The 140,938-nt window shown below is 33.9% G+C and overlaps 4 protein-coding genes across 7 annotated transcripts; 1 reads left to right on the top strand and 3 right to left on the bottom strand.

Annotated features, from left to right (window-relative positions):
* Positions 1 to 3,175: 3,175 nt before the first annotated feature.
* On the top strand, positions 3,176 to 17,935 carry LOC149415837 (uncharacterized). The gene is made up of 4 exons (XM_089641803.1): positions 3,176 to 3,270; positions 3,635 to 3,837; positions 4,445 to 4,597; positions 17,847 to 17,935. The coding sequence occupies exons 2-4, from the start codon at positions 3,684 to 3,686 to the stop codon at positions 17,858 to 17,860; spliced, it is 321 nt and encodes a 106-aa protein (XP_089497929.1). The 5' UTR covers positions 3,176 to 3,270; positions 3,635 to 3,683; the 3' UTR covers positions 17,861 to 17,935.
* Positions 17,936 to 58,928: 40,993 nt separating this feature from the next.
* Positions 58,929 to 94,928, bottom strand: LOC149415836 (zonadhesin-like). 4 transcript variants are annotated; one of them, XM_089641488.1, is made up of 15 exons: positions 94,855 to 94,928; positions 75,629 to 75,749; positions 73,683 to 73,868; positions 73,061 to 73,252; positions 72,597 to 72,785; positions 72,309 to 72,509; positions 71,617 to 71,802; positions 66,185 to 66,367; positions 65,433 to 65,609; positions 62,873 to 63,070; positions 62,307 to 62,492; positions 61,625 to 61,798; positions 60,885 to 60,986; positions 60,255 to 60,437; positions 58,929 to 59,385 (listed from the first exon to the last, which is right to left on the bottom strand). In XM_089641488.1, exons 2-15 carry the CDS (start codon positions 75,732 to 75,734, stop codon positions 59,183 to 59,185), a joined length of 2,466 nt encoding a protein of 821 aa, XP_089497614.1. In that variant the 5' UTR covers positions 75,735 to 75,749; positions 94,855 to 94,928; the 3' UTR covers positions 58,929 to 59,182. The 4 variants fall into 4 exon arrangements, with proteins under 4 accessions (XP_089497614.1, XP_089497613.1, XP_089497617.1 ...); XM_089641487.1 differs by lacking the exon at positions 94,855 to 94,928 and adding an exon at positions 77,604 to 77,697; XM_089641491.1 differs by lacking the exon at positions 73,683 to 73,868.
* Positions 94,929 to 114,481: 19,553 nt separating this feature from the next.
* LOC149415835 (uncharacterized) lies at positions 114,482 to 117,386 on the bottom strand. The gene is made up of 5 exons (XM_089641734.1): positions 117,163 to 117,386; positions 116,914 to 117,016; positions 115,845 to 115,994; positions 115,506 to 115,706; positions 114,482 to 114,486 (listed from the first exon to the last, which is right to left on the bottom strand). The coding sequence occupies exons 2-5, from the start codon at positions 116,978 to 116,980 to the stop codon at positions 114,482 to 114,484; spliced, it is 423 nt and encodes a 140-aa protein (XP_089497860.1). The 5' UTR covers positions 116,981 to 117,016; positions 117,163 to 117,386.
* A 10,093-nt stretch (positions 117,387 to 127,479) lies between these two features.
* LOC149415834 (uncharacterized) lies at positions 127,480 to 127,954 on the bottom strand. The gene is made up of 2 exons (XM_089641733.1): positions 127,812 to 127,954; positions 127,480 to 127,724 (listed from the first exon to the last, which is right to left on the bottom strand). The coding sequence occupies exons 1-2, from the start codon at positions 127,891 to 127,893 to the stop codon at positions 127,480 to 127,482; spliced, it is 327 nt and encodes a 108-aa protein (XP_089497859.1). The 5' UTR covers positions 127,894 to 127,954.
* Positions 127,955 to 140,938: the final 12,984 nt, after the last annotated feature.

Raw genomic sequence — 140,938 nt, 5'->3', positions numbered from 1 at the left:
AGTATGGGTGCGACGTTCTAAATCTGACTTTTGCACGAGTGGTTACGATGGGGATAAGATAATCGTTTTCCAGCAGAATGCTTCTTCAGAACTTTCAATTAGTCAGAAAATTATTACAAATAAAGCTTAACAAGTGTAAGAAGAATTAGTTAAAAAAAGGAAAAAATGGCATGAATGAAATGAAACAAAGTAAGTCACTTTTACCTGCTGACTGTGTAATTCTTTCAGAGCGTTTTAAGCATTCATTATTCACACCCGGCAGGTCTACGTCAATTTCAATTTTATAAGGAACTGCTCGTTCATCTCAGGCCGTTGTATAACCTGGAGTTAGCTTTCTGTGATTTTATAAAATCCAAGAAGCATTTGAGCTCGGATCGCATCGCAAAAAACAATAGGTAGGTAGTCTGATTGCTTTTTGTGCATTCTATACTTTCTGCGATGACTTCCTTGATTTTTATTCTGTCAATTATTGATTTTGTGAACCATACCGGGTTGGTTGCACTTACATTTATTGACTTCTTAATTGGTACACATAAATCAAAAACACTTGTTAAAACATCATAAAAATACTCTACCGCAAAATCAACTTTTAAGAAATTTCCAGTCAAAATGTGACAGAATGTACTGCGCAATCTTGTATTCAATCGAAAATCAAAGTTAAGGGTTCTCAACCTTTATGAGGTTTAAAGCTACTTTTTACCAAAGACTGCTGAAATCAATTATATTGTGGTAGCGTTTTTATGCGATCGGTAACTTGGGCGCTTAAAGCTGGCTCTACACTCGCGCGCGAAGTCGCGCCGTGAATTCACGCCGTGAATATACGCCGCGATCCGCGCGTGAACTGTGTCCATCCACACTCGCAAAGTTTCAGTCTTGTTCGCCGCAAACCCTTTGTCGCGGGCCAAAAAACCGACAAAAATCGGGGAATGGCGCGAAGCGCGAATGCGAAGATTGCGAAGGCGTGAACAAGATCCACACTCGCGTTTCGCGGCCTTCGCGGCCGTTCGCGCCGCGAGTGTAGAGCGCGCATAAGACTTACAGCTTCGCAGGACAAATTGACATTTTTTTAGATTCATATTCTACTATTGTAAATTAATTTTTTTTGCGAATATTTTTGATTGGCGCATTTTTTAACCAATTCGCATAGTAATTTGTAATAAATCTCGTTTTTATTTTAATAGTTTTACATTTTACTGACTATAAGCTCAATTTAAAAAGGTTCTTTTTGTGATGAAAATTTTTGAAAATCTGTTCCTTAGAAATCCTCTATGAACCGAAAAAATTATCATGCAAGAAGAAAATAATGAGAATGAATTCATCGGGATTTTCAGTGTGACGATTCGCGACCTCTCATTCAAGTTGGTGGGGGGTACTCTCCCCGGGGGGTTGAGGGATTTTGAGTATGGGAGGGGGGGACGGGAGGTAAAATCGGGAGGGGGCGGTAGGTTTGCATGTTTTTTAAAATACTACAGTAATACGTGCAGTCAGGGGCGTATAACTCTCGCATGACCTTGTAACCCTGATGGGAGGAGTTATTCAATACCCAAATTCTTATAGACAACGCTGTTGTGGCTGAAAGCTCAGATCTCATTGGCTCAGAGCAAAAATTGTAGTTTGATCTCTCGCTCTCTACCATAGCGACTTGTGTAACAGAAAGAGAAGCTAAGTATGTGTTATGCTGCGATAAAAATCAACGGTAATTTCTTAGATGCCATTTTGGAAGTTGAAGTCAGTTGAAGTGTTTAGCGTAAATATTTTGAATTTTGAAAATCGTCTAACCCATCTAAAAATAATGTTGTCTGCTAGAATTCTTCAAGGTGATTAATTAATGCCGTGTTGTGTTAAAGGTTGCTCAGACGGATTCGATAATCCGGTGCTAGCAAGAAGCAACAAGAAATACGTTTGTTTGTGTGTGTCATTTCACAATTGAAAGCAAAAATACGGTACTTTTGGGATTAAAAAAGAATGCTTGGCAACGCTTAATCTTCCAGTCATCATATAATATCCTGTCTATCTCCACTAACTGAAAGAAGGACCCGAACCCGTTGTCAAATACAGGTACTAACCTCTCGTTCTTTGATACAATGTTCCTAATTCCTGAATGTACTTCATTGGCTAATAATTTAATTAATTTTTCTTTTCAGACCTATCCGTATTCCGACGCGATACTATACCACGTATTAGGATGCTAAAACTGCTAAAAAAAGCCACGATTACATCAAACAAGGTCATTTAAACCTCTCCAGAATTGCATCATGTAAGTATTCAGATTTAACCAGCATTTTCCATGATGTTTGCTGACGACAAAGCTGTGGAAATTATATGAAACCCTTGCAGGAGAATTTGAATAACTTCTAGTGCTGTGGCAATAATAATGAACACTTAAATTTGTTGAATATGTATTTTGTGTATATATTCTTGTATTTTTGTGCAAGGTCAAATTAAATCCTATTAAGTTGTTGCAGTAAGACTGGGTTCGATTCCTAGTTGAGACCGTTACTTTTTATTTTTCTGTGTCTTTTTTTTTCTGTTTCATGTTTTGTTTAGATATATTAGTATTATCTTCTAATTCAATGATAAATCAATGCTCAATACATCGGTTGTACTGACCCTGTTTTGTATTACTGTCCATTGTCTTTTTGAAAATAAAAAGTATTTTTATGTGTGCATAGCTGTGGGTTTTTTTATTTTCCTTTAACTGCATTCCAACATTTTTATTTTTAAAATATAATTTTTTGGGCTAGTGAATGAACGATGTGAGCTGGGTGCAGTCATATTATCTATGTTTGCACTTTTTTAAATGGCCTTGAGATTTATTTATGGTCCACAATATATTTACCTGTCTGGACCATACGACCGTTTTATCTGTGGTCGTCTGTGGTTAAGGGGGTGACAAAATGGCGCCATACAAAAAGCCCGAAGATATCGATCTAGAGAGTGGTTTATTTATGCGTGCAGTCGTATGACGCAGATGACGCTTAACATTTTTTTCTCTGAAATTCGATAGCGACACACCCTCCTGCCGCATACGAAAATATTGTGACGCATTTGAGGTGGGACATGGGGATGGTTAGATTCGCGGGAGTAGGAAACACTGGTCTTGTGTCTAGTGAGTGGTTTTTATCTATGGATAATTTCGCGAAATTAACGTCATTTTTTCATCGAACCTGAGGCAGGTATTTGCAAGTAAGATTGCTTATATTCATCGCTATTCATTTCTGTAGCGGCCGTTATTCCAGTTCAGTTACGGAATCATTTGGCGTTTTGTTGGTAAATAGTCGAACGTTTAAACTGTTGATATTACGTCTACCTATGTTTAGATTAGTATTTTGAAGGCATTTATTAAAATAATCTCAAATATATGGATTACCGGTATTTTGTGAAAAGCAGAATAGCGATTTATTTTTTAGATATACGAGAAGATTTATTATATAAATACCAAATGCAGAGTTATCCGATGATTGAGAACGATTATCTCAACCGTTGTCCTAACTTCAAGGTCACAATTTGTATCATTTTTTCCAAATTTGTGTTTTGGCTATGACTTTATTGTTTTGAAAGAATATTCCAACCGTAACCAAATATTAAAAACTTATTCAAATTAGAGTTCCGTTACAACTATGTTCTGTTTCAGGTATGTTTGTTCGAAGTTAAACCAATTGCCTAACTACCACAGCAGTGCCATGGATCTACCAAATCCAGATACTATATCTACCAAGACGGAACCAGGGCTCCAAGAAGAAGGCGAAGGTGAATTGTCGTATGCGGATATAGATTTCGACCACCCAGATGTAAAGATGGAATGTTTACAATATGCAAAGAGTACTCTGACAGCCAGTTAGTTCCATTGAATTTATTAAAATTGTAGGATGTTTAATTTGGATGCTCGGAATCCATGTCCGTTTTGAAATGTCGTGCGAACAGAACAGATTATGCTTATTCACAACACCCTCTCTTGGCGAAACTCATTTACCTTAAAATTAGTCCTTACCGGAAACTACCAAATTACGGTACTCTTTTAACTTAATTATATTTCTCCAAATAAGCTGTCGATTCCTCAAGTTTTCACCCCGTTTTATTTGGGACATGATGTAAGTATCAAGTGATATTTTACAGGGTGTAGTGCGGAATAAGGAAGTTCCCGCTCCGCAACTTGCACCCTTAAACACGTGTATTTGTACTTTGATTTACAATAATTGATGCTAGATTCCATCAACTTAAAACAACCGTATTGAAAGAGCTCAAGAGCAGCGCTTTTTATTCCTAAAGCATCGGTCCCTAAGAGACATCGGGGGTCATTCTTATATTATCTTCATTGACCTTAAACACTTTAAACGAAATCCTGCTTCTAATGGTATCTTTATTCGTTACTTTTTATTATTTTAAGAATATGTATTTTGTTTTGTATCAATGATCATTTCACGAATTGTTGTATTTTTTACAGGTAGATTTAATTTGGAGCCTGTTACCATCAAGGCGGAACCTGGACTCCGAGAAGAAGATGAAAGGGGATGTCCAAATATGGAAATTGACATAGACCTGCCTAATGTTAAAAAGGAATGCTTAGAACGTTTTGAAAGAATTGCCCAGACAGAAGGTAATACCGATTTTCATTGTAAGATTTATCAATTCGTGCTTATCCCATTTTAATAACGTTTTTACGAATTTTCTTCGTAATAGCAAATAATATAAGACTTGTTGAGCCTTTATCCGTTTTTTTTTCAAATTCTTGACAGATCTGAAGACAAATACTGTGGAAAAACGATTATCTTGTCCTCGGTGTTACTACTCCTGCTCTCATAAGTCAAATTTCACAAGACACATGCTGACTCACAGTAGAAATAAACCTTTTTCGTGTTCTGAGTGCAGTTATCCATATTCACAAAAGGGAGCTTTGACAAGACACATGCTTACTCACAGCGTAGAAAAACGATTTTTATGTTCCGACTGCAACTATTCATGTTCTCAAAAGGAAACTTTGACAAAACACATGCTGACCCACAATGGAGAAAAACCTTTTTCATGTTCCCTGTGCAACCATTCATGTTCTCAAAAGAGTAATTTGACAAGACACATGCTTACGCACAGTGGAGAAAAACCTTTTATATGTTCCTACTGCAATCATTCATGTTCTCAAAAGGGAGCTTTGACAAGTCACATGCTGACCCACAGTGGAGAAAAACCTTTTTCATGTTCTGAGTGCAACTATTCATGTTCTCTAAAGGGAGCTTTGACAAAACACAAACTGACCCACAGTGGAGAAAAACCTTTTTCATGTTACCAGTGCAACTATTCATGTTCTTTTAAGAGTAATTTGACAAGACACATGCTTACCCACATTGGAGAAAAACCTTTTATATGTTCCGACTGCAATTATTCATGTTCTCTAAAGGGAGCTTTGATAATTCACATGCTTACCCACAGTGGAGAAAAACCTTTTACATGTTCCGAATGCAACTATTCATGTACTCAAAAGGGTAGTCTGGCGAGCCACATACTGACCCACAGTGGAGAAAAACCTTTTTTATGTACCCAGTGCAACTATTCATGTTCTCGAAAAAGTAGTTTGACAAGACACATGCTTATCCACAGTGGAAAAAAACCTTTTAAATGTTCCGACTGCAATTATTCATGTTCTCGAAAGGGAACTTTGACAAGTCACGTGCTTACCCACAGTGGAGAAAAACCTTTTTCATGTTCCCAGTGCAACTTTTCCTGTTCTCAAAAGAGTAATTTGACAAGACACATGCTTACCCACAGTGGAGAAAAACCTTTTGTATGTACCGACTGCAATTATTCATGTTCTCTAAAGGGAGCTTTGATAATTCACATGCTTACCCACAGTGGAGAAAAACCTTTTACATGTTCCGAATGCAACTATTCATGTACTCAAAAGGGTAGTCTGGCGAGCCACATACTGACCCACAGTGAAGAAAAACCTTTTTTATGTACCCAGTGCAACTATTCATGTTCTCGAAAAAGTAGTTTGACAAGACACATGCTTATCCACAGTGGAAAAAAACCTTTTAAATGTTCCGACTGCAATTATTCATGTTCTCGAAAGGGAACTTTGACAAGTCACGTGCTTACCCACAGTGGAGAAAAACCTTTTTCATGTTCCCAGTGCAACTTTTCCTGTTCTCAAAAGAGTAATTTGACAAGACACATGCTTACCCACAGTGGAGAAAAACCTTTTGTATGTACCGACTGCAATTATTCATGTTCTCGAAAGGGAACTTTGACAAGTCACATGCTGACCCACAGTGGAGAAAAACCTTTTTCATGTTCCGAGTGCAACTATTCATGCAGACAAAAGGGTAGTCTGTCGAGCCACATACTGACCCACAGTGGAGAAAAACCTTTAATATGTTCTGACTGCAATTATTCATGTTCTCGAAAGGGATCTTTGACGAGACACATGCTGACCCACAGTGGAGAAAAACCACTTTCCTGTTTCGAGTGCAACTATTCATCTTCTCAGAAGGCAGCTTTGAAAAGTCACATGCTGACCCACAGTGGAGAAAAACCTTTTTCCTGTTCCGAGTGCAACTATTCATGTTCTCATAAGGCTAGTCTTTCGAGCCACATACTGACCCACAGTGGAGAAAAACCTTTTTCATGTACCCAGTGCAACTTTTCCTGTTCTCAAAAGAGTAATTTGACAAGACACATGCTTACCCACAGTGGAGAAAAACCTTTTGTATGTACCGACTGCAATTATTCATGTTCACGAAGGGGAGCATTGACAAGTCACATGCTGACTCACGCTGGAGAAAAATCTTTTTCATGTTCCGAGTCCAACTATTCATTTTCTCAAAGGGTACATTTGACGAGACACATGCTGACTCACAGTAGAGAAAAGCTTTTTTCATGTTCCGATTGCGGTTATTCATGTTCTCAAAAGGGATCTTTCACAAGACACACCCTGACTCACAGTTGAAAAAAGCCTTTTTCATTTTTTGATTTCCGTTGTTCATGTTCTCAAAGTGGATTTTTGAGAAGACACATCCTGACTCACATTAGAAAAAAATATTTTCCGACTGCAACTATTCATGTACACGAAAGTTAAATTTCATGAGCCACACGGTGTCTTACAGTGTAAAAACCTTTTTTCGTGTTCTGTGTAAAACTTTTTTTGTTCTTGTTCTTTTTTTGCGTCTTCTGTCGAGCCCCATGCTGACCCACAGTGGAGAAAACCTTTTTAATGCTCTTATGCTCCTATAAAGTGCACCTATCCTTGTTCTTGAAATGAAGATTGGAAGAAACACATGATTACTCACAGCTGAGAAAAAAGTTTTTATGTTCCCAGTGTATTAGGTAGTTCACTATATAAGTGGTTTAATAGTTACTTGATCAACAGGTTACTGGATGTTAAAATCGATGGTACATTTTCATACAAATTCACTGCTACGAGTGGTATTCCCCAGGTGTCACTCTTATGTCCAATCCTGTTTTTATTATTTGTTAATGATGTGTTATATATTTTCAATGATGTTCAATTATTAATGTTTGCAGACGACCTGATATTAAAGAAACATTAACGATTGCCATATATTGTCAAATAACTTGTCGAGATTAATTATATGGTGTCGTGATAACCGCTTGCAACTTAACATAAGCAAATGTCATATTATGATGTTTTAATCCAATATTTTTTCATTATTCCATTAACAATATGTCGTTAGTATCTGTGATGAGAATTGTTTGGGGCTTGATGAAGTCTTCAAAATAACAGACGCATAGTTTTCGTTTTTGTTGCACAAAACTGCATTTGTACTTTATTTAATGTTACGAGTTTAAAAATATTCCCGACCCGGGCAAAACACTTTTAATAACGGTCAGTTGACCATAATGACTGTTTGTTACTACTTTTAAGAGAGAAGAAGTCAAAAATCCACTCGGCGAGGCTTTTTATAACCTAATCAAATAACACACACTGACAAGCTAATTATCAAAACAAATACTGTCAAAGAAGCCAATTGGTAATCAAAACATCTTTTTTATCTATAGGCCCTAGTTTTACTCATGACCGCTAGGTGCTGGGCAGGACCCTGTAAAATAACTGGTGGTGAACTTAGCTAATAGCTCGTACATTTTTAACATATTGCCACCGCCGAGATGAGAAAAAAACTAGTGGTTTTTTTGATATCAGTACAAAAAACTTTCAACAAATATTAAATTAGCTCATAATAACTAAACTACCTAAACCTTAAGGGATCGCGAATATAACCTATAAAACAATCAAAAATATAATAACCCTCATACAAATACATAAAGTTAATCACATTATTCCATAAAATTAAGAATAGATCAACTCTGACAAATCTACTAATATATGAAAACTTTATAGCGAACGCCTTTGCAGATAAATGTCAAGTAGATTCGATATATACTGACTTCAGCAAGGCGTTCGATAAAGTTTGTCATAAAATATTAATAAATAAATTAAGGAGTATGGGTATAACCGGGAACTTTCTTAAATGGGTAGAGAGTTATTTAACAAATAGTTAGTTTAACTGTTTGTAAAGTTAAATGACGTAATATCGGATGCCTTTTCTGCCACTAGGGCTCCCATTTAGGACCAATACTGTTTATTTTATTTATTAATGACATAGTAGACGTTTTTTCTGATGTTGATATCCTGTTATTTGCTGATGATTTAAAATTATATAAAAAAATTAAAAATATTTCTGATGACATAATTTTACAAAAAAAATTTAAACAACTTGTTTAATTGGTGTATATGCAATAAACTGGCACTTAACATTAGTAATTGTCAAATAATAAGATTTTATAAAATAAAGAAACCGACAATTTATGAATACAATCTTGACAAAATAATATATTAAACTCAGTAGAAACAATAAATGATCTAGGTATTATTTTTAACTCAAAACTTACATTTATTAGCCATATAACTAATATTATTAATAGATCAATGAAGTTTTTAGGATTTATTATTAGAATAACCAAACAATTTTGTAACATTGATACTATTCGCATTTTATACATAACGTTAGTGAGAAGCATTTTGGAATATAACTCTACGATTTGGGCTCCACATTACAATATCCATATTCAAGCGATTGAAAAGGTCCAGCATAGATTCCTTAGGTATATTAATTTTAAATTAGGTATTCCAAGAGAATCCGTGGACTATAATTTGTTATTAAACTGGACTAATCTCGTAAATTTATCAGATCGCAGAAAAATCTGTGATCTATTAATATTATATAAAATAATTCACTCGGTCCTGGATACCCCTGATTTAATAGAACTAATACGATTTCATTGCCCTGGTTGCGCTAACAATAGACTGACTCTACCGTTCTACTATAATAACACACACACATTATCACATTATTACTCACCAATCAGTCGATTACACATTTTGGGAAATGCACATGCCAACATCGGCGACATTTATTTTTTAAAATTAGCGCAATATAAACATGCACTCAAAAATTATTTTTCCAAAATGTAATTTTATATACGCAATATGGACATGTTGAAATGAAATGATGATATTTCTCATTGTTCTTTTTTTGTTATTTTTGTTGTGATACACAAAATAATTGTATGTTATTTTTAAGTTTAAAACTACCATAATGTAATAATATTATTTTTCTTACTTTGTACTCTATTATATGTTTACTTATAAAAGGCAGTATAGCCGTTTATGTATTTAAAATAAAAATAAAATAAAATAAAAATAAAAATAAAATATGTGTTTTGGCTACGTTACTTTTGCTTGATTTTCGAAGCGAAATCAAATACATCCCGTTCAAATTAGAGTTCTGTTACAACTACGTTCTGTTTCAGGTATATTTTTTTGGCTAAAATCCAAGGTTCGTAGAAAATGTAATTAACAAGGTAAGCTCATCGTGGGGGTAATGGTGACCTAGATGGAAGCCCATTTTCCACTGGGTGAATTGAATTTACTGTAATAAAAGTGACAGAATCCATTTGCAATGATTTATTTATAATGCGTTGGTAATATTATACTAACTATTATGTTAAAACTAATGCTCGGAATTAAATGGTCTAATCCCAGGAATATTTGCATATAAATATAAAATATTCAATTGATAAAATTGTACCAGAAAAACAAACTAAGAACCAATCAAAAAATAAATGGTACAACAATAAACTTAGAAGCATGCAAAAGGAAAGAGACAGATTCTATAAAATAGCAAAAATAACGAGGAGCTGGGACAGCTGGGAAAACTTCAAAATCTATAGAAACAGGTATACCACTCAATTAAAAAGCATAAAAAATGAATACTACAGAACTAAAATAGAGGAAGAAAGGGGAGATCAGAAGAAAATGTGGAAAACAATAAAATCGTTACTGAAAAATGAAAATAACAGTATTGCATATGAAGACATAATATTCCCCCCTGGAACAGATGGGTTAAATATAGCCAATAAATTTAACAATTATTTTATAAAAAGTATTGAAAATATTAACGAGAGTATATTGAAAATATTAACGAGAGAATTCCAAAAATTGTCTATAATGTTCATGATGAAAATGAAGAAAGAAATATATAGAATTGGAATTTAAAAAAAATAACAAAGGAGGAATTAAAAGTTATTCTGAAACAAATGAAATCAAAACCCAGTCCTGATGAAATAACAATACAATTAATAATTCAATCATTACCTATCTTTTAGAATTACTTACTTAATTTTATAAATCAATCTATCACCTTAGGAAAGTTCCCTCAATCATGGAAAATATCAAGAGTCATCCCAATAACGAAAATAAAAAATACAAAAAAATTTGAAGAATATAGACCAGTGAACACGCTCCCTAAGTATGAACAAATACTTGAACATATAATAAAAAAACAACTTGTTGATTTTATAGAAAAATGGAATATATTATGTGAAGAACAGTGTGGATTTAGAAATAACCAATTTTGTGAAATGGCTCTCAATCTAGTTCTGGAGGACTGGAAACAAGACTCAGATAAAAATAAATATGTGATCGCGGTTTTCCTGGACTTTCAGAGAGCTTTTGAAACGATAGATAGAGACATAATTATTAAAAAACTATCTAAAATGGAATAAAAGGAAAGGCATTGAAATGGTTCAAGGATTATTTAAGTAATAGATATCAAACCACAAAAGTGGGTGAGACAATATCCGAACCTGTAAAGATTACATTGGGAGTACCACAAGGGTCGGTTCTCGGACCTATTATTTTTTTATAATGTACATTAATGATATGGTAAAAGTATTGAAACATTGTAAAATAAGATTATTTGCAGACGACGCACTGATATATATAACAGGAGAAGATTATGAACTCATAATGAACCATATAAATGAAGACCTACATAATATATCAATATGGCTGAAGAAAAATAAACTTAAATTGAATGAAAACAAAACTAAATACATGAACATTGGAAAACGAGTAACGCAAAAAAAAGACATATTGATAGACGGTTAAGTATCGAAAGAAGTATTTGAAATGAAATATTTGGGGGTAATAATTGACTCCAAATTAACTTTTGCTCAAAATAAAAAAACAAATTATTAAAAAGATCGCCAAAAAAATCTCACTGTTGGGAAGAATAAGAAGATTCCTTAACACAGTTTCCAGTAAAAATGTGTACAACGCTATTATTGTACCACACATAAATTACTGTAGCAACATCCTATTCTTATCCAACGACGGTTTAATGAAACAAATGACAATTCTACAAAATAGAGCAATGAGAACCATATTGAAGAAAAATAGATACACAAAAATTAAGAACATGTTGAAGGAGTTAAATATCTTGTCATTTAAACAAATTATTTACTTTGATACCATATTTTTAATCTACAAGATAATCAATGGCCATACGTCTAGTGAATTCCTAAGAAAAATTGATAAACTACAGAACAAACACACACATGAGACGAGGAAAAGAAATGAATTGAGACTCTCCTTCAGGAAAAAAACACAGAGTCAAAAGTTATTGATGCCTGGGGCGTTGAAGATATTTGGAGAGCTACCAGAAGAAAACATAAAAACATTTAAAATTAAAATAAGAAAATATGTGATTGATTCATTTTAAATGTGTTACTATAATTATATGTACCTATAACTATGTACCTACTTAAAATACCACAATAAACAATAAACTTACATATACATTTCATAACAGTAATTCAGTCTACATAATTCACAGATAATATACCAATTGAAATTTAGACAATACGGTAGGAATCAGGCAAGCGAAGCTAACGAGTTCGGGTTGCGGATCACCACTACATGCGCAGAGTGTTCATCTTTACGAACAAGAATTTTACCATTACGGAACCACACGAATTTATAATTAGCTTTTTTCGCTTTAATCCTCGTGGCTGCATGCAGGACCTTGTTTGCTGGTGTGAGGTGTTCGCTGACGTATACCGGTGATTTGATGCCGTCGATGCCTAGATGCGTTGAGTTTAGCTTGGAGTACATGTTTTTCTTGTTGTAGCTGACGACTGCAGCCAGGACTTCATCCGTTGCCCTCACGCTCGGGAGCTTCACGACGATTGACTTGGGCCTTCTGGAATCTGGTTTGATCTTGGAGACTCGATGATGGATCAATGGGGCGGGAAATCACGGTTCCAAGTTGTTTTACTATCGATATCAGGTTCTCAGATTTCTGCTCAGGTACGCACTGGATCTCGACGTTGGTTTCCCTGGCTGTCTGTTCCATGTGGGACATGCGCGCGTTAAGATCGCGCACTTCTGTGGTCAACTTAACATTCTCAGCTCGTAGACTTTTTATTGTGCCCAATGAATCAGATAACATTTTTTTTAGGTTTTCGTACTCGGTGGAAATGAAGCCGATGGAGTCTTTTATATCTGGCAGAATATTTAGTTTGGTATTAATTGTTTCGTACATTTCTCGAAAGTTTTTGTCGATATAAGTAATGATTTTACTGTCATTTTCCTCGGCGTCACTAGATGACGTTGATTTCTTTTGTGCATTCCTCTGTCGACTCATGTTTAGAGGAATTTAAATATTTATTTTGAATTTGAATGTAGCTGTAATCTCACAGTATCGCGACTGATGCACAGAGGGAGAATAAATACAACAAAAATCTGTTGGTTGGTTTGAGAATCGAACTGCCGCCGTCAATATAACGAACTGAATAGAAAATCGACCGCTTAACAAACTGAGCTACGGCCTGGTTGAGAGATAGTGTCAATTTAGGTCTTTATAATGTATGTACATATATTTTTTTTTTTTTTTAAAGGGAATGTTTGTCTTTCTTTTAAAAAAAAAAAAAAATGTATTTCAGTTTGTGACAGTGATAAGGCTACGGCCTGGTTGAGAGCTAGTGTCAATTTAGATCTTTATAATGTATGTATTTCAGTTTGTGACAGTGATAAGGCTACGGCCTGGTTGGGAGATAGTGTCAATTTAGATCTTTATAATGTACCTATGTATTTCAGTTTGTGACAGTGATAAGGCTACGGCCTGGTTGAGAGATAGTGTCAATTTAGATCTTTAAAATGTATGTATTTCAGTTTGTGACAGTGATATCTCTCAACCAGGCCGTAGCCTTATCAATGTCACAAACTGAAATACAGTGATAGTGTCAATTTAGATCTTTATAATGTATGTATTTCAGTTTGTGACAGTGGTAAGGCTATTTTGAAAATAACTTTGTTTTTACTGCACTTAACTCACTGTCAAGTTACTGATTGTTTTAACTTTTATAATTATTAAATAACGAGTATGATTGTTAAGTAATTTGGCGATCTGTTACATTAAACATAAAGTCACTAATAACTTTTGATATAGTTTAGGCACTTGGCACAGTTAGCTTTCACAGCTTCTGATTATTTTTATTATATACACTTTTAATGGAATGTAATGCAGAATTTGGCTATTATTAATCTAGCAGGTTGTTGATATTTAAAGTCTGTACCGTTTGATCATTTTTATACTGTAGTTTGTTTACTTTTGACTACGATTTATTAATTTTTTTTCGGAGCTAAGTACGTAAGTTATTACGGAGCTAATTGTTACATTGAATGTAATAATATGTAAAGGATAAAGTAGTTTTTCGATTATACCAATGCTCAAAAACATTTACCTAGATTGAAAGCGCTTATACATTCGTTGTGTTGTGGCTACAATTATTACCCCGAGGTGTCGCGGTGGAACTCGCGTGATTGTGTTGTGCTTGAACTAACTACATTATAATGTGTGCTTCTTCGTGGTCAGTGATTGGCCTACCTTGTTTTCTTCTTACACTTATGATCACTCAATTCAAACAGACATCATTCAGTTCATTTCAATTCATTTTTAGTTCATTATACATGTTTACCTGAAGCTGTAATTCGGAAACGCGTTTGGATGCAACATATGGGATGATAAATTTAACTGTGTGGGTTAAACCGTGTAAGGGATATTGTGTAAAATTTGCGCTTAGAAACAGGATGAAACGATTGGCAGATGACGAAAGAAAGTTTGTCCACAATGTAAGGTTGTGTAAATAACAAAGATAATAATAAGTCAGAGTTTATGAATATATTTTAGTAAATTCATTCGAGTGGGTAAAAAAAACAAAGATCTGAAAAATGTCACTTCTTCACTTGATTTTTGTAAATATATAGAAAATAAGGACTCACTTAATACGGACATTTTATTTCAACGCTCGTATTTTTACGTATCTACGATTTAAACAAATACTTTTTGTCAGATGGACAGTAATAAGAAGTAAGGATTTCAGTTTCTGGAAATATAAAATAATTTATTTCATAGCTGCTTAGCTAAATACTATATTTTGCTCTGGGAAAATGAAGCACTTTTTCTCATCAGTGAGTAATCACGTGTTTCTTCCAATCTTCCTTTCGAGAACACGAATAGTTGCACTTGGAACACGAAAGGGGTTTTTCTTCTATGTATGTTAGCATGGGGCTCGCAAGAAGACCCCTTTGAGAACATGAATAATTACACTCGATACGTGAGAAAAGTTTTTCTACACTGTGGCACGTCAAAATTGACTTTCGTGAAAATGATTAACCGCAATCGGAATATGAAGAAGGTTTTTCTTAACTGTGATTCAGCAAGTGTCTCATCAAATGATTCTTTCGAGAACATGAATAGTTGCACTCGGAACATGAAAAAGATTTTTTTTCCACTGTGAGTAAGCATATGTCTCATCGATTGACCCCTTTGAGAAAATGAAAAGTTGCACTCTGAACAAGAAAACAGTTTTTCTACACTGTGGGACAGCATGTGTCTTGTCAAATTACTCTTTCGAGAACATGAATAGTTGCACTCGTGTCATGAAAAAAGTTTTTCTAAACTGTGAGTTACTATGTGTCTAGTCAAATACTTACTTCGAGAACATGAATAGTTGCACACGGAACAAGAAAAAGGTTATTCGCCACTGTGTGTCACCATGTGGCTCGTCAAATTTGCCTTTCGTGAACATGCATAGTTGCACTCATGACATGAAAAAGGTTTTTCTCCACTGTGGGTCAGCATGTGTGTCGTCAAACGACTCCTTTGAGAAAATGAATAAATGCACTCGGAACATGAAAACAGTTTTTCTCCACTGTGAGTCAGCATTTGTCTCTTTAAATTTACCTTAAGAGAACATGAATAGTTGCACTAGTGACATGAAAAAGGTTTTTCTCCACTGAGGGTCAGCACGTGTCTTGTCAAATGTGACTTATGAGAGCAGGAGTAGTTACAATGAGGACGAGATGATCGTTTTTCCACAGGATGTGTCTTCGAAACTGGCAATAAAAAAAGAAAAAAAGGTTAAATACTCTATAAGTTTTATTACCTATAAAAAGTGTAGATAAGCACAGTAAATTCCTAAAAACGTTAATAAAATAGGATAGCACGAATTGATAAATCATACAATGAAAATCAGTTTTACTTGCTGTCTGGGAAATTCTTTCAAAACGTTCTATGCATTCCGTTCTATGCATTTCATTAATATCAGGCAGGTCTATATCAATTTCCACATTTGGACCTCTTTCATCTTCTTCTCGGGGTCCTGGTTCCAGCTTGATGGGAACAGTTCCCGCATTAAAGCTACCTAGAAAAACAAAATTACAATTCGTACATTGATCATTGATACGAAGAGAAACGTATTTTTAAATACAACGACTAAAGATACCATCGATCAAACGCGAAGAAGCGGAATTTTGTAAAAAAGTATTTAAGGTCAATTGACGGTAAAATAAGAACACAAACACACTCACTGACCAATAAGGTGAATGATCTGGGCAACAAGTATGGAGGTACTACTGAAATATTTATTGACTGCTGAATACTACAAATTAGAGTGGCGTTATTGGTGTAGTTTTAGTGTATTGTCTTATATGTAGTGTGGTTTTAATTTTTTTTTTTGTTGCTCTTACGTTTTTCTTAAATTGTTAAATATTAAGTTTTTTAAAGATTATTTTTCAAAATATTCTATTATTCTTTTAATCACAAATTTATATTTGTGAATTCATAAATATACGTTGTACGTGCTTTATGATGGATTACATCTATATACTCTTAGGATTTCCAATATAATACATTTATTCTCAAATGAACACTGCTTCTTGTATCAATTTATGTAAAAGCCTTTTTAGGCGTATGACTCCAGATGTCCCCAGGGAACGATGTTTCAAGAAGGAAAAGCGATGCTCTTGAGCGCTCAATACGGTTGTTTTAAGTCGATGGAATCTAGCATCAATAAATGTAAAGTACAAATACACGTATGTTTAAAGCATTCTACCTCCTTATTTCACACTAATTTTCGTATAAAATAAGGAAGTTCCCGAACTGCACCACGTAAAATAACAATTGAAACTTACCTCATCCCAAATAAAACGAGGTGAAAACTTGAGGAATCGACAACTTATTTGGCAATATAATTAAGACAAAAGAGAACTCTAATTTGGCAGATTCCAGCAAGGACGAATTTTAAGATAAATACCAAATATACTTATATACGACAAGAAAGGGTATTGTGCACAAGCGTAGTCTGTCCTGTTCTCACGACATTTCAAAATGGACTTGGTTTCCGAATATATATATTTTTTTTTTTTTTTTTTTTATTATTTTAATATACATCATATGGGTTACATTAATACATACATATTTTGCAAAATATAATATTAAGGTTCATATATGGTCATGTATACCTTATCAGAAAAGAGGGGCTCTTGTGCCTGATAAGGGAGCCACGATTCTTACTTAGATTCATAATTCATAATGAGATATAATAATAATAATATAATAATATATGTTATAATAATAATATATATATATATATATATTTATTTTTGTTTAATATAAGTTTTTTTGGAAAAAAGGTTTGATTTTATTTATTTGTTCTTGTTGGTTCGTAATACAGCGCAATTCGGAAGGGAGATTATTGTAGTTTTTTATGGCTTGGTAAATATAATGGTTTTGCATTTGAGTTGTTTTAAAGATTGGCGTAATAAATTGATTTCCATTTCTCATGAGTTTATAAAATTCTTGATATTCTGTGTTATTTTTTTCTTTACACATTTTTATAATGGAAGTTTGCTTAAATATATCATCAATATTTGGTACTGGAAAAAATTTAAAAAGCAATTTTGTTGGGAAAGTAGAGTTTTTTTTAAGTATTACTTTTATAATAATTTTTTGCGAGACTTTTACTGAGTTTAGGTTGTTTTTATAAGATCCTCCCCAACCTATGATTCCGTAAATAAGCAGGGAGTGGACAAGAGCATAATATACATTTTTTAGTATTTTCACATTTAAAATATTTCTTAACCTAACAAATATATATATACATTTCCTTATTCTCTTTACTAACTCCCTAATATGGCTTTTCCATTTCAGATTTTCATCGATGATCACACCAAGATATTTGATTTCAGAAGAAGAGTTGATTACAGTACACATAGGATTAAGTAGTTGACAGTTGATATTGTCACAATTTTCATCATGGATTATGATATTTACTTCGTGTTTAGGTATTTTTTGTAGTGAAAATAATACATATGTTGTTTTTTTAGCATTAAGTGTGAGTAGGTTATTATCAAACCATGATTTTAAGATATTAATACATTCATTTGCAAGTTTGTTAACTAGTTCCCATGTTTGACCTTTTATTAATAAAACAGTATCATCAGCATAAGAGATTAATTCACCTTTGATTTTCTGTTGGAAAATGTCATTTACATACATTAAAAATAGTAATGGTCCGAGGACCGTGCCTTGAGGAATGCCAAATGTACTTGTTAGTGGTGTACTAAAAGTTTGGTTTAATTTTACAATTTGAGGTCTCTCTGTTAAGTTGCTTTCTATCCATTTAAGGGCTAAGTGGTCAATGCCATTTTGTTTTAATTTTAATATAAGTTTTTCATGGGAAATGCTGTCAAATGCTTTCTTTAAGTCAATAAAAATTCCTATACATTTATTTGATTTGTCCAGGGTACTCTGAATACTAGATGAAATTTTTGCAATGGCATCTTGGGTACTTTTTCCCTCTGTGAAACCGAATTGATTTTCATTTATAATTTTGTTTTTATTTAAGAATGCAGTTAGTCTTTTTTTAGCAATTTTTTCAAAAATTTTCGATATATTAGATAAGAGTGAAATGGGTCTATAATTAGAAATGTCCTCCGGGCTACCGGACTTAAATATTGGAGAGATTATGGTTTTCTTATACGTGCTCGGGAAAACTCCTGTCTTAAAGCTATTGTTTATAATATGAGAGATTGGTGTAGAAACATAATTTTTAATGATTTTTAGTGTTTTTACGGTGAGACCGTCAAATCCCGGAGCAGAACCACCTCGCATTTTTGATATAATTTGTACAATTTCAGACGGATTGGTTGGTTCGAAGAGTTCAAGTTTAGTTTCTATATTCGAAATATTTTCAATATACATATTATTTATTTTTTTCACGGTAATTTTTTCTGCTAGACTCTTTCCTATATTTGCAAAGAAATCATTAAAAGCGTTTGCTCCTTTTTTAGGTTCTTCAATACAGTTAATTATGTTATTGTTTTGTATTACACTCTTAATAGTATTACTTTTGGTTTTTTGTTTATTTTCCATGATTTCATTGATTATATTCCAAACTTTCTTACTGTCATTTTCAGAATCATCAAGTTTGTTTTTATAATAAATTTCTTTCGTGTTTTTTATGAGCGTGGTTAATTTATTTTTGTATTCTCTAAAATGAACATTTAATTTAATGTCTAGTGGTTTTTTTTTGTTTCTTTATAAAGCCATTCTTTGTGTCTTATGGACACAACAAGCCCATGTGTTATCCACGGTTTGATTTTACGAAATTTTGCTGTATTTCCTTTTGGAATAATTTGTTTTGAATCATTTATAAAGTTTGTTAATCTATTTTCAAATATTTTACAGCACTCGTGGACGTTTTCACTTCGGAGAATATCTAACCATAATTCCGATGACAATTTATTTTTCAAAGATTCGATATTAACAACAGATATTTCTTTCTTATTATTAGCAGTTTATCCGCAATGTTGGTTTATCGCCTGAGGTGATAATGAGGTGATTAATTGATATCCAAATTAAACATCCTACATTTTCAATATATTCAATGAAACTAACTGGCTGACCGACTACAATCCGCATATTGCGAAAATTCCTTCTTTAGATCTGGGAGGTCGAAATCCATATCCGTATACGACATTTCACCTCCGCCTTCTTCTTGGGGACCTGGTTCCGTCTTGATAGATATAGTCTCTGGATTGAGTAGATCCATGGCACTGATGTGGTAGCGTTTGGTAATTGTTTTGACCTCAAACAAATATACCTGAAACAGAACACAGAGTTAACGGCACACTAATTAAATGACTTTTTAAAATTTGGTTACGATTAAAATATTCTGTCAAAACAATAAAGTCGTAGCCAAGACACTTATTCAGAAAAAAATGATACAAATTGTGACTTTAAAGTTATTACAAAGTTTGAGAGAATCGTTTGGAATATAAACAATCCTTCTTTCTAATAACTATCATAATTTGGGATTAAGTTAAACAGAGTTTAGTTACAGGAAGTAACCACTGTCCGTTTAGAAAACATGCGTCAACAAAATTTGCAGGTTATGCATAGACAATAATGAAGTCATAGACAATGATTATAATTCCATGAATCTGGTATAAGGTTAATAGTAATTTAATTCAATTTGCGTTTTATTTACTGCAGGGACTGCAGATCTTCAATTTAAGGCGATTTAAGAAAAATGACATTCAATCCGTTCAATCGTCCGTAGATGTATAATTTCCTAAGTACTATACTAGTGTTTAAAAAAAAAATCGATAATCCGAGAATTCTTTACATCTAGTATTGAGTAAGACACAATATCAGAATGAGTTTGAATAAGGTTATCAATTTCCAAAATGAGGTGTTGAAGTATCCAACCTCAAATGAGGTGAGGTGTCACAATATTAACCTATACGTCAGGAGGGGTTCATTGAATTTCAGAAAAAAAAAATGGATCGTCTAGTTCCCACTATAAAAAATAAATATTTTAGCATATCAGAATTACTAACCATGAAATGAAACGATTTCAATGTACTAAATGCATTATGTTGTCATAAATGCATCTGCACTGGATATCGGTAGATTTAGTGGTTCATCGTTCGTAGTGATGGAATGGATCGAAACATTAACATGATCGCAAGATCAAAAGAATCGAGTGATTAATTGATTTAATTGCTGTGACTTCATCGGGAGTACTAGCTGTGGACAGAGCCAGATTATGATGGGGTGGAGTGAGGGGGGGGCACATAGACAAAGCGGGAGTCGCTATATGCACAGCGACTAGTCGACAGGGGGCGTGGCCAACATATCCGAGCATACCCGAAGTGAAGTGTTTCGGCGCTTTATTTGAAATTGGTTCTCCGCTCAGATTTTTTTTGTGACATCACGGCCGAGCATTTCCGAATATTGCCGAGCAGCCGATAGCTAATTTTCATCTTTAGTTTCATACAATTCTTGCACCGTGATTTTATTTGGTTAGATTACATTACTATATGGCCAATATCATAAAGTCGATTAGAAAGCCTCAATAAAGACTGTTTGGTATGGCAACCACATTCTAATTCCTGCAAATATAATTAATTTTGGACAATAAAAGACTTGTGGTAGGCCCTTTGTTCAACTTTTGTACAGATTCGTACTAGGTCTATAATATATACTCAAAGTATCTAATCTTTTTACATTACAAAACAGTACACCTATGGGAAAGTAAAACTAGCATTACTACATTTACATTTACAGATACATTTTTACTAGTTTCTGACACCTCAGATATTCAGATACTTTCAGATACTTTATTTTCGAAGTGAACTTCTTTACCGATTTTCTCTAGGGTTTTTTTTTAATTTTTTTTTTAAATTTACATAATAAGAACATATTTCAATAAAAATTAACATTTTTACCTTTACAAGAGTCAAAAACTCGTGTGTAAAGGGAAAATAATAAAAACTTAACATACATATGAAATAGAAGAAAAAAAGAATCATAAAAAACATATAAAGTGAAGAGATTTTAGTTTTTTTATACAATAATTTATCAAATAATATAGTTAGATATCATCGTCATTCTAATTCGTTAAATTATTTATTGTAGTGAAGTTAATTTTATTTTTAAATTTATTAAAGTCCGGTTCTAATCTCATCTCTGTCGTTAATTTATTAAACCATACCACTCCAGTGTACGTGTAATAGTGTTGTGCAAAACTGGTATGCATTAATGGAGTCCATAAGCGACCCATTGTATTTTGCCTATTGCTCTCGACACGAACCATGGCATGGTGTGACTTCTTATATAGATCTTTGTGGATTTGAAGTAGCGTATTTTTCGTATATGTATTTTTTAGTGATGGGACTTGAAAATCTTGGAAAAGTTGTAAGGTTGGGTAGTCTGATGGTTTTTTTATTAAAATTTTTATTAACAGCCTTTGAGTGATTTCCAGCGGTAAAAGTGATGATTTGTAAGCTCCCCCCCACGCAACGATACCATACTGTATTATTGAATGGGCTAGAGCGTAGTAAATATTTTAAAGAAATTTTTAAGTTAAGTATATTTCTTAGACTAATAAATATGTAAATGAGTTTTCTTAATCTATTTATGGTATTGTTTATGTGAGTTTTCCACTTAAGTTGACTATCTATTATTACACCTAAATATTTAATTTCATTTTTATTTCCTATGGATAAACAGTCATTATTTTGGCAAGTAGATTTTTTTGATATGCATTTTTTTAATGTATTTTAATATTTAATGTAATAAAAGGGTTTATTTTGTTTATACTAAAAATTATATAATATGTTTTTTCAATATTTAATGTTAATAAGTTTTTATCAAACCATTCTTTTAACGTATTGATATCATTGTTAGCAACTATTTCAAGTTCTTTCAATGAATTCGCTTGAAATATAATTGCAGTATCATCTGCATATGAAATGAGTTTTCCTGTTAATGGTAATTTAAAGATATTATTAACATATAATATGAATAGAAGAGGGCCCAATATCGTGCCTTGTGGTATTCCAAAGTCACTTGTGTTCGGTTCACTGAGAGTGTTATTTATTTTTACATATTGATTTCTAGAGTTCAGGAAACTTTCTATCCACATTTTGGCATTATCTATAATTCCTATTTTGTTAAGCTTGTAGAGTAATTTTTTGTGACTTATGCTGTCGAAGGCTTTCTTTAGGTCTATGAATATTGCAAGAGATTTTTTGCCTTTGTCTAGTGCTTGATGTATTTTTGTTGTTAAATCTATGATTGCGTCCTGTGTGCTTATTTTTTCGCGAAATCCAAATTGTTGGTCACTCAATATACTATTAGTTTTAATAAATTTTAGCAGTTGCTTTTTTGCTACCTTTTCAAAATTTTTTGAGATATTTGATAATACTGATATAGGTCGGTAGTTATTAATTTCTTTAGTATCACCTGATTTAAAAATCGGTGAAATAATAGTTTTTTTGTAAATAGATGGAAAGATTCCTTTTTTAAAACTATTATTTATGATATGTGTAATAGGTTTTTTTTTAAAAGTTAAGATTTTTTTTCAGAATTTCAACGGTTATCCCATCAAAACCTGGTGCGGACTCAGTTTTTAGGTTTTGTATTATAACAACAGTTTCTTGTTCGGTTATCGTTTCGAATGTTTCTACCGTTTTATTTAATGAAGCTACTGGAATTCCTAATGTGGTGGTATTATCTATGTTGTTAGTTATTTCGTTTGCGAGATTTTTTCCGACATTTGAAAAAAAATTATTGAAAGCATTCGCACATAGTTTTGGGTTATCAGAAACTTGCATCATATTATTGTTAATGTGCAGCTTTAAAATGTCACTTGTCTTTCTTTTTTTTATCAATTATTTCATTTATTGTTTTCCAAATTTTTTTACCACTGTTACCTGAATTTAACATCTTTTGTTTGTAGAATTCTTCTTTGGTCATTTTAATTAGTGCCGTTAGTTTATTTCTGTATTTTTTAAAGTGTAAAATAATCGAATTATTTAGTGGGAATTTTTTTGTAAGTTTAAATAATTTTTCTTTTTCTCCAATGGAAACCACTAGACTATGGGTAATCCATGGTTTAATTTTTTTGAATTTTTCTTAATATATTTTTTTGTGTATTTCACAGCTTGAATCTTTTATATGCTTTTGTAAGGTGTCATGAAATTTTAAAGCACTTATATTTACATCTTCTGAGCAGAGTATAGATTCCCATGTTTCGTGAGACAGTTTTTCATGAAGTATTTGTTGGTTTATCGATATTTTAGGCATGTTAGATTTATTACTATTATTAATGTTTTGTTTTTCTATTTTAAGGTTAAGAATACATGTATGATGGTCCGTTATGTTGTTTCTCCATATTATTGTTTGAAGATTATCAATGTAGTTGGAATTACACCATATGTGATCAATACATGATGGTATTTGATTATTAAATTCTCTAGTATATTTATTAATACAGGGTTTAAAATTTAAAGCGGTCATCATGTTAATATAATTGTCCTTTTCAATAGTGTGATTATTTTCAGCAATGTTAATATTAATATCGCCAATTAGAAAATTATTTGTACATTTATTATTTAAAATAATATTATTCAATTCTCCAATAAAAGTGGATATAACAGCTGAGTGTGTCCTGTATATTGATATTATTTGTATAGGTAGTTTATTATTAATGCTCAATCTTATAATAATACAGTTTGCATTAGTCATATTCGTTTCAGTAAAGAGTACGTCTTTAAATATCGTCTTTGTGTATATAACAATACCACTATTTTTGTTAAAATAATGTGAGCTCTGAAAGTAGTTGTAATTGGGGAGAGTTGGGATGATTGAGTTGGTGTTTAAATGTGCTTCAGTCAGTATGATTATGTCAGGATATTTGTTTAATAAATTAAGGTTTACTAGAAAATGATCAAAATTTTTCTTTATAGATCGTATGTTTAGATGCATTACGGTAAATGAATCTGGAGTCGTTTGAAGTATTGTGTTACAGTCATTAGAGTTGTCACAAATTACATTTTTTACGTAAATTTTTTTTTCCAGATGTTGAATAATGTAGTCATCCATTTCTAGTTTTAGCAAAAGGATTAAATAATATATAAGCGTTTGATGCATTTTTGTTCAGTGAAGCGAAGGAATATATTTTAAAAATATTATGATATTGGTAATCGTATTGTATATAGTTTTTAAACGGTTGTGAAATGTTTTCTTTAAACACATTTAAAGTTTTGAAGAATTTAAACGATATTATAATTTGTAGTATACAATAAGAGTTTTTCGTAAATGGAAATAAATTGATATGTAAATTATTGGGAATTAATATACAGAATTTTATATAAAGTACTGAAGGTATATTATAGTTTTTATAAGGTATATTATAGTTAATTTTAAAGTTTTCTCACAGATTCAGCTAGTGGGTACCTTTGTCCATCTAGTGTATAATATTTTATGGCAGTTTATATACATGCATTTTAGGGGTCCTAACCCGAGTAACCGAGTAACCGAGTACCCGGGTACCCCCCTATATATATATATATATATATTTATTTTTTTTTTAAATAAAAAAATAAAATAAAATTAATAAATATTATTTAAAATTAATTTCAAAAATAATTTCTATTTATTTAAAATTTTCCATCAGAACCCTAACCACTGGAACGATTTCGGTCGAAAAATCGACCACTTTTATTTTTCTGCGATTGATATCGGTCCAAAAATGGACCGATTTTTCTACCATTCGTAAAATATTTATTGTAATTATTTAAAACGTTTCCATGGCCAGCTACTTGTTTTATCGAATAGCTGATAATATATTCTCTTTGTCTATGAACTTATCCGTTGTCTTTGAAGTGTTATTTAACGAGTTTTCGCGGTTGTTTTATGGCGTCCTGTCAAAAAACGAAATATTAAATTTTAACATTCACGAAATTTTAGTCTCTTCCTAAAATGCCGTAAGTAATTAATTTATTGGGTTTTTAACGCATAATTATATATCTGTGTAATCATGATTGACTTATCTATCTTTGAAATGCGTTTTTAATTCATTTGTTTCAAATATATTGTTTTGGTGAAAGTTTTTGTGTAAAAATTCGTCGACTGAAGATGTCATCTGTTTTTGATTTAAAATAATTACATAAATACTGCACTCGCGCATTTGAAATATAGATATTCCATCAGAGTGATTCAAAACAAAGAGATATATATAAGTTTTATTTGAATTGGTTCATTATTAATACAGATATTTGCGAACCAATTATTTCAAGTCATATGTCAAAAAATCGACTCTTTTTAGATGTAAAATGGTGTAAAGCCTTCGTCACACAATAAAAATTTAGTTATTTAGTTGTATAATTAATTAATTTGTTTACTTTTACCAAATTTGTGCAGAAACAGCTGTCGTCCAGGGAAAGGGAGCACTCCACGACCCAATAATTATTTTCAAATTTTATATTAGTGGAATATTTAACAAAATTTAAACATTTAAGTACTTACATTAAGTGTTTTCAATTTAAAATATATAGAGTGGTGCTGACTGCAAGAGGAGGCAGAGGAAGAAGGAGAGGTGGGGTACGAGCTGGTGCCGGACTACCTGCATGTGGACGTCAACGCAGAGCTGCAATTGCAGCCTCGTCTGGAGTGTTAGTATTTTTTAATGTTTTTTTATGAAAGTACTTTGCTGTGGCCGTTGAACTCATCATATATTTGTATTTATTTAAACAGCGACCCTGCTTTGCTACTGGTGCGAGAGGATCGCGTCAAGGCCCTAAAGGCTGTTAGGGCCCTGCCTGCTTCCTTCCGGCTAGAGCTGGAAAGCCGAAAATTCAAGAAGCAGGCGGCGCGCATTTTGCTCCCTACCGCACCTCCAAGAAAAACTAAACAAAAGTAAGCAATCGTATTTAGATGCTTGATACAATATTATTGTTTTTTCCTGACAGCGTTCCACTCTTACAGTGAGAGTTGGTAAGATCAGCATTCTGTGCATTTGGCACATTCAGTGCATATTTTACAGAGTTCTAATTTTATTGTTTATTTACATACTGTACTTACTGGTTCACACGTGAATGAGAACAATTTATATGATTTATGTAAATGTTTTCAGAATTCCATCTCCGGAGAGAACAACGTGTCCCTTTTCACAAGGGACGCCTTCACCGTTGCCACGACCCGTACCACCACCGTGGATGTCCACTCCCGCACAGACTCAATCAACGGCTCCCAATGCACCAATTATGCCTATCCGTGCAGCATCTCCCGAGCCGTTATCTGGGACATCGCGGAGTGGGAAACTCTCTATATTCTCTCCGGAGGCCGGGTACCACAGCGGGCTGTGAATTGTCGGCGTTTGGGAACGGTGAGTTTATTTTTTGAAATGTCATACCAGGGGCTCAATATAAAATCAATTATCTATATTTTATATTGATATCCCTCGCACTGTTTCACTGTTATCGAAAACATACAAAATGTATTGTTGTTATGACGTGGATGCATCATTACACATCTTTTTTCTGTAACGGGTATTGCAGAGTGAGAAATAAGACATGCCGAACTTCTTTGCGAGGATTACATTTGATTCACCGGCTTCTAAACGGTGTAATACAGCATTTTTTTCTTAAATTGAAAAAACACTTTCGCTTCACGGGACTCATTGTGTCGAGCTTTTACGTAGTTAGTCACTTTAAACGGATACGTTTACCTACTAAAAGCTATGAAACCTTACTAGAGTTTACATTATCGTCACTTAAAACAGTAGACCGTTAAATGCTAAGTCATTATATCCAAATTCTACTGTAAATTTGTGTTTTCTTTTATTTCAGAGTCAGACATGGGCAGAAACAGTAACGTGGACGAGGCAGCTGTACTAGAAGAGTCTGTACTTGGAAACCGTGAGTTATAAAACTAACTAACTTACCTTCACGCCATTTCGGTAGGCAGAGAGGATGAACCACCATGCAACTCGATCTTGGCACACACACTCTTTTCTTCATTCCATACCTACCTGACTGCTATTCTGACTCCTGACATTGCCCACCTCAAGTATTTGATTAACTTTTTTTTTTTTTTTATATGAATACCTCACAAGAGCCTCAGCTGGAGCCAGTGAGACTATGGCATCCCCAATTGGGGGATGTTGTGAGGCTGAAGGTAAGTGGGGAAGAGAAAGAGGAAGATGGGGAAGTACCTGGCTATTCAGATCTAGTCACTAAACACGGCTAAAGCCATTTGGAGCAACGTTTCAATTCTGAATGGTGGTCTTACACCAGGGCGATACTGGTAGTATCTTCCACTCTGGAACGTGCCGCAAATATACTATATATTATTTTAATTATTATTTTAATTAATTAATTGTGAAATAACACAAATCAATCAAATAAAATTTATTTGCGCACGCCGGGTTCGAACCCGCGACCTTCGGAATGGCAGTCCAATGCGTTACCACTGGACTATGCCGGCCGTCAAAAGCCATTTCAAGCAACGTTTCAATTCTGAATGGGGTCTTACACCAGGGCGATACTATGGGTATCTTCCACTCTGGAACGTGCCGCAAATATAATATATATTATTTTAAATGAATTTTGTGTGAAAATAACACTAATTATTCAAATATAATTTATTTGATTTGATCCCGCGACCATCGTATTGCGAGTCATAAGCCGTACCAGAGGCAGTGGGTTATCGTAATATAGACACATTAAATTAATTTGGGTTTTCTGTTGTTTCAGAAATGGACAGATCGAGCGACGAGGATGACGAAGCGAGTGACGTCGACCACGAAGAGAGCGATGAGGATACCTTCTGCATGCCACCAATACCTTATCATAATATTATCAACGTTTCACCTAACTCCGCTATGGCCATAGACTTTAGTAGACAAGACCAGGTAGATAGTGAGGCAATGCGTTTGATTCTGCCGCCTGAAGGTTACTCTTTCGATTGGTCTAATGATATCTTACGTTTTACTGGGATAAGGGAGACTTTCACAGGCACGCCGGGACCAACTTTCAATACCGACGAAATGGGCAAACCTGTGGATGCCTTTCTTAAAATCTTTGATGCAGATTTCGTTGAACTGATCGCGAGAGAGACCAACAGGTATGCAGATCAATGGATTGCGAAAAAACAATTTAAGCGTCATGCGCGTACCAATAAATGGGCTCCCACGAATAAAGAGGAAATGTATGTATTCTTGGCAATTTTAATGTATCAAGGTATTAGTCTTTTCCAGATCTAGTCACTAAACATAACTAAGCCAATTCAAGCAATGTTCAATTCTGAATGGTGGTCCCTCACCAGAGCGATACTCAGAATCTCACTCTATAGCGAGGCACAATGATATTATTATGTATTGATTTTCTTAAATTATGAATAAACCAATAAACTGAATACATTTTTATTATGACAAAGTGTGTAAACAATGTTTAAATCAAAATACTGCTCTTTCATTGTAACCATACAACTGTAATATTGATTTAAAAGGATATTAGGGCTTAATAAATAAATCAATTATTGGTTCCATCAATTATTTTCCCCTCATCCATTTTTTTTCGATACCTTTGCGTTTAGATATAAAATTATCACTATGATTTTATTTGCCATTCTACGGTCATACAAAGGTTTGATATATATATACATATTTATCATCATTTTACATATTCCGATATACCCTATGTAGATTGACCTTAACGGCCCTCGCTACTAAATGTTTCTAGCGCGAATTCGAATATCTAACTCGCTGCACCTGGCAGCTGGCCGGTGCGTTCCATTCAATACAAGACACGCACAGAGCAAAACAAATTATTATTAATTAAAGATATTGTGATTATGAAAATTATGTTAAAATATATTTTAGAATGTAATGCAATATTACAATAGCTTGATTCATGGAGGAGGTTCTCAGTAACAACATTTAATATAACTTTTTATTTGGATTTTTTTTTTGATAAATACAATTATAAAGAGTTACAAAAGGCTTCCCTTTGTTCCAGCCTGGTTTCGCAGTGCGGCGGGGCACTGTTAATACTAAATTGTATAGTTTAATTTGAGGTCACGGGTTCAAAAGCCGGCGAGGACAAAACAAATTTAATTTAATTTATATAAGTATGTCATATTATAGAATTAAAATAAATTTTATATAGTTACATATAATGAATCTGTACCTCGTTCAAAAGTGGAAGATACGTTCAGTATCACCCTGGTGAGAGACCATAATTCAGGATTGAAAGTTGCTTGAGAACGGCGTAGATATGTTTAGTGACTAGATCTGAATAGCCTGGAACTTTCCAACCCCCCATCTTCCCTATCTCTAAAAATGTAGACCACATACATAAGGAATATAAATGAAATTTCTTTTCAGGACACTTCAATGAAAATGTTATTGATCTTCTTAAAAATTCTTACATGTTTTGGTTTTAACTGAAACCAATTTTACTTTTCTTCTTTTCGGTATTATGCACTTTGAATTACTCAGGATTTATAATAGGCATGCAGCGATTATGTCCAGGATCAATTAATTCGGGTAGCATGCAAAAATTGTAAAAGCGATTCAGCTGTTCAACCATATTAGTCTGCCGAAATTCGTCATCCCGTAAAATTTTTTCGATTTTTATCCGAGTTCAGTCCATACAACAAACATACAAATAGCTTTTTTTGTTACATGTAATTGGCCCTGAACCTGGTAAAATCAATCGTGAGATGTATTTACCAGAATTTCTCCATTTTTGCTAACATAATTTTTTTGGATTTTACTGCTTCTTATATGAGCATGCTGTGTGCTGCGAAAGGACATTTAATTTCAATCATGGTGTATTCAGAAGAAATTCCATCTGGTGTCGCACCCATATACGGATACTCTTCATGTATGAAAAGACCACACTTTTCTATGGTAATGCTTTCTAGTTCTGCAAGCTCCTTCAGGACATTGTATTCATGTTTGACTTTGACTTTGGACAATACCCTCAACACTACATCACTTGTTCCTGTATTCTCTCTGAAACCAAACTGATTGCTAGAGAGTATATTATATGTTTCTAAGAATGATACCAATCTCGACATAGCTAATCTCTCTATTACTTTTGAAAGAGTATTGAGTAAGAATATAGGTCTGTAATTATTAACATCTAGACGATCTCCATATTTAAAAAGGGGAATTACTTTAGCTTTCTAACAATGAGAAGGGAACATCCCACTCTCGAAGCTAATACAGTGTTTTCCAATAAGAGGTGTTATTTTGAATAGCCCGCTATTTCGGTAGATGTTACTTTTGAAGCTGTCATTTTTTGACATTTGACAAGTAGAAACAACGCCATTAATAAAATGGAACGATACACGCTTCAACAACGCATTGAACTTATTAAAATTCACTTGAGTGAATCAAATGCAAATCATTTTGAGTGATGAGGCCCATTTCCACCTCGGTGGCTTCGTCAACACGCAAAATCGTCGCATCTGAGGCTCGAAAAACCCAAGAGTTATTGTTAAAAAGCCTCTTTACACTCAACGTGTGACTGTTTGGTGCGGTTTATGGTCCGGCGGAGTCATTGGACCTTACTTTTTTGAAAATGAGGCTGGAGCAACAGAATGGACAACAGTGAATGGACTGCGCTACTGAAAAAAAATTAATGATGTTTTATGGCCGGAATCGGATGGTATTAATCTGGACAACGTTTACTTTCAACAAGACGGCGCTACGTGCCACACAAGCAACGAAACCATTGATATTTTACAATTAAATATCAAAATTACACCTCTTATTGGAAAACTCCTGTATTTACAAGGTGAGATATGAGACAAGCTAATTCGGATACATGCATTTTATACACCATAACACTTAAAGAATCAATACCGCACGAGAAAGACATTTTTAAATCATTTATCACATTTGTGACTTCAGAAATGCTAGTTGGTTTAAAATAAAAATTGTCCCCTGTAACGTGAAGTTCAGATTTAAAATCATTCACCAGACACATCTCAATAGTTTTATTAGCACTGCACAAATTACTAGCGAAGCTTGGACCAATGTCACTGAAGAAGTAATTTATATGATTAGTAATTATATTTGGACTCTCTTCTATTGAAGTAATAATACTATTAATTTTCAATTTTTTAAGGTAGTTTGTTTCTTTAGTTGTTTAGTGACTAGATCTGAATAGCCAGGAACTTTCCAACCCTCCTTTTCCCTATTTCTAAAAATGTGGACTACATACATTGGGAATATAAATGAAATTTCTTCTGAAGACACTTCAATGAAATAAAATGTTATTGATTTCTTCGAAACAATTCCTTTTTACATGTTTTGGTTTTAGCTGAAACCAATTTTACTTTGTTTCTTTTCGCTATTATGCACTTTTCTAAATACTCAGGATTTCTAATAGGCATGCAGCGATTGTGTCGAGGATCAATTAATTCGGGTAGCATGCAAAAATTGTAAAAGCGTTTCTTGACATTATCAAGCTCGAAGTCATATTGGGTACGTAATTAGTGTCGCCAGTATCCCGTTTGCAAAAGTATGCCCGTTCCTTGCATAGTGAGTGGTCTCCAAATACATGTTTTGGACCATTCAATATATCCAAATAAAACTGTTTTATTTTTCCTAATTCAAAGTCTTCCGGTACGTTATTGCACAACGTACAGCCGTTCTCAGGCGTAAAATACGGCTTGACACAATCTTCCTCAATGCTAAGGGATACTTCTAACAGTGATTTAAGTTTTTTGCAATAATTTCGAAGTAAGTGATTTCGGCATTCGATCTTTTCGACTGAAACATTTTTATACGATGTGCTTCTTTTATTTTATTGTAAGTGCTGGAATATTTTATATACTTTTATATTTTAAAAACATCAAATTGTTTATTACTATATTTATTAGAAACCCGAAAAAAAGTTAACAATAAATTAATTCTTAATAATATGAAATTGTTTATTACCTAGAAACCCGAAAAAATGTTAACAATATATTAATTCTTAATAATATTAAATTGTTTATAACCTAGAAACCCAAAAAAATGTTAACAATAAATTGATTCTTAATAATACTATTTGACACTACACAGCTTCGACGGAAACGCACAGATGAAACATAAAAAAAGGCGACACACTATTATAGTCCCTACGCGCAACGCATAGAGTGGAATATTGTTGAAACGTCTCATGGAAGTGTAATAATTACGCGGAATTTCGAACTTTGAAAAAATATTGACACGACGGACCGTAGAAAGCGTGCATTCACGGCCACCTCATAGAGCCGAATGAGTAGGAGAATTCTTCGATGTTCATTATATAGTATTTAACGAAAATAAATTGTTAGTAAAAACATATATCTCGACAGAAAAATGTATTTATGATAGCCTAGCGTGGCTACATTATCGATATTTTGACGATTAATAACTTAGATTGTCGTTTGAATCTGACAATTCATGATTCTTCATACAACGATTGAGATCGCTAGTAAGGAAGGCCCTTAAGGTAGCTGTCAGTAGTGATTTTTCGTCAAATATTGGTGAATTTCATCAACTTTCAAAGTATCCCCCTGAAATATTGGCAATGTTTATATCTATGATGTATATCTCATTTTAAGCCTTATTTCCTCGTTTTGCACGTTATATAAAAACATGGTTACAAATCTCCAGTTCTAATTTACAATTATTTAAAAAGTAGCACCATGATTTTGACATCGTGAAATAGGCTCTCTGTATAATTCATCAAATGAATAAAATAAAGCCAACACGGCGACTATGCTTATCAATAATTGTAGACAGTTAATGTATCTTCCTAACGTAATACCAGTTTTTGTGGTAAATTTATTATATAGTATAATACAGTGATTTCAATTTTGACACGTCACGCACTCAAATTTTAAAAAATTATTTTCTAACCAAACTTTTGAAGAGAGCATAACGTACAAAAAAATATTTTCCCATTATATTCTTGCATCTGTGGTTATCAAACAGGCCATAGAGAACATAAAAACGTAGAAAATATTCTATAAAGATATTTAAAACTGCCACTGGCGGCAATTTCAAATCACAAAAACGCTAATTTCGCGCATTCATAAAGTTTAAGATTTTTTAATAATTTATCTATCAATTCTAAAAATATAGAATAATTATTAAAATATAGGTGAATTCATTGGCTGTATAGCACTACAATCAGTTTTATGTCTCCGTATTAAAATTCGGAGGTTTGATTTTTTTAATGTTGGCGGAAAATATTCAAATTCGTCGCCAAAAAACCGCGAGCAATCGGAGAAAAAAGTTTTTTGACGCGCGATCGTTCGAGTGGTATCAAGTTGCACATAGTTCACATATTTTTTTTATTTATCCAAGGGGCGTCGGGTACCTGGGTAGTAATATGCTACCCGGGTACTCGCGAGGACCTCTAATGCATTTATGTTATCACCGCTTGCAGGCCAATTTGTCAATATCTTTTTGGGCAACGAATAAAACAAGCAAGTGTAAATTTGTAAAATAATCACAAGCGTTTACGTCTACCGTCTTTAAGAAATTAAAGTAATTGCTGTTTTCGATAATATATATATGTATATTTTTTAAGTTTTCCCCCAAAAAAGAAGAAATGTATCTGTGAGATACTTTTAAGTATATGTATCTAGATACAGATACAATTTTACAATGTATCTTGTACCTGTATTTAGCTACAAATTTTGCCAAGTATCTGTATCTGTATCTAGATATGTACTTTTAAAAAGTATCTGACACAACACTGAAAATATTAAAATAATGTAATAAAGTGATTGCCCATGTAGGGATAATCAGAGAAAAGAAACTATCAAACCTTCGTTTTTGCTCTTTCTGCAATTTGAGGTGGAACAGGAAATTCTGGAAAATATTTTATTTGTTTCACACTCATCATTGCCGGACAACCAAGCTTCTTGGAGTCCAAAACCCGGTACCTCTTCTTCTTATGGTTTGGGTGATCAGCCTGAAAGAACAATTCAAGGTATAGGGTCTAATAGGCTTATACGTATAAGACGCCTATTATTTGTGCGGCAAATAAATTGCCCATGGTTAACTTATTTGACGCAGATGATTAACTTTTACAAAAGTTGTTAGGGCCTATGCAATGTTGACATTAGTATAAAATTACAAGTGTGGTTATAATCCAGTGTGATATGAATTAAAATTGTGAAATGAGATAAAGCTGCAGGGGCTTTAATTAATTTGGCACTTTGAGCACGGTCTTCTTTAGACTAACACGACATGAGGATGTGTTACGAGCCACGGCACACTTTTTAACACACAAAGATGAATTGTGATTGGTTTGATTGTTGTGTTAATCGAAATGAGACGGAGCTCCAACTGCCATATAAGGAAGGCCCCTGGTGTAATCTAATCCTAGCTTACCTAGGCCTAGGCCCATCGCTTTTATTTTTATTTTAGACACATCACCAACGATACGGCGATCATTTTGGGGTTATAGACCTTAATCTTGGACCATCGAGTCCTCGGTGCTCTGTCAATACTACTATTGAAAGACGAGGGGGAGTAGGCCTAGCTGATGTGGTTTTAGGGTGTATTAACATACCAACTCAACTCTCTCCTTGCTGTTATTTGGGCGGTGTAGTCGGGGGCCTTGGGCGCACTCTCTGTACGCATTCATACCTAATGTAAATGGCATCCCAAAGAACTCCCCTGTAGCCGGGCAGAACGTGTATACTGCATCTGAAAGATTGGAAATGTTAATTTCAAATAACTCGTAAATATCAGCAGCTGCTTATGAACTGAAAAAATGGGAAGGCCTACCCTAGACCTAGGCCCTAAGGTTTAGAACTTACCTCCCAACTTCTTTTTCATACTGTCTCTCGTTGAAAAAGGGTGCCCCAACGCGTTCACAGAACACAGAAATGCTTCATAATTTGCTTCATTGTCAATGTATTCACTGATAACACCCGTCTCTGAATTCATTTTGAAATTACTTAACGAAACTTCTAAAAGACGGTCTAAACCGGCACTCAAAAACGCCATTTCTGATGATTTCTGACGTTTCGTTTCACCGCCCACCGCGTTTCACTAATTTTGCATCACAGGCAGTAGGAACAATTAACTCGGAACAGCTCGGGTATGCTCGGATATGTTGGCCGCGCCCCCTGTCGACTAGTCGCTGTGCATATAGCGACTCCCACATTTGACAGCAGACACATAAAAAAGCTGTTACAAAACAGCACTGACTATTTGCCATATTATATTCACTGACGTAATTAAAAAATAAATTTCGGAATGCCCAGAAGTGCTTGCCCGTTTAGGAATTGCAAAATTCCATTTTGTTCATACCAAGGTGCCCGATTAAGGATTTTTGACAATCTAATGGGCAACACTGACTATTAATTTTTATATTAAACTGGTTGATGCATTGTACTTCACTGCAAATAGTTTCACCCTGTTTCCATTTAAAGTAAAATAATCTTGCACTATTTTTACCCTGGCAGTTATATGTATCATTATCATTAGTTATCATTAGTTTTAATGCTGACTTTTTTCTACACGAGTATTAATCACGCTAGGTATTCATTTTGACAGCGGCTCTTATTCGAAATCAAACAAAGCGACCACTCTTCTTTAATTTAGACTACGGTTTGCTCAAATGCTGCACTGTGCAAAATTGCAGTTTTAAATGTAAACTAGCTTAACTTGCGCCAATCGGCAAATTTGGCCCAAGGGAATTCACTTAGCTTTTGTTTGAGGAACGTATTGTCAATTTGACGTCTACTTATTTTTAGTATTTTCAAGACTTTGATTCAAATTATAACGCATTTGGATTGCAGATTTTTTAATTAAAAATGGTATGGCGGATCCAATACACTGCAATACCTGCTCATTTAGTGTAATCCGACTAGTGTCTTAACCGTTCTCAAAAGATTTAACTTCAAGGTCACAATTTCAATTAGGACGAATGTTTTTAATGCATACGCCTTCACAGTTTTTGACCGAATGTTCCAACCGATACAAAATATGCAAAGCTCACGCAATTTTAAGTTCCTTCATCACAATATTCCTTTTCAGGTATATTTCTTTGGCCTTTAACCAATTACCGATCTTCACCCCAGCAGTGTCATGGATCTATTATATTCAGATACTGTTTCCATCAAGTCGGAACCAGGGCACCAGGAAGGAGTCGGGGGTGAAATACCCTATACGGATAGAGATGTCGACCTCCCAGATGTAAAGAAGGAATGCTTGCGGTATGCTGAGAATACTCGCACAGCCAGTAAGTTCGGTTGTATATGTACAAAAATCTAAATGTTTAATCCCGATGTTTGGAATCCATTTATTTTTTGAGATGTATCGCAGGCAGTGCATAATACGCTAATTCAGAACCTCTTTCGCCATACGTAAGGTCGTTTGGTATTATTCGTTTTTACTTATCTTACAGAAAATTACTAAACTTATTTGGACGTCATATAAGTTACATGTATTATATATTGAAAATACACATAACAGTGTTGCAAGAAAACATTGTTCCATCTGCCATAAACAACAAAATTTCAAAATTTAGCTCAAGAGCTAACGGTTTTCCTTCTCGGGACATTGGTCCCTGAAGCGGACATCTGGGGTTCTTCTTATTTCTTTAGTGTCTTATCCAAATTCACACATATACATGGTTATTTAATGATATTTTTATTGTAAATCTTTTCTCTAAAAATAAAAATTAAGTCATGTTCAGGATCTCTGGAAGAGAGCAATCATAATAATTTGAAATGTATTTTGTGAAGTTATTGGAGGTGAATTGTTCATATTGGCATGCAAATGATCACTGTACCTACACTGTTGTTTTGTTTTTCCAGGTAGTGTTGATGTGGAGGCTGTTACCATCAAGAAGGAACCAAGAACCCGAGAAGAAGATGAAGCTTTACAAAGTAAAGCCGATTTACTTTGTAAGTATCTGTACTAATTCAGCTTCTTGGACAAGCATGATACGAAAAAACGATTAGCTTGTCCCCATTGTAACTATTCTTCCAATTATAAGGCAATGGTAGAACCGCATTTGAGCATACATAGCTTTATCATGTTCAGACTGCAATTTTTCATGTTATCAGAAGGTATATTTAAAGAACCACATGCTGAATCACATTAAAGAAAAACCGTTTTCATATGACGACTGCAAAAAATCATGTTCTCGAATGGGAGATTAAAGGAAACGCATGCTGACCCACAGTGGAGATAAACCTTTTTCATGTTCCAATCGAAAATAGTCATGGGCTCATAAGGAATCTTTAAATATGTTTAAAATAATGAATAATCTTATTTTCTCGAAAATTTCTTAAAAATCTTTTTAATATAAGTTTTGATAATATCTGTAGTGAAGCCACTGACATCCGACCAGTGCGATTGATACTTAGGTTGGTACTTTGTACTAAAAGGTTAGGCATTTAAAAAAAAACGCTTATTTGTGCAGTGGTACACTGGACACATATAAAACATTTATTTTATAATAGTTGTTGTAGAACTCTCTCGGAAAGGGACAACTGTTGTATCATTTTAACCCGCTCTTCGTCTTTAGATTGCATTGTTGTTTATTTTTATAGGTAATATTAAAGTGGAGACTATCTTCAAGGTAGAGCCAGGACCCCTAGAAGAATACGGAGGGGGAATTCCTTATGTGGGAATTGACATAGAGCTGCCGGATATTAAAAAAGAATGTCTAAAACACTTTCAAAGAATAACACAGACAACAGGTAAATACAAATTCGTGCATTCTATTTCTTTTTCATTTTTATGAATCAACGGTGCTTACACTATTGATTTATTCGTAATCTTTTTCAGATTCATTAACAGATCCGAAGACACAAACTGAAAAACTATTATCTTGTCCTCATTGTAACTACTCCTGCTTCTATAAGGCAAACTTAGAACTTCACTTGCGTACCCATAATGGAGGAAAACCTTTTTCGTGTTCCGACTGCAAATATTCATGTTCTCAGAGGGAACATTTGACTACTCATATGCTAACGCACAGTAGAGATAAACCTTTTTCATGTTGCGACTGCAAATATTCATGTTCTTTGAAGGAATATTTGAAGAAGCACATGCTAACCCACACTGGAGAAAAACTTTTTTCTTGTTCCGTTTGCAAATATTCATGTTATCAAAGGGGGTGTTTGAACAAGCACTTGCTGACCCACACTGGAGAAAAACCCTTTTCGTGTTCCATCTGCAAGTATTCATTTTCTCGAAAGGCACATTTGAAGAGACACATGTTGACCCACACTGGAGAAAAACCTTTTTCATGTTCCGGTTGCAGCTATTTATGTTCTCAAAGGGAAGGTTTGAAGAAACACATGCTGACTCACAGTGGAGAAAAACCTTTTTCGTGTTCCAACTGCAAATATTCATGTTCTCGAAAGGGAGATTTGACAAGTCATATGCTGACTCACAGTAGAGAAAAACCTTTTACATGTTCCGACTGTAAATATTCATTTTCACGAAAGGGAGATTTGACGAGACACATGCTGACCCATAGTCGAGAAAAACCTTTTTCGTGTTCCGATTGCAGCTATTCTTGTTCTCAAAGTGGGGGTTTGAAGAGACACATGTTGACCCACACTGGAGAAAAACCTTTTTCATGTTCCGGTTGCAGATATTTATGTTCTCAAAAGGAAGATTTGAAGAAACACATGCTGACCCACAGTGGAGAAAAACCTTTTTCGTGTTCCAACTGCAAATATTCATGTTCTCGAAAGGCAGATTTGACAAGTCATATGCTGATTCACAGTAGAGAAAAACCTTTTACATGTTCCGACTGCAAATATTCATCTTCACGAAAGGGAGATTTGACGAGACACATGCTGACCCATAGTCGAGCAAAACCTTTTTCGTGTTCCGATTGCAGCTATTCTTGTTCTCAAAGTTGGGGTTTGAAGAAGCACATGCTGACCCATACTGGAGACAAAAAATTTTCATGTTCCAAATGTAAATGTTCATTTTCTCGAAAGGCATATTTCACCAAACACATGCTTAACCACAATCGAGAAAAAACATGGAAGTGAGAACCTAAGTAATGTGATCTGAATGGAAAGCTTGGTAAGCAGCTTCTAAGGCATACTTAGGTTCAAGGTCAGGCAGTTTGAAATTTGGGGCGAAATAACTTGTGCATACATCATTCGCTTGCAGTTTGTCTTTACGCCATGTTGCTTGATTTGTCTGCCGTGATTTGTTCTTTTGAGTGAAAAATGATTTTTTTTTGTTTTCTTCATTTCGTGTTCTAACAAAAGCGATGAAAATACTAAATCGAATAGCGGTATAACATATCGCACGCGAAAATTTGTCATATAGTTTCTACATTATTGTATAGTATAAATTTAATTGTATTTACATGTACAACGTTTATCAATTTTAAGTTAACCTGTACATACCAAAAGTGCTCACAGCCGAATAAGATTTTATTTAATAATACAATCGTTTCATACAATTTAAGTATAAAATAGAGGTAGCTCAGTAAAGTTGCCACACAGCTGCTTGTCTGTTGGTTCTCCCTAAAATAGAGGTAGCTCAGTAAAGTTGCCACACAGCTGCTTGTCTGTTGGTTCTCCCTAAAATAGAGGTAGCTCAGTAAAGTTGTCACACAGCTGCTTGTCTGTTGGTTCTCCCTAAAATAGAGGTAGCTCAGTAAAGTTGCCACACAGCTGCTTGTCTGTTGGTTCTCCCTAAAATAGAGGTAGCTCAGTAAAGTTGCCACACAGCTGCATGTCTGTTGGTTCTCCCTAAAATAGAGGTAGCTCAGTAAAGTTGTCACACAGCTGCATGTCTGTTGGTTCTCCCTAAAATAGAGGTAGCTCAATAAAGTTGTCACACAGCTGCTTGTCTGTTGGTTCTCCCTAAATTTGGTTGTCGTATTCAATAAGAAAATAAAGCAGTATTTGACATATTACATTTATAGAAATGTGAAAGTTTTTGTTTTTACCGTGTTAACATCAGAAGGAACAATAGTTAACTGTGATAACATCAGAAGGAAAAATAGTTAACTTTGTTAAATCAGAAGAAACAATAGTTTAAGCAGTAAAAGTTATCAATTAATGTTTTAGAAAGGAAAAACAATAAAATTAAAAATTATTTTACAGAAACATTGATTTATCTTTAACTATCCACCTTTTTTAAGGTTTTAAGTGTTAGGTTTCTCATTTCATTATATGCTGGAACACAATATTCCAGCGTTTGGCCTCCAAACTCATTAGATATGAGTGGGATGATCAAACCTTTGTTCTCCGTAAAGCGAGTGCTGTGAATGTGCACTAGTGGTTCTCTATACTCACTTTCTACCCACTTATTCATAATAGTGAGGAACCATAGAAGTACTTTAATTGTAAGTATTTGAACAAAACGATAGTTGTACATTGATTTTTATCTGTATTTATTAGGCGTGAGAATGTTTTTCACGATTGCTATTTTTACATATTTTATGTAAGTATTGCCCGTATTTCTCGTGTTCTTATTCTGTATGTAAAGATAGATTGAAAGTTGAAATTGGCCATTAATAAGATTAAGAAAGGGGCGCTTAGATGGTTTGGGCATGTAAAGAAATTGAGCGAAGAAAGGAGTGTAAGAAAAAAAATATGCAAATGTGAATGGTAGCAGAAGTCGGGGACTCCCGAGGTCTTCCTCGGGAGTCCCCCATGGCACGATCAAGTGAATCAGATACTCGAGTCGGGCCATGTCAAGAGTCAGAATAATAGAAGAGTGTGTATGAGACGATGTATGAATTTGAGTGAGGCAAGAAGTGTGTGCCAAGACCGAGTTGTTTGACGGTCAGTCATATCTGCTTAACCTTTGCTGGGAAAAGGCGTGATGGTTAGTTAGTTAGTTTTATCCTTTTAATTATAAAGTTCACAATTATGTTTATAACTAGTACCAATAGGTATGTTATGCATTAATAATTGTTATTTTGCATTTGTGTAATATATATTAAGAAGTGTTTTTTTTTTTAAATAAATTATATTTCTTCAACCTATTTTTTAAAAATAAGTTAAAAATTCTTCCATGTTCTGAAAATATTTAACTTACTTTCTTCCCTTCCTTCCTTCGGTCAGTTAATTCCCCTTTGTTACGTCAGTTAAAAATTATTTGGTGATTATAAAAGTTTCTACCTACAATGGAAATGAGAAATTTCAATAATTACATTTCCATAGAAATCTCCAATCATTACTGCCAGACTTGGGTTTTCCCAATTTACATTGTTTGTTTATGATGTATATAACTAGATACCCATTTAATCGGATTTACCTCAGTATGTACTTCAAGTGACTAATACTTGGAATAATATCAACGATCAACTGTCATTATGTAATCTTCATCTCGGTTTCCTTTGTTGAATATTAGCTTATAGTAGGTATTACTAAGTTTTAGCAAAGGGCAAAGTACAAATTGGTACAATACATCCGACGAAAACTCAAACTAAACGAACATAGGAATTGAAAAATCTATAAGCCAGATTTAGTCTTTCTGAATTCGGACAATAATACCTTTCAATATAGAATTAAGTTCGTAATGGGATTTTATCTTTTAAAAAGTTTCTGTTGATTAGTATTCTTTCGTCAGTACATTTTTATTATTAAAGTTTACATCGATTTTATTTATATTTATGTTTTTATAAATTAAAATATTATTTCATCGTTTATACATAAAATACTATTTTCATTTTTATAACCTTCAACTTATTGTGTAAATGATTCTCTCGTAATCACGAGCCCTCGTTGCCATGATTCTAGAAGAGGTCCTGTAAGAGCACGCTTGGAAGAGAGTGCTACGTGCAATCCCGAAGAACTCGCGTTCGTAAAATCCCTCATTTCTCGCTCCCTAGCTTAATTTGCTAAATATAATGATTATTAGAAGCATTTTAATAATATAATAATTATTATAATAACGAGTTTATTCCGGAATGTGGGGATGTTTGTGTAATTCCACACATCCCATAAAATATATACAATAAAAATAATAACATCAAGAGAAGATGTTAAGCATTAGATTGATTGATTTTATTCTTATTTTCTCAATTATCTGTTTGACCAAAACAGTATCGTCGTGTCACACGAAACCCCTAGTTTAATTTTATCATTGGTAAAGGTGATATTATTATACGTCATATAAATATGCGTGACAGTATGCAGTTGTTCTCAGACAGCATTTATTTATATGATACAAGTGAACTAAGTATTTTCAAACAATTTGTGTTAATTCCACATTATATAAAAACATTATATATGTCACTAGTAAGGAGTCATGAAGAATACAATTCCACGGTTTGGTCCCCAAATTATTAGGTTCATTCACATGCGATTGAAAGAATCCAAAATAAAAATTTTAAGATGTGTAAATTTTAAAATGGGCATTCCTAGATAAAACCTAAATTACGATAACGTAATTTGTTTATTGATTCAAAATTATCTGATCGTAGAATAATTTCCGATTTAACCTGTTTGTATAAAATCATTAATTCAATGTTTGATACCCCTGATTTATTACATGTAATCTCTTTTCATACTCAAGCAGGTCGGTTACAAGACAGTACCTACCGTATTATTGTAGCAATTCTATATCAACGTCCCAATATCACAATTCTATGCGACGGATTCAACAGCTAGGAAACAAATACTCCGATATTGTTGATATATTTAGTACATCAATTTCTTTATATGTATAAGCATACCTTATATAAAGAAATGAAGTTTTTTTTATAAAGATTTGAATATTTTGATAAAGCTATTTAAATTGACAGTAATACAGTATTTTGCACGTAAACAGTATTTTGTCGGCTGAAACAAAAAAATTATTTTGGATATTTTATATTTATATTTTGTACCTACATACTGTGTGGATCAAATTCAACAATTTATTTTTTAAATATATGTGTTTTAAACAGTCATTTCCTGCACTATTTACGAGTATAATTTCTTATCCGTTATGGCATGTTCAGTTGATTTTTTCTGTTGGAACCCAAATTGTTGTGGCGAGATTAATTTGTGCTTCTCGAAGAAATTCATTAACCTTACTTTGACAAGCTTTTCCAGGATTTTAGATAAAATGCTCAATAGAGAGATCGGCCTGTAATTACTAGGAGAAGACGGATCTCCTCCTTTAAATATAGGACAAACAATTGCTTTTTTGAGGCAATTTGGGAATACTCCAGTTTGCATGCTGAGATTACAAATGTGTGTTAGCGGTGTTATTATACCTTCTTTGCATTTCTTTATGACATTTGCAGTGATTCCATCTATTCCAGGTGCTGAGTTGTGTTTCAGTTCAGAGATGATCCTATTAATTTCTTCTTTGTTTGTTGGTAGAAGGAAAAGAGAATTTTGTTGGCTTCTTCCTGCTCTGTAGTTCAAAGTTAGCTGTCTTTCTGTTGTTTTCATCTTATTTAGGGACGTATTGGCAAGTGTCTGTCCTATTGTTGCAAAGTATTTGTTAAGAGTGTTAAGTCTTTTTATATCAGGGTCGGCGTTATTTGTCGAGATTTGCTCCGTCTTGATTTGCGAGATGTCTGTGATTTTATTCGGGGCTATGTTAGCAATTTCTTTAATTACGTTCCAAATTTTCTTTGGGTTTTGTGAGTTATTTTCGATTTTCCTTTTGTAATATTCCTCTTTTACAGAGTGAATAGTTTTTTTACACATATTTCTATATCTAAGATAGTTAAATTTCATGGTCTCGTCTTGTGATGTGTTTTACATTGCATGTGCATCTTATCTCGTTTCTTAATACATTTTATTAAGCCTCTGTTAATCCATGGTTGTAATGCTTCGTTTGTTGTTTGGTTTCATATTTTTTTATTGTATTTTGAAGAGTTTGAACAAAAATTTCCATTGCAAGATTTGCGTCTGATGATGTCAATATTGATATCCAGTTTTGTTTCAACATGTCTTCATTAATTTTTTCAAAATTTAGGAGAGTTTCGATATTTTTTATTTTATTTTCTCTGACAATTTTCGTCTCTAAGGCCAATATTACGGGGAAATGATCTGTGATAGCTGTGTTGCAGACAATAGCATTGATTCGTTTACGAGATCTTACCATAATGTGGTCTTGGCAGGAATTTTCCCGTGTTGGTAGGAGAATTGCACTTTTTAGGCCTTTCTCCGCCATGAGTATATTGTAGTCTACAGTATTTGGATGGTTTTCGTTCAGCAAATCTATATTAATATCTCCCGTTACAATAACATTTTGAAAGTTATTTACTTCTGAGAGTACTGAATTTAAAGAATTTACAAATGTCGACACTTTTCTGAAAGATGGTGAACGGTATAGGGCTACAATACTTATATCATTTTCTATTTTTATTAATAAGCAATTTCCTTCTGCGAAATTAGGCTCTTTAACAACGATTTTTAGTTTTTCCAAAACATAAACGATAACTCCATCATTTTGATTATAATTACTTTCAGTGTGATATACTTTATAATTAGGAATTTCTTTTAGTTGGTATGTTTCTTTTAGCCAGCACTCTGTTAGAATAATCACATCAAAACTAACTTGAATCCTCTGAAGTAGTACAATAAAGTCATTGAAATTGCGGTTTAGACTTCGGATATTTAAAGTTAGCAATTTCAGAGAAAGTTTTTTTTCTGTGAATACTTTACCACACTGTTCTGGACTTTCAAATGACATAGAATTTCCATATTTCAATTTGGCTTCAATTTCCTCATTTAGATCTTCAAGTCCCTTATTATCCATAGTCAGTTCTTTGCTGGGCTCTCTCTTCCATTTTTTGCCGATAAGGGCACTGTCTACTATTTGCTTTATGCGAATAAACATCTTTGTTGGTAGAAATTTTACTGCAATTCCAACACTTTGTTGCTGAATCATCGTCCTTTTTTGGGCACACCATCGATTTGTGCTCGCCGGCGCAGTGGAGACATCTGTCTTTTGTAGCATTGCAGTTGGAAGAGGAATGCCCGAATCCCATACACTTGAAACACTGAACTAGTGATGAGGAATCCTCCACGTGCACCCTCATGTACCCGATGTTGATACGGCCGAGACTGAGTAGTGCTTTTCTTATTTCACTGTCGACTATTAGTACTATGTTCCTTAATTGATCATTTCGATTTTTTGTGGTTCGAAGGATCTTCATACAGTCTTCTGGTTTTCGGTCTTGGATTTTTTCATAAATAAGATCATTTTGCTGAATGATCATATGGAGGATTTCACTGTCTTTATATTCGTTTGCAACTCCTTTGAGGATCACTGTAGGTCGGAGCAGCTTGCCGTCTTGAGCTTTTAGAGATCCTTTATTTGCTTTTGAAATTTCTGTCAGTATTTTTACGGCGTCTGTCTTTTTAGGGCAGGTAATAATGACCTTGTTATTTTTGGCCTTCGGCAGTCCACTGACACCCACCCTGAGGACTGCTGGCTTGATGATATCCTTTATTGTTGATGTAATGGATTCCGACGTCGCTTCTAGCTCTGATGATGAAACTATTACGCCATGTCTAGTGTCATCTCCTCGATTGGCCGTTGCCGAGGCATAACTGAGTAGGGGTGTCTTTTGAGCGTTGGCACAGGCTTTTATTTCCCTGCAGTGCCTTTCTTCTGCCTTTAGTTGAAATTCTGCATTTTCTTCCTTTGTTTCAAGTAGTAGGACTTCCAGGGCATGAAGTTGCTGTCCCAAGTTTGCTCCCTTTTCAATTATTTCCAGTAAAGATGATATTATGGTTTCGCGGACTTCTTTGGATATTGTACTCTTGAGAGGTTCTGCTGCTTTCAGTGCCAGAGTAGCAACTTGTACAATGTTCAGGGCTGACTCGGACTGGTTCATATTCTGAGAAGAAGTAAATTGGGGGGTTTGAATAGGAGTCACGATCGGTTTGGTCTTGAGGGGAGGAGTTTTGTCTTCTTGGGTAGAAAGAAGCCAGAATACGTCCATATAAGTGACTATGCCGCTGTCATTTGTCTATGTCAACTGTCAACCGAGAGTACATTCTTCCTCCATCTTATAAAAGTAATATTGTTTTATATAAATAAATATTGAAACGATGGATTCATCAGATATTGTTGCATGTGGAATGTTTTTTTCAATTCTGGGGCTAGCATACGCTGCAATAGGAGACACACAGTTGACGAAAAATTTAAGGAAAAAACGACGTTGGAGTGTGCCTCCCATTAACCATAAAAGGAAGAAAACAGGACATTTCCATAATTTGTTTAAAGACATGGCGACAGTAGACAACGATCAATTTAAGAAATATACAAGAATGTCCAATCAAGACCAATTTTTATAAATTGTTAGGACTTCTATAACACAAATATTATTGTTCGATTGTCAAATACATAAATTAACCACTCTTGTCAAATAGTAGATACCATAGGGTATCGATCGAAAATACATAAATCTCGGTATATATCTCAGCTTTCTGTAATCCGTAACCGTAAAAGATAAAGTTGGACCATCTTTTCGGTTATGGAAAAAAATAAAAGAATATTGCCATCTATTATAAACAGATACACGGGTTTCCTATATTCCAACTTCTACGGCCTAGGGCTTTACGGCTTATTCTTACCGCTTATTTCTATTACAAACGGGCCTTTAATCATGTTTTGCAAATTTTCTTTAGTGTTCTTTGTTTTTTCATTTGTTCAAATTTCTTGAGATTTTGGGTTTTTTCTTTTCAGATTAACAAGTTTCATCTTAAGGAAATAAACTGTAAGAGTTAATTTTCTTAGTCAGACGAACCTTGCCCTCAGAAAACATTTCGATATTTTTCTGCTTCAAGAACATTTTTATTTTTAAAATAGTTTTTTGGGCTAAATAATGAATCGAGCACTTACATTGTCTATGGTTGCACTTATTTTAAATGACATTGAGTTTTTCTGCCTTGTCTACTGCTCCGCTCCGTACGTCAAGTACTGCTTGTATATCTGTCGTTAAGTACTGTATAAACTTTTTGGATACAAAAAGCCCGAAGATATCGATCTAGAGAGTGGTTTATTAATGACACTCTCGTTCTATGCACGTTCTCTTGTGGTCCTGTCGGCTTGAGTGAGTTATAGCGTCGTGAGTGGTATATCTATCCGTGCGTCACCTGCCAATCGTTTCATCCTCTTCACAAACTCTGCTTCTACATAACATCCCTTACTTAGTTCAAAACACGCAGTTAAATATATTATCCAATGCTTTGATAGTTATTGGTAAGTTCTAATACTGATATTTTCTACACGCGTATTTTGCAGACTCGAATGCAGAACTGCGGTGCTTAACTTTTTCAAGTTAGTGAATAACGCGTTCAGACTTATCAAATTTAGTTGATCAACTCAACGCTTGAAAGCATATTGACAATTGTCGCAATAGGAAATTATTTATTATCAATTCCAACCTGTATATTTTCTGGCCCACCAAACGGTTTTGGTTGGATACCTCTGATATAGAGTCAGATTACTGTAGTCTAACTATTGATGACGATTCTGTCAACCGTTTTTAATTGTCTTAACTTAAAAACCTATTTAATCAACATTATATTCCTGTTCTCAAATATTTGTTTTGCATACACTTCATCGTTTTTAAAGACTATTCCAACCCACTAACACTCAAAGCTCATCGAAATTAGAGTTGCGTTGTTGATACAATATGCAGTTTCAGGTATATTTAATTGGATTGAACCTATTCTAAAACTCTACCAGTCTTGCCATGGATCTATTAAATCCAGAGAATGTTTCCATCAAGATGGAACCAGGGCCACAGGAAGAATGTGGAGGTAAAACGCCATATGTGGATATGGACTTTGATCTCCCAGATGTAAAGAAGGAATGTTTGCAGTATGCGGAGACTACTCGGAAAGCCAGTAAGTGATATTGCACATGTAAAAAATGTAGAATGTAAACTTTTAATGTTTCTGACTCCATGTCTGTTTTGAATTGTTACTGAATCATGAAGTGTTCCCAACGTCCTATCTTGCCGTAATTTTGTATTGACCTTGTTATGGCATTTACAGGAAACGACCAAACCACAGCAACAGTCTTATTTTGGGATATATTATAAGTTGCACTAAAAATAATATTGATTATTTGACAAAAACTTTACTTAAAAAACTTTGTACGGAATGTGCTCAAGAGTAAATAGTATTTCCTCCTTGAAGCATCGTTCATATGGCAGACATTTGGTGATTTTCTAAATTAACCTTAAAGCTAGTTATTAAAAACCCGTGTCTACGTGGTTAGTCAGCGATATCTTCATTCGTACATTTTTTGATTAAACATTTTTGTAGGTACATAAAAAAAGTATTTTGAAGCATTCTCTCGGAGAAAGTAATTTTTAATGTAAAATGCTCTACATCTGGGTATATCAATGTGTTGTTTGGTTTTTGTAGGTAGCATTGAAGTGGAGACTGTTAGCTTCAAGATAGAACCAGGACCCCGAGATGAAGACGGAGGGGGAATTCCTTATACGGAAATTGACGTAGAGCTGTCGGATGTTAAAAAGGAATGCCTTAAACGTTTTCATTTGACGAGAAACATGCGTATAAACAGTGGAGAAAACACTTTTTCATGTTCAGACTGCAGTTATTCGTGTATTCGTAAGGATCATTTGACGAATCACATGCTAACCCACAGTGGAGAAAAACCTTTTTCATGTTCCGAGTGCAAATATTCATGTTCTCAAAAGGGAGCTTTAAAGAGTCACATGATGACCCACAGTGGAAAAAAACCTTTTTCATGTTCACAATGCAACTATTCATGTTCACGAAAGGCATATTTGACGACTCACATGATGTCTCACGGTGGAGAAAAACCTTTTTCATGTTCCGTCTGCAATTATTCATGTTATCAAAAGGGATCTTTAAGGAGACATATGCTTATCCATAGTGGAGAAAAACCTTTTTCCTGCTTCAAATGCAAATATTCATGTTCTCAAAAGGGAGCTTTAAAGAGTCACATGATAACCCACAGTGGAGAAAAACCTTTTTCATGTTCACACTGCAACTATTCATGTTCACGAAAGGCATATTTGACGATTCACATGGTGTCTCACGGTGCAGAAAAACTTTTTTCATGTTCCGAGTGCAACTTTTCATGTTCACGAAAGGCATATTTGACGATTCACATGGTGTCTCACGGTGCAGAAAAACTTTTTTCATGTTCCGAGTGCAACTTTTCATGTTCTCGAAATAAAAGTTTGAAAAGACACATGCTGACTCACGGTGGAGAAAAGCCTTTTTTATGTACTGAGTGCAACTATTCATGTTCTCAAAGAGGTAATTTGACGACACACATGCTGACTCATAGTGGAGAAAAACCTTTTTCATGTTATGAGTGCAACTATTCATGTTCTCGAAGGGGTAATTTGAAGATACACATGATGAATCACAGTGGAGAAAAACCTTTTTCCTGTTCCGACTGCAACTATTCATTTTCTCGAAGTGGAGATTTGAAGAAACACATGCTGACACACAGTGGAGAAAAACCTTTTTCATGTTCTGAGTGCAACTATTCATGTTCTCGAAGGGGTAATTTGAAGATACACATGCTGACTCACAGTGGAGACAAACCTTTTTCCTGTTACGACTGCAATTATTCATCTTCTCGAAGTGGAGATTTGAAGAAACACATGCTGACACACAGTGGAGAAAAACCTTTTTCCTGCTCTGAGTGCAAATATTCATGTTCTCAAAAGGGAGCATTAAAGAGTCACATGAAGACCCACAGTGTAGAAAAACCTTTTTCATGTTCCCACTGCAACTATTCATGTTCTCGAAAGGAAACTTTGATAAAACACATGCCAACCCACAGTAGAGAAAAACCTTTTTAATGTTCCCTGTACAACTGTTCATGTCACTCAAAAGAGTAATTTGACAAGACACGTGCTTACGCACAGTGGAGAAAAACTTTTTATTCCTATTGCTGATATTCCTGTTGCAGTTATTCATGTACTGATAGGGGACATTTGACATGGTAAACATGCTGACTCACAGGAGAGAAGAATATTTTTCTTTTTCCGATTGCAACTATTCGTGTTCTCAAAAGCAAAATTTGACAAAAAAACATTCGGACTCCCAGTGGAAAAAAACCTTAACCATGTTCCTACTGCAATGGATTGTTCTCAAAAGTAACATTAGACGAGTCACATGCGGACAGTCACAGTGGAGAAAAACCTTTTTCTTGTTCCAATTTCAACTCTCCTTGTTCTCAAAAGCAAAATTTTAAAAGACATAAGCGGACGCATTTACAGGATAGCCTTGCTTGAAACATATATTGAATCTTAGATCTGACGTGATAATAGGGAGTCTTCAGTATTCAAAGATTATATCATTCATGAGTGGTTAAAATCGTTTTTGTTTCCATAGAATTTTTCCTATTTTTTATCGCAAGGTAAAATATATGATTTTTTTTCCTTGAAAACTAAAAAAAAAATTATATTTAATTATTTTTAACAACATAATTGTTTGTCTTGAGTCCAGGAGCTAAAATAATCATATGTGAAAAACTGTGAAAGAAAACCGTTCTCGCGTTTTGTGCAGAAAGTTCTCGCGGGCTGCAGGATCACCACCCCTAATCTAAGGACGGGATATTTCATAGAATTTGAACAATTCATTAAATTTCAACGTTTATTTAGTAGTTCTCAAGCATACACCTGTATTAATTACATCCAAAGATGCTCTTGGATAATTGGAAAATTCTTTTCTTAAACTTGCTGACCAATTTAATTATTTAGTCCTATAATAACTCACCTAATTAACAGAATTATTGACACAAGTCACATTCCAGCTGAACTAAAATGCAGCATCATAAGGCCCATTTTTAAAAATGGAGATCACACCGTAACAAATAATTATAGGCCTATTTCCTTATTACCCGCATTAGAAAAAATATTAGAAAAATATATATCTATAAATTTGGATAAATATTTAAATAATTTGGGCATTATTGATGAATGTCAGTATGGCTTCCAAAAACAAAAAAGCTGTGATAAACTGCTCGAAAAATTTTCCAATTATATAAATTCAGAGCTTAACTCAAAAAAACATGTACTAGTATTATTTATTGATTTCTCAAAAGCTTTCGATACACTCAGCCATACACAATTAATCAAGGTACTCGAAATCATAGGAATCCGTGGTAAACTCCTATCATTTTTCAAAAACTATTTAACAAATAGAAAAATGTATGTAAAGATTTTGAATGTAATGAGTAATTTTAGATTTATTAAATCAGGGGTGCCACAAGGGTCAATTTTAGGACCAAAATTATACATTATATATGTTATTGCCATGTCTAAACTTTTTAAAATAGCCCGTAGATTTATTTTTGCTGATGATACTGCACTAGTTGTCTCTAATGAAAACCCTGAAATAGCTATTCAAGAATTACAAATTGACTTTAACGAACTACTTAAATGGTCTCATGATGTAGGATTAATTATTAATGTCAAAAAAACTAAATGCATGTATATAAGATCACCGAGCTTGAAAATGTGGAACTTACCTAAAATAACTGCACATAATTTTGATTGTATACATAAAAAAATGGATAATATCTGCTGCTGTGAAAAAATTGATTTTGCAAACGAATATACCTACCTTGGCATAATCGTAGACAATAACTTTAAATGGGACAAAAGTGTGATCAAAATTTGTAACCAGCTCCGATGTTTAGCGAGTAATTTTTATAAATTAAAATTTGTATTGCCTCGATGTACTCTCAAACTTATATATCATTCTATGGTCGAATCAATACTTAGATATGGAATTCGAACTTGGGGACACTCGAGTAATATTAATATTAAATTCATTCAAAATCTACAAACTGCTATAATTAAAAAAATTGTTAAACCTAGCATTTATAAACAAAGAAACAACTTAAAATTACTGTATGGCTCTGAGGGCCTACTCCCAATTAAAGGGTTTCTCTGGTTTATTATAATTATGGATAATGCGGGAGAAAATGCATACAAAAAGCCATTGGTGCATAGTCACAAAACAAGATTTACTGAAAAAAAAGGCCTAAAAATTCCACTAATATCAAATAAGTATGGTAGCAGAACACTTGACTATTTGGTACCTGTGATTTATAACAAATTTAACAAAAACTTTAACTTGAAAAATAATGAGGAACCCTGCCCTAAACTGACAAAAAAGTGGTTAATAAATGAACAAAACGTTTATCTATCCTAAACATTATATTTGGTATTAATATTTAAACTTAAGCTAATGTGTATTATGTTATAACATTAAATGGTAGAACCTACAGACAAGCTGATTGTCACAGCTTTGTGGGACTACCCATATCTTATATTGTATTAAATGTAATTATATTAAATTTAATATATAAAAAAAAAAAAAAAAATAAAAAAAAAAATAAAAAAAAAAAATAAAAAAAATATGATGATTTTTTCCTCTCATTAACCTTTTCCTTGCCGTGATAAAAATATTTTCACCATGTCGTCTTGTAACGCTGCAATACTGTATGAGTTTTGGATGTTATTATGAATTTTTTATACAAAAATAGTTGTGAAATTTTTCACGGGTAATTATATAAATATGGGACATATGAATATTGAATAATTATTTGAGCATTGAATACTTGTCTTGTACTTTTCTGAAAGTACCTGTAAAAACTAGCACTGATGAAATCCTTAACATACTCAATATCATGTCACTTAAACAACTCTTTTCTAAAACAATACTCCCTTACATTCATAAATAAAACACAAGAAATAACAACACATGTATATAAACCACTAGATCTCAAGGTCCAAAACATATCCAACAACCAACTACAACATACAAAATTTAGGCAAAAAACCTTCCTATACTATGTTACTAAACTTTACAGTAAAATCGCACTCGCATTTAAAACTCATAACAATATTTTAACATTTAAATATCAAATAAAAAGCTGCAAACAAAACATAGGGAGATCAGAAATAGATAATTGCAGACTGAAACTGATACCACTCAACTGAACATAAAAACACCATAATAATAATAATTAGATGATTTGTATAACGCCGTTTTTATGCAAAAACACCACAATCACCATGTAATATATCCGTAATTATTTCGGAAAAAAACGTATTCATAATTAGATTAATTAATATTATCTATACAACTAAATTTTAACCATATTTAAATGAAATCCACGGGAGATCCCAGTGAGGGTATCATTATATTTATATTTGTCACAAAAAAGTAGATAAAAAACTAAATATTATTTATGATTTATTATTATTTATTATTTATGATTATGATGACACGGCCAAAAGTATTTTTGTTATTTGTTTTTAGGGTGTTATGCCGTGTTGCGCTTACTTTTTCTTTAGCCAACGTTTCGGACAACATTACAGTGTCCATCATCAGGGCAGATGTCACACATCTGCGAGTGCCCCTGTATAGAGCGCACTCCACAGATGAAGTACCTCGGCCTCACCATTGACCCGTACCTCAAATGGAATATACATACTCAGATCATTGCAAATAAATTTAGGAAAACAATACATTTCTTCAGATCCGTAATGAACTTCCTTAACTTACAAATTCTAAAAACGATTTATTTTGCATTAACCCAATATATCATTGAGTATGGTATCATTGCATGGGGAGGGGGTACTTCATCAGCTCTAGATCCTGTTGAAAAGGCGCAGAAAACATTTATGAAAATTATCCTCAAACTGCAAACGGTAACTTAATTTTCAACATAATGAGGGTATTTGATGTTCGACAGATCTATGTAAAAACTATCCTCGTGCATCTCTTTAAAAACAAACACGTGCTTTACGAAAAACTAACTTAAGATTTACGCGTAATTCGAACAAAGACATATTGCAAGTTCCAGCACTTTCTTCCACCTTCGGTCAACGTAGCTTTAGATACTTTGCCACAAAAATATTCAACATGCTCCCAGAAAATATTAAACTGAGTCAAACACAGAAAGAGTTTAAAAAAATGTTAAAATTTGGATTTATTCAAATGATCGAGCATATACTGGTACCCTCACCCAAACGCCTTTTCATTGACAGTTATTGTAGTATGTACCTATGGTGATAAAACTTGCTGTATTTGTATTGTGTAAATGCAAACAATAATGAAACCTAACCAAATGCTTTGTCACTGTAAGTTATTATAGTATGTATTGTGCTTAAACTTGCTGTATTTGTATTTTCTATATGTAAACAATAATGTAACCTAAAATAATGGATTGCTGTATTGGAACCCATATTAAACATTTATAAGCAAACCATAGACAAATTGAAAGAAAAAATTAACTAAAAATTCTGCCTCAATACAGTTTCGCCTAGTTTTTTTTATTTTTTTTTTATATATTAACTCCACACAGGAGGCCCTGAAGAAAATAATTTCCCTCAGGGCCTATGTCATCTTTGGGGATGCTGTGTGGAGGGTCTTTAGTTAGGCAGGTTATGCACAACCTAAAATATAGGATATTATGCCATTTCTATATAACACTCTTATATTCATATCTACTTTTTTCTTATATTGGAAACTGCTGTATTATTGTAACATTATTCTTTCAACAATTTCATTGTTTCTAACTGAAATATAATTATACAACTTACTAATGACAAATTATATATTCTGTAATTTTTTGATGAAATAAATAAATAGAAAGATTTGTGTTAAAATTTTCAATCATTTTTGCAAGAAAAATATTGTTTTCGCAGGCGTACCACTGGTCAATACTAGGCCCTACCTTGTGTATAATATATTTAACTGCAATGAAATTTATTTTTTCTCGTCTAAAAAATTACGTTTATGCTGACGACACTGCATTAGTTATTTCACATGAGGATTTATTAATGGCAAATTGACTTTGTCACTCTTCAAAAATGGTTACATGATCTAGGTTTAATAATCAATGCTAAAAAAACGAAGCTTATGCACATCAGATCTCCTCATAATAACATCACCATAACTCCTAAAATTATTTCTCGTGACTTTAATTGTATCCATAACTTTGTAATACAACCATGCTCATGTAAAAATATTGAACTCGTTTCAAAATACGTAGAAATAGGCTTAACAATTGATTGTAATTTGGAATTTAATTTAAATTTAAAATGGAATATAAATATAAGAAAAATCTGCACACGGCTTAGAGCTATAGTGAGCAAACTTTATAGATTGAAGTTTTTTGTTCCGCCAAATACCCTTACCTGTCATTGGCGGAATCCCTAATAAGATATGGAATAACTTCATGGGGACATTCAACAAAAACAAATCTTCTTTCAGTCCAAAATGTACAATATTCTTTGGTAAAATTATTATTAAACAAAACTAAATACGAACAACGACATGAATATACAATTCTGTAAATTTATTATCTGTTCGTGCTATATTGTGGCTTAAAATTGCGAGTCAGCATAAATCTCAATTTGAACATAATAAAATAGTGACACATGTTCATAATACAAAACTAATTGCAAACGATGGACTTGTAGCGACACCTGAATAAATATGGTCAAAGAACTCTAGAATACCTCGTTCCATTAATTTACAACATGTTACCAAACTCAATAAAAAGCTGTGAATTGACTCACAGAAGGAAATGTATGTTAAAAAAAGGTTATGTGAAAGAATTGTTTTATGCTAATGTAATTATGTGTATATTTTATGTACTTCGCAGCCTTAGTTCTTGTATGTTCAATAGACCATTTAGCAAATTTTACAGGAGACATTTATTTTGTTTTTACAGGCAAATTCTAAACAATTCTCGATTTTGGTCATTTCATTTAGTACATATGTGTGAGAAGAAATTTTTAAAGATCATTTTTCGAAGATTGGAGCTATAATATGCCCATATTATGACTTTAAAGGTGGACGTTGAACATGGCATTAAAATTTGGCTCCCATATGTTTGAGGTATTTTTTGTTCAATTAGCCAATTAGTGGTAAATTGTATATACAGGGTGATTTTCCGATTTCAAATACTTTATTTTTATCTTAGGTAATAGTTGACGTAAAGCATTACTTTAAAATATACAAACAGCGTCCTTGAGGTGATTTTTCACATAAACTGTTCCATATAAATCACCCAAATATTATGTAAGTTTAAAAACAACATACAAGTGCAAAGGTACCTACAGATAATATACTACTATCGGTGTTCGGTGCATGCGTGATGTGAAATATTCTTAAATCGTACGTATTACGGCCTCCGTGGTCTAGGGGTACTCTTGACTAGAAATCCGGAGGTCGCGGGTTCAAACCCCGGCGTGCGTAAGTAAATTTTATTTGATTCATTTATGTTATTTCACAAATTATTCATTGAAAATAACATACAGTTTATTTGCGGCTTGTTCCAGAGAGGAAGATATGGTATAAAGACCACAATCAGAATTGAAATGGATTTAGCCGTGTTTGGTACCAGATCTGAATAAGTACTCACTTACCTTCTCTCTTCTCCTCCCTCCTCCTTCATCTCTTTCTCCTCTCCATCTCCTTCCCCTCCACACTACCTTAAGCCTCACAATATACGAATATATCCCAATCGGGGATTCCACAGTCTCTGGAACCGGCTCCAGATGGTTGGGAGCAGTTGAGACTGTAATCCATAAAAAAAATCCCAGTTTTGCGTAAAATTATTCAATTTCAATTTTCAGTTGAAAATTTTAACTGATTACTATTACATCAAATAAATAAATTAATAACTCTTTATTTGTAATGTGTGTTGGTTTGTTTTAATTGTTTCGTTACCTACATTTGACAAATGTCATTTTTAAAGTTTATTTACTTAAGAAAGATTTTTTTTTCCGAAATGTGTTATTTGCCGAGATCTTTTTATTAATGTTGATTATCGTGATTAAATATTATTTTTTTAATACTTTCAGCACTAAAAATCCTAAAATTATTTTATCCCGCGATTTGGCTTATGATATAACAATTATAACAATACATTTATTATTGTGAGTCGTGTGCCTAGTTGGTTTTCTTGTAGTTCCTACATAAGAATTTATTTATTGATTTTTATGTGACTAAAAAACAAATAATCGGAAACTTTTAATTGAATGAGTTCAAAATTAAAAGATTTGGACATCGTCTTCATCAGCGATCTCAGCAGTGATAACGGACTAAATATGTGTCGTAGATGTCTTTCAATCAGACTATTAGGACAGTCGACTTCTTGCACATTTCCATGTCCTGGCTCTTTTGTTGTATTTCTTCAACAAAAATAAGTTTTTATACACTAATATAATTAATTAAGACCCATTTTAAGTGAAAGCCCTAAGGGTGTAAATAAATTATTGAATACATAAATAATAAATGAAGCAACCTGTATATTGGCCTACCAAATTCAAGAAGTACATGTTAAATATGGTGAAAAAGCCTATAAATCACATAATTTTAAGACTTACCTTTCTATTAATTGAGCTACTGGTCTAAGGTTTATTGATTCTGGAGTCGCTGAAGACATTTTTCAGTTCAATAACAGTATATTTTTTCAACTAAACGTATTTTTAGTGGAACAATTTAGTTGTTAAAAAACAACTAAAAAAAATCAACATGGCCCCCTCATTTTAACTAGCCGACTCCTGATTGGTTGAAAGTGGAGATTAAACATTCAAGACCTCAACGTTCGGCGGGATGTTGAACAAATATAATATGAACTTTTAAAAAAATATTATATTCAAAACGTTGAGTGTTTGAATGTTCAATATCCGGGAGTTTGAACAAATAAGAACTAAAACATTGTTCCGTGAGTGGATATTGGCACTCGAAAAATGCTGAAAATGTCACTTAAAAACAAAAAAATATGTTTTTTTAGCTTCATTAATGCGCAATAGGCTAATTAACATATTGGCATTCATAACTCAGTTTTGAAAAAAAAGGTCTATTGAACACACAAGAACTAGGACAGCGAGTAGGTATGATAAAATATAGATTACAGTCTTACAATAGACAGTGCAGTAGTCTGTAGTAGACAGTAGGTATGATAAAATATTGATTACAGGCTTACACTAGACAGTGCAGTAGTCTATAGTAGACAGTAGGTATGATAAAATATAGATTAAAGGCTTGCAGTAGATAGTGCTGTAGTCTATAGTAGAAAGTAGGTATGATAAAATATAGTTTACAAGCTGAAGGTACACGGTGCACTTGTCTATAGTAGACAGTAGGTATGATAAAATAAAGATTACAGGCTTACAGTAGACAGTGTAGTACTTTATAGTAGACATTCATTTGAGAAATATTTTAAGATTTGGAAATGGGAAGTGAAAGAGATCGTACAGAAGCGACATAGTTTGAGTTTGAAGAACATCCTTACGTAATTGTTTTACAGATCAGGTTGGAACTTTACTCTAGCTCTTTGCTGAGTTACTCCTGCTCTGATGACGGATGATGTAGAACTCAGGTTTGTGGTCCCAGGTGGAACTGTGTTGGCAAATTATTAGTAGGAATTTCAGGATGAAAATTTGGAACAATACAACAGAATCAGCCCAAACTGAACCCGAAAAAACACAGCAATAATGTAATAATTTTTATTTGCTAAATCTTGCAATTTTAATAACAGAAATATGTACTTAAATACAGGTTTGCGCAAAGAATTTATGTTTACTCATTAATATTTTTTTTTGACAATAAGGGTAAAAATATTATTTTTAATATTTCCAAAAGGTAGTTTGAAACATGCTGTATAGAATCAGCGCATCTGTTTGAGTGGTTAATATGTTCATTGTTATTCAACATTCTATGTTATTCAAGATTATTTATAATATTATTTAGTAGTTGGTGACCTTTTTAGGACAATTCTTGCGGGCCACACAGGTGGCATCCACAGCACTCTTCTTCAGGAAGCCGACCTTGCAGCGGCACCCCTTTGCTGGCACCTTGTCCTTGCATTGGGCCACCGTGGGGCACTCACACGTGCCACCGGCGCAGGGACTCGGAGAGGCCACCAGTTCGGAGTTGGGGTCAGTGCAGCCTGGAATCAGAGTGTTTATTTGTTACAATGTTGAACATGTGGGCTTGGGTGCGAAAATAAACAATCTGAATTGATATTGCTTGTACAATATGCGGTGCTAACAGTATGGAAGATTGACACCATCTACAGTTTCTTGTGTTTAGAATTAACCAAATGCTTGTGTAGTTAGATACAATGCAGAATGAGTTAATGATGAATATCAATAATTCCACAGTTATATTTTTACAAAAGAGACAACGAAAACAATACGCAATCTTGTCGTGAATAATGAACACTTGGAGCTGGTGGACGAGTTTGTGTATCGAGAGATGGAAATGTTGAAATAAGGGTAGGTAAATGTATGATTGACAGCGGTAGCTTATGAAAAGTTGTAAAGAGAAGCAAGGCTAACAGTCCAAAAAGGAGTGCTGGTACAAACCCTGGTGTATGGCATTGAGGCATGGAACTGGTACAGGAAGGATGTAAATGGAATGCTTATTAGAAATACTGTTTCAGTTGATGCGGCTATGCCGTCAAATCAATACCTTTTATTCATAATCGGACACCAAAAATGAGGTTCGTACCAAAAGAAAACCCTTTTGATATAACTGTGGATTCTCTGGGTCAACGACCTCTGAACCTTTGAAGTTTCTGTGCCTTTTGGTGGGGCAACAAATAAAAAGTATTACTTCTATAGAAAACACATAAGAGGTACTGCAAGGATTAGTATTGGGTCCAACATTGTTTGTAACTTTCATAAAAGTTACCAGCCGTAGCTCGCCACTGGGGTGACTTATGGTAAGGTTATCCAATGAATAGTACCAGGCGCGGTGGTATCCATAACCGCCTCACATAATGAGAGTATTTGTAATTTATCAATTTGTTCTTACATTGTTCTGGTTTGACGCACTTATTGGCCAGGCCTCTCACGAATCCAGGCAGACAGCGACACGCGACAGGGCAACCGGGCGGCTTGGTACATTTGGCAGCTTCACCTGAAAACACCATTGCGCAAGTCCGGTCGGCGCACAGCGCGCAGGTGTCAACTATTTCATTCGCACCACATTGAGGGGCTGGAAATAATAAGAAATTGGTAATAATATGCAAATTCAAATCAGAAAGGGCTGCAATGCATGAGATATGTGTCCACCCTCAATAGTTATACACCACAAAGATTTCACTTGAAAAAAAAAGTGAAAAAGAAGATATTGGGATGTTTTAAAATAAGATACTTGGTAATAATATTAATATTTAAATTGTGAGTATTAGTTTGATGAAAATAATAATAATGACTAATTGGTGTGTAAATTGTGTAATTATGTATGTAATGAAAGGACCATTGATTTTATACAAGTGACCACTGCACAAAGTAGAAAATATGTTGTGATCTCATTTGATTCAGCGCTATTGAAAACATAGTGATCATTATCCCACTCGAACTTGAAGGATATTATTCCTCCAAGCCCTTGATCTAGTTTGTAAACATTTATTTTAGAGGAAAGTCATCTAAAAGTACTAACTTGGCCGCGCAATACACTTCCCGCCCTTGTCCTTAATAAATCCACTCTTGCATTTGCAGCCATCTGCTGGGTTTACGTTCAAGTCTCCCTGGCATGGTTTAGCTAAAAAAAGTTGTGTAAAGGCATTGATAAGAAGTTTTTACAAATAGAATTTGTGTGTGACACATATAATTCAATGTATTCGATTGGCGTTTTTGGTACCCAACCAAGTACCCAACCAAGTACCCAAAAAACTTTGTAACAAAGCAAAAAAACTAATTGAGCAAATAAAACTTTTTTAAATCATAAAAAGAAGGGAAAATCTGATGAGGGTTGGTGGGTTTTAGGAATAAATTCTACACTGCTTTACTCGAACGCCTTGCAGAAGCACTTATTGTTGCAGATCTTGTTGATGATGGTGCAATACTAGAAAATGATAATACAGTAAGGCACAGGTGTCGTAGTTGTTTGGATTGTGCTAGAAATTCCTTGACTGTAATGCAGATATTCTTGGCATCCCTAGCGAAGCCCACCTAGTAGTAGCATTTATTGTTTCTTGTTGTTGATGGTGCAACACTAGCAAGTGTTTGGATGTTGTTTGGACTGGCCTAAACACTGCTCGACTGAAATGCAGACATAGTCTGCGTCCCTGGAGAAGCCCACCTTGTTGAAGGTCTTGTTGATGATAGTGCAATACTAGTAAGTGATATCACAATAAGGCACACAGATCTGGTAGTTGATTAGTTGTTGTTTGGACTAACCTGGACACTGCTTGACTGGAATGCAGACGTTCTTGGCGTTCCTGGCGAAGCCTGCTTTGCAGTAGCACTTTTTGCTGCACGTCTTGTTGATAGTAGTACAACGTTCCCCAAGGGTGGCGCAAGTTGTGTCGCAAGCGGAGCCGCAGTCGAAGAACTCATTCACTCCGCATTTCTCTGAAGGCAAATACAAAATGAACATTATTGATAATAGTTCGCTGGTGTGGACTGATCCAGTAGGACTATAAGAAGCACGCCAATGGATAAATGTTCAGTACAGAATTACCCTGAACGGAACGCATCAAAAAGCAGGTGACATATCATATTTCCATATAAAAAAAATGTGTCGATGATAAGAGGCATTCAGAAAACCTCAGTGCTTCTATTTGAGGATGCTCGGTAAATTGTAAGTGGAAGTGAATTTAGATTTTGTATAGATTTCAACCGTGTACCAATATTGAGCAAACGTTTTGCGTATCTCATGACATACCGACACTGGTTACAAATGGATTACAATTTTTAGGGAGTTGAAGTATATTTTATAATTTCACTCGAGATCTGTTGGTTGTCAATAGCCTTGAAATAACATAGCATAGAGAGATATGACATAACATAGAGGGAAGAGTAAATAGCAGAAAAAATAAAACATAAACGAAAGAGAAAAAGATCAAAAGGGGTGTTTTACGACAGTCAGCTTCCTTGATACATTTCTCTTCATAGTCCCTGACGAAGCCGGGTTTGCACTTACAGCCTCCCCCCTTGACGCAGGATTCCGTGCAGGCTGTAGGGGGGTCCTTGCTATTGGCGCAGGTGCGGGGACATTGGTCTCCACAGGCAGAGAACAGTGCATTCACGTCTCCTCCACAAGATTCTGTAAACAGAAATAGGTGCATTAATAGTACCTAATTTTATAGGTATTACTTTAAAAAATAAATAACCGACACAGAGGAAATATTCAACATGTTTGATATACCTACTACATACTCGTATATATATAAGACAAATTCACATAAAGCAATACTTACTAAAACCGTATAATTTCAATAAAAGTATCCCTCAACCGACCTCTCCCGATCCGCCCGTTGTTGATCTAATGAATGGTTTGCGGAGAGGCGATATCCATATCAACTTGGTATTATTGCACTTCTGCTGAGTTTGCCCGGGCTGCAGTCTACAGAACGTAGAGTTTCCCGATGTGAGCTAACCTCAAATTGAAGACAGTACCAAGAATACATAAAATGCACAACTCACGGTATGGTTTATCATCCACACATAGTCCTGTGTCGTCCCTGCAGGTGTCTTTCTGGCAACGGCAGTAAGGACGGCAGACCAGGTCCGATTGATCTATTCCCTCACAACCCAAAGGCCCGTCCTTTACGCAGCGCTCGTCCAAGCAGGACGGCTTGCAGGCATCGTAAACTGAGGGCAGGGGACAGTCGAAGGGCTGGGCTGAAGAAATCAATACATCATCAATTCTCTTGCATACTCTTATATTAGTCACGATAAGACTCATAACATTGCTGACTCAAGGTTTTTTTTCAATTATGGTAGGCGGGTATATATATATGGTATAATACCCCAGAAATCATTCATTACATAACCAGGTCACCCAAAGTAGCTCGCTGCATTTGGTAACTTACCTACCTGACTTACATACTTACTACCTATTATTTTTTATGCATAGCACAAAGGGTAAAAACTATTTTACAAACAATAATTATTAGCCTGAAACACTCATCCACGTTGAAAAATCTCCTGATAAAAGATACATGACGCCGAAAAAAAAAATTTAAAAAATATATAATAAATAAAAATAAGTTGGTTGTTTCAGGTGAAAAAATGTAACAAGCAGTAATAGGCCACTTGCATCTACTTTTTTAATTTTTTTTTCCGGTTAAGGAAAATATTCTAAGACATTCTGTATTATTATTTTTTTTTTATCGTATTTTTGAAACCCTGGGGATTTTTCGAAAATTTCAATCCGAAAAATCAGACCTTTTTGTATAAACCGGAAAGACGGGACATAATTTTATAGGTGAGAAAAAACAATGATTACATAGCCGAAAATCATTTTAAAAAAAAGAACGTTTTCCACACGAATGACACAGCGGAATAACGAGGCATACCAAAAATATTACATCTCATAAATATTTTTTTCCTTGATCCATCTTATTGATCATAAATCATTATAATGTACAACGTCTATATTAATAAATCCAATGTAATATACTTGTACTTGTAAATTATAATAATAATAAGAATATTATAAAATTTGATTTTGATAAAATCAGCACCATAACCATTATACCTCTAAAACACGTACCGACGTCTAAATTGTACGGGGTTCTCTTCACATCTGTCAAAAATTCAAACCAAATGAAACGTTCGCAGAGAACAAACAATAAATCTAGTGAACGATTTCAAAAATTCGCCTGAAATCAAAGTGATGCCATATTAAAAAATTAAATCAGTGTGGAATTTTACAAAATTAATAGGAACATTTTCAGTAGACGGGACATTTTCATGTAGTGACGACACGAGCCCAAATAATGGATTTATTTATTTAAAAATAAAAATAAATGTACATTTCTACAAAATTTTACTAACATTTTCGTAATCTTAGTAAAAAGATCTATCCACACGATTTTTTCCAAGTCGTTATGAAATCCATGCAAGTGGCCTATTGTTGAATGAAACACTAGTATATATTGAATTATTTCGCGGATAAGAGATAAGCCGCCATAGCTCAGTGGTCAGAGCTGTCGACCGGAAATCGAAAGGACACGGGTTCATGTCCCGTTGGCGTCATATATCTTTTATCTGGAGATTTTTCAATGTGGATGAGTGTTTCAGGCTAATAATTATTGTTTGTAAAATAATACTTACTACCCCCTTTACCTTCCCTCTATAATTTTCTAATAAAGTCCATCCACACAGCATCCCCAAAAATGATATAGGGCCAGAAGAAAATAATGTCCTTCAGGTCCTCATATGGAAAAAATGTAAAAAAAATATTTTAATTTACTTGATCATGACGTTTTTTAATTTACTTGATCTTCAACCATTCGTTTTCATTCCATAATATATTCTGCTTATTCAAATTTCTCCGTTCATATGCTCTACGTGCCCTCCCTCTCCCTTTCTTAATGCTATTGATTAATCAGCCTGGAAGCATTCTGATATTTTACACAACTCATTAAATGATATTAGGATGTGTCGTATCTACGACTCGTTCTTGAGTTCAGCAGCGGAATGATCTGATGGTCCCTGTGTTTCCTCCCTCCTACAACATTGGTCGCTCCACTACTTCATCTCATTAAAAAGACTCTCCACACAGCATCACCAAAGATGTTAGGTCAAGAGGGAAATTATTTTTCTCAGGCCTCCTGTGTAGAATCAATGTTATTAGCGCATTACTACGAGCACAGTATTACATTGTATTTGACTCACAATACTCCCTGTTGTCTACATCCTTGTCACTCTTGAAGCTATTTAAATAATATGCAAGTGCACTCTTCTTTTTTTACATTAACCCAACACAGGGCCTATGTCATCTTTGGGGATGCTGTGTTGTGGTCAGGGGCATCCTGAACACACCTCACCCGATGAAACCGAGCACCCCTGCTAAATCACCAAATGTAGTGAAGCTCTTGGGGTGACCTATGGCAGATGTGTCGGTTGTCCAATAAATGGTTCCCGGGGCGGCGGTACTCAAAACCGCCTCCCAAATTGAGAATTATGTTAATAACATTCCCCGTGACTTATTTTTGCGCATTACAACGAGCACGGCATAATTTTATTATCAACTTACGACACTCCCTGATGTCAATGCAGTTGCCAAACCTGTTCCGCTTGAAGTTGAGTTTGCACTTGCAGGCGGCCGTACAGGGGATGTCCCGCCTGCACTTGAACATGGCCCCGATGGTATCACATGTCTCCGGGGGACAGGAGTAACTGCACATGTCGAGTACCTGGTTCTCTCCGCACACTAGAAATAACATTCATTTTAAGGTCCCGCTAGATTTTGCGATGAAACGCTGATGTTGTCGCCAAATTTTTAAATATATCTCGTGGCCCAAGGGTTGTGACCCTAAATGGCTGATTTATTCTAAAAATAGATAATTATCCGTTGCTTGTTAGTGTGCTTATGTCATCGTGCGGGGAGGGGAGTCAAATAAAAGCCTCGAAATTCATTTTGAGCAACCAAAGATTCAGTCACAACTCCGCAAAGGAAAGGGTTATATGAGTTACTCGTACGTCGTCGTGTAGATCTTGGGGTGCACTAAAAAGTGAGATGAGCAGAAACACATGAATTTTGCTCAGTGACGCAATGTAGGGATACCACCCACCTTAATTATTAATTTTAATTTGTAACTCTTCAAGCATCGGAAGAAAATCACTAGCTACAAACATCGTATTTTACTATTAGAGCGGCTATGGGTCGGTTAATCATTTATCTAGTACGATGGATGATATGATTGACGTTTGATCAAATAACCCAATTCAAAATTTGATCAAGCGAGGAGTTACATAAAATAAAGCCTTTTAAATTAATAAACTCACCGCATTTATCAGGGCTCACGCACTCTCTGTTGGCGTTCTTGAAGAAGCCAGTCTTGCATTCGCATGCAGGTGCGCAGGCTATATAGTCGCATGTCCTGTTCTGACCGAGGTGTGCGCAGTCCTCCGCGCATGCACTCACGCAAGGGCTGTATTGCATGTTCTTCTCGGGGCAGACGTTCACTTCTACAAGAAAATTTTGGAGTGCAATAATGGAGGCTTTTCTAACAAAAAAAAAAGAAACCATAGTTGTCTGGGAAGAAACAAGACAATCTACCTTAGAGCCTATCTCAGTTACTAACTAAACAGATGATCCGAAGAAGTGTGATATATATTTTTAACAATTATTTTTATAAGCAATAATTATTAGCCCTGAACTAGTGAATATGATTAATTATCAAGTTCCCAATAAGTACAACACTAGACTTCATGCTCCATTCAATATAGTTGCTTCTCGCACTAATTTTATGTTCAATTCTTGTCTTCAGAGATTGCATTGTGTGGGGAATGAAACATGCTCTGTTGATATATTTTTTAATAAAAACATCGCTTCCTTTAAAAAGCGTATATGTATGCAGATATTAAGCAAAAATCCTGTTGATTGTTAACAATAACAAACTTAATACTCTGTAACTATTTTCATAATACCTACTTCTTTTTGTATGTAATTGTTGTGTACCTTTTATTTTTGTCATAATTAATAACAAACTTACGGACATTTATAATAGTAAAAAAAAAAATTTATATTTTAAATTACAAGAATATTACCTACTTTTATAAATCGCTAGAAAATGTTTTACAACACTGGCAACCGATATTTATTTATTTATTGACGCCCTATTGGGCACATAAAAATTACAAATTTCATTTTAACAACAGTATACAACAAACAATAGAAAATCGAAATAAAATATAATGATTTCTCATACATTATTTACATTTAAAAAGTGGTGGACTAATTTGGCTTTAAATGTATTGAAGTTTAAATTAAATATGTCAGCGACATCACTTAGTTCATTGCCCAACCTATGTATTCTTTCTAACACAGAATTCGTAGCGAAGTTATTGTTGTAGAATAAAATATTCCGTCTAGTATATTTTGGAGGTATATGTAAAGATAGCAAGTTTATAGTGTCAGGGCAGTCTAACCTTGAATGAACAATTTTATATAATAAAAGGAGATCAAATATTTTTCGCCTTTCAGATAATTTCGATAAGTTAAGTTTACTGCGTAAATTGACATAATTGATTTCAATAATAGGAATACCAATTTTGAAATTAATAAAACGTAAAAATTTATTTTGAATTTTTTCAATTTGTAAACAATGAGAGTTGAAATGAGGACACCAAATGGTTGCATTGTATTCAACCTGACTTCTAACCAGAGACGTGTATAGTAATTTTATAGTTTTTATGTTATTAAAGTCTTTAGCGATTATGAGAATAAATCCAAGCATTTGTAATCCCTTACTGGTAATGCTATTAATGTGATTCAAGAAGCGTAATTTGGAGTCAAAGATAACTCCAAGATCATTGAATTCAAAAACTCTTTTTAAATTGGCATTGTTAATTGAGTAGTCGAATAATAAAGGGGTTTTAGATCTATGGAAACTGATCGTTTGGCATTTGTTGATATTAAGATGTAATTTGTTTACGATGCACCATTCATAAAGTTTATTTAAATTCATTTGTAGAGTTAAGCAATCAGAAGAATTACCGATCGATTTAAACATCTTTAGATCGTCGGCGAATAGAAGAAAGTGAATATTATCGAAAATTAGTGAAATGTCATTAATAAATAGTAGGAAAAGAATTGGTCCTAGGTGGGAACCTTGGGGGACCCCACTTGAGGCAAAAAAAGTGTAAGAAGTTGTGGAGGTAATTTTTACAGATAATTTTCTGTATGATAAGTAACTTCTAAGCCATTCGAGAAAGTTACCGCTTATTCCCAAGTGTTCTAATTTTTTCAATAAAATGCGATGAGAAACAGTATCAAAGGCTTTGCTAAAGTCAGTATAAATTGTATCGACTTGAAGACCCTTGGACAGTGTATTAGAAATAAAATTTTCGTAAAGCAATAAGTTAGAGGACGTAGATCTGTCTGGCATAAAACCATGTTGAAATGTTGATATAATTGGTTTAATTTGATGCATGATTTTAATTAATATAATCTTTTCTAAAAGTTTAGGTAGTGATGACATAATACATATGGGTCTATAATTTTCAATTTGACATTTATCTCCTTTTTTAAAAATAGGTGTTATAATGCTACTTTTCCAAATTTCAGGAAAACAACCTGTAGATAAGGATAAATTGAAAATTATAGTAATAGGAAGAGCTAGAACATGAATACAGTTTTTAAGTAATATTGAGGGAATTATATCTGGCCCCGAATTCGACCTGGTATCCAGCTGTTTGATAAAAGTCACAACATCATTTACTACCACATGGATGTTATGCAAGTTGAGTGAGCTTTCGGTAAATTGGGGTTTATCAGATAATATATTGTCATTGTCTTCAACATATACACTCTTGAAGAAATCTGCAAATAAGTTTACAATATCGTTTTTGTCATGACCCACTTTTTTCCCGTAAAACATTGTACCGGGAAAGTTAGAGTTATTTTTCCGAAAGGAGTTAGCGTAATTCCAAAATTTATTAATGTTTGTTAAAATGGAATTTTCAACATTGTTGGTGTATTTCTTGAAACATACTTTCGATTTCCTAGTACAATCTTTACGCAGAATGGAGAATGCGATATAATTATCTAGCGTTCTGTTTATTTTATAACGTTTGTGGGCAATTTTTTTATCGTATGTTAGATTAATTAGTTCAGAATCGAACCATTTAGGGAATTTAGAAGTGTAATATTTTTGTAGGGGTACAAATCTATCGATTGCTTGATAAATTACATTGTAAAAGTATTCTAAGGCCTCATTTAAACTTGAGCTTTTATAAGTGAGATCATAAGCCCAGTTATAAGTAGATAAAAATTCTATAATCTTTGGGTAATCTGCTTTTTCAAAATTACGCTTGACAATCGTGGGGTCAATTACCTTAACATAAGTATTGAGGTAATTGATTATTAGAGGGGGGTGGTATTTATCAAGTGGAAGAATCATTTCATCAGAGGCAAACACATTAACACTAGAAGAATTTGTAAAGACAAGATCGAGAAGACGAGAATTGATGTTGTACACATGGTTTTTCTGATGCAGATTTAAAAAGTTCGACATTTCTATAATTTCATGGGAGCCATGATTGATGTTGTCCGGACTCGAGGACGCGATGTTCTCAATATCCCATACAATATTTGGGAGGTTGTAGTCACCCATCAGAATAAATGTAGCATCAGGAAATTTTCTTCGCATAGTTTCAACTTCAAGGTGGTGCTCCTTATATGTTTGCAGGCCGGAGGATGGTGGTATATATGTGCAACCGATTATAAGTTTTTCATTTTTTAAGGAAACCATTACAAACACTTGTTCAAGATGTTTGTGAAGGCATTTCAGTTTCTTCGAATTCAGTTTGGTTGATACTGACAATAGTACGCCGACACCTCTTGTTTTATTGCTGGAACTTTGACATCTGTCGTTTCTGTAAATGAAATGATCTAAAAACCCCAGTTCTTGATCGTTTATGCCAGGATTTAGCCATGTTTCAGTAAGGGCATAAATTTCGTAATTCATCGTTGGTAATGTACATTTTAGTTCTTGAAGTTTCGTTCTCAGTCCTCTTACATTTTGATAATATATTATTAGTTTGTGGGTCAGTTTTTTGGATTTAATTTTACAATTGTTGGGTGATTATTAATGTACTTGATTGTAATTTCTTGCTCACCCGATGATTGCCTATTTTTTAGTTCGATTCGTAAATTATTTAGATAGTTCCTTTGAGCAACTGATTGATCAGGGTACATGCGGATGTTATTCTTCAGCAAGTGTTTTTTGCCGAGTAGGATTTTCGGCCATTTAGACTCAGCGAACTCGACTTTTACACCCCTCGGTTTATTAGTGTGGGGTCCCTTTTCCCGATTCTGTAAACTTTCAGGTCAAGAGAATTGGTAGAGTTGTCCAGGTCGAAAATGATTTTTTTTATGCTGGTAGTGTCGTCTTTCATAATATCAGTCTGGGTTATTGCTTTGCTTTCGGGGAAGTTACATATTATAATATTTTTTTCCCTTAAATTTTGATCATTCATCTCAGCAATAATATCGCAGATGTTATTTGTTTGCGAATTAGTAGTGGTAACAGCAGGAGGAATATTTTTGTACACTGATAATTCGCCTTCTAGGGTAGCCATTCTTGCAGCCATTTGGCCTATGGACCCTAGGATATTATTAGTTTTGGGCATTATTTTGGCAATATGCTCCTTGGTAAATTTGTTATTGGGATCCATCACAATATTTGTTAGTGCATTGATGGCATCTTGTGCAAGGGATATGTATGTCTGCGCATCCATGATGAGTTCGGTTATAGGTTGATAAAAATTAAAAATTAATAGTAGGTGGAACTCCCCTGATTACTGTCTGGAATCAAGTTCACTTACAGGTAGTAGTGAGTAGGTATCAGTACCTACTACGGTCTCACAAGGCGTGCGGCGAAATGCAGGTTACCTGCCTTTGGTGTAACAATAATATTAAATATTGAATTTAAGTAAAGTTATTATTATTTGTTATTAAAACTTCGGGCTTTTATTTTGTTGTTGAGGACACAAAGAAATGAACAGATTCACAACTTTTACACTGGAACACAATGGCACAGGAATAGTGTGTTAAGTTTTATTTTAAATATTTTGTGGACAGAAATAATTCGTGACTGGTTTAGTTTACTGTTGGTGAGTGAATGCTTCGAGTATGTTTGTAATTATGTTTTGTGTAATATTGTGACAATTATAATTGCTGAATGTACTGTAGACTGAGCCCAAATACCTAAGTATTTGCTGGTTGAACTCCTTTATACAATATACAATTTACTTATCGTATACTAATACTTACCTGTGTTGTGCCTACTTATGTCTTTCATGCTCAGCTTAATATTTTATTTACTATGTTATACTTCTTATGATGCTATATAGGTACTTGTTATAATGCTCCTGTATGATTTACCTTGCATGTAAAAGCCGTCAAGGCGTGAACAAACAAATAAATAATATTTGTCATGTATCACATTTAGCCATTCACATGTAATTTTGTAATTGTTAACATACCTACTAGTTTATTTCTCTTTTATTGCAATGAATTAACTCTACCTTAACTTATCTATTCACCTACCTACCTTTCATATTATGTTTACTTTTATTTTTATAGTCTATCTTTTTCCATTTAAAAATGTTTCTGTATGTTATGTTATGTAAAAGCTTGTTATGTAAAAGCCTTTAAATTAAATTAAAATTAATGTTTTAAGACAAAATATCAAGAGAATAAATTAACTTACTGCAGTCTTTAATTGGTATGCACTTGCCCCCGGCAGTTTCCCTCACGAAGCCCTCATCACAGATGCAACCAGCGGTGCATTGCGAAGTGCAGTTGAAGTTAGTGATGCCAAAAGTGGCACAAGTCCTCACGCAATCGTCGTTGCCGCAAGTCGAGTACACTTCGTTGGCAGCTGGACACTTGGGGACTATAACATCAAGATGTCGGGTGAACAATATACAAGTGAGCAAGCAAAGTGAAGAGATCCAACTCATTCAAGTCGAGAGTGTCAAACGCCTTTGTTTATGGAAACGTCTAGGAGGTATTCAAATAGTGGGGCTAGTGTATTGTTTGTTGTTAGGCGTCTTTTTTGCGGCCAGGAATGGCTACATTACGTTAAAGATGACCATGTTGGCAAGACATGGATGACAAAAAAATCCCTTGTATACGAAGATCATTTGTTTGTTTTAGAAATGTATGCGCTATCAAGTAGTGTTTCAGACAAAGTTCAGTGTAATATAAACTTTTGCAAAATGTTATCGTGCCCATGGAGACAAGTGACTAACAAGTTCATACTTAGTTTGTACTGTAGGCGCAACAATTTTTTGCCTGGCTCCTCCCTCAAACGGTAACCCACGAGTGTTATCGCATCGAATGCTGGATACCAGTTTCATGACGTTATTTGCAAAGGTACAAGGATCTGTCGATACTCACTGAAGCTGTCCCTATCCACGCAAACTCCTGATTCGTCCTCGCAGTTTCCTTCCAAGCATCGGCAGCTCCGGCTGCATAGCTTGGTGTCGAGCTGCCACTGACAGTTGTCCGGCTTCACCACCGTCGAATAACAGCGCTGGTCCACGCAGTAGTCCGGGCATGCATCGTAAACTGTCAACTCCGGGCACTCGAATTTAGGGGCTGCAATCACAATCGTAATGTTAATTACTAAGAAAAAGGAGAAGAAGAAGGAGACGGACAAGTAGAGGGATATAAGTTAGTACTCACGACATTCCCTGATATCGACGCACACCCCGTCGAGCCTGTAGAAGTTGAGCTTGCAGTTGCAGGTGGGCGGACGCGGGTTCTTGGGGTCGTAGGCTGGGCAGCTGGTGGCGGCTGCAGTACCAATCAGGTCACAGGTCTCGTAGGGACAGGGCCTACCGTACTTGGAGAACTCCTCGTTGACGCCGCACTCTAAAGTAAATAAATTAAAAGACGTCAAGTAAGAATTTTGCTCATTGTAACTGGAAAAGTGTTTTGCAGGAGAAGCAGATGAATATCGAGGTGTCCTGAACGTAAGTATCCTTGGCTCACATGCAGTACAGGACCGCGTTATGTGGAGGAGCCTGTTTCATTAGGGTTATTATAGTGGGGTTCGCAATCCTCGAGAATGACGCAGTGACTTCAAAAGAAGAAAAGTTTTGTTTATTATTTCAGTAAAACACATATAGGTAATATTTATAACTTACCACATTTGTCAGGGGTAACACACTCATTATTCGTATTCCTGAAGAATCCAGGTTTGCAGTCGCAGCCAGGGGTGCAGTGTGGAGTTTCGCAATTCCTTTCCTCGTCGCTCCGGCCAAGAGTCACACACTTTTCGGCGCATGGAGAAATACAAGCTGAAAATGTCTCGTTATTTCCGGGGCAGATGTTTATTCCTGAAAATTAGACGATAATAATATTTAACCGTTGCAGCTTGAAAGAGTAGTCTACAGTAGTAGTAGTGTGCTATTTATGTAACATTCACGTATGAAAACACACTTTAAATGATTATTTATGCACTTTTTAAATATTGAAGATATATCAGCGATTTTTAAAAGAAAACTCGGAAAAAAATACGGTCACATCTGGGACCTGAACCTGGGATAAGAACTACCAACATAATACGTTCAAAAATTGCTTTATTATATTCAATATTTAAATATTAGAAATTTGAGGTTTTACTCATCAAGGTAATCAAAAAAAAAATTAAGTTACTTTTTTACCAATAACTGTAATTTAATTTTATATTGAATGAAATCTTGCGTTCATCTAAATAAGAAAACGAAACAAAATAACACATACCTACAGTTATTTAGGTTATCTTACCACAATCCTGAGGCTTCACGCAGATCCCCTTGGCATTCCTGTAATATCCCTTTGCACAGATACAGCCGGAGCCACAGCTCGGCCTGCAGGCGATGTTGGTAAGACCAAGTGTGGCACAACTTTTCACGCAGGAGTTGTTGCCACACTCGGTCCACACCTCGTGAGGACCCTTGCACGTTTCGGGGTCTGGAAATAAATATTAAAATCTCGTCCAGTCATTCAGGTTATCTTTCCACAATCCTGAGGCGTCACGCAGATCCCCTTGGCATTCCTGTAATAGTCTTCCACACAGATCTGATACTGCCTGAAGCACAGCTCGGCCTGCAGGCGATGTTGGTAAGACCTGTAGTAGTTTTTATATTAACATTGTCTTCATAATGTTTGCAAGTTGATTATCAATCAGTTCTGGAAGCCAGGAGCAGACTATACTAGATTCTATTTTCTTGTTTCATTTGGTAGGGCATTATACGAGTATACTATATAATGCAAGGCTAATGTAAGCGTAATGAGTAAGATTAAGAAAGGGACGCTTACATGGTTTGGGGATGTAGAGCGAATGAGCGAAGAAAGGAGTGTAATGAGAATATATGACGCAATTTTTTTTTAATGTTAACTCCACACAGGAGGCCCTGAAGAAAATTATTTCCCTCAGGGCCTATTTCATCTTTGGGGATGCTGTGTGGAGGGTCTTTTTGTGGAGAGGAAGGAGTGAACATGGGTCTTGAAGAGTCCCATGTTGTAGGAGGGAGGAAACACAGAGGCCGGCAGTTCGTTCCACAGCCGAGCTGTTGAACTTAAGAACGAATCGTAGAAGCGACCCGTTCTCATGTGACAAATGTCAACCGTGTACAAATGTTGGGCGCGCGTTTGGCGTGTATCCCAACTACGCACCGGTGCCGAAGAGATCAATGACGCTAGTTCCTCAGAGCATCTTCCATTGTCATACCGATAGAACAAGGACAGCATACCTACCTGACGCCTGTGCTCTAAAGATTGCAGTCCATTTGTTAAGATTGGGGAATCTATCAAACGGACCGCCCGTTTTTGTCAAGTCAAGGGTTTTTTTCAGGTATTTAGGGGCTCCGGAACAGAGATGGCTGCCAAATTCGACAGCAGGGCGCACTTGCGATTTGTACAGGGTCAGCAGTTGTGTACTATTAAAGTATCTGCGGGCCCTGTACAGTACACCCAGCTTCTGAGAGGCCAAATGTGAATGGTGAAGCCAACGGGGAAGCCCGTGGAAGATATGGCACGATCAAGTGAATCAGATACTTGAGTCGGGTCATGTAGAGTCAGAATAATAGAAGAGTATGTATGAGACAATGTATGAATGTGAATGAGGCTAGGAGTGTGTGTTAAGACCGAGTTATTTCGCGGTCCGTCCTCTCTGCCTACCCCTGCGGGGAAACGGCGTGTTGGTTAGTTAGTTATTTAGTTAACTAGTTTAGTTTCGCAACATAAAATTTAATATTTCTTTCTCCTAAAGATGTATTTAAATTTGAAATAACCGTGTATAATTTGGCTTACTGCCCCGGTTGAGTATTTATATTGCGCAGTGGAATATACAGAAATGTTTTTCATTAAAAAAAATATTACGTATATTTATGATCTGATCATTAGATCAAGCTGCCAAGTCCTCCATCATTGCACAAGCAAAATTTTGCACTATAATTATGGTAGTAGCAGACATTTAACGCGACTAGCCATGAGCTCTTGCGATGGCAGCACTGGACTTCCGGCAGGATCCCACTTACAAGCGATGATGTCATTGATGTATTTTCTTTATTATTATTTTGTACATATACATATATAATTTATTGATGTTCTATGCATTATGTGGAACAAGTGGGATTGCACCTCCCTCCCCGAGATTTGGAGTAAACATGTCAAAATAAAAACATGGGTTTAATTGTCTTTCTTTCAAAATTTTGTTTTATCGAACTTACCACTGCTAGAAGAATCGCATTCCTCTTCATTTGCGTCACCAACTATATTGGCCGAAACAACATTGATGAAAAGGCTAACAACCAATATAGATACAACTGGCTTCATGTTAGTTTGATGTTTCTGTAAAAAAATTATATATTATTTTATAGATGTATAATAATATTCCAAGGTTCATCAAACAACTGAACTTTATATCTCAACAATAATGGCCTTTTTACATAATGTTTTTTGATCATATGCATCTCCATATAATATGGAAACCATATCGGGAGATATGAATTGGTTCACACGAATATATTTGCTTTATACAATCATTATTTTTATACTAAAGCAGATCGGAGTCGATCAATATCAATTGTCAATTTTCATCATTGATGCGATTGACAAATTGCTCACTGAGCGTCGGCGTAATCAAATAAAGCTATTGACATTTGGAACTTCCTATTGACGGGAGAATGATGTGTATCTTGATTGTGAGTACAGACATGCGCTACAGACGATTGACAATGGTTAGTTCAATTGCTCATCCTATCGAGCCCTTCGGAATTCAGTTTCAAATGTTAGTTTTCAAATGGTTTTGAATTTCAGCGCTTCGTGTTTAAACCCTTGTTATATTATTATCAAATAAATAATTAGAAAAAGCTATGATACTGTTTATTATTCTCAGAGACAATAGAATTTCATTTAGTTTTTACCGTGTTGTGGAAAACATTCAATAGCATTTTTGGAAATTTCCAAAACACAAAAACTCGTACAACAGTTCAAAAGTTGACTACTGTTCACATTTTGAGAAAATCAACAACTTTATCGAGTTTTTAACTGTTTCAAAAATATTAACTTTTTTTACTAAAAGGTATGGCATGTAATTTTTTTAATATCAGAATATATTGTATTAAGCTAAAGAAATGCCACCAAATATATATGTTGATTTTTGCGGATATCAATTGTCTGTCAGTAGTTGTAATAAATATGTGAATTGTGCTGAAAATGTAAAAATACATATTTTTGTCATTTGGCAAAAGTAACATTGAACTATGGCGTACCACAGGGTACAGTGCTTAGACCATTGTCATTCAATTTAAGAAAAAAACATATATTACATGTACAATACATGTTATTAAAAGACTATTAAATAGGTTTTAAAGCATATAAATAAATAGAAAAACGTAATTGTGTTTTAGCAGGTTTTTTTAAAATTTTATTGCTATTTATTGTTTAGTTCTTTTATTCAAATTAGAATTGCGAAATTTTTCAGTTTCAATTTTATTGGTGGTATTAAGTACCATTAACCCTTATTAGTATTCCAAGACATCCACCGTGGATTTCCTAGTAGTTCACCGCACTTGCCTTTATGTTACGGTATTTTAAGCTTTATAATGCTTCTATCATATTATTTTATTAACTTTGCAATGAAATTATGTAGGTATATGAACATTCTGTCGTTTATCTTCGCTTATCATTTTGCCACTTGCAAATACATTATCATAATTTGTGATTTTCAAAGTTAGATTACAGTATTTATTTACGGGAAAACCTCAAATGTTTTATGTTTATGGTAAAGAACGCTTAATTAGCTGGAAATATATTAAAACTCAATAACATTTTCGCACGTCTTATTTGACTATATTTTATAATAAAAAAAACTTCTCTCTGATTATATAATGACTTATACTCCTCTATTATTACTCCTCATTACTCCTCATTACTCCTTATTACTCCTCTGATTATATCTGATTATTATATGATTACATTACTAAATAGGATAGATAATAACATTTAAACACATTATCTGGTAAGACGTTATAATTTACAAAAAAACATCATTTTGCAAAACATGTAAGTTATTACGAAAATTGTGTCAGCCGCTGTACGGCGGCTGATTGACATTTTACCTCTGCCATTCCAAGGTTTAAAGTAAATAAAAGTACACCTAATCTGGCCTATAAATTTGATATGGTTCTATTAAAAACTTACCCAGAGAATGTATGATTATGGATGTAACAATTAACACGACTGCGGCTAATGGAAACACAATCACAATGCAAAACATGTGTTTCTGGAAACAAATAGAAAATGAATGGGTAAATATTTGTATACTATTTGTATAGACATCTCACAACTAGGTACTTAGTGTTGTAACAGACAATAACTTATTTTGAAAAATATATGTATTTAATAGGAAAAAATCAATCTGTGAATAACAAAATTTTTAATTTTTACAATAATACATCTATTTTCAATTTTTTAACTAGTGGCGTAATTTCTCGGGCCGGTTTTGTTTGGTTTTACTGTGGATTGAGCCTTCCTCCCCAGAAACTGGCTTTAACTGCGGTGAACATTTAAAATATCCTTTAAGGATTTTCTCCGTGAGTGATATATAATTTTGAATATTAAAGTTAAATTAAATATTGAAAATTATACATGAAATAACTGACAGACATCTACAATATCAACGTTTTACTTAAAAATTTTCATGGACAGCAAGAAAACTTCTAAAACCTAGTTTTACACACTACACATTACATTGCACCTGAAGGAAGTCATGATTTCATTGAACTGCTATTGTAGTTGGTCGGATCCTTAGGGGATGAGACACAAATACCTTAAAACAAAGCCAGAATCTTAACAGCGTAAGTGTGGCCTTGGTGAATTGGACAGACGTGCGGTTGATTTTGCCTTATCACATCTCTACAGTAAAATAGGAATCTTAACGACGTAATTGATGAAGTCGTGTAAACAAATTTTCGGCGCGCCGCCCGGCGTAATTGATGTAGTTACGGTCGACTTTGCTCTAGCTGGCCAAGAAAATCGAACTTTCCGTGGGGTTTGTTTTAATTATTTCTGATGAACGTATTACAAAAATTTCAAATATTTCTAGAGCGATCCCTCGGTAAGTTACGAATTCACCGTCTAGGAAAATAAAATCTGGTGCTTACTGCTAATTTTATAGTTACTACGTTTTACTAAATTTTCAAACCATTATCAAATTTAAAAAAAAAAAAAAAAACTAACATCCGTAGGGTTTTTTTTTCATTTTTTTTTAGTAATTAGGTCTGAGATTTTAGTAATACGGTCATAAAAAAATGTAAGCGTCGAGCAAATTCCGGTTATAAGAGTCGCCATAAAACTTAAAAAAAAAAATATTTTACTCAGGATTGTAACAATCTCGCCAAATTTCGATCAGGTATGACCGACAGTAATTTAATTCGTAGATACATTAACTGCTGTTTCGTCATCCAATTTCAGAAAAATGCGTATATATCCGCGTGTGTATACGTGCTTGCCACCAAAAGTAGACAGAATGCATTGTCATCAATAACGAGTATATCTGCCGAGTTTCAACTCGATCGGATGTCGGGTAGTAGATTAATTTCCACTTTCAAGATTAGCTGATGTATTTAAAAAACAGTTTTTCTTAAACCTTTTTAGCACGGAAAATACAAAAGCCAGTAAAAAACACTTTTTCTTAAACCTTTTTAACACGGAAAAAACAACAGTCAGTTTTTTTTTAGAAAAGACTTTACATCAGATAACGTTACAAAGTCCCGGGCCGTAAATATGAATTCAGAGCAGAGTCGAAGCGTTTAGATTAGTGTTTTTTTTTTGTAAATAGTAGTCCCAGGAAGAGCTCCTTTGTACGTCATTGGAAAGCATTGCAATGGGACGTATGTGATGATTATAATACTTTCGATTTGATTTGTATTTCAACATACATAAATATTGCGTTGAACAGAAATAAAAACGCGCGTTCATCAGGTACTAACAAGAATTTGATTAATTTATACGCACATAAATATGTATTTATAAATATCTGTCTGAAAAAACGTGTAATTTTTAAATACTTTTTTTGAAATTTGTAGAAATTGTTTTACTAAAAAAAAATTATTTGTTTTTAACAGCATTATTTCATTTATAAAAAAGTACTATTTTGCAATTATTATTATGCGGTACAGCTGTTTCGCTATCTGATTTCATTATCAAACTTACAGAGCAGAACTTGTTTATAATTTAAATTAGAACTGCTTGCATTTGACTGCCCGGAACGCAATACCAGATCGAATACCTTATTTTTCAGACAACAATTCAAATCAAAGTTCGTCCAAAACGAGTATCTGCAAAATTTACAATTATTCCCTTATTGATCATTTCCACTGTAAGCTTAAAATTTAAAAAAATCAAATATACCTTACAATGTACTTATATTTTTTTCTTTCATAAATAACTTTTAAAATCTACTTTCTTTCTAACATGTAACCATAAAAAATTGTAAATGGAACAATACTGGTTTATTTTATACTCGACATCTTAAATGAAAAATTAATTCACATGTATTATGTTTCGTAAATATGCTCAAATAAAAAAAGTGTAGCGCGTGGTATTTCGTCCGATGCACGGATCCGAATACTTTCTCCTTCACACGCATAGCGCCGTCTCGCTCGGCAAGTTTCAGCTCATCACCCGTACAAGAATTGGCCCATTGGCCGAGCTACCCACACCCCTCCGTCATCGGCCGGCACTACCCTGCTCCAAAGGGTATATAACACTCCTATATGGAGTCAGAGTATCCAGTCTCCTGGTTAAACCAAGCAACAGAATCCTTGTGGTCACTGCCCAGTTAAACCCTCCACAGTACCAAGTCGAAAAAACCCTCCGGGTCCTCCTTGGGAATTCAAGTAACAGCTCCCTCGGGGACATTAAAACCTCAACCCAACTAAGAGACCACGGGTCCTCTGTTGAGGTTATTACGCTAAGTGTTTAGTGAGAACGTTAGTGATCATTGTTTTACATGTGTCTCTGTTTATGTAAAACCCACAGAAGTAATTTGAAAAGCAGATAAAAAGGGATTGGAGATACGAAAAAGCGATGGGGGCAATCTAAGTTGTTATTGCATCCTGCCCTTTAATTATAGTAAAGGGTAAAATACCATACTAAACTCCTGTGAAAAATAACGGGATATTATAATTTAGGGTTTGTTAAGCAGGATAAATGAGAAATAAATCAGAAATTAACCTTTCGAATGAACACCGTAAGAAAACTTGAAAAATTCCGACATTTGTAAAAAAAATTATCAAGAGTGCATTTAAAATAAAGAGTTAATTAATTACAGTAAAATAAATCTTGTAAGTACTTGGTGTCTGAATCTTTCTAACAATCAATTACAATTTTCAATCAAAGGAAATTCCAGTTCTAGAGTTTATTGAACCCGAGATACACACGGACACATAGATACACCACTGAAATTATATTTTTTTATAATTAAAATAAAATAACTTTGTTGCTAAGCTTGCCTGAATCGTTCCCATAGTCAATTTCAATTTTGAAAATCAAAGCAAATTGCAGTTCTTGAGTTCACTGTACCCGAGTTACACACGGACATTCAGAAACACCACCGAAATTACATACAATAATTTATAATTAATATAAAATAATTTTGTTGCTAAGCTTGCTTGAATCGTTCTCGTAGTCATTTCCAATTTTGAAAATCAAATCAAATTCCAGTTCTGTAGTTCATTGAATCCGAGACAAGACACACTAAAGAAATGATAATTTTTAATTGAAGATAAACAATATACGAACTGCCTTATTATGAGCGATTTTAGTTCCGATCCAAGAACAATATTTGGGAAAGATTTATTATCATTCTGCAAAGAAAACAAGTATCACTATACCGCTATTGAAAAACTGCCAGAAAATTCTGACACATATGTTAGTGATGCACATAACACAACGAGCTGGTTAAGGTTACACACTGCATAAGGTCGGCCACAATTCAAAAGATGACAAAAATATTTCGGTGAAGTACTATGTTGACTGGACAGATCACCGGCCCATGTCAATTTGCTTGGAAACAACAGGTATAATCGCAACGGAGGAATTTCCCCGATGGCTTTGGATCCAGTAAAACGGAAAGCACGTAATACATCGCAGATCATGTCCTATTATGCAACAGCATCATTTTTAACAAACCGCATTAGGGGAGAATCTGTTAAATTGGACCACTTTTCGGAAAGTAGTAAATTTATTGGGATTTCATTACATTAGAGGACTTCAAATATACTGACATGAAAGGTGCGTTATCAGACTACAAAGGCCGTTTATTATTTTATATTAAATGTTAACAGTTATTTTATTAAAAATATTTTACTTCATTTAGGCATTTGTTCCAAATTAGCCGACCGGTTTGTTAAATTGGACCAGTGGGTTTTGTAAATTGGACCTAGGATTATTCTATTTTTAGAATGTAACCTTATGTACCTAAAAATAAACATGAAATAACTAGCCTAACCTGACCCAACCCACCTTACTAATATTACCTAATGTATTGTAATACGAGAGAACGCTTTATTTTTTGAAGAAATTTTCCAAATATCTGGGTTGCTTACACAGGTTTCGTGATGCCATTTATGACAATGCACACATTGCACCCAGTCTACTTTTGGTCCTTGCTAGTCGAAATAATCTCCATTGCATATACCGCATGCATTTTCCTTAGTTTGGTAGGCTATCAGAGTCGTCCAACACAATTTCTAACTCAGTATCTGAATCACTGCTGCTGTTATATTTATTGGGTTTAGTTGTCTTCTTTCCAATGCCTTAACCTTTGAGCGATACACTGCTTGCAGCTTTCATCTTTTTCGTTTTTTCCGATTCCTACGCATTTACTGGTTTTGTTAATAGGCTCCATTTTTGGTCTCTTACCTAGACGTTTCTGAATAGATATTGCCAAATTATTTCTTATAAGGGCTTGGTGTTAATATGAAAGCTTTCTGAGCACCACGCGCCTTTTTCAAACATCAACTGTTCCAGTGTTGGAGATGGTTCCCTAAATCATTTTCAACTGCTTCTGAAAATTAAAACTGTTGGTCGTCCTTGGTGTATTATTCTAATCTAGATGCCTCTTTAAAGTCGGTTTTGGAATTTTATAAACACGGGCACATTCATTTAAACCAACATGTTCATTACGAAACGCAAATATTGCTTGCCTTAGGTCTTCTTGTGTCCATTTGTAATAATGTTTACTATCCGCCATCTAAAATAAATACAAATTTAACTGCAGTCACAATTTATTTTCACTTGTAGCAGCATTGAGTAAGATAAATTGGACCGGTCCGATTTGCCGAACTCACAGTGGTCCAATTAATCGTACTCTTACTTCTTTCAAACAATTTTTTTTATCAAACACAACCTACATATTTGGATATTCCGGTTATTGCGGGCATACAACTATGAAAATTGCCGAGTTTAATATGAAAAGATAGTAAAAAAAACGTTAACCATAGTTGCAGTTAAAGACGTATGAAAGTTTTCCAAATATTACATCGAAGCAGAGATATTTCGTTTTGTCCCTGTCACTTCTCTTAATTCTTCTCGAATGTGATGCCGGTCGGTAAGGCAACATTAAAGTTAGCCGCGCAACATTCAGTATTGCCAGGATCAAAATATGTTTTGTAGTTTCGTTAATTTTACGCTGGTCCAATTTAACGACCGGTCCAATATACCCTACTTTCCCCTAAATGTAGCAGCGAGGTAGAAACTCTGTAAAAAGGGATGCAAAAATAACTTTCATAAAGACGCCATCGACGAACTATGTATATGGGAGGATTTTTTTCTTTATTATTAAATTTGCAATTATATGTTATTACATTACATTAAGTTTGTTTTCTTTTTAATAAATTACAGTACATCGTGATACAGCAAATGCTCGTGTGGAGAAACGCGTGTAAATAATAGTAAAACTTACCATTGACATTTTTGCAGCCGATTGATTTGGCGAATTCTACACACAATTACGAAATAATTATTTGCGATCTGAAATTACTGTACCTAGCGTAAATACACAAACGTGTTACACGTCCACAATTTCTTCCCGTTTCACATCATCTATGCATTTGACGAATTAACTGCTAGCAGAAATATTTTCATAGGAAGGAACAACAGCATTTTGAGAATTCGTCCAGTTTAGATTAATGTCCCCAAATAACAATATATTTTCGCGTGGGCCCATAAATCTGTCAAAATAGAATCTATTTCCCTGCTAAACTAGTTTTCTGAGATTCGGGGGGTTGATTAACTGCTAAAATAGTTATTCTGTGTTTATTTCGAATAGTTATTAATAATTATTCCAAAAACTTTTTCAAAATAATAAGATTCTAGTAGTTTTGATTAAAAATACCAGATTATTCTTAATATACAGCGAAATGCCCCCGTCTGATTTCATAGTACGGCAGAAGTTATAACTTGTGTAACCCGTAATCTCGTACATATTATATTAAAATTAGGTCAGCATGTATGTTTCGCTGAGCATTAAAACATCTACATTCTCCCAATAAGTTTTACTATCCATGTAATATTTCCCAATATTTACATAAATTCAAATTAAATCCCCTGAATCTCTTTTCTATAATTTGAATCCACCGCTGGAGATCTTTTGTCCGTATAAATTCTACTTCAGAGTGTTCTTCTACATACTTAGTGCCATATTTTGTACATTATTATATGTAATCTCTTTTCATACTCCAAGCAGGTCGGTTACAAGAAAGTACCTACCTACCATATTATTGTAGCAATTCTATGTCAACGTCCTAATATCACACTCCTATGCGACGGATTCAACAGCTAGGAAACAAATTGTACGATGTTGTTGATACATAGGTATTTAATTTGATTTGACTAACACATAATATTTTCTCAACTGAAACAGAAAAAAATATTTTGGATTTTTTATGTTTTGTGCCTGCATGCTGTGTAGATCAAGTTCATTGATATTTCGACTTTATATTTATTTTTCTGCAATTGTTTTAAATAGTCGTTTCCTGCACTATTTTCATCTATAATTTCGTAAATATTCTTTATATATTGTATGTAAAAGCCTTAATAGGCGTGAAATAAATAAATAAATAATTCGCATTCTATACATGTGTGATTCATTTGTTCTTTTACTACTACCTTTCTGGTAACTTCGTCTAAGTACTTTAAAATAATAATTACCAGCTATTCATATGAAATTATTTTGTTAATTAAGCCCATTTAGATTTATATCTCCGAGTAAGAAATGAATAGATGTATCGCATAGTATTAAAGTTAGAGCGTAGAAGTGTTTCAAGGAATTAAAGCAATAAATATTAACTTAATCAAAATATATTACAAGAATCTTGAACTTAAAGACAAATAAGATTCATTATATTAATTGTACCATGTGTTTTATAGTGGACGAGTCGCTAGTGTGATAAAAAAGATTTATCAACGGTTTTTTTTTTAATTTTATTTAAATACTAACGGCACGACATGTGCCATTGACATGAAATAACAATATAGTTAAAAGTACAATGTAAGTATACAGCATAAAGTTGAATTAAGAATAACAAGATTTATTAGATCTTTGATTTGTAGTTAAAACTATACTACATATTTACAGTTTTAAATATGTTGATAAAATCCCATGTACAAATGGGTGTTACATTTATTCCTTTATTGTGTAATGTAAGCAAGTAATATCAAAAAGTATTCTAAAAATTGAACTATGTGTATCATAAGTTTAAATCCGTTCAATGATGTAGAGGAACATATTATTTCGTTGTTTTGTTTAAAGATAGAGATCCTTTGATTAATGATTAATGGCATTATTATAACATATTTTATACAACTAGGTATTACTATTTCTTAATAACATATTAATTGAATTTTATGATTTAAAAATTAGTGATCATGTAATAATTCAATCATAGAAATGAAGGTAAATTGAAAAGCCTCTGTCTTTATCCATTGAATATTTCTTACAGTACAATGCTTGGTAAGAAATGGTATTGTAAGAACTCCTGAAAATGACTATTCAACACAATTTAATAACTAAAATAAACTTTAAATAAAAACAAGGTTTAATAGTTACAAATGTAACCCATTTAACCTAGTTTTTGTTTCATCACTTTTCATAACTTTTTAACATTTTTTATAGGTTTGTTGGGTTGTCATTTTGATGAGTTATCAAACAAAGGAAAGTAATTTAATTAACATTATCATTTCAGTGCAATGGCAATGCCATCAGGCGACAACACTGTTTTACTAATACTATGGTGTATCTATACTTCACGCTTCTAACAATATAATGTTGGTATATAATATTATGTGGGCACACAGAATAACTAATAACAATTAGTCGAAAGTGAGAATTGAAAACTACACCATTCAAACAGTTCAGTTATTGTTCACTCTTGGCCTTTGCATTACTGATGCCCGAATTACTGAAGGCAATGCTGAGAGTATTTACCACCAAGTGCATCTCTTTATATAAATACTATTATTCTCAACACTTCCCCTGTCATATCCTTGTCATGATAGTTTACTGATGGAGATTTTCTATTTGAATGTCCTCAAAGACAATATGTACAAGGCGCTAATAAATAACCGCAATTCTACATCATCATTGCATAAATAACACTGCAAATATTCCTGGGATTTTCCCATTTAATTCCGAGCATTAGTTTTAACATAATAATTAGTATAATATTACCAACGTATTATAAATAAATCATTGCAAATGGATTCTGTCACTTTTATTACAGTAAATTCAAATCTCCCAGTGGAAAATGGGCTTCCATCTAGGTCACGATTACCCCCACGATGAGCTTACCTTGTTAAATACATTTTCTACGAACCTTGGATTTTAGCCAAAAAAATTAACTTGAAACAGAACATAGTTGTAACAGAACTCTAATTTGATCGGGATGTTAATATTTGATTTCGCTTCGAAAATCAAGCAAAAGTAACGTAGCCAAAACACATATTGGGAAATAATAATGTAAATTGTGAGGTATTTTAAACTTGAAGTTATGACAACGGCTTAGAGAATCGCTGTTTACCGTCGGATAACTCTATATTTGTTTACCATGTCAACCGCCATTCAGCTTTTAACAAAATATCGTTAATCCGTACTTAAGTGACTTTTTAAATAAATGTCTTTGAAATACTTATCTAATAATTAGTAGACGTCAAATTGACATTTTTTGTTATTTGTTTTTGGGGTGTTATGCCGTGTTTATTTATTTATTTATTTATTTATTTATTCGAGACACAAACAGGATATTTATAAAAACATTAATTATGGTTTACAAAATAAAAAAGTACAATTATAAATATCCCTAGACTAATGTGTCTGCAGCATCACATTTGCACATTCACATAAGCAAACATGTAAAACAATAACAGTATTTATTATACAAAACATAAAACTTAATTACAAAGATTGAAGCACATAATAAGTAGAAAAATTTAAAGAGTACATATTAAAATAAAAATTCTAAACCACTAAACAAGTTTTTTATTTGTTTATTTTTCTTTTTTTTTTTAAGTAGGGTAAGAGGGGGCACAGTGGAACGCGGGGCAGAGTGAAACACCTACAATAACTCTGTCCCTGTCTTACATTTCGATTGTTTTATTAACAGCAAAATTAAGAGCACAAGCGGCCATTTTAATTCAGTTGTCAAAGTAAAGTTGTTTGGGCCGCGCGTTAAATATTTTGAGAAATCGGTTTTTCGGCATTCATTTCTTATAAATTATTGTCTAATCTTTTTCGATCTACTCAAAATATCGTAGCTACTGGTAAGTGACATTTAAACTGTATATTAGGTATGAAATTTATGATGTATTTTACAACAAAACATAACCTTAAGGTTAACCTAAAAATTTTGTTAAATTTTGTTTTCATGAAATCGGGTGTGGGGCACGGTGGAACGGGGCACAGTGGAACATGTTCCACTGTGCCCCGCGGTGTTCCAGTGTTCCCCTAACCATATTTGCTTTTTCAGAAAACGCTTCAAAATGGTTAGAAACCGCATAAGGAAGACTGAAATAGGTCTACACGACGAAAAAGCTATGAGAGAGGCTATTATACTAGAGCTGGTTGAAAAAGGAATGAGCTTCAGAAAAGCGGCTGAAACGAAGAATGTGAAACTTGCGACACTCCATAGATACGTCAAGAAGAAAACAGAGTCTGGAGTTGAAAACATGGAAGATATGCGTGTTACATCACAAAATGGCTGGCATTGATTGGCTCTACGGATACCGTAAAAGACATCCCGAATCGATATTGAGAAAACCGGAGCCTTGCAGTCTTTCCAGGGCGACATCATTTAATAAACACAATGTAAAAACATTCTTCGATAATCTAGAAGAAGTCATGAAGCGACACCCGGGATTTGCTGACGGCACAAGGGTCTACAACTTAGACGAAACTGGCACTACTACTGTGCAGAAGCCAAAGAAAGTCATAGCAGCTAAAGGCTCAAAGCAACTAAATAGAGTCACGAGTGGTGAGCGAGGGACCCTTGTAACGACTTGTTGTATAGTATCAGCTACAGGAGCAGCATTGCCACCAGCAATGGTATTTCCTCGAAAGAAATTTCAGCCACACCTGCTTAACAAAGCTCCTGCAGGTACATTGGGCCTCGCCCAGCCAACGGGCTGGATGAATACCGAATTGTTCCCACATGTTGTAACACACTTTGTAAAAGTCACTGGATCATCAAAGGAAAATCCTTGTTTATTGATTTTGGATAATCATAAGAATCATTTGGCTCCACAAGCATTGAACATTGCCAAGGATAATGGTGTCACTATTTTGACGATCCCACCGCATACAAGCTCAAAACTACAACCGCTGGATGTTTCCGTCTATGGACCCCTAATGACATTTTACAATGGAGCAGCAGATTCATGGATGTTAAGAAACTACGGAGTTCCACTGACTATTTACAACATATTGGAAATACTGGGAGTGGCATTTGAGAAAGGATCACAAACACAGGATCACACGGTTCAAGAACCATCAATCGACCTGACTCATGAACAACCATCCACAAAGGCACCAACTCAGATGCAACATGTCGAGGAGGGAAATTTGACAAGTCCCATAGCATGTAGAGGATACCCAAAGGCTAAAGAAAGAAAGAACACGAGGAAAGGTAGAAAACGAGGAAAATCTTGCATCGCCACTGATACACCTGTTAAAGAAGAATTTGAAAGAAATGCTGAAACTAAAAGAAAACGTCAAATAGCAAAAATATCTAAGGAAAGAAAATACCTTGACAAAGTGCAACAAATCACAAAGAATATTTTTGATGACTCTGAAGAAAATATGAGCTCTTCTGAATCAAATGATTCAACAGACACAGACCAGGATATCCCACTATCCTGTTACGAGGCACCGAAAAAAGATGATTTTGTGGTGGTCCAATTTCGAGGGAAACATATTAAATATTTTATTGGACAACTGCTAACTGACTGTGACAAAGAAAATGATGAATATGATATCAGCTACCTCAGGAAAAGTGGCAAGTTTGACGGATTTTACTTTCCTCTTGAACCTGACATGGCAGGTGTGTCCAAAAATGACATAGTTCTCAAATTATTGCCACGGATAAGACAAAAATCAACAAAACGACAGGCCAACATTTTGTACTTTCCACAACGCATCTTAAGAATGTATAATTTCCTGGATAATTCCTAAGTTTCTGAATAATTATGTAGGTATGTTCCACTGTGCCCCTAGTGGTGTTCCACTCTACCCCAGACCTGGGGCACAGTGGAACAAAATTCTGATCTCGGAAAAATGCCTGTAATTATTTTACTATGAACATTTTTTCATATTTTTTGTTTTGAAATGATTAATCAAACACTATTTAAGATTTCATAAAAGATTTTAAACTAATTGATTAAAGGTTTATTTTTCTAAAAATCGAAATACGTTTTTCGTTCCACTGCGCCCCCTCTTACCCTACAGAAATCGTGGAGATATTTCTTGAAACACGTTATATTATTTGAAAAAATATCTATGACAGTGTGTATTTTAGCAAGATCATTGTATGATCGAGACATTCTAGACATCGGATTAAAATATCCAGTGTTATTGGCAAAAATTTCGGTCCAAAATATGTTCAAATTTCTAGTATATTTGGGCCTGGCGTAAAAAGTGATTTGATTGACTAAGTTACTATTAACACGATTATTCACAATTTTGTAAAGCATTAAGAGGTCATTTATATTTCGTCTTTTAACTAAACTCTCTAATTTGAAATATGTAAGTCTTTGTTCATACCCATTTAGAAGATGGTAGACACCTGATCGATAAGACAAAATCCGTGTAAATTTTCTTTGGACAGATTCAAGTCGGGATATCTGTGTCGTGTAATGTGGATTCCAGACTGTTGACCCGTACTCAAGAACACTACGGATTAACGAATTGAATAGAATTATTAGGCTATTAGAGTTCTTGAACAGTTTAGTTGATCTTACAATAAAACCTAGTACTTTATTGGATTTATTTACAATGTATTCTATGTGTTGGTTGAACGTTAGTTTGTTGTCGAATATAATTCCTAAATCTTTGATCGATTCAACTGTTTCCAGATTGTGACCACATATGCTATATGAGTATAGAGTTTTGTTGGTGTTCTTGGTGAAATTTATAACTTTGCACTTAGCTATATTCAATTCCATTTCATTGTCAATACACCAGGCAGATAATATGTTAAGGTCTTGTTGTAAGAGTTCACAATCTTCCATAGATTTAATTGCTTTATATATCTTGAGGTCGTCAGCGTATAGAGAAAAATTACAGTGGAGTTTACATGTAAGGTCGTTGATGAAGATTAAGAAAAGCAAGGGTCCAAGGTGTGATCCTTGTGGAACGCCCGACGTAACTAATATTGGGGAAGAGTTAAAACCGTTAACAGTAACTAATTGACTTCTATTTGATAAATATGATTCTAACCAGCGAAGCAGATTTCCGTGTATGCCGATTTTATCCAGTTTATTCATTAAGATAGGGTGACTAACTTTGTCGAAAGCCTTACTGAAATCGGTGTATACGGCATCTGCTTGTGTTTTATTATTCATTGATTTACACAGAAAGTCCATATACTCGATTAAATTAGTGTTTGTGGATCGTTTAGCTACAAAGCCATGTTGGAAAGGGCTAAGTATGTGTGTTACGTGATTAAATATGTCTTTATATACAATGGACTCAAATATTTTGCCAAAACAAGATAAAAGGCTGATAGGACGGTAGTTCTTTACATCGTTTTTACTGCCAGACTTATGGATCGGAATGACGTGGGCAACTTTCCACAGATCTGGAAATACCCCTTCGTTCAGACTTTTGACGAATAATTTGTGTAAAGGTGCTGCAAGTTGATCTGCACAATTTCGAATGAATAGTGGAGGAATACCATCTGGACCGGAACCCTTATTGATATCGAGAGTGTTCAACTTCACCTTGACCTCGTCTAGGGTTATTTTGATATGAGATAGTGGATAATTATAGAGTGGGAAAGAAAGTTTAGAGTCGCTTTTAGAATTAGATGGTGAGCTAAATACAGAAGAGAAGTAAGTAGAAAAGAGTTCGCATGTTTCTTTGCCATTTGTTGCTGAATTTTCGTGGAGATGCATGATTTTTGGGAGAGAATTAGAAACTCTTTTCGATTTAATGAGGGTTGACAGATTTTTGATACTATTAGGGAGAGAATTTTCTATTGAATCTACATAGGCTTTAAGGCAGGTACGTGTGGATATTTTTACTCTAGCCCTCAAGATGGAAAAACTGTCATAGTCACATTGATTTTTGTATTTTTTCCACTTCTTTCTAAACTTTTCTTTTTTTCTAAGTTGGTGGATCAAAGCACTGCTGAACCAATTTTTTTTTTATTTTATTTATTTTTATTTTATTTTATTTATTTAGTAAAAGATTATACATTTATATACATTATTTAAGAAATGTTTTGACTGCCCAACTAGGAGGATTCCCGTTTTAGGACAGTCATAATTTGGAAACCTTTTGTTGCTGTTTCTTAAGCGCGGGGTGTGTTTTTCAATTGATAGCCATAATAAGTTGTAAAAATGTAGTAGGGAATCATTACAATTCAGAGTATTGATCGTTCCAGTTATTTAGTGATAGCATTTCATTGCATTTAGTGTAGTCCGTTTTTTTGAAGTTATATTTGATGTGATTTGGGTTGGTGGGTAAGGGTCTGTATTTAGACATTAGAAAATCGAACTCAATGGGAGGATGATAGGAGTCAACTTTGGATAGCACATGTGAAGCAATTTGAATTTCCAGGTGATGGTTGGAAAACACTAAATCTAAAATTCGATCTATATTATTAGAAACATGATTAAACTGATTAAGTCCAGTCAAATTTTGAAAGTCTACTAGGGATTTTGATTTATGGCTATTATATATGACTGGTCTGGTGTGAATTTCGTTGACATTTAGTGGGCATTGAATAGATGGTACATTAAAATCACCCATTATTATTGTTACATCCTCTGATGATAAATTATTATATGTTGTTTGACACTTTTAGAAAAAATCTGTGAAATTTTCGATTGGTGTATCTGGAGGCAAGTACGCCAAACATAAGTTGATGGTTTGCCTAGATGTTTCATTTAATTTAAATTTAATCCATAAATCTTCTGTAAATTTTGAGCTGTGTGTTGGGACTGTGATAGATGTCATTTCTTTCTTTATGGCTATTAGAACTCCACCACCTGATTTTTTAAAAGAACTCGATGTGTCCCTATCTCGTCTGTAAATATTATATCGATCATCTACTATTTCGTGATCATAGATTGAGGAGTCTCACCATGTTTCTGTAAGACAAATTAAATCATAATTGCAACTGAGCACTTCACAGTGCAAATCATTAAGTTTGCTTTTCAAACCACGAACATTTTGATAGTAAAGTGTTATTGCCGTTTTGCTAGAATGCATTTTGAAAGTATATATTAAGCATAATTAAATATGTCTTTTTGTATAATTGATGTGAAAATAATTTATGTGTTATTATATTATGCTTTGAAAAGGGGCAATTTTGAACATGAGAATTTGTTGTTTGTTTGTGGTCAATGATTTTGTCTATGGTATCAGATTTTGACAGAACTAGGTAATTGAAATGTTGGTATTGAAAAATGTATAATAGTATTAAAAAAATTAAAAATTCTAAAGGGATCCTAAGTTTAGAAATCCAAAACATTACAATTTCGTGTTTACAATAATAATACACATTTGTAGCGATTGCAATAGACTGATACAAAGATAAAAAACCGGTTAAGTATTTGTTATAAACTAAAAGATCTGTCAGTATACTAAGAGTGAGAAAAATAAGAGTAATCACAATCTCTTCTAAATACTCGTACATATTGTAAAAAAAAATATTTTCAAGGATAAATTCCTTTAGCCAAGTTTCGCATATAAGATAAATATCAAAATTGTTCAAAAGGACCTGATTTAAGAAGTTATGAGTTTTTGTGGGAAGACCTCGCACATTTTTAAAATATATGTTAAGCATTTTATATATTATGTTTGTGAAATTGGCTGGAAAATATTTTATAAATATAAAATAATTATTTTGTGACTGGGGGTAATTTTGAACATCCGAATTATGTGTTTGTTTCTGGTAAATTATATTGTTTATGATTCCAAGAGGCTTTAGTTTTGACAGATTGATAGGTATATCTATGGACATATTCACATGATTAATGAATTGTAAACAAGCCCTAAAAATAATAATTTTACTATGACTTAACATTATTTCATAAGTATTTGGTAGTATTTTGTACTTAGAAAATGGTGATAATTCGTGTGTTGCAACGAATGACAAATTGTGTACAATATTCAGATATTTCCATCCTTGCCAGAGATTATATTTGACATGTAAGGTTAATTTTCTAAAGGGGCCTGCGTTTGTAAGGCATGTTGAAGTGTCTTCAATTTGGAGAGTCTGTTGACATCATCTTGATCAAAAATTAATATTATAGGGGTTGAATCACTTACACGAACGAATATTTTGGAGTTTTTTACCCAGCAGTAGCGATTTTTTTTCCATTTTTATATCTCGACATTGTTTTAGAAGATGTTGGTTTTTAGAGGTTAAGTGGTCATTAATGTAAATTCTACTGACTCCAGGAAGCTGCAATTCTGAAACAAACATCCCTTTTCTCTTCCTTATTGCAGCTAATAGTTCATCTTTAAGATATCTGCGCGTGAATTTTACAACAATGTTCCTCGGTTTTCCATTTGTTACGGTACGACTAATTCTGGGGGAAATTCTGCTGGCGAAGTCTACTTCATTTCGGGTGATTTTGCATCCAGCTGTAGCACCGATTTTAGATAGAATGTCATAAACATTTTCATTTTTGTTTTCCGGAATACCACTTATTATAACGTTGTTTGAGCGATTATATTGATCACTGTTTTCAATTTGTCTTTCCAATTGTGTAACTTTCTTCTTAAGTTCTTCAATTTCCTCCTTGTACTCCTTTTTTATCACTTCAACTATAGTTTTTTTAAAGTCTGCAAACGTTTTTTCTAGGAATTCAACTTTAAAGTCGTCGAACTTTTTATCCAGAATTTGTAGTAGTTCCGGACTAAAGTTACTGGTGGACTTGGAGTTTGAACGTGTAGTCATTGTTATTTTATATGAAAATTGTTTTTTTTTATTATTATATTATTGAAAAACAAAGAAAGAGCAAAATTTGACAGTAGTTACAAGCAATGTTATTGTTGTAAATATTTGTATGTATATATTGTTGTATATTGTATATATTTCCTAGAAGTTCACCGCACTTGCCTTGATGTTACGGTATTTTAAGCTTTATAATGCTTCTATCATACTATTTTATTAACTTTGCAATGAAATTATATAAATGTACATTCTGTCGTTTATCATTTTGTCACTTGCAAATAAATTATGATAATTTGTGATTTTCAAAGTTAGATTACAGTATTTATTTACTGGAAAACCTCAAATGATTTATGTTTATGGTAAAGAATGCTTAATTAGCTGGAAATATATTAAATCTCAGTAACATTTTCGCACGTCTTATTTAACTATATTTTATAATAAAAAAACTTCCCTCTGATTATATAAAGACCTATACTCCTCTATTATTACTCCTCATTACTCCTTATTACTCCTCTGATTATATCTGATTATAATATGATTATATTACTAAATAGGATAGATAATAACATTATTTAAACCCATTATCTGGTAAGACGTTATAATTTACAAAAAAACATCATTTTGCAAAACATGTAATTTATTACGAAAATTGTGTCAGCCGCTGTACGGCGGGCGATTGGCATTTTACCTCTGCCATTCCAAGGTTTAAGGTAAAGAAAAGTACACCTAATCTGGACTATAAATACGATATGGTTCTATTAAAAACTTACCCAAAGAATGTATGATTATGGATTAACACGACTGCGGCTAATGGAAACACAATCACAATGCAAAACATGTGTTTCTGGAAACAAATAGAAAATGAATGGGTAAATATTTGTATACTATTAGTATGTACATGTCATAAGTAGGTACTTAGTGTTGTAACAGACAATGACTTATTTAAACAAAAAATATTTAATACGAAAAAATCAATCTTTAAATAACAAAGTTGTATTTTTGCAGTAATACATCTATTTTCAATTTTTTAATTAGTGGCGCAATTTCTCGGGCTGGTTTCGTTTGGTTTTACTGTGGATTGAGCCATCCTCCCCAGACACTGGCTTTAACTGCGGTGAACATTTAAAATATCCTTTAGAGATTTTCTCCGCAAGTGAAATATAATTTACCCCTTAGAAGCCGGGTAATATTTTGTAATATTGTAATAATAAATATCTCAAAGTTAACTTTAATATTGATAATTATACATGAAATAATTGACAGACATCCACAATATCAACGTTTTACTTAGGAATTTTCATGGACAGCAAGAAAACTTCTAAAGCCTTGTTCTACACACTGCACACTGCAGTGCGCCTGAAGGAAGTCATGATTTCATTGAACTGCTATTGTAGCTGGTCGGATCCTTAGGGGATGAGACAAAAATACCTTAAAACAAAGCCAGAATCTTAACAGCGTAAGTGTGGCCTTGGTGAATTGGACAGACGTGCGGTTGATTTTGCCTTATCACATCTCTGCAATAAAATAGGAATCTTAACGATGTAAGTGATGAATTCGTGTAATTAAAATTTCGGCTCGCCTCCCGGCGTAATTGATGTACCTACGGTCGACTTTCCCCTAGCTGGCCAAGAAAATCGAACTTTCCGTGGGGTTTGTTTTAATTATTTCTGATAAACGTATTACAAAAATTTCAAATATTTCTAGAGTGATCCCTCGGTAAGTTACGAATTCACCGTCTAGGAAAATATTTCTAGAGCGATCCCTCGGGAAGTTACGAATTCACCGTCTAGGAAAATATTTCTAGAGCCTTCCTTCGGGAAGTAACGAATTCACCGTCTAGGAAAATATTTCTAGAGCGATCCCTCGGTAAGTTACGAATTCACCGTCTAGGAAAATATTTCTAGAGCGATCCTTCGGGAAGTTACGAATTCACCGTCTAGGAAAATATTTCTAGAGCGTTCCTTCGGGAAGTTACGAATTCACCGTCTAGGAAAATATTTCTAGAGCGATCCCTCGGTAAGTTACGAATTCACCGTCTAGGAAAATATTTCTAGAGCGTTCCTTCGGGAAGTTACGAATTCACCGTCTAGGAAAATATTTCTAGAGCGTTCCCTCGGTAAGTTACGAATTCACCGTCTAGGAAAATATTTCTAGAGCGATCCCTCGGTAAGTTACGAATTCACCGTCTAGGAAAATATTTCTAGAGCGTTCCTTCGGGAAGTTACGAATTCACCGTCTAGGAAAATATTTCTAGAGCGTTCCCTCGGTAAGTTACGAATTCACCGTCTAGGAAAATATTTCTAGAGCGATCCCTCGGTAAGTTACGAATTCACCGTCTAGGAAAATAAAATCTGGTGCTTACTGCTAATTTTATAGATAATACGTTTTACAACATTTTCAAACCATTTTCAAAAAAAAAAAACTTACATCCATAGGGATCCCTTTACAATTTTTTTTAGTAATTTTAGTAATACGTTCATAAAAAAAATTAAAATGTAAGCGTCGAGCAAATCCCGGTTATAAGAGTCCCCATAAAATTTAAAAAAAAAAGTATTTTACTCAGGATTGTAACAATCTTGCCAAATGTCGATCATGTATGACCGACATTAATTTAATTCGTAGACACATTAACTGCTGTTTCGTCATCCAATTTCAGAAAAATGCATATATATCCGCGTGTGTATACGTGCTCGCCACCAAAAGTTGACAGAATGCATTGTCATCAATAACGAGTCTTTTTGCCGAGTTTCAACTCGATCGGATGTCGGGTAGTAGATTTATTTCCACTTTCAAGATTAGCTGATGTATTTAAAAAACAGTTTTTCTTAAACCTTTTTAGCACGGAAAATACAAAAGCCAGTAAAAAACACTTTTTCTTAAACCTTTTTAACACGGAAAAAACAACAGTCAGTTCTTTTTTAGAAAAGACTTTACATCAGAAAACGTTACAAAGTCCCGGGCCGTAAATATGACGTCAGAGCAGAGTCGAAGCGTTTAGATTAGTGTTTTTTTTTGTAAATAGTAGTCCCAGGAAGAGCTCCTTTGTACGTCATTGGAAAGCATTGCAATGGGACGTATGTGATGATTATAATACTTTCGATTTGATTTGTATTTCAACATACATAAATATTGCGTTGAACAGAAATAAAAACGCGCGTTCATCAGGTACTTACAAGAATTTGATTAATTTATACGCACATAAATATGTATTTATAAATATCTGTCTGAAAAAACGTGTAATTTTTAAATACTTTTTTTGAAATTTGTAGAAATTGTTTTACTAAAAAAAAATTATTTGTTTTTAACAGCATTATTTCATTTATAAAAAAGTACTATTTTGCAATTATTATTATGCGGTACAGCTGTTTCGCTATCTGATTTCATTATCAAACTTACAGAGCAGAACTTGTTTATAATTTAAATTAGAACTGCTTGCATTTGGCTGCCCGGAACGCAATACCAGATCGAATACCTTATTTTTCAGACAACAATTCAAATCAAAGTTCGTCCAAAACGAGTATCTGCAAAATTTACAATTATTCCCTTATTGATCATTTCCACTGTAAGCTTAAAATTTAAAAAAATCAAATATACCTTACAATGTACTTATATTTTTTTCTTTCATAAATTACTTTTAAAATCTACTTTCTTTCTAACATGTAACCATAAAAAATTGTAAATGGAACAATACTGGTTTATTTTATACTCAACATCTTAAATGAAAAATTAATTCACATGTATAAATGTATGTTTCGTAAATATGCTCAAATAAAAAAAGTGTAGCGCGTGGTATTTCGTCCGATGCACGGATCCGAATACTTTCTCCTTCACACGCATAGCGCCGTCTCGCTCGGCAAGTTTCAGCTCATCACCCGTACAAGAATTGGCCCATTGGCCGAGCTACCCACACCCCTCCGTCATCGGCCGGCACTACCCTGCTCCAAAGGGTATATAACACTCCTATATGGAGTCAGAGTATCCAGTCTCCTGGTTGAACCAAGCAACAGAATCCTTGTGGTCACTGCCCAGTTAAACCCTCCCCAGTACCAAGTCGAAAAAACCCTCCGGGTCCTCCTTGGGAATTCAAGTAACAGCTCCCTCGGGGACATTAAAACCTCAACCCAACTAAGAGACCACGGGTCCTCTGTTGAGGTTATTACGCTAAGTGTTTAGTGAGAACGTTAGTGATCATTGTTTTACATGTGTCTCTGTTTATGTAAAACCCACAGAAGTAATTTGAAAAGCAGATAAAAAGGGATTGGAGATACGAAAAAGCGATGGGGGCAATCTAAGTTGTTATTGCATCCTGCCCTTTAATTATAGTAAAGGGTAAAATACCATACTAAACTCCTGTGAAAAATAACGGGATATTATAATTTAGGGTTTGTTAAGCAGGATAAATGAGAAATAAATCAGAAATTAACCTTTCGAATGAACACCGTAAGAAAACTTGAAAAATTCCGACATTTGTAAAAAAAATTATCAAGAGTGCATTTAAAATAAAGAGTTAATTAATTACAGTAAAATAAATCTTGTAAGTACTTGGTGTCTGAATCTTTCTAACAATCAATTACAATTTTCAATCAAAGGAAATTCCAGTTCTAGAGTTTATTGAACCCGAGATACACACGGACACATAGATACACCACTGAAATTATATTTTTTTATAATTAAAATAAAATAACTTTGTTGCTAAACTTGCCTGAATCATTCCCATAGTCAATTCCAATTTTGAAAATTAAAGCAAATTGCAGTTCTTGAGTTCATTGTACCCGAGTTACACATGGACGTTCAGAAACACCACCGAAATTACATACAATAATTTATAATTAATATAAAATAATTTTGTTGCTAAGCTTGTTTGAATCGTTCTCGTAGTCATTTCCAATTTTGAAAATCAAATCAAATTCCAGTTCTGTAGTTCATTGAATCCGAGATAGACACCAAGACACACTAAAGAAATGATAATTTTTAATTGACGATAAACAATATACGAACTGCCATATTATGAGTGATTTTAGTGCCGATCCAAGAACATTATTTGGGAAAGATTTATTATCATTCTGCAAAGAAAACAAGTATCACTGTACCGCTATTGAAAAACTGCCAGAAAATTCTGACACATATGTTAGTGATGCACATAACACAACGAGCTGGTTAGATCACTGCATAAGGTCGGCTACAATTCAAAAGATGACGAAAATATTTCGGTGAAGTACTGTTGACTGGACAGATCACCGGCCCATGTCAATTTGCTTAGAAACAACAGGTATAATCGCAACGGAGGAATTTCCCCGATGGCTTTGGATCCAGTAAAATGGAAAGCACGTAATACATCGCAGATCATGTCATATTATGCAACAGCATCATTTTTAACAAACCGCATTAAATGTAGCAGCGAGGTAGAAACTCCGTAAAAAGGGATGCAAAAATAACTTTCATAAAGACGCCATCGACGAACTATGTATATGGGAGGATTTTTTTTTCTTTATTTAATATTAAATTTACAATTATATTTTATTACATTACATTAAGTTTGCTTTCTTTTTAATACATTACAGTACATCGTGATAGAGCAAATGCTCGTGTGGAGAAACGAGTGTAAAGAATAGTAAAACTTACCCTTGACATTTCTGCAGCCGATTGATTTGGCGAATTCTCCACACAATTACGAAATAATTATTTGCGATCTGAAATTACTGTACCTAGCGTAAATACACAAACGTGTTACACGTTCACAATTTCTTCCCGTTTCACATCATCTATGCATTTGACGAATTAACTGCTAGCAGAAATATTTTCATAGGAAGGAACAACAGCATTTTGAGAATTCGTCCAGTTTAGATTAATGCCCCAAATAACAATATATTTTCCCGTGGGCCCATGAATCTGTCAAAATAGAATCTATTTCCCTGCTAAACTAGTTTTCTGGGATTCGGGGGGTTGATTAACTGCTAAAATAGTTATTCTGTCTTTATTTCGAATAGTTATTAATAATTATTCCAAAAACTTTTTCAAAATAATAAGATTCTAGTAGTTTTGATTAAAAATACCAGATTATTCTTAATATACAGCGAAATGCCCCCGTCTGATTTCATAGTACGGCAGAAGTTATAACTTGTGTAACCCGTAATATATAACCCGTAATATATTAATACATATATTAATTAGGTCAGCATGTATGTTTCGCTGAGCATTAAAACATCTACATTCTCCCAATAAGTTTAACTATCCATGTAATACTTCCCAATATTTACATAAATTCAAATTAAATCCCCTGAATCTCTTTTCTATAATTTGAATCCACCGCTGGAGATCTTTTGTCCGTATAAATTCTACTTCAGAGTGTTCTTCTACATACTTAATGCCATATTTTGTACATTATTATTTGTAATCTCTTTTCATACTCCAAGCAGGTCGGTTACAAGAAAGTACCTACCATATTATTGTAGCAATTCTATGTCAACGTCCCAATATCACACTCCTATGCGACGGATTCAACAGCTAGGAAACAAATTGTACGATGTTGTTGATACATAGGTATTTAATTTGATTTGACTAACACATAATATTTTCTCAACTGAAACAGAAAACAATATTTTGGATTTTTTATGTTTTGTGCCTGCATGCTGTGTAGATCAAGTTCAGTGATATTTCGACTTTATATTTATTTTTCTGCAATTGTTTTAAATAGTCGTTTCCTGCACTATTTTCATGTATAATTTCGTAAATATTTTTTATATATTGTATGTAAAAGCCTTAATAGGCGTGAAATAAATAAATAAATAATTCGCATTCTATACATGTGTGATTCATTTGTTCATTTACTACTACCTATCTCTTAACTTCGTCTAAGTACTTTAAAATAATACTTACCAGCTTTTCATGTGAAATTATTTTGTTAATTAAGCCCATTTAGATTTATATCTCCGAGTAAGAAATTTTTTTTTTTTTTTTATTTCCTTTATTTTTTTCCCAATTTACATATTTCACAATACAAGTTTTTTAATAATATGAAAGGGAACCCACTAAGGCGCAGCCTGTGCGTGGGTAATATAATTTAATACATTAGATTTTTGTACCTAAAAATATATAACAGTAAAAATAAAATAAAAAACAGTAAGCATAATAAAGAAAAACGGTAGGATTATAATTAAAGTTATTCTAAAAGATTGTGCAAGAGGAGCATATTAAAAATAAATCAAAGTAAAAATAAAGATTGTAAGATAATATATATGAATTAAAAGAACACAAAATAAAATAATAATAACTATACAGAAACAAAATAGAAAAAAGTAAAAATTAAATGAATAATGCTTCAACATTTGCATTGTACAGCCACAACTTTAATTCTTTTTGGTATTGCGCTAGTTCAGTTGTTACTTGAATTTTTTTTGGTAGTAGATTAAAAGTGCGAGGTCCAATAAAGCTACTATGAGTTTGCATTAGTTTGGTATTGGTTTGTGGGGTATAAAATACATGATTTCTTCTAAAGTTGATTTTGGGTTCATATTTTTGAAATTTATTTTGGTTTTTCATGACGTATTTCAGGCTTTGAAGTAAAAATAGTTTACGGAGATTGAATAGTTGAGATTCCTTGTACAATTGATCAGTCGAAAATGTCCTCTTTTTATTATATATAACCTTGATAATATGATTTTGTACTATTTGTAGTGGTTTTATAAATGTATCTAGTGCGCCACCCCATCCTAATATACCGTACATAATTGAGGATTGCACTAGAGAAAAATAAATCATTTTCAATTTGTCAACATCGAGTACTTCTTTAAGTCTATAAAATATGTACGTCAGATATCTTAATTTAGAAACGGTGTTATTAATTTGTGGTTGCCAGTTTAAATTTGTGTCAATGTATATACCCAAATATTTGATCTTTTCAATTTTTCCAATTTCAAAGCAAGAGGTGCATGTTACTTTATTACAGTTAGCATTATGTAGTCTAATTTTAAGGTTATTGGGAGGTTTGTTTTTACTGTTTTTATAAAAAGTTAGGTAAAATGTTTTACTATAGTTTAAGAAAAGTCTATTACAAGTTAGCCATGATAAGACATATGAAATACATTTTGTTGCATTTAAAAAAGTTTCAGGCCAGGATTTTCCATTTACTATTATTGCTGTATCATCAGCGTAAGATACAATTTTACCAGGGATTACAACATTACATAAATCATTAATATATATTAGAAACAGAATTGGGCCAAGCACAGTCCCCTGTGGTACTCCATTTTTTATCACTGTTTCTGTGCTATAAAAGTTCCCTATTTTTGTTTTTTGTAATCTGTCTTTGAGATAGTGAGTGAGAATTTTTAGTGCATCTTTTTTGAAACCTATTTGATTAATTTTCTTTATGAGTAGATTGTGATTTACAGTATCAAACGCTTTTCTTAAGTCTAAAAATATAGCTAGACTTTTTTTATTTTGATCAACAGATGTGTATAAATTTTTTGTCAGATCGAATATTGCATCTTCAGTGCTTAATTTATTTCTGAAGCCATATTGATTTTCGGACAGAATATTGTTTTGTTCTAGGTATTTCATAACTCTATTTTTGATACATTTTTCAAATATTTTTGAAAGGTTTGAAACTAAGGAGATAGGTCTGTAATTGTCTAATATGTGCGTGTCACCCGATTTGTGAACTGGTATTATAGTGGAGATTTTAAATTGTTCTGGGAAATACCCTTCTTTTAGGGATATATTATAAATATGTTGTAAAGGAGTTAAAATATATTGTTTTATTTTTTTTAGTATATTACCTGATAAATTATCAATTCCTGAAGAATTTGTTGGTTTTAGGCTGTCAATGTGTTTTTCAATTTCATTAGTTGTGATAGGTGTAAAATAATCTAATGAGTTAATTGAATTGTTTGTTGGTACCAAAAGCAGAGATGAGTCAACGGGCGCTGTATTAGCAATCTTACTGGATGATTCAAGTACTTGGTCTACGACATTTGTGAAGAAGTTGTTAAAGTTATTTGCAATGTCAGATTTGTCAGTTATAATATTGTTATTTATTTTAATCTCCTTAACCTCAGTTGATGCTATCCTTTTTTTATTCGTTATTTCGTTAATAATATTCCACGTTTTTTTGGTATCATTATTTGCATTATCAATTTGTTCACCATAGTATTTTTTTTTACAACTTCTTATTAACCTATTTAGTAAATTTCTATACAGTAAATATTTTGTTTTCACGAAGGACATTGTTCTGACATTGTTTTTTTGACAGGCTCTTTGATAATTTAGCATCTCTCTATATAGTTTATCTCTTTGTTTAATGGAGACTATTATTCCTACAGTTATCCAAGGTTTAATTTTTTTATATTTTCTCTTAGATATAACAATTTTATTTGTACTTTTTGAAATATATTTTTGGAGAGTTTTATAAAACGATTCTAATGCTGAATATGGGTTTGAAATTGATAGAATTTGATCCCAATTTTCCAAAAGAAGTATATTATTTAATGTGAGGTAATTAATATTATTTTTTTCAACTGTTTCAGAATTTTCTTTTGAATTTGCAGTTAAGATGTTGTGTCCGTAAAATGTTGGGTAATGATCAGTAATGTTTGTTATTAGAGTTGAAGATGTTGTTTTAAAGTGTTTGTGTGATTTAACAAATATGTGATCTAGAGTCGTGGAGTTATTCAAATTTTCTCTGGTTGGTGAGTTTATGTAAGACTGATATCCAGCACACGACAAACAATCTAAGTACTCATTTATACAGTTTGTTCTTTTGTTATTTTCATTTATATTTATATTGATATCACCGGTTAATATTGCGAAGTTGAAGTTATTTCTGTTAGTCATTTTTAAAAGCGAATTAAGTTCGTTATTGAAGAGAGTTTCATTTAGTGAAGGTGATCTATAGATAGCTATTAGCAAATAATTATAATTGTTATGGTTAAATGTTAATTTAATAGCATTTGCTGTTTTAAAATCTAAAATCTCGAAAGCAGTTTTCATGAGACAATTATTCATAAATACCGTGACTCCATCGTGTCCAGTATGTTTGCATTTAGATGAAATGGTTATATATCCTGGCAGGTTATAGGGTATTACCTCTTTCATCTGTGTCTCTGTTAATATAATAATACTAGGAGAAAAATCTAGACTTTCGATTAGGACACAGAGTTCATCAAAGTGCTTTCTTAAACTCCGTATGTTCATATTTAGAACTGAAAAATTAACATTTTTAAAATGATTATTTAGTTCACTTGTGTTTTTACATATAAAGTTTTCATGCAAAAAATTTTCATCAGACATTTTGAACAATGATGAAGTATTTATATATGTATTATGGTCACTTGTTTGTTTATTCGGAGGGAATGTCTTCCGGCTGCCTTATGTGGATGATTGGGGCTAATTCATCTTTTCTCATCATTATGTTACCATTTTTTGCCCAGATAAACTTGTAGCCTAGTCTTGATGATTTCGCCAGAAATAGGAGGTGTTTATTATTTTGTGACAATTGTTCATTAATGTAAACAATGTTTTTATAATCTTCAGAAAAATTTATATTTTTTGGGTACAAAGTACCATATTTTCTTTTCTGGGTTATAATATTGTCCTTACTTTCTTTGTTTTGAAAAGAAACTACTATCCCTGGATTTTTACTTAATGGGTTTCTGTTTTTAATTTTATATGTGTTTGTTATTTTAGGTAATTCAGTTTCGCATTTTATTGTTTCCAATATATTGTGAACTATTTTAGGTAAGTTTTCATTCTCTTTGAAAGGAACACCTTGTATTTCAATATTATTTTGTTTTTGAAATTGTTCCATTTTGTTCAATTGCATTTTGATTGCCTTATTATCTGATTGTAATTGTTTAATTAAATTATCTTTGATTTTATTTTTTTCTTCGTATTCGTCAATTTTATTACAACAGAATTCCACAGACTTTTTAAGTTCTCTGAGTTCATTTTTCAGTTGTTCGTTAAAAGATTTCATTAACTGTTCTGATAAGTCCTCAAATTTTTTTTCCATAAATTTCATCATTTTGCTAGTGTGATAGTATGAATATTTGGTGGGCACGTGTTGCGGGGTCCGGGAGAGAGCGGGGGTGAGGGGTTTCCTGTCTTCCGTTGGCCGTTGAATTTAATACATTACACTGTGCACATTCCCACGCAATAATATTAATGTAATAATTTAATAAGTTAACACTCTGTAAGTGTTTCAAACAATAAATAAATAAATCATTGATCCATTGGTTAACACTTGATGTTTTTCCTGAAAACTTTTCGAGTAAAAATCTTTCTGCTGTTTTTCCTAGATTTTTATTTTCACTACCCTTACTATTATTATTTTCAGAAAGTCTCGTATCATGTTTAATTTCGTCCAGGTATCGTTCACCAAATTGTAAATTCCCACCTTCATCTAAGTAAATTTTCCTCAAATTTAGTTAAAATTAAAACTTAAAGTTAAAACTCAAACGTTAAGGTAATTCCTATATTTTTTTTACATTAACCCAACACAAGAGGCTCTGAGGAAAATAATTTCCCTCAGGGCCTCTGTCATTTTTGAAGATGCTGTGTGGAGGGTCTTTTTGAGGAGAGGAAGGAGTGAACGTGGGTCTTGAAGAGACCCATGTTGTAGGAAGGAGGAAACACAGAGCCCGGCAAATCGTTCCACAGCCGAGCTGTTGAACACAATAACGAGTCGTAGAAGCAACCCGTTTGACATTTGTCACATGACAAATGTCAACCGTGTTCATATGTTGGGCGCGCGTTTGGTGTGTTTCCCGACTATGCCGACCGGTGCCGAGGGGATCAATGATGCTAGTTCCTTGGAGCATCTTCCATTGAAATACCGGTTAATAAATATTTTCCGTGTTTGATGTTTTTTCTTTAGAGAATTCTGAATTTTAGTAAAAACGTCCGTAGTTGTTATGGCGGTGTGTTTTCTTGCAAGTTTCAAATCATCAGGAATATCAAATAAATGTTCATCGGGTGACTCGATTGAAGTTATGCAGTTCACACCGGTTTTTCCACCCAATGCTGCTAACACTGTGAATGTGAATCGTAACTTTTCCATTTTTCTTCACTAAAAATATCGTTTTATAAGACAAATAAAACAATGCGTTGCTCTGAAGTACAAAGAAACGACATTTAAAGTTTATTTGTCGTCCTTTTTTATATTAAAAAATTACATTATTTTTATTAGTCACTCAGTCAGCCACATAGCGAGTACACAATGCTGTTCATAAATAAATGCTGTTTAAGTGTAACCAAGACAACACATAAGTGACATTTGAAAAGTGCATAAAATAAAATTCGTAATTTAAACACAAAGGGATTCTAGGCATTTCTAGGTAGGTACTTATTAGTGAGTACTTATTCCTTTACATAAATAATTGATCATTTAAATTTTTTATGTTTTATTAATTATCCCTATTAATATTATAACTGCGAAAGTGTATATGTGTGTGTTTGTATAGGTATATGTTACTTCTTCATACAAAAAAACTACTGAACCGATTGTGATGAAACTTGGTATGTAAAAAAAAGATAGCTGGCAGTGTTGCCAACGAGGGCGATATATCGCCATTTAGGCTACTCAGAACGAGAATCGGCGCTGAAAAAATCTAAAAGGCGACTGGTCGGGCTACTTCAGAGTCAAGTTAAAAACATAATTTTCACGTAAAAACATCAATTTTAAACAATTCTCTAGCCACCCCCCCCCCCCCATGAATTTTTTTTCGGGACAAATTTTATTTTATTTTCTTGAAATTCTCTAGCCACCCCCCCCCCCCCCCCCCCTCCCACGAAATTTTTATTTTCACGTAAAACCCACCTAACTACAAATTCGGCTACTTTAGGTACTTGTTAAATTTTATAATATGTGGTCGCTAGAGGGGCGCCGATGAGGTGCTTGCCTAGGGCGCTCTCAACAGTTAATCCGCCTCTGGGAAGGAACAACAGCATTTTGAGAATTCGTCCAGTTTAGATTAATGTCCCCAAATAACAATATATTTTCACGTGAACCTATGAAATCTGTCAAAATAGATTCTATTTCCCTGGTAAACGATTGTTTGCTCAGATTCGGGGGGTTGATTAACTGCTAAAATCGTTAGTCTGTGTTTATTTCGAAAAGTAATTATTCCAAAAACATTTTCAAAATAATAAGATTCCAATAGTTTTGATTAAAAATACCAGATTATTCTTAAAATACAGCGCGATGCCCCCGCCTGATTTGTTAGTACGTCAGTAGTTATAACTTGTGTAACCCGGAATCATATTAATTAGGTCAGCACGTATGTTTCATTAAAACATTTACATTCTCCCAATAAGTTTAACTATCCAAGTAATACTTCCCAATATTTAAATAAATTCAAATTAAATCCCCTGAATCTCTTTTTATATTATTTGAATCCACCGCTGGAGATCTTTTGTCTGTGTAATTTCTAATTCAGAGTGTTCTTCTAAATACTTAGTGCCATATTTTATACATACTTCGCATTCTATTCATGTGAGATTCATTTGTTCATTTACTACAACCTTTCTGGTTACTACATCTAAGTACTTAATAAAATAATACTTACCAGCTTTTCATACGATATTATGATATTATTTTGTTAATTAAACCCATTTAGATTTATATCTCCGAATAAGAAATGAATAGATGTATCGCATAGTATTACAGTTAGAGTGTCGAAGTGCTTCAAGGAATTAAAGTAATAAATATTAAGTAGGTATATAAAAATATATTTTCAAGGATCTTGAACTAAAATGAAAACAAATAAGATTCATTATATTAATTGTACCATACGTTTTATAGTGAACGAGTCGCTAGTGTGATAAAAAAGATATGGGTCGGTTTTCCACACGGTTTATAGTTAAAAGTACAATGTAAGTATACAGCATAAAGTTGAATTAAGAATAATAAGATTTATTAGATTTGTAGTTAAAACTATAATATTTACAGTTTTAAATATGTTGTTAAAATCCCATGTACAAATGGGTGTTACATTTATTCCTTTATTCTGTAATGTAAGTAAGTTATATACATTAATTTCAAAAAGATTTCTAAAAATTGAACTATGTGTGTCATAAGTTTAAATCCGTTCAGTGATGTAGGGGAACATATTATTTCGTTGTTTTGTTTACAGATAAAGATCCTTTGGTTAAGGATTTGGCATTATTATAACATACAACTAGGTATTACTATTTCTTAATAACATATTAATTGAATTTTATGATTTAAAAATTAGTGATCATGTAATAATTCAATCATAGAAATGAAGGTAAATTGAAAAGCCTCTGTCTTTATCCATTGAATATTTCTTACAGTACAATGCTTGGTAAGAAATGGTATTGTAAGAACTCCTGAAAATGACTATTCAACACAATTTAATAACTAAAATAAACTTTAAATAAAAACAAGGTTTAATAGTTACAAATGTAACCCATTTAACCTAGTTTTTGTTTCATCACTTTTCATAACTTTTTAACATTTTTTATAGGTTTGTTGGGTTGTCATTTTGATGAGTTATCAAACAAAGGAAAGTAATTTAATTAACATTATCATTTCAGTGCAATGGCAATGCCATCAGGCGACAACACTGTTTTACTAATACTATGGTGTATCTATACTTCACGCTTCTAACAATATAATGTTGGTATATAATATTATGTGGGCACACAGAATAACTAATAACAATTAGTCGAAAGTGAGAATTGAAAACTACACCATTCAAACAGTTCAGTTATTGTTCACTCTTGGCCTTTGCATTACTGATGCCCGAATTACTGAAGGCAATGCTGAGAGTATTTACCACCAAGTGCATCTCTTTATATAAATACTATTATTCTCAACACTTCCCCTGTCATATCCTTGTCATGATAGTTTACTGATGGAGATTTTCTATTTGAATGTCCTCAAAGACAATATGTACAAGGCGCTAATAAATAACCGCAATTCTACATCATCATTGCATAAATAACACTGCAAATATTCCTGGGATTTTCCCATTTAATTCCGAGCATTAGTTTTAACATAATAATTAGTATAATATTACCAACGTATTATAAATAAATCATTGCAAATGGATGCTGCCACTTTTATTACAGTTAATTCAAATCACCCAGTGGAAAATGGGCTTCTATCTAGTTCACGATTACCTCCACGATGAGCTTACCTTGTTAAAAATATTTTCTACGAACCTTGGATTTTAGCCAAAAAAATATACCTGAAACAGAACATAGTTATAACAGAACTCTAATTTGAACGAGATGTTAATATTTAACAATAAAATCAAGCAAAAAAAAATCTGAAACAGAACATAGTTGTAACAAAACTCTAATTTGAACGGGATGTTAATATTTGATTCCGCTTCGAAAATCAATCAAAAGTAACGTAGCCAAAACACATATTGGGAAATAATAATGTAAATTGTGAGGTATTTTGAACTTGAAGTTATGACAACGGTTTAGTGAATCTTTGTTTATCGTCGGATACATCTATATTTATTTACCATGTTAACCGCCATTCTGCTTTTAACAAAATATCGTTAATCCGTATTTAAGTGACTTTTTAATAAATGCCTTTGAAATACTTATGTAATAATAAGTAGACGTCAAATTGACAGTTTAAAAGTTCCGATGTGTGACAAAGAAAACGCCCCATGATTCTCTAACTAAACCGGAATAACGACCGTTACCAAAATGAATAGCGATGAATATATGCATTAGTACTTACCAATAACCATCACAGTCATGGGATGATAAGTTTAACAACGCGGTTTGAATAGAGTTTGGAAACTGGAAAAAACGACTGTTTTGTGAAGAAAGCGCGCACAATTGGGCATTGTATATATTACAGTGATAGCAGATCTTCAACCTGTTGACTGTGGGAAGTCCGCAACCTTGAGAACAAATCACAATAAACTCTGTACAAATTTTTTTAAAAAGGGTTTCTAAATTAATATTTAGTGCAAGCGATTTGGACACAGTCCTTTATACAATTTCTTTTCACATAAGGCTTAAAATTGGTTTAAAAACTTGGGCAAACACATTACTATCCTATTAGTTGTTAACTGTTAACTTGGCAAGGTTATCAAAAATTAAAGTTTATAGATAAACCGAGTTATTAGGATTCTGGGTCTAAAAGAGGTCTTGAAGAATAATAGCAATAAGGTATGTTTTTAAATCTTCAGTAATATCAAAGTTCAAATGTTAACTACGGTGAACAACGCCAAATGCGATTGGTAAAGTAAGATTCAAATTAAAATGTTAACGAATAAGTAGTTATCTGTATTTACTACTAATAATTACAGAAACAAGAATCTTTCAACTTTTTTTTCAAAAAAAATCATAGATCATTGGCATTGCAGCCCTTACAAACCCCACTATACTATTTTCTGTTCCCTGCTTTACTACATTACACAGGATCAATACTTAATTCATTCTCGTACCGCAGACAGTTCCTCCTAATTTTCTCTACAATTGGCAATAGCTTTTACCAGAATAATCGTAATAACTATTGTCAAAGTGTAAAAATTTACGAATTTGTTGAAAACGCTTTAACAGCATTATATAGCATGTCTGCTTTAAGCACGTAACGAAATGTATGATTGCGTGAAGGCATTTCGACAGCAAATTTCAATTAGTAAAAAAAAGAAAAAAAATTGTAAAGTTAAATTATGTCGGTTCTCTTATGTACGGAGAAAAATACTTACATTTTAAAATATCTGAGAGAAAAATCGTCATCAGTCAAATCAATGGAACTTTTTCCTGCCTGCCCAGGTAGTAAGTTCTCGAGCGGTTGAAGTACCTAGCGGCAGTGTTTACCAAATAATTCTAGTAGGTACAAGGTGCGATCTCAGTAGGGTAAACAAAAAAGAAAATATTCTAGAACGCACAACTAGCTGCTCCTATAATTCTATAGTTTTGACAAACAATTTAGAAGTGTAATAATAGAATTAAAATTAAAAAAAAAAAAAAAAAAAAAAAAAAAACTTTTTCACTTTGTTCCACTTATTTATTATTACCAGGACCGGTTTCATCCTACTACGGACATTTTCAGACTGGTAGTTGAAACTCTTATGCTACTGATTTTATACAAACTTAGGCAGGGGTACACAACATTGTTTATATATAATGAATGATTCTATTTTGTTAATTTGAGGTAGGTATTATGAGTTATTTTGTTAATTTAGGGTACATTAGGTAATTATAAAGTTTATTTTTACAAATTATGAATGATGTTACAAAGCAAGTAGATATTTATAGTTCATATGACTATAAAAGAATTAAAAAAGGTTTGTGATTTCTGATATTTTATTTTTGTAATGTTGGGATATTCCCTCCTCGTTGCTTAGGGCTTATTGTCAAATATTGATAGCACTTAAGTAATTATTATTATTAGGGTTCCCCACATATTTGGGTTATTACATCTTTAAATTGCATACTTAAATTATACCACTGCTCTCTGAAGTAAAATTATTCTAAGTGAATTATAATGGGTAAATTAATGGTGATTGAGCATTATGTTCCAACTGTTTATTCATAACATATTTACGATCTATTTTTTTCGTTAAGCGATTGATTTCTAGTGACTCTAATCTGTCTAAGGTGTAAGGATTTTTACATCTCTATCTTTGTCAAAAGTATGTTGGTTTTCTAGTAGATGCAAGGCAACGTTCGATAAATCTCCTTTTTGATTAACCCAACTAGCGAAATGTTCTTTTATACGGGTTGATACTGCTCTTCCTGTTTGTCCTACGTAATACGCGGGGCAATTCGAGCAGTTCACCTGGTAGACTCCAGAGTTTTCCAGATTACCTCTTTTGTCTTTATTGTTTATAAATATTTTACCCAAAGAATTTACATTATAAAAGGCTGTCTTACATTTTTTATCACTGTCTATTAATTTTGAAATTTTATTTGATATTTTGCCAAGGTACGGTATTTTAGTCCATTTTTTTTGTTTCTATTTCCTTGTCCGGCGTAAGGCCATATGTAATTGAAGCTACGGTGAGTTTTTTATTCTTCTTCTTTATTAGATTATCAATTATTATGCTATCGTAACCATTATTTTCTGCAATAGTTTTGATAACTTTTAATTCATTATTGTAATTTATGTCGTTTAGTGGTACATGTAATAGTCTATGGATTAAAGAATGGAATACCGACAATTTATGTGAAATGTGGTGTCTTGAGGAGCTGTGAATAATATTATCGCTATATGTCGGTTTCCTGTATATCGAAAATTCTAATTTGTTATTAACGATATTCATTCCTATATCTAAAAAGTTGATTTTATCTCATCCTATCTCCATCGTGAATTGAATTGACTTATTGATTTGATTTATTTCTTTGATGAAGATATCTAGTTGTCTCTGCGTACCGGTCCATATGATCAAAATGTCGTCTACATATCTCCGATAGAAAATAACATTTTTAAATGATTTAAACTTTTCGATGGTTTCTTCTAAGTGGTCCATCATGAACTCTAATATTGGTGAGATAGGACTCTGCTAATATTGGTGAGATAGGACTGCCCATGGCCAACCCTTTTGATTGTAAATAGAATTTATTATCAAATCTAAAATAGTTTTGTTCAATGCACGTATTTATTACTTGATTAATTTCTCTCTTTTTTATTATATTTAAATTGATTTTCTCCATGTAATTATTGATTATTATTTTTAATTCATCTGTGGGTACGCTTGTAAATAGACTAACAACGTCAAATGACACCAGAGAGGCGTTGTTTGGTATATGTATATCCTTGATGAGGTCTATTAATTGCAAAGAATTTTTTATTCCATATTTTGGTTTGAAATTTAAAGTGTTTTTAATGATTCTATTTGCGTATTTTGCTAACTTATAGGCTGGTGCTGAGTTATATCCCACGACTGGTCTCACTGGTATATCTAATTTGTGAACTTTAGGTTGTCCATATAGCCGCGGACATTGGGGGTTCATGACAGTGAGGTTGGATTTTTGGAATTTATCTTTAATGAGTGTTTGGCATGTAGGTACTAAGAATTGAATTTATTTCTGCGGTAAATTTTGGGGTGGGATCCTTTTTTAATAAAATTACATCACTAGAGTCCAGCACATTTTGGACTTTTTCAATATAAATATTTTTTGGTAGAATTACAGTGCTATTCCCCTTATCAGCTTTTGAAATAATTAAGTTATTTTCTTTAATTTTATTTTTAATTGATTTTATTGTACGAGCTTCGCTTGAAAACTTACTATTAGTTAAAGCGTTTTTTATTTTTTTTGAACATAAATATTTTTTACCGTAATCTGATGGAATTGCAATGTCTACGTCTAATGCAAAGTTCTCGTAATCTTTTATGTGAATTGGTAAGTCAGGGCAATGTTTTAATCCTTTATCTAGCATTTTTATTTCATCTACATTAAACTGTACCTTGGACGTGTTTACTACTTTTTCGTAAAAAGTTGTTTGAGGTAATTCTATATTAACATTTGTCGGTGATTTTAATTGTTTTTGTGTCCAATACTTTAATTTTTCGATTTTTTTCGGATATGTTGCATGTATTTTATTATTTACCATAAGGGTAGTTTCGTTAAAAAGGCAATCAAATTCTATTGGATGTAATTTTGATGTGAGAGCAGTGTGTATGTAAAATAAGTACGTACTGACATGTAATAATATTATTAGAATAAATAATAGTTGAATTCATTATTGTACACATATTCATATATATTTTGATATTCGTCTAAGAAGTAGGTATGACATAATTATCTTTTTTACACATACTTCGTACATTTAAGTTTTAAAAAATAATCAAATCTTTTACAATGCGATTCGGAACAAATTTAAAAATTAAAATCGAAAGGTAATTAATATTTTGACCACTACAAAAGATACACATTTTAAATACTGAAAATTCTCTGGAGAAACATATATATCTATAACTAAAATTTATTGTGTACCTAAATAGTTTTCGTGAAGATGAATGTTAACACAAGAAACAAAAAAGGGGCCAGTCAAAGTCTCTTCGAGAAAATGCATAATTGCATATGAAACCAACTAGTCTTCACTGTAAGTGTGAAGGTGTATTTTCAAATCTTTCATTTGAGAACATGAATAATTTCAGCCAGAAAACGAAAAATTTCTCCGCAGTGAGTCAGCATGCGCTTCAGATTGACTTTTAAAACATTAATATGTGGACTTATGAAAAAAAAAAAACAGGTTTTGCGCCACTATGAGTCTGCAAGTGGGTCTTTAGATGGGCGTTTTGCTATAGTGAAATGTTACACACGGAACATGAAAAATGTTTTCCTCCACTGTGAGTCAGCATGTGGTTCGTGAGGTTGCTCTTGTGACAACATGCATAGTTGCACAAGGAACATGAAAAAGGTTCTTCTCCACTGTGAGTCAGCATATGTGTCTTCAGGTTACCCTGTTAACAACATGCATAGTCACACACTGAACATGAAAAAGGTTTATCTCCACTGTGAGTTAGCATATGCCTCTTCAGCTGAACCTTTAGACAACTTGCATATTTGCACACGGAACATGAAAAAGATTTTTCTCCACTGTGAGTCAGCATGTGACTCGTTAGGTCGCTCTTTCGATAACATGCATAGTTGAATACGGAACATGAAAAAAGTTTTTGTCTACTGTGAGTCAGCATGTGGATCTTTAGTTGACCTTTTCGATAACACGCATAGTTGCACAGAGAACATCAAAAAGGTTTTTCTCCACTGTGAGTCAGCATATGTCTCTTCAGGTTACCCTTTTGACAACATGCATAGTCACACTCTGAACATGAAAAAGGTTTATCTCCACTGTGAGTCAGCATATGTTTCTTCAGCTGACCCTTTTGACAACTTGCATATTTGCACACGGAACATGAAAAAGATTTTTCTCCACTGTGAGTCAGCATGTGACTCGTTAGGTCGCTCTTTCGATAACATGCATAGTTGCATAAGGAACATGAAAAAGGTTTTTCTCCACTGTGAGTCAGCATGTGGATCTTTAGTTGACATTTTCGATAACACGCATAGTTGCACAGGGAACATGAAAAAGGTTTTTCTCCACTGTGAGTCAGCATGTGTATCTTCAGTTTACCCTGTTGATAACATGCATAGTTGCATACGGAACATGAAAAAGGTTTTTCCCCACTATGCGTCAGCATGTGGATATTTAAATTCCCCTTTCGATAACACGCATAGTTGCACAGGGAACATGAAAAAGGTTTTTCTCCACTGTGAGTCAGCATGTGGATATTTAAATTCCCCTTTCGATAACACGCATAGTTGCACAGGGAACATGAAAAAGGTTTTTCTCCACTGTGAGTCAGCATGTGACTCGTTAGGTCGCTCTTTCGATTACATGCATAGTTGCATACGGAGCATGAAAAGGGTTTTTCTCCACTGTGAGTCAGCATATGGCTCTTCAGTTGACCATTATGATTACACGCATAGTTGCAAAGGGAACATGAAAAAAGTTTTTCTCGACTGTGAGTCAGCATGTGGCTCTTCAGATAATCCTTTCGATAGCACGCATAGTTGCACACGGAACATGAAAAAGGTTTTTCTCCACTGTGAGACTTAGGAGAGAAGGAGTAGTTGCGATGGAGAGGAGTGAATCCTTTTTCTACAAAATGCGTCTGAAGATCTGTCGACAAATTTGAAAAATAATATGGATGAAAATGATTCAGTTAAACTTAAAGTAAATAAGCGAAGTAAGTTCGTAGAGGCGTTAAAAAAAAAGAAAGGCCACATTTTTCAAGTTAACAATTAAAATTGGGTTTACCTGCTGCCTTGGTAATTCTTTCAAAGCGTTCCAAACATTCCTCTTTAACATCCGGCAGGTCTATATCAATTTTCATATAAGTAAGCCCCGCTTCATCTTGTCGGGGTCCGAGATCCTCGTTTATGGTAACTGTTTCCACATTAATGCTTCCTGGAATAAAAAAGGGGTATAAATAGAATATTTATCTTTGCATGGCCAGCCCTGAACCAAACGGCGCCAGGAGCGAGTTTAATTTTGGCTGCCCTTACAATTTTAATTAGTACACGCCAAGGGATGTTATCACTGTAATCAATAAAATTATGATTTGTGGTTTTTTGTAGTACGGTATTTATCAAAAATAATATCAAGGGCATATGTTCATATGTTTTAAGTTGAGTATTCGACGCCCGGAGCGAACTGCTCCAATTGCGCCCACATAGAGCCAGCCATGTATCTTCGTACCATTGATATAAAAAGAAACACTTTCTTAATCGAAAAACTGTAAACTATTTTTTAACGAATAAATATACCATAGAAGCGGGAATTTGGATGAAAGTTTTAAAGTTGAATATCAGATAAAAATAACCTCAGACGTCCTCTTGAGGGACTGATTCAACAAGAAAGAAAAACCCTGTTTTAGAGCACCTTAAGAAGGAAGTTGTAAGTCAATGGGATAGTGTGTTCTCAATATTAATGAATATTGAGAACACACTATCTAATATTAATGAATTTTTAATACGTGTAAGTAACATCATGTTCCAATAAAATTATGAGGAAATAGAGGAACCGACAACTTATTGTGAACCATATATTTATGTTAAGATAGTGCTGTATTGTGGTAGTTTCCGGCAAGGACGCATTTTAGGGTAAATACCCAATACACCTCATGTATTATAAGAGAGGAAGAAACAAGTATGTGGCCTGTTTGCACGACTTTTCAAAACAGACATGGATTTCGGACATCCGTATTTAAAGTTCTATATTTTACACGTATGCAATGCAACTGGCTTATGAGTAATCTCCGCATATTGCAAGAATTCCTTCGTTACAGCTGGGAGGTCGAAATCTAAATCCGAAAATGCAATTTCACCTCCACTTTCTTCCTGGAGCCCTGGTTCCGTCTTGATGGATATAGTATCTGGCTTCTGTAGATCCATGGTCTGCTTTGGTAGGGTTTAATAATAAATTTAACCCTGAAACAGAACAAAGTGTAACGGAATTCAGTTTTTAAAATTTTATTTCTCGAATCGTAGCAAAAATTCTCAATAGAAAACCTTGAAGTTATGACAAAGGTTGAGAGAAACGTCGTTTATCTTGGGAAACCTCCTTATTTATTTACCGTCTATATCTACCGCCATTCCGTTGTAATCCACCTGTGATTAAACAACTGTTATCCGTATATTTGTTATCATTTTAATAAATGCATTTGAAATACATGCATTTGATATCAAATTAACAGTTTAAAACATTCTGCTGTTACAAAACGCCCGATGATTCACTAACTAAATTGGAAGAACGGCCGCTACCAAAATGAATAGCAATGAATAAATTTAAGTATTATTTCTTTCCAATAACCATCACATGCACGGTATAATAAGTTAAACAGGGCGGGATAAACTGAGTGTAGAAACAGGAAGAAAGATTGTCGGAGAAGAAAGCACTTGTCAAAAAATATATAGTTTATGCATAGACAAGAATGAAATCATAGACAATTAATATTATTTTCATGAACCTGGCCTTTTAAGAACATCATAATTTCTACTTTAATTTTACTGGGTACGATAAATACGCCTCTCTTAATAGTATGATATGTCCCTATGAGGCTCTTCCGCCCAGGAAGCTGCCCTCTCAGGAGTCACCAACTCGCTTCCGCCGAGAAACCTCCTGCCCTCCCCCTTTGAGCGGTCGCCGAGGCTCTTCCCGTAACCCCGCGAACTTCCGCCCAGTAAGCCAGAGAGGTCGCCAGACTTCCTCTCAGGAAGTTGCCCTCTCAGTAGTCGCTGCCTGCCGACTCCGCCTTTCGGAGCCTTGGCCCAGGCTGAACTGATTCCACCCTTCGGAACCAGCCCAAGTTGCCGCTTGTGTTATCAGTGATAAGTGCGAACGTGGAGATCCGCGAATCCAGAATCATCGTAAAGGGAAGTGCCTGAACAAATTTTGTATATGTATTTCGTAAAGTGACCTAACTTTTAAAGACATTTAATGAACAATAATTTAGGATTAACTAAAATGACAATTAATTTTAAGAATTAGAATTAAGAATAGTATTAAGGGGACGGTATAAAATCTCGACTTCAGTACAGTTAGGTATTATTGCTACTTGAAAAGAATTGGTCGGCCGACAGAACAGCTGCGCTTTCAACACCAACACCTGCGTCTTTTGAGTAGATAGGGGAATGATTGACACGCTTTTGATAAATCAGTCAGCATTTTGATAAAATACGAAATAAAAATACACGTGCTTTATAAAATTTATATTTATATAATGATGTTTTCCTTGTGATTTGAACGACACAGTCAATTAAAACACAATTGAGTTTCTCTGTAAGGAAAGAAGAGGTGTATTTTGTTAATCTCACAAGATTTACATAAAAAAAAGCATTCAGTAACAAAACATTACTTCAAGCCACCCAGTGAGGCCTACATTACATTACTGGAAGACATAAATTGTAACAAAATAATGTACCAAATTAAAAAAAAAAGGAAAGAAACGATATTTAATGTTATTAATTGTTATGTCAGTTCCTTAATCACAATCACGATAGCAATTACAAATTATTGAAATTATTCCCATCAATCTGCTTTGTCACAACCCATAGATTATTTATTATGTCTTAAACCCTAGATTACGAAATATCGAGTCGACTGTGTAGGTACTGTGGCGCACATCCAGCCAGTGACAGTCCACGTCACACACAGCCACAATGACGAGACAAGCTCGGCATTGCCTTGAATTAAAGAAAATTATATTTTTATTTACATACATATTCATGTTCACGGTTAGTTATTAATCATAAATGATGAAAGTAGACTGCCTGGAAACGGTGTGATTAGCGTGTGTTAGTTAAGTAGCGTAGGTTAGACACGTTGATATTGCCATGCCAATTCTCCCTCAAGAGAATCGAAATATTCACTAAATTCATCTCGAATTAATTGTCCACTTGCAGGTGGATTATTATTTCCATGCCTTTGTTCTAACGGAAAAAGGTTTTCACGAGGCATTTCCTCCTCTCTTCCTCTATCAGTAAAACGTGGAGCATTATTGCCAGACATCATGAAATTGTGTAGCACACAGATCGTAGAAACTATTAGTTCAACTTTTTTAGGGGGTAGTTCAATGCGGTTTCGTAAAATTCTATACCTGCTAGCCATTACACCAAATACACTCAACCATAGCCCTGGCCCTTGAGAGACGATAATTGAAGACTCTTTTAGCAATGGGTTGGCTTTTGTATGGGTATGGTTTCATTAAATAATTTGATAACGCAAAGGCATCATCGGCCACCAATACATAAGGCATCGGTTTCTGCCTCCCCGCTAGAGGTATGGGAGGAGGAAGTCTGAGTGCTCCTTACTCTAAACCATTAAATAATGCTGTATTACGAATCACACCCCCATCAGAAACACGGCCAATGCAGCCACAATTCATGGAAATAATCTTATATTCTGCGTCCACGACAATCATTAGAACGATAATATATGTTCCTTTATAATTAAAGTACATGCTCCCACTGTTTTCTGGACATTTAATGACTACATGTTTTCCGTCCAGTGCTCCGATACATTGAGGGAAGTGCCATTTTTGTGCGAATCTGTCTGCAACATTATTCCAATGTTCTTCTGTTGACGGCAACTGTAAAAATAATACAAAAATATGTTTTTTTTTTTTTTTTAGCTACAAAATACTGGCGCTGTGAGGGACGTTACGGAGAAGGAGAATATAGAGATGCCTAGCAACAGTCAACCTCGGCAGACATCGGAGCGGTCAAACCGTGCTGCAAAAAGGAAAAAGGAGGCTGATTTGCCTTACAAATGCAGCAAAATATTAGATGCACCTGCGAATGATGACCAAGTTTTTGGTGACTTTGTGGCTTCATCGCTAAGAAGTGTAGCTCATGAATATAACAAAAAATTGAAACTCATGATTCAAAAACTCGTCATTGAAACTTTGGAGGATGACTTAGAGACTCGCCTTTCTCCTATATATTTGCCGCAGTCATCACAACTGCCATCGACTTCAAATCAGTTTTATCTAAGTGAACTGGACAATTCGGGAGAGCAGTACTACAAATATAACTTGATGGATCTTGTGGAAGTAGATATTTCTGAAGACGATGGATGATCTTCACCAATTTTAATTTAATCTGATTTTTTTATTATTTATCGTTTTATTCCACTTAGTTCTTACTTTTTTATCAACAGTCAATTTTTTTCAGTTACGTTTTCTTATAACTCCGATTAATATTTTATTTACTTAGCTTAACTCCAAATATAAACATACATTAAGATTTTAATTTATGTTTTTCTTATTCGTATTACATACATATTTATAATGCATTTCATTTAACCCCTCCGACTTTTCGCGAACTTGAAGCTAAGATGTCTTTACCGAAATGTCAATTTCACGAAAACGTTGTGTTATTACCGCCTCACAATCAAAGCTCTATAAATGAAACATTACTGAACGGAGCCGAATAGTAAAAACTGTTTTAGAAAGGTTACAAAATAGGCTTTCAAATTGTTGTATCATAAATAAATATTAACATTTGTAAATATTTAAATTTAGAATGGAAACATGAAAAAATTGTAAAAATGACTCACCTGTAATGTTTTATGTAAAAACGATACTAAAATCACGGATAATGTAAAAAAAAAACACTTATTTCATCGTACAAATGTACAATAAACAATTCTGTCACTTCACTTTTTGACCATTTCATACAAAATATATTTTTAAAAAAATAATTAAACTTGCGAGGCGGGTCGGCACGTCAAACGGCTTTCTTGGCGTCGTTTTACGATTTGGCGGGTAAAATTTGCTTCCACTGAGTAGGTCTTTTTACGGGTTTCTATGGATAACTTTGAATAGAGATGTGAAGCTTCATTTAATACGAATATTCTACTTTTTGTTTTAGGGATGTCACTAGAAGAACAACGGAGTTATGACGATTTTTGTGGAAACACACGCGTTGACGTGTAAACACGCTTATTGTACTTGACTGCTATCGTTATTTTATCGTGTATATCTGCTTACGTTGCTGACCGGTTTTAAAAGTGTTTACGACACAGATATTCGTGTCAATACGATTCCCGATATTTCAGTGGAAGAGGTATTAAATCTAAGCCAATGTTTCATCAAAAATAATCTATAGAAAAAGTCATAAAGGAATTAGATAGCAATAAATCTGCTGGACCGGATGGTATTCCTCCAATATTTTTCAAAACCTGTGTTAGTAGTCTGATATATCCTCTTTAACAATTCTTTAAGTTCTGGTTCTTTTCCAGCTCAGTGGAAAAAGAGTTATTTAATCCCTATTCATTAAAAAGGAGATAAAAGCGATATATCAAACTATAGACCAATTTGTATAATGTCTGCTTTACCGAAAGTTTTTGAGAAATTAGTCCTAGATATCATTATAAAACCTATCAACATTATTGTTCCTAACCAACACGGCTTCATCACAGGTCGCTCTACCTTAAGTAATTTAATGATTTATGAAAATTACATATCTGAATCTCTGGGTCTCAAACAACAAGTGGACAGTATATACACTGACTTTAGTAAAGCTTTTGATAAGGTTCGACATCACATACTTATTTATAAACTTCGATTGTTGGGCATCAAAGGTAAATTATTGAGTTGGATTGTTAGTTATCTTGGCCATAGGGTGCTTAGTGTAAAGATTAATTCTGTGCAATCTTATATATTCGAGGCCACAAGTGGGGTTCCTCAAGGGTCCCACCTCGGCCCAATATTTTTTTTTATTATTCATCATTGACATTGTTGACCAATTTAATGATGTAGAAGTTCTGCTATTTGCTGACGACTTAAAAATTAATAAAAGAATACGAAATGTATACGATTGTCAAATTTTACAGCGTAATTTAGAACAACTTCATCAATGGTGTGAACAAAATGCTTTATTTTTGAACATTCAGAAATGACAAGTAATACGATTTTCCAAAACTCTTTATAATATATTACATGAATATACTTTAAATAATATTAAATTAATACCAGTATCACATATTCGTGACTTGGGTGTAATATTCGATGAAAACTTGTCATTCATTGAACACATCAACTATATGAAGACCCCAAGGCAAGAAGTTGTTAACTTACATTTTCGTAAAAAATGAGTTAGAATGCTCTCTAAACTAATTCGCATACGCTCTTTCCAATGAACACCATGCAAGAGCTTAAAAACGGCAAGAACATGCTTAAATCAATGTGATGAACATGTTAACTACGTGTTTCTGTGACATTAAGTTGATAAAATAAGGGCAAGAACTTGTTAACTACTAAGTTAGCAAGTTCTTGCCGTAATTCTGTAATTAACAACTTCTTCCCATCTAAATTGGTTTAGATTTCTATGGTTAACATGTTATTCACTCACTTTAACGTTTACCTAGGTGGTTTTAAAAAGTTTTGCAGTGCGTGTTTTTTATTTAAAAATCATCGAAAATGAAATCCAGAGGTGAAAAAATGGTGAAGGTGTGTCAAAAATTGATCAGGGAATCAGGTAAGCTGTATAAAACATTTTTCTATCTAAAAGTCAACAATTTTTTTATTGTAATGCTTATTAATTTGTTTCAGGAAGTGTTCAAGAGTCCACTAATTTAGTACAACCTGAGAAGCATTTAGAAGTACCTCAAAATAATGTAATTTTAATGGATGGTAAATGCAAAAAAAAATGTTTTACTCTGTGACTCTATTCTTTTATGTTTTCTTATGTTTTGAATTCCTTCATTAATGCTTTACAATATTTCGTTTCAGAAAGTGTTCAAGACTCTTTGTCTGGTGTTGAGTTTGGGATATTATTAGGAATATCTAAACATGATGTCACGTTAATGGTAGGTAAACTTAAAAATACTTAATTGTGACACTAAATTCTTTTGAACATTGAACTAAAAATGATTATTTTATTGTACTTTGTATTTTCAGAAGATAATCAGAGTAGTCTAGAGTATATTATCGCTACTACCACTGGTACAGGAAATATAATTTTGGAATACGTGCAACAAGATGAGATACTCAATACTTTAAATCAAACTGGTGAGTTTGATTTAAAGTATTGAGTAAATTGTACCTCGCATCCGATTTGTCAATCCCAAAACTGTATGAGCTCTATAATATGTTTTGTGGAGAAAAAGAGTATGCCCCTGTTTCGTTGAATCGTTACACTAGGATCTTTACAGAGGATTTCAACTTGTCGTTTGGTGTGCCTAAGACAGACATTTGTGGGACTTGAACTTGGACTTGACTTACATTGGTAGAAAAAAAAATTAATAGATGTCAGTCCATTCAATCAGTGGACCAATATGTAAATTTAATGATGTCGGCTAACACAAAAAATATAACCATCGTGACAATGATGGCTGATAAGTTTGTTAATATTAAAGAATTACCAATTTGGAATGTACGGCGAGCGATATGCCGAAATACGCCATCCCACGCATATTATAGCTCTGTGTGAACACGCTATTAATCACCTTAAACTGGGTCCAGACATGTTCTTTTCTCCGTACCGTACCTCCGTTTCGTATCAGCGTCGCGATCAAGAACGCTAGTTTGGACGCCCGTTCGGTACGGTACGGTGGTACGGCGTCTCGATACGGATAGAGGTACGCTCCGATCCATCGCGAGTCGGTTTTTCGACCCGTTCAAAGGCGATACGGTACGGGTCTGCACCAGTCTGGACGTGTTCGCGGCGTGCATTGGTCGTGTTCTCTGTCACTACTCACTAACTCCCACCAACGTCGCCTTTTTTGTTTTTTTTTTCGTTATATTATTGTGAATAACATTGAAGGACGCGCAAGCAATCGTCAAATTCTCAAACACTTCCGCAGTCGACGACATGGTGGGAGGAAATGAACACGCGATGATCGCAGCGACGTTACGGAGATACGGGCTCTTGATCGCGACGCGGATACGAAACGGAGGTACGGTACGGAGAAAAGAACATGTCTGGACCCAGCTTTACAAAAGCTATAATAAATAAATAAATCAGAGATTATAAAATAATACAATAATAAGATGTTATTTATGCCAATTATGAACTTTCCACTGATGATAGTGAATAATAAAGTGTGACATAATAAAGGTATTTTCTTTAAAAAATAAAAATATATATATTTTAACGTATGAATACATCCCTCCAACTGCGGTGCAAGGCGATGGGTCAAGATAGTCCGGCTGGAAAGGTCAAAAGGCCTCCCTCACCCAGTCTCTCTCGATCCGGCCCGCCACGCAGCAGGTGGGCAGACGTATCCGGCGCCAAGACCTGGACAAATCTCACCGCATGAACCATGAATGATAATGGCAGGAAAATTAAAACGGTTTTGACCCTAGGAACTTACTGAAAAGTTTGGATACTCCTGGTCAATATGATGGGTACTGAGAAAGGGGCGGCTACATGGTCAGGGGCCTAGGACGGCCAAGACTGCAAATCCGCCTCTGCCCTGAATACCGATTAGCTGAAGTTTTTTCAAAAGGATTTAGTGCAAGATGGTATCAAAAGCTTTAGCCAGATCCAGAAAGAGCGCGATGCTTTTAATTACTCGATCGATGTTATTAGAAATGACTTTAGTCAGATTGCCAATGGCATTTTCAGTACCTAAACCCGGTCGGAAGCCAAATTGTCTCTCAAAAAGAATGTTATTATCATCAAGGTAAAGGCTAAGACGGTTTTTGACAATTTTCTCGATAATTTTTGAGACCGAATTGACCAAAGATATTGGCCGGTAACTTTGAATCGCAGATTTATCTCCATTTTTGTGTAGTAATACAACAATAGCATGGTGTAGATGGTTAGGGAATATTCCTGATTTGAGACTTAGAGTTGAAATAAAAGCTACCGGAGTTGCTATGAATGAATTAATTACTTTTAGCAGATTTGTTGAGACTTTGTCTGGTTCACAAGCGTCAGATGGCTATAGGTCGTCAATTATTTCCAAGACTTCGTTCGTCGATGTTCGTATTTTGTTTTTTTATGGTCTAGGTTAGAGGTGACCAACTTGGCAATATCGGTTTCAGTTTTATTGCATTTATCGAGAATATTTTTGGCAAGTGTGGTTCCCACCGATGTGAAGTGAGAAGTTAGAATTAGACAAGTTTTTGTTACCGATTTCTAACGATTTAATTTCGGAATACCTGTTGATTTTTGTTTTACTTAGGTATATTACGATATGCTTCCCACATACGTTTTGGAGAAAAAGAATTTTCGTCAACAAAAATTTTATATTAATTTTCCTTCGTGAGTTTGTACTAAAATATTATCTGGAAACTTTTGCGCCCTTTTGTGGAGTTGGTTTCTTTTGTGAATCGATTTGACAAGGCCGGGAGAGATCCAGGGCGTGAGTTTAAACTGGCTGTTCGGTATGAGTTTGTTACTTGTATGTTTAGATATAAATGTATGAAGGATGCAGATGAATTCCTCCATCGCAATGTCATTATCAGTTTGATCAAATACTTTTTGCCAGTATTCTAAATGCAAGTACCTACTCAATTTAATTAAATTCTTATAGTTTGTTCGAGGGACGTACTTAATTTTAACAGTTGTGGGCGGTTTATCTTTAAAGCAGAGGGCTGTTGTGTAGTGGTCGGAAATTGAAGTGTGGATAGCAAAAGAGTCCGTGAAGTAAATATGTTTTACGTTGATGTGATCCAAACAAGATTGTTTCGTGTGCTGTTCATGAGTAGGTGTATTGATTGTCACTATGAATCCGTTTTCTGTGAGCATGCATGGATAGTCGTTGAATTGGGGGTGAAATTTATTTATTTATTTATTAACGGACATCATCCAAATTACAAAATAATAACACGAATAAAGTAAAATGAAAAATATAGGAGTAGACAAAGGTACATGAAAGCAAAGACATATGGTAGATATAATTTAAGAAAATAAAGTGACAAGTCGAATCAAGTCAAGAATAATGGAAATATAGTTTTAATATTAAGGTCGCCTATAATGATTTGACGTTCAAATTTATCGGAATTGCTCTGTTATCAACAGTTCCGATAATTGAAGTGAATTTAAAAAAGAATCTGTATTCAGAAAATAAGGTGATCAATATATAGCAAAAATATATAATTTTTTTTTAGAACAATTCTATGGCACCTTGTGATACTAAGATTTCTTCGCATGAATACCGTCTTTGATGTAAACAACGACCCCACTAGATTTATTTATATTATTAATTTAGTGATATTCCGTGTTAGTTTGTATTATTTTAGATGAGTAGTTTTTGTTTATCCAACACTCTGATAAAATTAAAAAATCAAATGTACGATTGAATTGATCTAGAAATAGCAGAAAATCATCAATGTTTGACATACTTCTGATGTTCTGGTGAATAATCTTAAACTATAAGACTTTCAACTGTAATTTTTTTTTAAATTGAGATTGACAATTAAATTCGTGTTGCAAGTTATATCTATGTGTCATTGTAGATATAGGGAGGTAATTGAATCATAATTATTCAGATGAAATGCTAAGCAAAGAATATTTCACTACTATACGGTTTTGATCCATTTCCAGAAACAGTGTAACATACATAATATAATAGTATTTATGAAAACAAACATGTGATAATAATCGAAGTATTCCCAGGTAAGTGAACACAGAAGTATTAGTGAATAAGTGCATGGCAGAATCGGTAGCATAATAATAATATAATGAATAGCGGAAAGTAGCATTCCTCGTGAGTATATTTGGTTCTAATGACTGGGTGAGGATAATCACAGGATATAAAAATGGCAATAATAATAACAAAGCCTTCATCTTATATTTGTTATCGGTATAAGTGTATTGTATTTGAGATAGTCATAGGGAAGCCAGCTTGTTTTCATCTGATGAAGAATTGCGCCTGAACCACTCTCTTTCCGCAAATAAATCTGTCTTTCTTTGATCCATGCAAATTGATATAAATTAAATTTAAATTTCAGTGCCGGCAACCCGGGCGTTTATTTATTATTATTTATGTACATACATGATTTTTCTCCTTACCCTCCTCACTAGACAAAGTCTGTTCTGAGGCTGGTAACTAACAATTTCTAATTACATAAAAACAAATAAGTGGTAAAAAAAGAAAAAAAAAAGAAATATACATATTATAGTAAAAATAATAATAATAAAATAAGAGGAGAATCAGAAATTAAAAACAGAGTAGAAAAAAGAAAATATATAATTTTAGATATTAAGAATATTACTTATCGAAGAATATATCGTTTCTCTTTTGTAACATGTCGAGTTTTATACCAAATCTGGTTCGTCAGAAAAGTTAATTGTTCAGAAACATAGATTGGCAACCGGGAGCCAGCGAGACCGATGTTTAACGTGTTAAGTTTTTCTTCGGTATTGGGATTATTCTTTTCGACAGATTTCACATCAGCCAGCAGTTAGTTTCTAGCCATGTTTACGTTGCGATACCAGTTTCATGACGTTATTTTCAAAGGTGCGAGGATCTGTCGATACTCACTGAAGCTGTCCCTATCCACGCAAATTCCTGATTCGTCCTCGCAGTTTCCTTCCAAGCATCGGCAACTCCGGCTGCATCGCTTGGTGTCGAGCTGCCACTGACAGTTGGGCGGCTTCACTACCGTCGAATAACAGCGCTGGTCCACGCAGTAGCCCGGGCATGCATCGTAAACTGTCAGCTCCGGGCACTCGAATTTAGGGGCTGCAATCACAATCATAATGTTAATTACTAAGAAAAAGGAGAAGAAGAAGGAGATGGACAAGTAGAGGGATATAAGTTAGTACTCACGACATTCCCTGATATCGACGCACACCCCGTCGAGCCTGTAGAAGTTGAGCTTGCAGTTGCAGGTGGGCGGAGGCGGGTTCATGGGGTCGTAGGCCGGGCAGCTGGTGGCGGCTGCAGTGCCAATCAGGTCACAGGTCTCTTAGGGACAGGGCCTAGACACAACTTTGTTGTCTGCATTCGCTGCAGACAATGCATCTGTGAATTATGGTGTGCACAATTCGGTGTACCAAAAAATGAATTACAAATATTCTGACACCAAAGTCGTTAAACCAAATTGTAATTGTCACCATCTTCACAACACTGGAAAAAACGCCATGAAAACTTTATAAAAGTGTATGCGGAATTTTCGAACAGTGCAAAACGCACGAGAGAATTACAATAATTTTTTGAAATTGAATACAGAAAAATTTTACGACATGAGCCAACTAGATGGTTAAGTTTGGGGAGAGCAGTTGACCGATTGATATTGTCGTGGCCTGCTGTATCAGCGTATTTTAAAAGTCGTGGTGAAGCAGCATGCCATAAAATAAAACGGGAATTTGTAAAAGAGTGTGGCGAAGGCGAATCCAATGACGCTAGAAGTTTATCTATAAGGATCACACGATACATACCTGCGCGTTCAACACGCTATTGTGTCCTGTTCAGGGTTGATCAAAGCAAAACCAACTCTAAGCAGAATTCTTGCCTGAACAGACTATGCAATAATTACAATAGCGTATTAACCAAGGTTGATATTTTCAGTTGCGAACTAACCAAATACAAGAGGTCCATAAAATAATATTTCTCTGATGGTTTGTGCATCATATTTATGTCTCTATTGTTTATACCTCTATTATGATTTGATTTATATCTACAACCCTCTCCATGGCTATAAATGTATTGTTTCGTAAATTTTTCGTTTTATGTAATCTTTTGGTTTGTATATTTTTTTAAATTCATATTCAAACCAATACGCAACATATTCATATTCAATATTCAATCAACCAATCGCCCGATAATCCCAACAGCACGTGGAGCTCGATTGTCTCCAACCAAACCTACCCTAAAAATTATCCTCCTAACACCAGAAATAATCTACCTATTCTCCCTGCAAGACCCGCAGTACTTATCTACCCTAAAGACGACACGGAACTTACCACTAATAATACCCTTGAAACACTGAAGACGTCCACTAACCCATCATCATTGGGAAATACAATCACGGGAGTACGAGAAATTAGGATTGGAGGTGTAGTCGTGCATCCCAGTACTGATGCCGAGGCCATTAAACTGGCCAATGCACCGACCCTAACGCCGGTCTGAAAGCGGCCGTTGCTTCCCATAAACTTCCTCGGATAGCTATCCACGGCTTACCTCAAATTGTACCCCTCGAGAACATCACCTTGGCTATACATCAACAAACTCATGAAGAAACTGGTCTACAACTAAATGATTTAAAAGATAAGTTGCAGTTCTCACATAAAGTTGGACCTCGCACTGGACGGTGTATCCACGTCTTTCGAGTTCCTCCCTCTGTTCGCCACTCCCTCATTCGCTTCTCCAAACTAGCTATGGACTGGCAGGTACATTTGAGGGCCGGCATAGTCCAGTGGTAACGCATTGGACTGCCATTCCGAAGGTCGCGGGTTCGAACCCGGCGTGCGCAAATAAATTTTATTTGATTAATTTGTGTTATTTCACAATTAATTAATTAAAATAATATATAGTATATTTGCGGCACGTTCCAGAGTGGAAGATACTAGCAGTATCCCCCTGGTGTAAGACCACCATTCAGAATTGAAACGTTGCTCCAAATGGCTTTAGCCGTGTTTAGTGACTAGATCTGAATAGCCAGGTACTTCCCCACCTTCCTCTTTCCCTTCCCCACTTACCTTCAGCCTCACAACACCCCCAATTGGGGATGCCATAGTCTCACTGGCTCCAGATGGGAGCAGTTGGGACTCTTGTGAGGTATTCACTATAAAAAAATAAAATAAAAAAAAATGTGTAAGGGACTGGATCGACAATCTTAAATGTGGACATTGCCAACTCTATGGACATACTGCGACAAAGTGTAGCGCAGACACGCCAACCTGTTCCCACTGTGGAAAACCTGGACACAATCGTGATACTTGCCCGACGCCCGACAAGCCACCATCATGCGCCACCTGCAAGTTCTTCAGGAAACCGGCCACACACAACACTGGCTCCCCTGATTGTCCAGCCCGCCAAGCCGCTGAGAGACGGGAACTATCTCGTGTAAATTTTTTAGGCTGACCGGAATAGTCATCCCAGTAATACAATTTTTTATTCCTATTATCAAAATATTCGCGGTCTCAATACTAAACTAAATGCCTTCAGATGTTCCGTAAACATAAGTCCTTATGATTTCTTATTTTTCACTGAAACATGGTTATCAGACAATATTGCTTCAACCGAACTTGGACTGCATAGTTATAATATTTTTCGCTGTGACGGCTCTTCTTCTTCAAACAAGTCTAGAGGTGGCGGGGTCATGATATGTGTTAAAAAAAAACTCTTGCCACATTCTTGATTCTCGTAATGATGTATCTGAAGAACTATTTGTTGGTGTTCTTCTTGGCTCCAAGAAACTTGTCATTGGTTGTGTCTACATTCCCCCATCCTCTTCAACAGATATCTACAAGTCACATACTGAAGCTGTTGAACGTATTTCCATAAATGCCGATTCATTAATTATTTGCGGTGATTACAATCTACCGAAGGTAATATGGCTTATTGACAATCATGGTGTGAAAACTCCTAGTAATATTTCTCTTCAAGCTTCCTTAATAATGAATCTATTTGCCTACTTGAACATGTTCCAACTAAACTCGATCCATAACTGTCAAGGTTACTGTCTTGACCTGATCTTTACTAACATGCCTATTGTGTTATTGAAGCTTCTGACTCATTACTACCAATAGATAAATATCACCCACCACTCGATATCAACTTCACTAATCCTTTCAAAAATGTTACCTTAAAATCAACGGTTACATACCACTACAAATTTAACAAAGGTGACTATACTAGCATGAACAGATATCTCGCCCAAACTGACTGGACATTTCTTGAATCGAACATCAATATTAACGATGCTACATTTAAATTCAACGAATGTATAACTCATGCCATAGACTTATTTGTACCTAAGGGAACTTATTCCCATCCTAAGTTTCCCATTTGGTTCAGCATGAAACTAAAGAAGTTGATAATCGAGAAAAAGAAAATACACAAATTATTCAAATGTACGAACAACTTAGCATATTATGAAAAATTTTCTCAGCTAAGAGAACAATCCAAAATCGAATCTGTTAGGTGCTACAAATCCTACATCGAACTCACCGAGACACAATTAAAGCTTAACCCTAAACAATTCTGGAAATTTGTTAAACAAAAACGTACTGATGATAATGATCTCCCTCCAAGTATGTTCTTTAATGAAAAACATGCTACCAACGGTCTCGACATTGCTAACCTTTTCGGTGAACACTTCTCCTCCGTCTACTCTGATACCTCGTGCACTATCCCTCCACTCAACTATACTAATACTATTGATTTAAATAATTGCAAAATCACACTCATAGATGTCTTTAACTCCTTAAAAAATCTCCCTAGCAAAACAAACACTGGTCCTGATGATATTCCAGAAATATTACTGAAGGAATGTAAATTTACTATATCCAAGCCGATTTGTTTGTTATATAACTTGTCAATATCATCTGCCACTTTTCCGGACTCCTGGAAAGTTTCTTACATCAGACCTATTTTCAAATCCGGCAATAAGTCGAACGTAGAAAACTATAGACCCATATCGATATTATCCCATATTCCTAAAATATTTGAGTCAATAATCACGAAGAAAATCACACCTATCTTTAAAAACGTACTGATCGAGGAACAGCATGGATTTAGATCTGCTAAATCTACTACTACTAACTTACTATCCTTTACCAATTCCATCGTCAATGGCCTAGAAGATAACCCACAAATAGATGTTCTATATACCGACTTCTCTAAAGCTTTTGACAAAGTAAACCACTCAATCCTTATGGCCAAACTATATGCTATCGGTATTAGAAACCCCTTGCTATCCTTCTTTAATTCTTACTTAAGCAATAGAAAACAACGAGTTAATTTTTTTTTTTTTTTTTTTTTATTAAATATCAAAATAATATACAAAAATCAAAAAGTCCCAATAAACAATTTTAAAGTAGTTTGTTATTGGGTACTTTTAACTTAAACAGATTATATCAAATGTATACATTCATATCATGAGTGTAATACAATAAAAATAAAAACAAAAAACAATTAAAGCGTATGCAGTTAGAAATAGTTTGTATTAGAGTCTAGTACAAACTATTTCTTTCAGCTAGCCAATTTTTCAACAAAAAATTTCTTTTTATATTTGTACATTTTTTGATTTCTGCAGGTAACATATTTAAACAATTTGGTATCATGTAGTCTAGCGTTCTTTTTCCATATTTGTTTACATGCTTTGGTACGATTAGTCCTTCATTTAATGTAAAACGAGTATTGTAAGTGTGTTCCAGTCTATTTATGTACATAGGGCTATTTATGTGCTGAAAAATTATTTTATACCACATAATTGCTCTTACCGAGAGGATTTTCAGATTTTGATAAAGGTGTGGAACATTATGCCTTTGTTCATATAAACTTTTATGAGCTAATAATTTAACAAGAGAATTTTGAATTGATTGAACATGATTTATATTTGTTTTAGAGGAAAATCCCCAAGCTGTAATTCCATACCTTATGATAGATTCAGCTAGTGATAAATAAATTATTCGAAGTGTGCATATTGGAACATAAAATTTTAATTTATATAATCTACTAATAATAGATCTCAGTCGTTCACAGACTTTATTTATCTGTAAATCCCATTTGAAAAAAAAATCAATAATAACACCTAAATAAACATATTTTTTAACCAGTTCAATATTTTCACATGTACACAACGCAGGGATACCAACATGTAGGCAATCTGAATTGTGTGTTTTAATTTCGGGTATAATAGTGTTTACCTTGGCATTGGGTGATCTAATGTGTATCAATTTAGTTTTTTTTTGCATTTATTTTGATTAGGCCAGAGTCGTGAGACCATTTTAAAAGTTCAATGTAATCTTTTTGTAAAAGTTCAATACATAATTGCAAATCACTGCAAGAAAACACCAATGCCGTATCAACCGCGTACACAAAGTGTTTTACATGTTTAAAAATAAATTTAATAAAAGATACATAAATTATATATAAAATAGGACCTAATATGGAACCTTGAGGAACACCTGCTAAGATTTTTCTTTTTTTACTTAATGTGTTCAAAAGCTTTATTTGCAAGCACCTGTTGTTCAAATAATTTTCAAATAGTTTTAGAAGTTTCCCTCTTATTCCTATGATTTCTAGTATTTTCAACAATTTTTTATGGTTAATAGTGTCAAATGCCTTGGAATAATCTATAAATAAGACTAATACATGATGTTTAATATTTAAATTATTATTTATCAAGCTGGCAAACTTTTGAAGTAGCACTTCAGTTCCCTTTTTTTTTGGAATCCATATTGGTTAGTATCAATAATAGAAAAATCTTCCAAATATTTTATTAATTTAATTTGAATGTATTTTTCAAGAATTTTTTCGAGTGATGGCAAAATACTGATTGGTCTATAATTACCCAAAATGGTGTGATCACCTCCTTTATAAATGGGTCTGATAATACTACATTTTAAATCATCTGGAATTTTTGCTTCAAATAAGATTCTGTTTACAAAATGGGTTATAATTGGACCTAATGTTAATATATGTTTTTTAATATCGCTCATTCTGATATTATCGATTCCAGGAGAAGAGCTTTTAAGTTGCTTCACAATGTTTTCTATATCAGCAATTTTAGCCCTAGGTAGGTACATGCTTTGAGGCATCTCCTCTGGTTCAAACCCAGTTGTCCTGTGATTACATTTATGTAACATATTGCAAACATTGTCAGAGAAATAATCAACAAAGTCATTTGTTACGCTTTCTTCGGTCCGATCTTTCATCAAATATTTGGATGCAACTTGGTCACAATCATTTTTACATTTCTTTCCTAAAATTTGATTACATTCGTCCCATGTTTTTTTTGAGTCTTGAAATATATTTTTGAATTTATCATTATAGTATGAGGTTTTTAATTTTATTAACAATTTATTTAAAATATTTCGAAAACACTTATATTCTTTTTCATAGTATTTGTTCGTTGGAGCATTTCTCCAACGTTTGTATAAAAAATCTCTTTTTTTAATTTTATAAAGTGCATCAGTAGATATCCATTCATTTATGGCATGCGGTCGGTTTTTTGATTTTTTGCTTATTTCAATTATGCTTTTTTTATACAAGTCATCAAAATAATTTTTAATTTTCAAATAAATAACAGAACATTCGGTTTCCTTTAGAAGCGATTTCCAATCATAATTACAAATATGTTTATCAACCAGTTTTTGCGAAAGAATTTTAACTTTATTATAATCATTTGAGTTTAAATTATCTACCGAGTTATAGCGTATACTTATAGCTGTTGTGTTGTGATCGGCAATGTTATAGTCACATACACATGCGAAGATTGTACTGGTTAATCCAGCGGGCAGTTTACCGCTTATTCGCACGTAGAAATGATCGATACATGAACTATTTATTTTCTGTTTAACAATTACTTCCCTAGTGACGCCATCTATACATTTTTTCAAATAGTTATTTGTAAGAATATTTTCATAATTTATTATGATAGGATCATTTTTGTTTAATAAATTTAAATTTATGTCGCCGAAAAATATTACACTTTCATTTGATTTAATATTGTTTTCAAACACAGAGGATATTTCTGACAAAAATGATAGCTTATTTAGATTCGGAGGTCGGTATATTGCTAAGACATTTAAAGTGCTCTTATTTGGAAGTGTCAATATTCCAAAAACGTTCTCAAAAAATTTGGTGTCCAGAAATATTTGCGAAAAGGAAAGGTTATTCTTTATATATAACAAGATGCCTCCACCGGATTTTTGTTTTCTACAATAGTGATACGAATTGTATCCGGGAATATCATAAAGATTAACAAGTTCCGAACGAATTGCCGTTTCGCAAAGCATGAGTACGTCAACGTGATTTAAACAGTCTTTAAAATAAACATGAAGTAGGTCGAAATATTTACATATTGACCTAATGTTTAGTTGAACAAAATCAAGTTTACTTGTATCACATTTCCTTGAATCTTGCTTTTGAAACCATTCACGCAGGTTATTTACTTTACAAAAATTAATATCATTGTCATCATCTATGAAACTAAAAGACATAATGATTTAAATAAAATATTTCCAAAACATTCATGGTTAGATTATAGTATTGTTCAGTATAAGGTAGGTTTAATAATTTGCACCAGTAAATACATACTGTACATTTTCTACATGAAATATATTTGTTTCGTTCATTGAATTTTAATTGATAACTAATTGATAATTGATAATTAATTGATAACATGATAATTAATGGATAACAATAATTTATTTGTTTCATTCTCCATTTGGTAACGATTTGTAAGTAAGATAGTGTGCGTGAGTTTACGCCGCTAAAACAAGTATTGAAACAGTAGTGCAGATTTAAATGGGAATATTGGTATTGCGGTGTATATAAACTATTATACTCTTTATATAAAATATAATAAAATATTACACTTATAACATTCCGTATAAAAGTAAAAAGTTGAAATACAGTATTTATTAATAGATAATTTAGATGCAAGGCAATGGACATAATAGTATATGTAGAGTAGGTGTATAGAACGTATTTAAATAGTGTAGGCCTATAAACAATGATTATAAAAAGTATTTTAATATTCTGGATCTGGTAAAGAAAAGTGTGTAACTTTTGATGTGTTAATTTAATATTAACAAGCATCTTAAAAAAAGAAAACTTACATATCACATACGCATGTAAATAAAATTGATTATCTTCATTAATTATCAAAATACTACAATATAACAAAATATTCTTATTTAAAATATATTGTTGCATTTTTTTTGATAAGTAAAAATTAATATTCAATATTTTGTTCAGCAATTGCGAGCATTTTTTTATATAACTTACAGTTGTTTTTGTCATTTGCCCTATGATTAACTGGAAATGTCATTTTATATTTTTCATTTTGAGTGCAACAGTTTCTGCAGTTTGGTTGTTTGTCCTTGTTCCCGCATACGCTGTATGTGTGATCGAGACCGCAGTAACTGCAAACAGGCTTTTCGTCCTTCTCTCTCTGCAGACATCTTGCAGCACCGTGTCCGAAGCGTAAACAGTGGTAACATTGCATAACTGGATTTGCGTCTTCAACAAAGATTCTTTGGTATCCGATTTTAATTTTATCTTTGTTTAAGAGTATTTTCCGGGTTTCACTCTCTACTTCAACCACATAGTTAGATGTATCATTAAATTTATTTTTAATTATTTTCTTGACGTTGAACACAGGTTTATGTTCCTTATTTTCCGACATAATTTTAATTTCTTCATTTTGTTCGATGTCACAAGTGAAATCTTCTTTATCATAATCATTAAATATTCCCTTGAAAATTAAAGTAGGTTTTTTTTTTGTTAATTCCTTAGTATCGACATCATTTATTACTTTTGAGATCTCCATTTGTAATTTCTTCGCATCTTCTTTTTTTAAACACTCGATGATGATTCTGTTTCGGGATATTTTTTTGATGCCTTCAATACATATTCCCAGTTTACTAGTTTTAATATGTTTTTGTATTTTTTTTAGAATCGAGTCAGAAGAGTCACTGTTTGTTTTAGGACTAATCATTAGACAATATTTATTTTTTTGTTTATTTTGAGGGTAATCATATGTTTTTTCTCTGTTCGCGATTTCTGTTTTATTTTTATCTTCCGACATTTCAATTGCCAGGTGCCCTAATAATGATAAAATGTTTGTGGCTTTATTTGTCACAATAATTTGTTGGTCTTTACTGAACTTTTTACTGGAATCTTGCACTGCGAGAAGTAGTTCACTAACTACCTCCTTTGCTTCTTCCATGAATTTGTGTAGATTGGCCATATTTATTTTTTCACAAACTTACTCCACTTTACACTTTTACAACCAGTAGTACTGCACAAATATTGTTGTCACCAGTTTGACAGTTTCAGAATGTTTAAAATATTTATTTATTTTCAAATGTGGTTTGTAGAAGATATGTTACTAATTGATTATTATTTTTTATTCCAATCGATAGTGCGCACTTTGTTTAATTTAATCATCAGCTTCACTGTTTGTTTTTGCCAAAAATAAACACTTTGCGGAGCACTTAAATTGGGAGCAGAAAAATATGCAGCCTGTCACTAAATGAATGTATGTTGTTGTTGTGCAACAACCAGTTGCAGTTGTTAAACAACCTTGTGTCTACTATTATTGAAGTAACGTCCGGCGTACCTCAAGGAGCACATCTAGCGCCGCTTCTTTTTAACTTATTTATAAACGACATTATAAGTATTTTCTCTCATACAAGCTTTTGGCTTTTTGCGGACGACAATGAGATTCTAAAAATAATAAAAAATCACGATGTCTGCCTTCTTTTCCAATCGGATATCGACTCTTTCTATGATTGGTGTAAAATTAATCGTTTAAAACTAAATGTCGATAAATGCAAAATTATGTCCTTCTATAGATCAAAAAAACCGATTGTCTTCGAATACAAACTTAATAATATTTCCTTAGCAACTGTTACATCTATTAAAGACCTTGGTGTCTCTCTTGATAGCAAGCTTTCTATTCGGGATCACATAACTGCAATCGTTAATAAATCCCTCAAACTACTTTGTTTCATCACTAGAATCACTTCGGACTTCAAAAACGTAAATACCCTTAGAACTCTTTACTGCTCTTTGGTTCGCCCCCATCTTGAATATGCTTGTGTAATCTGGTCTCCTTTTTATGCTGTCCACATTCGACGCATTGAATCTGTTCAACATCGGTTCTTAAGAGGGATTGCTAGGAGGCTAGGATAAGAAAAAGGCAAATACTCATATGATGAAATTGAACTAACTCTAAACCTCTCTCCTTTGGAAGTCCGTCGGGAAAGAAATGACCTCATTTGCTTCTTCAAAATAATAAATGGTATTATTGATTCACCTACTCTCACCTACTCATTCCCTTCAATATCCCCTCGCACAGACTCAGAAATAATGAACTGCTCTTCCTAAACCATCATTCGACAAATTTTGGATATAATTGTCCAGAATGTGTAGACTGGTCAACTCAAGTCAAAACCTTAACTTCTTTGGAATAAGTCTGAATGATTTTTGCCGGTCGCTAAGCAAGTGACGGAATATTATAAGTGTCCCGTGGTCCTGACACACGGCGTAGTCTTGACTTGATTCGAATTGTCACTTTATTTTCTTATATTATATCTGCCTAATGTCTTTGCTTTCATGTACCTTTCTCTAATCCTGTATTTTTCATTTTATTGTTTTCGTGTTATTATTTTGTAATTTGGACGATGTCCGTTAATAAATAAATAAATATTCCTTTCTCACAAATTTAAATGATGTTGTCTCAGTTAAAGTCACAAGGAGGAAATCTATAATTGGTTTTATTTTACTAAATAATACTTACGTACAAACTGATTAAATGTAAACTGCCGATTTCCCAAAAATGAATAAATAAATAAAAAACATTATTATGTGACTTATTGAACATGAAAAAGGTATTTCTCCACTGTGAATCCGCATGTCTCCGTGAAGGTCGGTTTTTTGATAAAATGCATAGTTTCACAAGGAACATCAACAAAGCTTTTCTCGACTGTGAGTCAGCATGTGTTTCGTAAGGTCGCTCGTGCGATAACATGCATAGTTGCACACGGAACATGAAAAGGGATTTACTCCACTGTGAGTCAGCATGTGGATCTTTAGTTGACCCTTTCGATAACACGCATAGTTGCACAGGGAACATGAAAAAGGTTTTTCTCCACTGTGAGTCAGCAAGTGTCTCTTTAGGTTACCTTGGTTATAACTTGTATAATCGCACTCCGAACATGAAAGAGGTTTTTCTCCACTGTGAATCAGCATGTGCCTCTTCAGCTGACCCTTTTGACAACACGCATAGATGCATACGGAACATGAAAAAGGTTGTTCTCCACTGTGAGTCAGCATGTGTCTCTTCAGGTTACCCTGGTTATAACTTGTATAATCGCACTCCAAACATGAAAAAGGGTTTTTCTCCACTGTGAATCAGCATGTGCCTCTTCAGCTGACCCTTTTGACAACACTCATAGATGCATACGGAACATGAAAAAGGTTTTTCTCCACTGTGAGTCAGCATGTGTTTTGTTAGGTTGCTCTTGCGATAACATGCATAGTTGCACACGGAACATGAAAAAGGTTTTTCTCCACTGTGAGTCAGCATGTGTCTCTTTAGTGTACGGTGTTCATAACTTGCATAGTCGCACTCCAAACATAAAAATGGTTTTTCTCCACTGTGAGTCAGCATGTGGGCCTTCAGGTTACCCTGTTTATAACTTGTATAATCACACTCCGAACATGAAAGAGGTTTTTCTCCACTGTGAATCAGCGTGTGTCTCTTCAGCTGACCCTTTTTAGAACACGCATATTTGCACACGGAACATGAAAAAGGTTTTTCTGCATTGTGAGTCAGCATGTGTGCCTTCAGGTAACCCTGGTTATAACTTGTATAATCGCACTCCAAACATGAAAGAGGTTTTTCTCCACTGTGAATCAGCATGTGTCCCTTCAGCTGACCCTTTTTACAACACGCATATTTGCACAAGGAACATGAAAAAGGTTTTTCTCCACCGTGAGTCAGCATGTGGCTCGTTAGGTTGCTCTTGCGATAACATGCATAAGTGCACACGGAACATGAAAAAGGTTTTTCTCCACTGTGAGTCAGCATGTGCCTCTTCAGCTGACCCTTTTGACAACACGCATAGATGCATACGGAACATGAAAAAGGTTTTTCTTCACTGTGAGTCAGCATGTGTCTCTTTAAATTTCGCTTTTGAGCATTTGAATAGTTGCACTTGGAACAAGAAAAAGGTTTTTCTCTTACATGGGTGCGAAAGTTCGTTGCAAAATTTGACTTAGGAGAGAAGGAGTAGTTGCGATGGGGAGGAGTGAATCCTTTTTCCACAAAATGCGTCTGAAGATCTGTCGACAAATTTGAAAAATAACATGAGTGAAAATGACTCAGTTAAACATATTTCCTAAACTTAGAGTAAATAAGCGAAGTTAGTTCGTAGAATGGTTAAAAAAAATAGGAGAGTCCGAATCGTTCAAGTTTACAGTGAAATATTGGTTTTACCTGCTTCCTTGGTAATTCTTCCAAAGCGTTCTAAGCATTCCTCTTTTACATCCGGCAGGTCTATGTCAATTTTCATATAAGTAAGCCCCTCTTCATCTTGTCGGGGTCCAAGATCCGCGTTTATGGTAACTGTATCCACGTTAGTGTTTCCTGGAATAAAAGGGGTAAATATAGAATGTATCTTTGCATGGCCAGCCTTGAACCAAACAGCGCCAGGCGCGAGTTTAATTTTGGCTGCCCTAACAGTCTTAATTAGTACACGCCAAGGCAGGATATCACTGTAATCAATAAAATGATGATTTGTGGTTTTTTGTAGCGCGGTATTTACAAAAAAATAATATCAAGGGCGATGTGTTAAGTTTAGTATTCGATGCGCGGAGCGAACTTCTCCAATTGCGCCCACATAGGGCCAGCCATTTATCTTCGTACCAATGATATAAAACGTAACATTTTTTATAATCGAATAACTGTAAACTATTTTTTAACGAATAAAGATACCATGGAAGCGGGAATTTGGATGAAAGTTTTAAAGGTCAATATCAGATAAAAATGACCTCAGACGTCCGCTTGAGGGACCGATTTAACAAGAAAGAAAAACCCTGCTCTAGAGTCTAGAGCACTGTTGGGGACGAAGCACCATCGCACCGCGGAAATGCATAGGAATGGAAAGTTCGGATATGCCGACATACCTTTTCTAGTCTTCCAAGTTTTCTATCCTTTGTGCTGGTTCATACACAAATCACTAAATTTCACCAAAATGCGCGAGCTCACGATG

The sequence above is a fragment of the Hesperophylax consimilis genome, chromosome 17 (genome assembly GCF_061612785.1).
Source record: "Hesperophylax consimilis isolate HC1 chromosome 17, BYU_Hcon_1.0, whole genome shotgun sequence".
In the NCBI taxonomy this organism is placed as follows: Eukaryota; Metazoa; Arthropoda; class Insecta; order Trichoptera; family Limnephilidae; genus Hesperophylax; species Hesperophylax consimilis.
Note: the sequence above shows the minus strand (reverse complement) of the source record. Positions and strands in the feature narration are given on the sequence as shown.

What these genes read in the sequence shown, in the direction of transcription:
- LOC149415837 (XM_089641803.1), top strand. Translation starts at nt 3,684, where the DNA reads ATGGATCTACCAAATCCAGATACTATATCTACCAAGACGGAACCAGGG. An exon ending in AAAGAGTACTCTGACAGCCA is followed by an intron (nt 3,838 to 4,444) that starts GTTAGTTCCATT and finishes TATTTTTTACAG; the next exon opens with GTAGATTTAATTTGGAGCCT.
- LOC149415836 (XM_089641488.1), bottom strand. Translation starts at nt 75,734, where the DNA reads ATGAAGCCAGTTGTATCTATATTGGTTGTTAGCCTTTTCATCAATGTT. An exon ending in TGTGGATGATAAACCATACC is followed by an intron (nt 62,493 to 62,872) that starts GTGAGTTGTGCA and finishes TTCTGTTTACAG; the next exon opens with AATCTTGTGGAGGAGACGTG. An exon ending in TCCAGTCAAGCAGTGTCCAG is followed by an intron (nt 60,987 to 61,624) that starts GTTAGTCCAAAC and finishes AACTTTTTTTAG; the next exon opens with CTAAACCATGCCAGGGAGAC.
- LOC149415835 (XM_089641734.1), bottom strand. Translation starts at nt 116,980, where the DNA reads ATGGATCTACAGAAGCCAGATACTATATCCATCAAGACGGAACCAGGG. An exon ending in GCTCCAGGAAGAAAGTGGAG is followed by an intron (nt 115,995 to 116,913) that starts GTGAAATTGCAT and finishes TTTTTATTCCAG; the next exon opens with GAAGCATTAATGTGGAAACA. An exon ending in AAGAATTACCAAGGCAGCAG is followed by an intron (nt 115,707 to 115,844) that starts GTAAACCCAATT and finishes ATTTGTCGACAG; the next exon opens with ATCTTCAGACGCATTTTGTA.
- LOC149415834 (XM_089641733.1), bottom strand. Translation starts at nt 127,893, where the DNA reads ATGAACCCGCCTCCGCCCACCTGCAACTGCAAGCTCAACTTCTACAGG. An exon ending in CGTCGATATCAGGGAATGTC is followed by an intron (nt 127,725 to 127,811) that starts GTGAGTACTAAC and finishes TTGTGATTGCAG; the next exon opens with CCCCTAAATTCGAGTGCCCG.